This window comes from Cheilinus undulatus, linkage group 7, assembly GCF_018320785.1.
Source record: "Cheilinus undulatus linkage group 7, ASM1832078v1, whole genome shotgun sequence".
NCBI classification, from domain to species: domain Eukaryota; kingdom Metazoa; phylum Chordata; class Actinopteri; order Labriformes; family Labridae; genus Cheilinus; species Cheilinus undulatus.
The window spans coordinates 34,909,340-35,053,518 of record NC_054871.1 but is presented as its reverse complement, the minus strand read 5'-3'; the positions used below and the strand labels follow the sequence as shown (position 1 = coordinate 35,053,518).

Sequence of the window (144,179 nt, the reverse complement as noted above, 5' to 3'; positions counted from 1 at the left end):
TTTTTTTTAATCACAAATATTTGCAAATGGAGGCTGCATGGCTAGGAGCTTGATTTTATACACCTGTGGCAACAGATCTGATTGAAACACTGGAATTCAGCAATTAATAGATGTGGCCAAATACTTTCTTCCATATGGCATTTGTAATTCTGGAGACAACATGAGGGCAGAGGAGGAGCAGTTTTGAGACAGCGATAAGGGGACTAGCTGGTTCTTAGAGGAGATACTGGACACAGATAGCTGGTGTCAGGTAAGGCAGCAGCACTCACTTTGACTCAGTCTCAAAGGTTAAGTAATGAACAAAAGCACTGATCTCAGATCAAATACCTCAACTGGACCACAGCTGGACAAAAGATGATGTAAGTGTGTCTTGGTGTTTGGTGTAGGTTCAGATTGCTTTGGCTGAGTAAAAATCAAATTGTAGCAAAGAATAAATTCCTTCAAGTATGAATTAACAACCTCATGTAGCACAATACAAACCAACACTAACCAAAGAGGAAGACTTGTACGTGGCACTTCCATGATGTCTCTGTAGGAGTATTCTCTGTCGTCTTTATCTCTGCAAAATCCTTTAAACGTTTCAACCTGACTCAATTATTGCTTTATTCAGGAGATTAAACATGCATTCAAATAGTTATCGAACCAATAATCATTATCATCAATGCTAATCTGCAACACGATTGATGCATGGCAGGTGTAGCAACAGTAGAGGCTGGGCATTGCAGACAGTGAACTGTGCTCTCCAGCAGAACAAGTTCTTCCTGTGTAATGCCACTAACAAGATCCAGGCATATTTGAGCGTGTAAGCTGTGTGCACTGTTCCCTATCTAGCCTGTCTCAGATACTGCAGATGTAATGGTCAGACAGAGAGACAGACGGCTGTGGACAGACAAGCTAATAAAGAGGGAAAAAGCACTGAAAAAATGTATAGAAACATGGTGTCACATTTGATCAAAACCCTTAACAGAGAAAACCCTTAGATCCATCTTTGGATGAACCATCCATCTATTTATATATCAGAATTTATTCTCCTCTCCTTATTCTCTCTTTTGGTCAAATTCAGCTGCCCATATACATCTACTGCCATCCTCATTCATGCCTCTGAATCTTTAAGTTTATCTGAAGTTTCTCTCTTCACCCTGTTTGATTCTCTCAGACTATCCCATCACTCTTTTGTGGTGTGAATAATCACTCAGCCTGCCTATTTTGACTGTCACTCCATCACCACACAATGATGTTTCTGCAGCACATATACATTTGCACAATAGTGCTGATTTCACAGGCATAGTTCCCATCAGTGCTGCTGTACAAGTCCTTCAGAGTGAAAAATGAGGTTACCCTTCAAGTGGCAAAGGAGGATATAAAACCAAGGCTGTAGAGAAGAACTTGTTACAGTATGTCTGACAAAAACAGCCAAAACTGTTGACAATTTTGGGGGGTTGGGTGCTGTGTTTACACCTTTCTAATAACAAAATCATCTTGGGGGTGTTTTGTCTGGAAGGAACAGTTTCAGAGCACCGCTATGAAAACTGAAGTGTGAGGTTATAGATTGGGGCAGTTATCATTCAGCTTATAGAGCCTGAGTAAAGTAAGACAGCAGGATGTGAAAAGGAAATATTTTTCAGTTCAGACTTTTTCCAGACAGTAACAGGTTGTGCATTTACGAAAAATTGCTGATAACTGACTGAGCTTCAATTTGGCAGTGTAATACATCAATCTGCTGACTGCGAGGCTGAGCTCAACTGCAGACTTGGACTCACATATGGGGCGATGGGTTTACTGAGACACTCTGATATTTGAGCATACAGACAAAAGTCAGAGTCTTACGGTCCCTGGTCTTTCCAGTCTTACTACACTCTGCTGAGGCCTGGAATTTGACTGATGACCAGAGGTGCTGACTGGACTTGCAACAACTTTTTTTCATTATTTGTTATGTTTCACTGGCAAGACCGAGTGTCAAATGCTGACGTACTCAGGAGAGCAGGGATGAGAAGGGTCAGGTGTCTGACACGGGAATGGCAGCTACACTTTCACAGGCACCAGGTGCACTTTTACAGTCCTGATCCAGCTCACTTCATAGTGGGTGCCCAGGATCCGGTGGGCTTGTCCAGATACCAGGGGGTGACCATGAACATCGTGGAGGGGGCAGCTGTGAGGATAGCTAGAGAGATGGGGCATGGGCCGGGCACAGGCCTGGAGGATGGCCATCAGAAGAAATGGTACGTACTCCCATGCCTGACCTGACCTGAAAATCCCTTTATAGTGTATGCTAGCAAATGTTTAACTCGCTCCAGGCACATCAAGGCCTCTTTGGCTTACTGCTTGTTTTGACATGGTATGAGTCTGTCATGTCTGCCTGCAATACTCACCTAAATGGACACACACCCACCCACACATGTTGAGATGTACACAAAAGTATCACTTTGATATACAGTCAAGTAAGTTTTATCTTCAGAGAGAGTGACTGTACCAGATACAGACATCTACCTGTAGTACATTGTAGGGAACTCACAAAACAGTATGCACAAGCAGACAGAGAGGTTGTATATTTGTGTAATGTTCATGTGGGTATGAGTGAGTGCAGATCCTCCTTCACTACAAGAGCCTCCTGAGAGTGAGTCATCGAGAAAGTTTTGAGCAAGTGAGGGTAATCTCACTCTGTACATGGAGCTAAGGAGAAGCGACCCATGAAGATAAAATAGAAAGAGAAATGGACCACTAAAGAAGAAATAATAAAAGTTACAGCAAGATAACATAGTATGGGGGAATCATTGAACGAGACAGGAATTTGGAAAGGGAAATTGGCCTAAAAATTAGGTTTAAAACTGATAAGTGAGAGAAGCAAGATAAGGAACATAAAAGTACACTGAAAAACGATAAGAAATTAATGGGACTGGCACGTAGTGCAGCCGGGGAACAAAAATCTTGGCGTGGGTTTGATGGTAGAGCTGGAGCATTACCAGCTTCATTTCTCAGCAGGAAGACAATTCAGTGGTCTGAGATGGAGACAGACTGGGAGACCTTTGGTGTATCGATTCTCAGACACACTCATTTGGGAGGATGAGAATTGATGAGACCTACCTGAAGCCAAGGTTTATTTACTAATATGTCTGGCTCTATCCTTGCCCCCATCTGTCTGAGAATATGGGGCTACCAGCTGGGGCACAGCAGCTCCAAGTGTCAAGATATGACAGCTCAAAGATATGTGCAAAATACACAGAAGGCATAAACACAAATAGGTGACTAGAAAAATCAAAGAAATGTTAGCCCTCATTCAAAGTTAACTAATATTTCTGATCATCACGTACAAAGGTTTCCTTTTCATGAAATTACTCATATCTCACAGCCAGACAGTCTAGTCTTTCTGACCCCCCCCCCCCCCCCTTAACGCCATCCTGATCCTGTAAGCTACACAAACACTCTGATAATTGGATTTCCACACAGTTCAGGCGGAAGCGTAAAATAATTATCGAAGAAGTACCGACAAACATCAGAATCTACCTCAGACATGGTGATCATCTCTGAGGCCTGGGAAAATGCATGTTACTAGTATCCACAGTTATTTCTCCATGAGTGCATGCAGAGCTGTGACAGACACATGATGTGATGATTCTCATGTTTGCATGAGTGAGTTGTAGCACATACATGTTCATGTTGCTTGTGTGCAGCCATGTGCATTCAATTTGTGTGCTTTCTGACCCAGACAAAAATATCTGCATGTGTGCTGTAATGAGAAGTCTTCAGAGTGTGAACCAGATGTGTGCATCAATACTCCTCTTCCTCACATTTCCTGAGACTAGAGCAAAGAGTCCAGACTAGATCAGAAGGAAGTTTATCACCTCATTTCTATCATGTTTATCTTACTACTATAATTGGTGACATGTCTGTCTGTCTTGATTTGCATGCCACAACATTACTACAATTGTCCTTGATACCTCTCAGAAGACTTCTTTGTCGTACTGGTTTAAAACTAGTGCCATTAAAAAAAAAACATCAGAAATATGCACAGATGTTCTATAAAATCCACCAAAGTTGCACTGACTCATCATTTGGGAATGTCTGCCATGTTTCATTTACCTCAGAAGTTGGATGTTGAGGCAGGGAATGACGTCAAACCTAAGCTGAATTTGCAACAAACTCTTAAGAGTAAGTGACAGAGCTGGAAAACAACAGGAATTTGTTGAAACATGCCCACAAGGAATTGTATTTAGAGGAGATGATACACCTGCTCCACAGTCCCTGATTGAAGTAAGCTCTCTTTAAAGCCGTCTCTGTACTCATATTGAACAAGATAATACAGGAGATGTGTCACATGCTGAAGTTAGAATCATTCACTGAGAAATAGCGGTTTCATTGCTTGTTTTTTTAGCTATGGTCGCTAAGTTTTTGTGTTTCAGATATATAGGTCAGACGTGGCCATCAAACAGGCCAGGCAGATCTGGCACCATGTTGTTCCAAAAGTGTGGGGTGGAAACTAAGTAGCGCTGGTTCAGCAAGTTGATCAAAAGTTCGTTGCTGTAAAGCAGAAAACCCTCCACAATAAGGATGTGAGTCTCCTCTTTCTCTGTATCAGAGTTTGGGACAATCTCAGTGTCCAGGGTGTTATTAACACCATGAGATTTCTCGAGCTTCGTGGGGTTCTCTTCTTCACCCTTCTCCAACTACGTGTAGATCATATCATCATGGTGTCCATGTCCAGAGCAGTGATGACATCATACTGTTTAAAGCCATCTTCACCAACTTCCATCTGAGCCTGATAAGATGGCAAGAAAGGTGCATAAAGATGTTTGAATATGGGTCCGTCTCTATTAAGCCATCATCACACAAGGGCTGTGCAATGCTTTGTTAAAGCTCCTGCAAAAATAAATAATAACAAAAAGCAAGCACTAAAACTTTGTATATAAGTCAAAAGGCACAGCGTTAATGCTCCCCTTATTGTGTTGAAGGTCTATCACTGCACATACACACTGGTGTGCAGAGAAGCTGAGCCATTATGTAGTTATCTGGGGAAAAAACACCCCTTTCTATGCAAATTGGCCTCATTATATTAATTAAGCATCGTGAGGATGGTAATTGCTCAGTGTAAACAGAGTAAAGATAAGTCTACTGTCTGTAAGAACTGATGGAAGTGCACCACAGTTTTTATGATGCACAAACTTTGGAGAGATCAGGAAATAATTCCACCTCTGTATGACTTTAAAATAAATGATCATAAATGATATGTGGCATTGCTATTTCTAAACCATAACCAAGAGTCTGAGGCTCCCAGCTGTTTTTTAAACCATGTTGGGCATTGCTACAAGAATGTGGTTGTTTTCAAAGAGTTTCCTTCACTCAGAGAGGAAACTTAAACAGTGTGGTGTGGTGCGGTGAACATATCAATACTACCTTTGATTACCTTGTTATTCTGAATATTTAACACAGATTGTCAGAATCTGTGTGGGGTACGGATAGGATTGATATGTCTGTTGCTGGTGAGGGTGGGAGTGGATGGCACACCCCAGGGGATGATGCGTTAATGGTCAGAAATCCAGGATTAAGAAAAGAGTCTGATGCAGGGCTCTAGTATCAGTAATCGATGGTCCTCTCATTGGGGAAGCTCCATCTGAAATGTGCACACATGAGAAGTATCTATGTCCTCAGATCCACTATATGTTTTTTACCTTCAATGACTGCACACAAAAGGAGAAGAGTTTTGGAAGAATCCTAGCCCTACACACCTCTTTTCCCCACACAATTTCAAAAAGTTCTTTATGACTCATTGAATGTGATGAAACAGATCACCACCTGCAGCTAACTCCTGACCGGGGAAAAAAGAGCCAGTCATAAAGTGCTTATTCATCTTGGCTGAATCCAGCTTTAGAAGAAGAGTAATAGAGAAAATTAAGGTGCTCAATTCTGAAAGTGAAGTAATAAAGTCATTTAATTTCCGCTGATGAGTAATGGGAAGCAAATTAACCAGCTTACAGCAGAGAAGAGTGTTAACGGTTTTTAAGTCTAATAAAATTCATATATTTCACCCTGAAGAAATTGTGCATGTGTGCTGACTACTGGATAGTAATGTAGCATGATGAGTTTATGTATATTTGCTAGGTTTACAGATGAAATTAAAGACAAAAAAAAGTTTTAATTTTGTCACACCCTGACTGATATGACCTGCTGCTACCTGTGCAAATTTTTTTCTTGTTCTCTTAAACTAGTTCAAAGTTCAACTTTGAGTTCTGATATATGCCAGGTTCTGAGAGCAGGAGATGTATAAGGGATGATTTTCCAGAGCACATAAGTACATATTCCTCTGCCACATACGAGTGAAAAGTTTACAGCATTAATCCACTGTGAATCTCTCTTGGCCTTTAAATCCACTCCAAATTGCTCTCCTGGCTCCTCAGCACTGAGAGTGTGTAAACTCTCAAAGTTCTAAGCAGCAAAGTGAAGGTGTGTGGTCCGAAGAAATGTTTTCCTAATAAATCACAGCAGAGCTTTTAAAATCAGTGCACAATGCAGCAGGGAGTATTTCTTTCTCCAGCCCCGGTCAGAGCACCTGCAGTATACACCGTTTGACTGCTAATGGTTCAGTGGTAAATCACATTACACTCTGCACAGCCCATTGATATTTTGACCAACTTGCATTTCTTTGTGGCTGGATTTATGCTACAAGAGCAAGAACAAACTCAGTGTTGAAAATGCACTCAAAGAGACCCAGAGAGTTACTGTTTAAACATCCACTCCACTGCTTTAGACAGCTTAGACCCTCCAGTAAAGGCTTTAGGATCTCCTCTCTGTCTACACGATAAAGGCTGAACTCAGATGCTGCAAATTCGGGAGAGTCACTATGAGTATGTTGCCCATGTGACTGCAAGAATCATGATCCATTGTAAAATTAATCTGTGATAACCATATTTTACTTTTAACCTGAATAATAACCACTCTTATAAAAGACACAAAAAAATGGGGTGTGCAGATGATCGAGTGGTTTAAGGCGCGTCCCATGTACGTGGGCGGCCTTTGCCGCCCGTCTCTCCCCACTCTTGTCCCCTATTCCGAATCTATCCACTGACCTCCTAACTTTGCAAAGTAGATGGATACGTCCGTTTCCCTGTTTCTCACTGGCGAATCCATCTTGCAAAGCTCCTGTCTGAACCATTTGAGCCCAGTTAGAAAGTGACAGGACCAATCAGTGATGAGGGGCAGTACTTCAGGTGCAGCGGAGTCGTGACATAAACAGGCAGCAGCAAGAGGCCGGTGCGATTGTCAGAAGAGCTTAGCGTGGATGCTGCTAAAGCAACAGTTTTATCAGAACTTGACAACATTTCTTCATTAAAAGAAGAACAAAGAACAGCAGTGAGTTGTTTTCTTTTCAAAAATGACCAAAGTCGAGTACTTACATGTCTTTGGTTGCCATGTTCCGCATTATTCCTCGGTACCTGTGCTACAAAAAAATTGGTTAAAGGTGCTGAAAATGGGTAAAACAAGTGTCAAAAATGGCTGAGGTGGCAAATAAGTGGAGGAAAAGGGTTGGCTTAACAAGTGAAAATAGGTTAAAAAGCAGCAAGAATATGTAAGAGTGCCAAAGATGTTCAAACAAGCAAAAATGGGATAAAAACTGCAAAAAATGAGTTACAACAAGTTGGTAAAGAGTACCAAAATAGTACAAATGGCAAAAATTTGGTTGAAAGAGGCAAACATATGGGGGAAAAATGTGGCAAAACGGGTTGGAAAAAATTTTGAAAAGGAGTTATAAAGTGGCATGAATAAATGATTAAAACATCAGAACCCAATTAGTGTTTGGCACACTTTCCAGCTCCAAAATGAGATAACTGTAAGCCAGGACACTAGCACCAATGCAACTGATCCAACACACATGCATTTATACTATCAACAAATCACGACTATTCACTGGGTTTTGCAGCGGCCCAGCCTATTCTGTAGGCAGGCCTGTTTGTGTGGCAGGGCTACCCATATTTCACCATGCTTTCATTACATGGCAGCCTCACACCCATGGTGATATTGTGTTTTTTTTGTTGTTGTTTGGAGTTTATAAGCTATGTTTATGAATGCATGATCAATTTAGCATGCTTATTAAGCAGTAAAGTACAAATCCCAGTGTACATTAAAGCAAAGTAAGGACATCAGATGAGATACAGGCTTCACCACAATGATGTCTTCAATAGAATAAGCTGCTCTATTTTCTCCACTGTCATATACAAAGCTGATGGGAAAAGAACCTTCAATAACAGTACAACGCAGCTACATTAACCCTGCCACGATGGCAGACAGTAGTCAGAGATCAAAACTCAGTCAATAGTCCAGAGCAGAGAGAGAGATCCTTCACAGACAGCAGTCGACCATCAATCTGAGCATAGAGAATCTAAATCTCTCATTCATACTCATCCACAGTCACTAGAAGGGCTGGATTACAATTGTGAGAAGTGTTACTAAATCAATCAAAGAAATCGAGAACAAAATAGAAGGACAGAGAGCTACTTTAACAACAGCTGGGGAAAAGGCCTATGAGAGAATACAGATGAAGGGAACTGGAGGACTTCAGAAATCATTTCATTTGAAGATGAAGCAAAAATAGTAAACAAACTTGAGCTAGTATAGCACTTTTCTAGTCATCTAACAACACCTACCCATTCACTCTCATTCATTCATTCACACACTAATGACTGAACTAGCTATCAGCCATCAGTATTGGCTTTTCCTATTCATACACATCCACAGACGCAGCAGTGGGAGCAAATTGGAGTTAAGTGTCTAGACCAAGGACACATCGATATACGACTGCAGGAGCTGGGGATTGAACCCTCAACCTTTGATCCACAAGTCATCCAACTGAGCCACAGTCCCCCCAGGAATGCCTGAACTGGGGTGACAAAACCACACATGAACCATCACTTTGATATCACTCTTGCCTGAGGATTGACTGAGTTACTGCAGCAACATGTCTTTGTTTTCTGCTTTTTCCACATAGTATATACTTTTGCTTTTACTAATTAGGCATAGTGACAGTTAATAAGAAAACCCAATGTGTAACTACCATAACAGCACATTTTAAATTTGCTGTAAAAGAACATAAAAGCCTGTCTAACCACTGAGGGACTTATTTGTAGAGTGTCTACATAAAGCCACAGAATGGTAATTGCCTTGTTGTTTATTATAATCTATGACAACAAAAAGATGAACTCTATTTGTTCTAGCTGTTGGCTGAGCTGATAGCTGGCTGTTTCTCCCCCATTTAGAAAATGAACAACTGAATGATTTGAACTCCTTACTACTGGCAAAAAACAGGGAAAGCAATCTGAGTGGAAATCACACCTGAAAAATCCAATTTTCTTGTAAAGTATGAGGGAAATTCTGGTGAGATAAATGTTCTTTAAAAAAGGTTGGCTCTTTTACAAACTAAGTGCGACTTTACAAATAGTCTTTGAAGGAAAGTTTTAAGCCCTCATTATTCCACACTTGCTCATCAGCTTTCATGTGTCTGAGCTTTGAAGGCTGCACACTTCACAGGTTCATCTGAAAACCACTTTGGTGGAGAATTCACTATCTTATTACTGACTGCAAACTGATTTGTGACTGTATACACAGGACATCTGACCCAATGTGAGCCTCACCAGCTCCATTTTAAAATCAATTTCCTGATGTCTGAGTATTTTTACTCAGCACCCTGAGGAGTAGCAGAGGAGATTAAATGAACAAGAAGTAAGAAATCAAAGTCTGGTTAAAGGTAATATCATTTCACTGAAGTAGCTGTGGAGAGAGATAGACGTACACCACATGAAGTGCTTTCTAAGATCTCTTACTCAATCTGTTTCGCTCATCACTTTTATTTTCTTTACACTGATTCCACATGGACAAGTTTAATCTTTACACTGGGGTCATGTTTTTCACTATAGTGTTCTGTTTTTTGTTTATGATGTAGTCTGAGCTGTATTTACTGGTCATTTATCTTTAGGCTTTGGTGTATCCCAATAAAACTTTTCATGTTGACAACAATAAACAGGCAGAACTTCATCCATGCTGACACCCAGCCCCTCAGTGTTGCTATTCTTTTAATGATTGACTCATCCGTGTTAACAGATATATGCATAGAATTACAGCCAATAATCCATTATCAGTCAAATATTAAACCCTCTGAGCCCTAAGCTATTTTGAACCATTTAGTCTCGCCTGGACTTATTCTCTTACAAAGCTTGTAAAACATCAACCCTGTCTTGCACAGTAAAGCTCTAAAAATGTATATTTTCAGGACATCCGGGGGTTTAAGAGTACTTGTGCTGCATTGATGCCTCTTAACCCTTGTGCCCTCGTCAGATTTACTTCCCTCATGACACTGTCAAAGCAAAAATGTGCACACACAGAAAATCTGCTATTAAATCATCATTTGATCATTTACAGGATTTTACCTCTTAACTGCCAGTTGAGCTATTTGAAATATTTTATTATTTATTACAAAAAACCCCAAAACTCATTATTTTCCATACAATAAACAGGAGGGGGATGGGACTACAGTGGTGATTAGCATCTTAGATATGTCACCGACTATCAACACAATGGATTTGATTGCATTAGTATGTTTTCAGTAGTGCCAGATAAACCCTCTGGACACCTTCAAGGCAAAAATGCCCCATTGAATTCCATTAAAACCACATTTTTTTAGTCTTTCTGCCATTACGGTGTATGACCATGAATTCTGTAATGTCAGCATTTCGTTTTGAAGAAAGGTGGTGATATTTGACATTTTTCTGAATTTCACCAGATTCAACTGTTTTCCCATTCTAGGTCGATGCATGAAATTCTTGAAATTTTTCCAGTTATATCATGGAGCCCAATGTGCACCATGCATCAATAAAGTATAAATGACATGCAGTGAAAATCATTATATTTTCAAAAACAAGTTCTAAAAAGCTCTTCTAAAAATTCATGCCACAAGCTCTAACACACCCCAAATGATCACAAATAAATAAATAAATAAATAAATTTAAGAAAAATGTACAAAAATGCCCAATGGGACATAGGGTGAAAATCGTAATAACAGTTAAAAGACTATAAAGACAGAACAAAAAACAAAACGACAAAAACTCTCTCTCAAAGATTTTATGTGTGACACCCAGCAAACATAAAGTCTTGGACTTTTTCTGTGCAAAATTTTTTCTCTCATATCTTGGGGACCACAAAGGGGAAAAAAAAATCATTCTGTAACCAAAAAATACATAAATTAATTAAAAACCAAAATATGCCCATATTTACAAAAAACGTCCTTGCACTTTTTTATATCAACTCTGTTTGTACCATCATTCAAAGCAGCTCCTGTCTGCAGTGACACAGAGGGTCACATCACAGGCTCTCTCTCTCTCCATAATGAGCTACTCAGGCCGTCTCCTGAATGATCTAAGTGTAAAAATGTGTGCAGTTTGACAACGCATGATGTGACAACAGCTTGCCATTGGTTGTCATAGCCTGTCACAATGCACTGTAGGATACAAAATGCCAGATAGCAATAGCCGCTAGTTAAAGAGTTGATTAAAAAAAAATAAGAAGACATTCACTGTCAGAGTGAACAAACAATTTCTCAGCTAGAATGAATAAAACATTGGATGCCATGTTTGGGTATATTTAACTAATGAGCTGAATGCATGGGAGGGAAAAAAGGGTGAGTGGGATGGTAGCAGGAGTTATTGTACAGGTAGTGGAGTGGGATGGGATTTTTTCTTACTCTGGTTTGGGTTTGGGTTGAGACGGGATGATTGGATTCAGCCAGCTTGAGGGGATCTTTCACTCTAGTAAATTCTTCAGCCATGTATTGGCTCAGCTTTCTTGGAATGCACCCCAGTACCTAAGCTTATACTTTCCTTCTCCTACCTACTTATGTCAAGTTTTACTTTAACTTTAATTCCCATTTCTCTCAGATTATGGAGAATATATGGTGCCTTTACAATCTTAACTAAAAACTTGGAAGTATGACAAGTTTCCTTTTGGAGCAGCAGCACATAAGTGGAAAACATCAACCATCTGTTGTGCTCTCAAGCACTTCCTGTTTGGCACTTCATCAGAGTCTGATACATAGAACTTGTACAACAATGAAGTAAACATCAAATACTTGGTATTCTTCAGTGAGGCATGTTTTACTCATTCATTGTGTGTTAACATGTCAGGATTTTAAAAACCAGCTAAGGTAAACACAAAAAACAAAGCTTCAGGAGCTGTCCAGTGCTGAAACCACATAAAGAGCCCATGGAGAGCTTTTATGTTCTGAGGATTTACTCATACAAGAAAATGGTCAAACGAAAAGCTAAGAAGTGTTTACTTCTCCTCCAGGCTGTTCTAAAAAGTATCTGATGGAGACAGAATCCAATCCAGATCTACCTGAAGTACTGCACCTAACTGGAGAGATGAAAGAGGGGTCAGAAGAGGAAAGATAGCTGCAAGGAAACCCAGCAGACCCACACCTCCTCCTCTAATCACAGGAAGATACTCCAGTGGGTCCCTGCCATTAATGCAGCAGACAAAAACTGTTACCAGATGTCATTATTTATTTATAATATTTAATATGGAAAATGCTTCCTTTGAATTATACATTTGGTGGGAGAGGGCTGCGGAGCTGTTTGAGGAAGAGAGGGAGTTCTTTATTGACTATTCATGAGCTGAATCTGAGGGATTGTGGAAAACATTTTTTACTTTACTTCCTCTGTGCCTCTGAGGCTTTGTCTGCTCTGACACTGGGCCACGAGGGCTCGGCTGAGCTGATCATTTTCTTGGCTTTCTGTGTGGTTGCTCATTCAATATGGTTAATGCCAGACTGATTTGTTATTAGTCAAGGCAAAGCAAGCACACTTATGCTCTTCTCCATCTGCTTGGCAGTGTCTAGCTTGAGGAAATGGGTAACAGAACTATCAGTCAGGTGGACTAATGTTCTCTGTGTAGCTTTCATTGAGACCTTTAAAATACCATTTTACTGGTATGGTGGCATGCAGTAGTTGGCCAGAATTGAATCAACATTTCTTGATTTTATCCAACAATGACCTCTAATAAACAGCAAGCCTACCTGTCAGGGTAGTGTTGTCTTAGCAGGGTGCTAAGTCCAATAACCCAGTTTTGCAGTTCTTGTGAAATTGCAACTCAGGGTGATGCCTAAAGTCATATGAAAGAGATCTCACTATGTACTGTGTGTACGTAATCCAAAAGTCAAGAATAATGGTCCCAACAAAATACAATTATTCCTCACTTATGCCCCTCTTATTCCCAATTTATCACTTATTCACCCCTTATTTTCTTCTGGTAAACAACTTTTTCCAGCAGTATTTCCCCACTTAGCTACCCCATTCAGCACTAATCCCCCTCTTATGCTCCCCAACCATTTTCCACTGCATTTGCGATTATTCCCAACTTAAAACATTTTTACCCCAATTATTCCCCCATTAATTTCCCCTCATCTCCTTCTATATTTCTACTGTATCCTCTCCCCATCTTCTTGCTGTTTTACCTTTAATCTTGCAGGTGTCACATCTCATGACTCTCCTCTGAGGGATTTCATGTGATTGACCCCAGAACATATTTTCCTCATTCTCAGACACTTGGAGGTCTTAAGTTGTGGTCCACAGGCATTTTCACATTAAAGCGCCACTCTGCTTTCAAATTAGATCCATAACCTTCGCCATGCATATGCACCATGGCACCTACAAAAAAGCCTTTTGAACCCTTACCTGAATCCAAACAGGAAGTCCACCAGCTTATCTAAATTTCTAAATAACGCTTTTTTTTCATGGTGCCAAATGAGTTTGACGTGCTGCAACTTTGGTATACATTTTTCCTTGTTCTTCTACAGCATCAAACTGAACACGCTTACTTTGAAAATAACCAGTCGATGAATATGAACACAAAAGATCTTTAAACACCACCCTGACACTCAGTACTAATCAGAGAGCTTTGCAGACAGTTCTTTGCTGGTGTCATTTCTGTGCTGTAGGACAGCTGAAGTCCCTGTCCTCTTCAAAGCAGCATGAGAACTATTGTTATCAGTGTGATTTTGACCATCCTCGGCATTAAATCACTGTTGAAGCTTCACTCAGTCTGTGTTGGATCTGACACTGAAAAGACTCCAGCACCACAAATCCTGATCACATCTCTTTTCCCATAAACTCTTCAAAGGCTGATACCTTTTGATGATGCCTGAGATGATGATAAAGGCTACAGAGGAAGAGTTTCCCTTCCCTCTGCTTCTCTCTCTAACTCTTTACCACTCTGCTCTTTCTGCTTCTCCACTTCCTGGAATGACCAGGAGGTATTCAAACAACAAGCAAGAGAGTAAATAAAGAGCTTATATCCCTCCCCTTGCTCTACATCACATGGCTTATTTTGCCTGGCAACTATCTTATTCTTGGATTAATGCACAATTGAGGTGCTGCTACGATGCATCCTCTGGCAGGAGTTTATTACATTCTTTTAATAATGAAGTAAACCATGAGGAAAAAACATCCTAAAACAAATCTAAACAAAAATGCAGTATTAACAAGTTCATTTGCCTGGTGCAAGACACCACCATGGGCCAAAGAGGCTCTGCCAGATGCAAAAGGCAGTATAATTTTACACTGCACATTTGTCTAGATGTTTCCATTATGGATACAGTTTGGGTTTTGAGCCCATGCACTAGTGAATATTGCCCCTTTCTTCCTTTCTTGACATTTCCAGTGTGTCTGACATTGTCAAACTGCACTGTTGCATTCATACGCTTAGAAAACATCTGAAATCAAGATTTTTCTCCTTGTCTGACTCTCACAAACATTGTTGTTTTGGCGTTGTCTCCATTCTAATGCTAACTTGCTTGTTAGTTGGCGCCAGTGTTGTGTTTATTTTTCTGTCATTTGTCGTTCACCCATTGGTTGGTTAGCTGGTGTAGGTTGTAGCAGCAGTCACATTTTCAGGTGGTCATTCTAAATTTCTTTTACTGTCAGAATTCTATCCCAGGCTATCTTTGGTCCCAATTACCATGACAACAGCTGTCTGTCAACCTTTCACAGTGCAACATAGGACTACCGTTTTAGTGCCACAACCAAAAATATTATCACAATTGGTCATCTTTCATCTGGGACAGCTAAAAGTCGTACAGAATATAACCAGACTTAACAGGATGAGCATGAAGAAGAGACTGACAGAAAGACAGAGAGGACAGAAACACTTCTCTTCAGCTGTAGACACTCTGATAAACACTGAGATGTTTGTGGGGGATGAAGGTTTTCCTCTTCCTATTGAAGATCATTTTTGTATGAAACATTACTGTAGCTGGATACCAGGCGTAGAGGTGGTTGTCTCTCACCCAGATGGCCAAGGGTTCGATCTCCAGCTCCTGCAGGCACAAATCAAAAACTGTTATTGGACTCTTATCTTGAAATTATTTTTTTGTGCTGTTTTTTTAATCTCCTTTCAGCATTTTCCCCAACCATTACTGACACTTTTTGCCCATTCTTTCACTTCGTTTGTTACTTTCCCTTAATTGTGCCTCTGTTTTGTTGCTTTTTTGCCCATCTTTTTAAATTTTCATCCATTTTTGCCACTTAATAGCCATTTTTGCCATTTTGTGCCCACTTTTGTCACTTTTTTCAATTTTTTCCCACTTTTCACCAATTTTTCTTTTGTTGCAGCTTTTCACCCAATTCTTGCCGGTTTGTTTCACTACTTTTGTCCATGTCTGCAGATCTTAGCTCCTGTTATCAAATGCCTTTTGTCATTTTTCTGCCATTTCTGCTCCTTTTCTTCCGTTTTTGCCACGTTTTTGTTGTTTTCTGCCCATTTTTAAATTTTCAATTTTTTCAAACTTTATAGCCATTTTTGCCACTTTATTCCCATTTTTGTCACTTTTTTCTTTGTTTTGCCATTTTTGTTCGACTTTTCAACATGTCTTTGCAACTTCTTACCCATTTTTGCCTGTTTTTTTTTTTTGCCTATTTCTGCAACTCATTTTTGGCACTTTTATCTAGTTTTGCTACACCATTTATCCCTTTTTCCACTGTTTTCCCACTTTTTTGCCACTTTTAACCATTCATGCCAACAAAAAGAGGTGGGACACTAGTGAAGGTTGAGAACCATGGCAATAGGAGGTCTGTGAATTGGCTGAGTAAGAAGAGTCAGCAGAGCAGAGAGGTTGCAAATGAAGGAGTAATGAAGCTGGCAGGTGTGGACAGGTGATTTGTAATGAATGAAGCTGAGGGGGAAGTAGAGAAGAAGCTGTTAGTTGAGCTTTGATTGGTCTTTATTTAAGAGAGAATCTCTTTCTGAGCCAGGAAGCATAAAAGTTTAGTTACTAAATAATCTTCATCCATTTGGCTTGTCTTTAGCAGGTGTAACAGAGAGAGCTGATGGATAATAAGACAAGTGTGGAGATAATGATGTAGCTGAAATTTCAATTGAACCTTAATCAAGATTAGCTGGATAAAGCTACCATTTCCAAGGTCAGTCTCAATGTTTCAAAAAGCACCATGGTCACATTCTGGTTAAAAATAAATAAATAAACAAATAAAAATAAAAAATCAAGTCAAATTTTGGATTATGGAAATTCAATGCAAATTTAGCTAGAGAGTTAACTTGCCAGATCTGTTCTCATGGCACACAAATAAAAAGTGAGCTTTTCAAGAGCATAACTTTGAAAGAACCTCTTGGCAGAGCTTCTACTGGCAGCCTTTATAAAATAACCAGTTTACTCTGTTCTGTTGTTTGGGATGACAGTCAAAGATGTGATTAAAAAAACACCCTGCACATAAATAACCATGATTTTCAGTTGTGATTTCCTGGAAACAAACTTACCAATTACAAAAGCAATTCAGGAAAACAGAACAAACCGTGCCCTATATTTAACCTAACTGTGAGCCAAGCCACAATGACAAGACCACAATGACCAAGACATCATGTCCTGATCGCAGACTCTCTGGTTGTTTTACAAACTAAAGCAGGTGATACTTTGATAGTTCAGCCCTGTCAGCACTGACACTAGAGACCTCTTCCTCTCAGAGAACAGAATATAAACACTGTTTCATGTCTCCTCCTCTACAGGCTGTTCTCTCATCTCACTGTTAAAAAGATGCCACATGTCACCCAGGAGGAGGACCTCCTCATCCTCCAGCAGCAGATGCAGCCTTCATCTCAAGATCTTTAAATTCTAAAGCGGGCTGATAAAAGAGTGTAAACATCGTACCACACTAAGGAGTGGCTTTAGTCATTTTTAGATCCAAGGCATAAGGCAATACGAGGTTCTTCTTAATTTCACTTAAAGCAATCACAATGAGTGAGCAAACTTTTTAAAGCATATTTTTGTAGCAACTAGAGAACTACTCAAGTCTTGGATATAAATACCTGCTTACCCAGTAAACACTACTTGCTTGGAACTGCCTAGAAAAGGATCACAACCCAAACTCACAGCACACATTTGAGCATTCATAACTTTCCCAGTCTTTACTTACCCCTGTCCCAGCTTTTGTAGAACATGTTGCAGGCATCAAATTCAGAAGGTGTGTACAGTTCCCCCAAATGAATGTAAATAAATAGGTTTAAACAAACGCTGCTTGTTTTTGTGCTGTTTTCAATAAAATATCTTTTGAAGATGTGCAAAGCCTTACATTCTGTTTATTCTTACTTTACACAACATGCCAACTTGGGGGTTTCATTTTTATTTTAAATAATAAATTAATGAAAGCTAAAGTGAGGAAGAGAAATACTGACAGCATACTGTAGTTAAGTTGTTTGACAACCATCCCTTAATCTGCAAAATTTTCCTGAAATGGCTTTGATATACTTTTACACCATGAGTGAAGTTACCGACTCAGTAAGAAAAGTCCTGTTTGTGGGGACCATGTTAGCTAATATAAGGAAGACTTCTGGATCAAATGCATAATTCATTTTTTTACTGTATGACCAAACAGTTGAAGGTTGCTAAAAACAGAGTTGTTTAAACTTAGAAACAGAAAACAGCTATATCAGCTTTATTTTTCTGAGATGATTGAACATGTGTTTTTCTTTTACTTCAAAGTAAGCAGTACTCAATCATTCAAGGTATTTTAGTCATTGAACCCAAAATATTCGACAATCATCCCTTAATCTGCAGAATATTCCCAGCATGCCTTTGGGCATGAGACACTTTGCACCATGAGTGAAGTTACTGACCAGGCAGGTCACATTTGTCTTCCAAAATAAATAAATAAATAAATAAATAAATAAATTTACAGGAAACAGTGATTTGCATTGCTGACTGTACAGAAAAGATAGAAAGATGAAATGATAGAAAAGGAGAGATTAAATGAAGCTGTTGTTTTATAAAGTATGCATTTTACTAAACATTGCAAATAACTGTATTAGATTCTCTCTCACCATGTTAAAACATCTCTTTTGTCCCACATCAGCTTTTTTATTTCTTTTTCACATTTTATCCCTTGACCCACTCTCCCTCTGATCTTCTCCTTCAGCCCGCCCAAGGGTTGGATGTTTCGAGTGTTGTCAGTAAAAAGGAAACTGTCTGTACTTAGAAAGTAGGAGTAGAGGCTCAGCAGTGATCTGTCTGCTGAGGCAACTCCAAAAAGCGTTTCACAGCCTGCCTTTCAGCATGGTTAGACTTCAAAACACAGAACTATCTCAACCCCCTGGGTGTGCTCTTTAAAAAGACTTAAATTTAAAATGTGCTTCTAATGCGAACACTTTGAAACAGTAGAACTTTCTTTAGCAAGCTTTAGGAGGGAGATAAATGAGTGTTTGCTGATGGGCTAACTGAATTTCAGTGAACACAATGATGTCCCAAAAAGCAAATGATCATTCTGAGCATTCTGGCAGCTGTCTGCTGAGTTCATCTCCTGTGTGGTGGATGTACCTAGGGAAGGAAGAGGCCAGTACAGGATCATACTCAGCCCTGGGATGAGAGGAAATTCAAAGTGTTTGAAATGCATCACATTAAAATTAGGCAGTCACTTAAAGCTGCTACTGGAATCCATTCAGAGAGGTTCTCAAGTGGTTTTGAGGTGATTGAGAGGGCTAAAACCAATCACTTCTGTCAAACATACACACACAGCAGGTGTTTAATGCTGCAGCTTAGAAACAACAAGCCATAAAGAGCATTAGAGCTCCTAATGGAACATCCCACCCTGGTGGAATTGCTGTGAAAACAATCACCCAGAGCAGACTCTATTGTCTGCCAAGGTGTTTTGATATTCTAGTGCATTGCCTTCTCTTAGCTTGACAGAAAATAGAGGAGGAGGAGGAGGAGGACTGTGGAGTGCTGCTCTGTTGCTCGGCTGAACATGTTCAAAGGTGTGTTGCTGTGAATGAAGTGAGACAACCAGATTAGGAGGACAGGAGCTGGGGTCATACCTGCAGCTGGGCTAGCCTACTGGAATACAGAATGTGAGGATTAGCTTTTCTCCTTGTCTAGACAGCTAAAGCCAAGAAGAGGTGAGAACGACAGAAGCTGTCTCTCCTGCACGTTACATTTCTGACTTCTCTCCTTCTAACCTTTGTGCCCCCCTCTGGCATTCTTGTACATTTTTCTTAATTTTCTTTTTCTTTTTTTATGGTGATCAGTTGATCTGTTACAGCTTGCATGAATATTTGCAAAAACTTTTCTTTCCAGTATTCTTTTTCTTAAATCCAGTGTGGGTTTATTTTTGTAATAAACAACGAAATATTTCAAATAATTAAACTGGCATTCAAAGGTCTAAATGCTGAAAATGATTTAATGTTTGGTCTTTTTGAGTAAGTTTGAAGCTGTTTAAGAGATTTATGAATAAAGGAAGAAAAAATGATGATTTAAAGCAGGCTTTTTGTTCGTGTGCATTTTTGCCACAAAGGTGTCCAGAGGGTTGTAAATTTAAGGAGGGCACAAGGGTTAAGTCTTCAACCATGAAATGAGACGATATTGAAGTAAATGTCCTTGACCAAGATAAATCCTGCTATTCTTCATGACAATCCACATGTCCTTAGCTCTCCTGATACTGTGGTCCCCTGCTGCATGTTTCCTCCCTAAGGTATCAGAGGGACAATGAGAGAGCACTGTGAGTCGTGTCCTGTGGGCTTCCTACCACACTGTAAGCAAGCAGAGACTCTGACTGCTGAGCATGAAGCAGAAGCAAACACACTTCATGAATCCTGCCCATTGTAAAACTGCTCACGGCTGATTCAAACCCTTAGAGAGCCAAAGACTGCAGGTCTTACACGTTGCATTCAGCTGAACAATCCAGTCATTTGCAAACATCTGTTTTACAGACAAATGGCTTTCATCAGTTAAAGTGCAGGATTATTTTGTGTTAGAAAACAAGTTCTTGAACCATTTTGAACACCTGTGCTTATATACAAGTTATCAATGTATTTTCTGTAAAACACAGGGAGCAACTTCAATCTCTGGTTAATTTAAACCTCTTAAAGGAATACAAAAAGTGAACACAGCCAGTACGTTTACATGCAGTTAGAAAATTTCTCATTTTGTACTGGTTTGTCTAAAACTTGATTTATAAAATGCTTGTTAACATGTTAGTCTGTCTGAAATCCTAGTAGATCAAATGAACACATTTAGAGAATGCAGATGATCAGTTTACTCTTATGTACAATACAACTGAATCACACCAGACTGGAATAGGTGTTCTGTGCCTGCGCTATAGTCTCTAGTTTTTGAACCAGAGGTTAAAGAGCATAAATGCTTAGTGCAGAGGTGAAGAACTGATAGTGGGATGGGGCCAGATTTGCTCCAATGATATGTCTTGCAGGCAGGACTATTTTCTAGTAACTTTTTTACAACTTAAAAAATCAGAGTTAGATAGCCTATATGTACTAATCAGTGGGTGCTGCATGTTTACACAAAAACAATGTTTTTGAGCTACTTTAGGCAGAGGTTTTACTAGCAAGAAATCTGAGCAAGTCTGGCAAAAATATTATACTGCCCTTATATAACACAATTTATTATAATTATAACCTTTTCAGCATCCACTGATGAATTTCTGTGTCTTGATTATCCATGATAGTATACTGTTTTAGGCAATAGCTGATATGGCACAACATTTCACCTGACCTGGGATCCATGCATTAACAGTATGGAGTCCATTAAGGGCACAGAGAGAAAGAAGGAGGTTGTCCGTCAGGATTGGGTTCCTTTATGATGAGAAAGAAGTGTGCACATGCACACAGGTGGGTAATTCTTCAGCACTGATAAAACCTTGTTAGAAGCTTATACGCTTATACTCCTACCATGATGGAGACGCCAATAAATCCCATTAACAAATAAATTCTCCCACTACATTGTATACTGACACCAAGGATTGTTAAATTAAATTGCCTAATCGAGCAATAGATGCAGCTTGACTGAACAGCAACTTGCTCAGTGCATGAACAAACTGATCAACAACAAATCCAAATCCTCTGAACTCCTATGTTCTTAGTGGATAGAAGACATCGCTGGGATTTGTCAAAAAGGAGGCTGAGCTTTATGCTTCTTTGTAATGATTTCATCAGGGAGCAGAAAATTTCAACATAAAAAACGTGGAGCTTTGCCAGGTAACAGATCCACGACTCATCATGTTCGTTAACTGCTACAGCAGTGGCCAGATGTGCCTCATGTTTCTGCCCATTCCCTGCTTCAGTAGAATTAGTTTAACCCCTGAAGAATGCCAAATGTTGTCTTTCTGATTTAAATTATTTGCAAACACTAAACTGCATCATGTCATTCTAATACCCAGCATTTCTTTCCACTTTGCAAACACTACTGTCAGTGGCTAAGGCAGCTGGACTTCTGTGAAATCATCAAATACTTTTGTTCCTCAGTGACAACTGTGATGGATAAAGCCGTCTAAAAATGAACCTCAGACATTTTAGAAATTCTTTTTTCCAGCTTTAACACCACTTGTGACAAGTCTCCATATTTTTCCCAGTCACTCTGAAAGTTTTAACATCTCCTTAACCGTTATGGGAGAGTGTAGGGTCCAGTCACTCGTGCATCTAAGTGGGTAAAAAATGACCCATGTCAGGATCAATGCATTTTTATGCCACTTTTGTCACTTTGGTTAAGAAAAATCATTTGTATTTCTATTTTGTGTTATATTTTGGTCCACACAAGAATAATTTGATTTTTGAGATATTTTTATTTTTCAATTTTTGAACATTTTTAACATTTTAAAACATTTGGAAATTGGAGAAGTTACAAAAACAGCAACAGAACAATATCGACATCCATTTTGTGTGTGTGTGCATGCGTGTGTGTGTGGGGTGTGTTTGACGGAGTGTCAGTCTTTGCACAGTGAATATATTCTTTTTGTCCAAATTATTTTTTTCTGGAACAGGTTTGATTTTATGTGAATTTTTGCATTAGTCCAACTCATTTAAATGGGCGGTTAATGATTCAGATCAGCATCTGCTCCTTCCTTCTTACTCACTCTTTCAACCCTGCCCCTTACTTTAAACACCGAGTTTGCCCGTGTATAATGTGGAGATCAGCCATGGAAATAAGACAGATAAAGGCATAAATTTGTTCTCACAGCCACCTAACAGAGACTGAATTAAAAGTTGGTCCCCACCTCTTCAACATAGCACAGCTGTGACGTACATGCTGGTGGCGTATGAAGCTCTCTGTCAGGATGGATGGATCCAGAGGGATATTTTCAGGAGTGATAGAGCCACAGGTTCATCCTCATCCACCTGTGTATTTTTGGCACATTACAAAACTATTTAACACATTCAAATTAATTTTTACTGTGGATATAAATAAAGCGTAACGGACTCAGTGTGCAAGTGTCCAGTGTGTGATGTTGTTTTTTGGATTATGGATCTAAAATATTGCATCTAAAAACAAAGGCCTAAAGTGTGTGTGTGTGTTTGGTCATTCATGACTATTGTGTGTTTCTTATCATCTATAATCAAATTAGTCTATTTTATAGTTTGAAAAACTAGCTAGCTAACATTAGATAGATAGATATACTCTACTGCAGTGTTTCCCAACCATTTTTCCGGTGGTGTGCCGGACGAATTACCACTGTGCGGGGTGCGCCACGCTCCGCCACCCTGCACCACCCTGCACTGCGCCTTGAAATTAGAGCCCATAAGATCAATCTGAACCAGCACAATAAATGCTAGAGAACAATATAGTGAATGGTTCATCAAACAATCAACACACACTGCAATCTACTTTTTGCTGATTTAAACCAATTTGTAGCCACTTGCCGTCAATTTTTTTTGTTTTCCACTTTTTACCTTTTTTGCCATTTTGGTCCATTTTTGCTATTTCTTTTAGTGGCTACTAACCGATTTTTGCTGCTCTTTCTTACATTTTAATTAAAAAAAATGCAGACAGTGATTTAGTTTAGATCACTAAAACACAACCTGGGGATAACACCCAAAGAAATGGTTTCAATTTAAAATCCCTGGACTCTAGAAAGGCCAAACAGGTTGACCAGATGTCTGTGTAGGTATAATTCATCCTAGCCATGGTTGTCTAAATCTTCATGAAGGGAGCAACTGGACTTGATTGAGGTTCTTGAAGCCTCTTAAAGGCTTCTTAAGTTTTAGTCACTTCTGTGGGTGGAATCACACACAATTCCCAGCAGTACGTCCATGATGAAGTGAACTTGTTGAGAGTTGCTTCTGGAGAATAACTTTGGCTCTGTCCTTTCACTGTCAAGCAAATGCAAAGACTGTTGGGGATAATCTTCTGTTGTCGCCTCTGGTTCTTTCAGTTTGCTAGTTTCTTGGCCAGGACCACTGTACACTTTTACATTACATATCAGTGACACAGCGGACAATTTTGTTTACTGTAATAATCATCTGTATGCAGATGACATTTTTTCCTCAGCATTATCACACAGTCAAGCTTTCTCTAAGTTGCAGTTTGATTTTAATACGTTCAAACAAGTTCTAATTTGTCTCAAATTAATGTTGAACTCCAGCAAACCAAATATATGATTCTCTCAGTGCAGGACATCGACCTTTCCCATGCCACCTTGTCTACCCTGAATAATGTAGAAACTGAATGTGTGCAACAAGTCAAATACCTATATGGCTACATCCCCATCCATCTCAAGTCACAAATTTCAAATTTAATCAGGAAACCAAGACTACAACATGGCTTTCTTTACAAGAATAAGTTTTGCATGGCAAGGACAAAGAGAAAAAGATTGTCAAGGCAGCAGTACTGCCAGGTTCTGACTATGGATAAACAGTCTTGAAGCAGTTGGATGCTATATATCACAGCAATCTTTGTTTGATAACTACTGACAGATTTATACTTATATCTCTTGCTTGGCTGGTCCTTCACCCGTCAACATAGAAAGCAGTACAGTATTTTCAAAGCACTCAATGGCAAACTCCCTCCTTACCTGACATTTTGTGTCTACAATGAATCAGGTAAGACTGGTTTAGTGTTTCTGCACATATTACATAGAACAATTTCCAAATGACAGCTAGGCTGCCCCCTCTGGCATAGTGTGGTATTTTCAAGGAGCTTGTGTCTCAGCTATATAGCGAAAGTTATTGCAGCTGGTTTAAAATGTGACTTTTTAACCAGGACGTGGCTTTGCAAGTATACGTTTGTGTTTATAAATCTATATGTAGTATTTTAACTGTGTTCTACATGTTTTTCTCATTTAGTCTTTTATTGCTGCAGGGCATCCCTGGAAAACAGAGCTCAGTCTCGGCATGCTCTGCTAAGATAAAGCACAATAATAAATAAAATGTTTACAACAAATAGATGGGATTTTTAACAAATGTATACAAGGTTTATGTAACATTTAATTTCAAACCTTTATTTAAAAAATGGTAGGCTCGTTATTCAAAAAGGAGTTCACAGTATTAAAATGAGAGAGGTAACTGTTACATGGAGCAGGGTTCAACAACAGAAATCAATACACTACAAACCAAACGAAATCCTACCCACTTCTGTACAAAAAGAGACAAGTGAGGGGGCACCACCACCAACGACGACTGGTCTGCTGATCAGAAAAATACAATTTCTTGTCTTATTGCTTCACATTACCCCTCATTCAGACCTTTTCCTCATCTTTTTGAGAAGTACTTGTCTTGAAGTCCATGTGTTTAGCAGTTAACACCGAGTTTAGATTATTGCCAAGGTATGAGTCTTTCCAGGCTAGCTCCGTGTCAAATATTTCTACAATATTTTGGTTCATTCAAGCTTTCATTTGTCCTCTCACCTTGGCTCAGATCCTTTTTTCTGGGCTGCCTAAGCAAAGCTTGTCAACACATTAGTGTTTGGATGAAATGTCTTCCCTCTATTCTTATCTTGTTGTTTCTGGAATCCTGGTTCTTGTACAGGTCCTGCAACTCCAACATTCATCGCTTAGCAGTTAAGGTCATGATGTCAGTGAAGAGACTCATCATTTAGAGTAGATAACATTTCAGAATAGTTTACATTTTCTGAAAAAATAGTAAATTAAAATGGTGTTTCCTTTTTTAAAGACCCTGTAAAGTGAAAATAGATCTGTATTTATTTATTTATTTTTGCTATGATAGGTCACTGTGTTATGAACCCCCAGGTCAAATTTCAGTCAAATAAAACATCTCTTAGGAGGAATACAATCCTCTCAAATGAAAAAAAAAATGCTACAATCTGAATAGAGGAAAGCACTCAAGCCATTAGCCTGCCTGTTGACCTTTTGCTGACCTTATAGGAAAAGAATAGACAAAGTCAGTTTTCTAGCTCAGATCTCTGTTATGATGCTTTAAATTATCCATAGGCCACTGTGGCTAATAGATTAGGCAAATTTACCTCACAATGAACAGAAAAACAGCTTCAAACTGACTGTTAACTTTCAATAAAGGCAGTGACATCAGCTAATAACAGACTGGCGGGGTCATTCCCCACTGTGGGCTCGTGACATCATGAGCCCACATATTTGCCCTGCCCAAATTAAACCAAGCCAGGAAAGAGGTGAAACACTTTCTAATGTGCTAAATCCAATATTTAGTCACATGGATTTCCGTGTTTTTACATGTTTTCAACAACCATATTCCAACATATCTAGTGTGTTAAGACACAACTTTTGGATTTCACTTTACAGGGTCTTTAATGAGACATACACTATATGGACAAAAGTATTTGGTCACACCTGTTAATTCAGGTGTTTCAATCAGACCTGTTGCCTCAGGTGTATAGGATCAAGCCCCTAGCCATGCAGTCTCTGCAAACATTTGTGATACAAACTGGGTGGTTTTGAAGAGCTCAGTGACTTCAAGAGTGGTACTGTGATGGATGCTGCCTCCGCAATAAAGACATTTCAGAAATTGTATCCCTGCTGGATAGTCCACAGCTGACTGTAAATGATATGATTTGATATGATATGATATCATCTGATATCAGTGTTTGACCTCATAAAATCTGTACAGAGTGAATGGGCACAAATTCCTACAGAAACACTCCAAAATCTTCCAATAAGAGTACAAGCTGTTACAGCTGCAAATTTCCATACTGGAGTACATGTGTTTGAATAAAATGCCATGATAGACCCTGTTGGCATAATGGTCAGGCATCCAAATACTTTTGTCCATATACAGTATTGAGCATTTGGGAGGTTCCAGTTAAAAGAAGTGGAGAACAGTAGCACACAAAAACATTAAAGACAGGTAAAAGACAGATTTTGTTTTTTTAAAGTATAATATGCTAAGCTAATAAGCTAACGATATAAAGGTCTTTTACAATTGATGCTCTCTCTGGAAAATGTGACCGGCAAAACTGACATGAATAATCTCACTAGAACAGCCAAATTAATTCTGCTTCAGGAAAAGTTTTTGAAAATAAAGTTGGGATCTTTGTCATTATATATGTAATTTCTAGAAGAGTACACTGTGAATGGACTGATCATGTCAAGGGAACCTCTTCCTGCTAGATGATCATATTTCACAGCAAGCATACTTCCCAGCTGGCATGTCTATGTGGGCCCCATACAGGTTATGGGTGGAGCTGCAAACAAGGGTCCCATGTGGGTTTATCTGTGCCACTGTGGAACTGCGGACAAACCCACATAAGACCCATATTTGCAGCCCACCTATAACGCATACGGGGTCCAGAAGGACGTGCCGGCTGGATCACAGCAACAAATGATGACCCGAAACAAGTGTTTAAATGCTGAGCTGTATTAAGGCAGACTGACTTTAAAGGTTCAGATTGATCCCCCTAAAAGGCTGGGTAGGGTGCCTGACACAGGCGTTTATATGTTTGACACCTTTGAAAAGCGACTGATGTTTGATGGGATGGGATCAAAAATAAAGAGAGATATGAAATGTTTTCAGTTTCTCTATGGAGGTTCAGCAGCTGATCTAAAGAAAATGTGTCACATGAACATACAGTCAATTCAATTAAATCTTTTTCAGGGAAAAAAGAACACTTCTAGTTGGATACAATTAAAAGGAGAGAAGGGCAGCAATATCAAGACAAACACTATAATCTTGTAAGGATACACAAATAATTAAATAAATACATAAAGGTAAGGGCTGGGGTCAACAACATAAATGTCCTCCTGGACTTTCCTGAAATAGTTACAGCTTTTCTAGTGTTGCGGCTGCAAGGTTCAGTGCTGCTTCCTCACAGCAAGAAATTTCCTGGTTGTAGTCCTTCTGAAGACAGAGGCCTTTCTGTGGGAAGTTTGCATCTTCTTCCAGTGCATGCGTGGATTCCCTCCTGACACTCTCAGGGTTAATTGGTGATTCCAAACTGCATGTTGGTAGGATGATAAGTGTGAATGGTTGTTTGTCTTTTTTAGTCAGTGCTGGCAACCTTTCCAGAGTGGTACCTGTCTCTCACCCAATGCAAGAACTGAGAACTGAGATCTGAGTGCCACCCCTGTGACCCCGGATTGAATAAGCCGTACAGTATACAGTGCCTATAGAAAGTATTCACCCCCTTGGATGTTTTACCCTTTTATTGATTTTATAAATCAATCATGGTCAATATTATAATTTGGCTTTTTTGAAAACAAAACAAAACAAAACCTCCTTAATGTCCAAATGAAAACAGATTTCAACAAAGTAAGGTCAATGAAATACATAAGGTAAAATGAGTGACTGTACAAATTTTCAACCCCTTCAAGTCAGTATTTACTAGATGCACCCTTGGCTGCAATCTGCAAGCTGACTCTCGTGGATAGATTGTCTCTAAACCATATCTGTGTAGCTTTCACTGTATTTTTCAGGTCTTTGTCATGCTGGAAAATAAATCCTCTCCAAAGCCATAGTTCTCTGCAGATTGAATAAGATCGTCCTTTATTCATTTTACCCTCTACCTTTACAAGCCTTCCAGGGTTGAGTGCTAGGAATCACTCCCACAGCATGATGCTGCTGCCTCCGTGCTTCAGAGTGGGGATGGTGTGTTTGTGGTGATGTGCAGTTTTTGGTGTCTTGTCTGATGGCCAAAAAGCACCATTTTGATATTATCAGACCTTTCTTCTACTTGACTATGGAGTCTCCCACATGCCTTTTGGTAAACTCTAGTTGAGATTCAATGACATTTCTTCAACAGTGGCTTTCTTAGTGGTGTGAATACTTTTTATAGACACTGTAGAGAATGGATGGAAAGATGATGTTAAGTATTGTTGGGGTAAAAGAGGTTGAAAAAGGGATTGAAAGGTGACAGGCAAACTGCAGTTGGCCGCTGAAGATTTAGCTAAAGGAACGTTTTTTTTGGTTTAAAAGTGGGTGCGGTTGTGGCTCTGCCCCTCTCCTCTGTGGTGTCCTCCCTCTCTGTGGCCATGCCTCTTGTGCTTCCTGTGCTCCCTCCTCCCCTTGTGGTGGTGGCGCCGGTGACGGTGTGCTCGTCGGGCTGAGAAAAAAGGCAAAGTGAAAGACAGTGAAATCAAAGACAGGGAAGAGATTTTAAAGAAAAGACTCAGATATTTATTAAGATGAAAAACTAGAGTGAAAGAATGATGCAATAAAGAGATGAATCACTGACATATATGAGAGGCAGACAGTCAGAGAGATGAAACCAGGTAAAAGTCAAAGTAGCAGGGAGCACAATGTAAGCACATGTTGCTGATGAGGGTTTAACTGTTTCCAGCACAGTTATATAATCTATTTTAATCAGAACAACAAGAGCACACCGAGCTAAAGACACCCACTCACAGCCTCAGTATGAGCTTATTCCTGGGCCACATTAGGCGGCTCTGTCCCTTTCTGCATCATCAACAGAGACATGCTTTCTTTAACAAATAATAAAATCACTGAAACTCTTTAACATTAACACTAACTAAAGATGAAAAGTGGATGAAAATCATTCTTATCACTTTGAAAAGAGGCTGCTGTATTTCTGCTCCTATCATTGCTGTCTCACTGTGAGCTGAGTCAAACCAAATGGGAGACAGATTGTTGAAAATGTATTCACACTAACCCTTTGTACCACCTCTGAAGAAAGAAATGCTTAAAAGTGATGAAATCTATTATTTTTTCATGCCCAGAAGGTTATGCATGACAATAGGTATAAAAGAACTTGATATCTCATTTCTAGCTTTTCAGATGTTTAGCATAATCCTTTGTATTTAATGCATCTTCAACCTGCTGCAAAAAGTTTTTGAAAAAAGTTAAAAAAAGAAACACCTCAAGCATGAATCACTTCAAAGGAGACCCTACTACTTTTAAGTAAGCCCAGGGGGTTACAATTAAGTTTGCTACCGCTGTCATATTTCTGCTAGCAGTTATTGATAATGAAAGCAGAGATAGGAAGCCTGAACCGCACGGTGACAGCGGCTCTAGAGGGTGGTTAATGAAGCAGGTTTGCCATATGGACAAAATGTGTGAATTAAAAACAAGAACATGTAAATTGGATGGTAAACAAACAAAAGGAGATGCTTTTACCAGCCTGCTATGGGAAAATCCTGTTAATTTCCGACTTACATTTTGTGCACATGATTTTTGGCCTCTCCCACGTGCCGTTGGCTCGACACCTGGCAGTGGGCACATGGCGCTGCAGGAAGCTGTCAGCACACTGGTAGCGCACCACAGAGTGAACATCATGGTGGGAATGCTTTCGACCAATGATGAAGGCATTTTCTACAGTTGGTGGGGGTCCGCAAAGCACTGTAGGGACAAGAAAGAGGCATTATGGGTGCTTTACAACCGGAACTAAGAACCTTTGAGGAACTCTGCTTTATGACTGCAGGAACAAGGGTCTAAATTTAGTTTTTATTTCCTCCAAAAACAATGTTTAAAAGTTAGGCCAAAAAGTTCAGTATTGTTGTCTTAAGGTCAGAGAATCTTGTTTTTCCATTTATAGATTTCTTTTGCCATAAAGCCCAGAGGGAGGGCTTTAGTACTGGTCTTCTTTCTGGAACTCTCCACAAAGGATCTCTGGAGCTCAGTCAGAGAGATCATCCTGGTAACCTCTCTTACTAAGGCCCTTCCCACCTGATTACTCAGTTTGGCCTAGTGGCCAGTTCTTGGAAGAGTCCTGGTTGTGCCAAACTTCTTCCATTTGAGAATTATGGAGGCCACTGTGCTCTTGGGAACCTTCAGGGCAGCAAAAATTGTTTCGTATCCTTCCCCAGATCTGTGGCTTGCAACAGTCCTGTGTATGAGCTCTATAAGCAGTTCCTTTGACCTCATGGCTTGGTTTTTGCTCCGATATGCAGCTGCGAGGCCTTTTATAGAGAGATGTGTGCCTTTCCAAATCATGTCAAATCAATTTGATTAACCACAGATGGACTGCATTCAAGGTGAGAAACATTTCTGCAATGACCAGAATAAATGGAAGGCCCCTGAGCTAAATTGCAATGGTTTTTACAAAGGGTCTGAATACTTGTGTCAATGTGATATTTCATTTTTTTTTTCAATAAATTTGTAAAACATAACAAATTGGAAAAAGGTAAGGGGTCTATTTTCTTTTTAATTACAACGAGTCTTTTAAATATTAGGTGCCATCTAAATCATTTTTCTAGTAAATGATCTGAAAGCACATAGCAATATTGATATACTAGGTCTTCCTTAAACTTGGCTGTATCAGGATATCTGATTTACTTCCTGGGACTTAGAACCTGGGAGGAAATGCCAACAACAGTGGGCAACAGGAACTGCTCTGCTCCTTCAAGTCCCTAGAACATAAAGTTCTGGGTACTTCTTTAAAAAGCAACACATGAGACAGAATATCCACCAGACAGTGTTTTTATTTTTGTATCCTCCCTTGTAGATCTCACATCCCACTCAAAACATCAAGTCTTGGATTTAGCTCTGCAGGACAGCATGTCTATCCAAGTCTGACAGTTTTTGGGGGGGTTGTCACAATAACTCAGCATTTTTGTCATAAGAGTTGAGGCAGAGACAGACAACTGTTTGCGCAAGCAAAGAGGGAGAAAGGACTAACACCCTGGTCAGAGACTGACTAGACAGACAAGCCTCTGGGAGATGAACATCTTCAAAGGTTTTTTAACCCTCCGACAGACAGTGTTGTCTCTCTGAGGAGACAGCTTATCCAATGCCAGTTTTGCTCAGTACACTGTTGATGGAACAGTAGGCTTTTAGCAGTTAATACCATAGCTTCTGTTCAGAGCTTCTGATTTTACAATTCCACTCACTTTTCAGCTTTTTAAACTATAAAAACTATTACACTACAGTGTATGCTATTCTGTCTTTAAATGTAAGGACTGTGGCGCTGTTGTCTTTCTTACAAATATGTGCCAGTGCTTTAGCAGACATATTTTAGAGACAACAAGCAGAAACATAGAGACAAGCAGAAACATGAGGAGGAGTTTTGTTGGAGACATGGACCCAATCACCAGACTAAGAATTTTCCAAAAAACAACTTTTCATAACATTTCCCAGCTTTGACTTTGCTCCTTTCATTGCATTTGTAGTTTAGCAGTACAAGTGGTTGTGAGAGGAGTTAGCACGAATCAGAAACTGTTTAAAATTATTTTAATCCCTTGTCCTTGTCCCAATGCCTCTTAAATTCATTGAGAAAAAAATGTATCATTTTCCTTGATGGAAGGTTTAATGCTACATTTACAGTTTAATGTGTTGTGAAAGAAAGGGGAAAAAAGCAATTTCCTCCTGACGGGATACGATCAGTGACTCGACACAAATGGAAGGCTAAAACATTTCCATCAGCTCTCACCTTTGCACACTTGAATGATTTCTCGCATTCATAGAAAGCAAGGTCAGAATGAACTGAAGTAGGGATTAAAGAAAATGTCACTAAACTCAAAACAAGCTGTGGTTTTATGGTTCTGTCATTACAGGAAACCCTCCAGGAGTGTAGCAAGATTTCTTAGGAAAAGAGCAAAAATTATGATTCAGATACTGTAAGACAGCTTCTTATGCTTTAATGAGAGGGTTTAACTGTGGATTAGGTATGTACTCAGGTCAATTATCATAGACTTCAAATTCAAATACCACTGACATTTCTGTGTGATATTTAACTTTCAGACAGAGCTGAACACACATCTCTTAATCCATTAGATTTAATTCGTTGGCATTAAGTTTTCTTTTAAGATGAATTTTTGGGCTTTTCAGTGCCTTTATTGGACAGAGGAAGACAGTGGATAGAGTTGGAAATGGGACGAGAGTGGGGAGAGACATGCGGCAAAGGACCACAGACTGGAGTCGAACCGGGGCCGCCCACGTACATGAGTAGCGCATTAGACCGCCTGGCCATCTGCATGCCCAATTTCTCTTAATCACAAACCCCAATTAAAATCAGATAAAATTAGTCTCTTGGAACTTTATACTTTAGAGAGTTTTTTTTAATAAACAGCGAAATGTCCCTGACATTCTAATTGTGAAATGCTTCTTCCCTAACGTGGAGTCAAGCACATGTGGAGCTCTGCTACGAGCTTGTATGGTTTTATTCATTTGTGGTTAAACAAAGTCTATCTCTGAAGGACATTAGAGCTACTAAAAACTATACTGTGAAATTGATGGCATGGAAGGATTTTGAGTTAATCATTGCTGCAGGTAACAAATAAAGCTAAAACAAATGGAGCTGCAGAAAGCTGAGTGACATAAACATTGGTGCAATGGCCAGGAAAAGGATGGGCCTGGGTCTGAGCCCAGCAGGGAATTGTAGTAGACCTTGATGAGTGGGTAAATTTACCAATGACAAATTCTCTGACAACTGGAACTGTATTCAACATAAAATGGGTCACTGAGAAAGCCATGGATAATTAGGACCAATGGTGAGGTCACCATCTCACTTCCCTGTAGATGGGTTCTCCTGCTCGGGGAATCATGGCTAACCAGCAGCAGTGTGGAGCCACTGATAACATGAGGATTGTACTGAAATATCCACAGTGGATACTTTTATCTTTCTTTTGGACTACTCCAAAGAAACCACAATGGTTGTATTTTACTCGTTTAGGGCAGGTTACAGTTGAGATCATCAGTTTATGAGGACTAATAATGGACAACTAACGACAAGACTCATTTTTTATTTGTATTGCAGAGTTGTAAGGTGGTGTCTTGTTAATGGAGCACTGGTTAGTTATTTTTCAGTATGATTTGTTGGTGGCAGTGATGTGCAAACAGGCTAACAGTGCTAATTTGAAGCTGAGTGCTGTTGTTTTAAGGAACAGCTCACAATTTTCATTGTTTGTTTGAAGAACTAACACAAAGGCAAATGAAAGAATATCTTTTCACTGTCATTTCCAAGGTCTGGTTATGTATAATATGAGTCAACAAGCAAGCTGTAATAACAAGGTAACAATTATTAAGGTTTAACATCAGCTTTTGTTCTGCTGTCTTGGTCTAGGGTCATGTTCTGAAATAAGGATGTGACCCCAGTCCTGTTTTAGTGCAGACATGAAGCTGCATTACAATGTTTCTGTTTTTATATGTGTTATTGCTGTTGAATGCAGGTTATTGGTAACATACAGATATGTAAAGAAAATGTCCGTTAGTTGATCTAAACTAGACAATAAAGTCCAGTGGAAACTCTGCAAAAGATGGACTTTCAAATGGTTTCAACATTAATGCTAATGTTAACCTCCTTTAAGTTTGAGCAGTCTAAACTATCACTGAAATTAACACCTTTCTGGATTAACAGTTGATAGTGTTAATTAGCTGTGGATGTAGTGAAAAACTGATCATCAACGCTAACTTCTGCAATTATTAATCTATGTTAAGCACTTTGGTGTTTTTCAGGTCTTTTTTACTACTGTTCTTCAGTTCCCATTTAGACTATTTGTATTTGCACTAGGCTATATCCAGACACAGCAGCCATTGACAGTAGCTGTATGTCCTGCACTACCAAGAGACATAAACGTCCTTCTGGTTTGGAGGAGATCAAAATACCACTTAAAAGAATGATGTTATTGGCATTTTCCTTTAGGTTCATACTTTTCTCCTATGACATGAGTATACAACAGATGCCCTATTAAAGATTTATGACCACATTAGAAAAGAGCCTAAGTCACTAAGTCTGGTAGTTCATTGATCCCTTTATCTGGCTCAGTAATACATTTAGCATGTGTTTCCCCCCCCGGCTTCCTAAATGTATTCCAGCATTGGCAGTTTGACTCAACACAAAGTGTGATCAGCAATAATTAAAAAGTCAGCGCTGGACACATCCACTGCTGAAGGCTCAGTCCTCTCCAAAACTACTCTGACAGCACTCTGAGTCTGTCATGAATAGTTGGATTTCCGGCTTCTCTGCAATATAAACCATTAGAAATATCAAATACTGTTAGAATACCTACATGTTCTGTTGTGGGTAAAACCCACTAGGAGCTCAGAGGCAGGAGACTCTCTGAATTTTTTGTCTAAATAATCAAAATGTGAAACTTCATCGGCTGTTGTTTGCCCACTTATGAAAGAAGGTCACAAGTATACAGTACATCCTATCCCATACATTTGTGTCCTTTGTGATACAATCTTACAATTTATTTGTTAAATGTGATGTAGTAAATCAAGGTGAAGCTTAGTGTAAGTTCAACTAGGAAGACTGTTTCATTTTCATTCTTCCTTTGATTCATTGATTTACACCCATACACATGTCTCCTTTTTCCTGCTTTGGTAATCAGCTGGCATGGGCGTCTACTCATTTAAGTTCTGAGTTGATCCCATTCTGCCATGACCTCTTTCCATCCAATTATCCTGCTGCTGTCGTTTTTAAAAGCTGTTCTCCTCTCCTCCACAGTCAGACTGTTGTCTCAGTGTGACTGCTGTAACCCTCCTCCACCCCAGCCACCACCAAGTCATCTCACTGGTGTCCAAGTGAAGCTCTTCTGTGCCATCCTGCACCCATTCATAACCACCTCCAAGTCATCTTATCAGTGTCTGGGTCAAGCTCCTCGGAAGTCCAGTCGTTATCTTGTCCTACTCTTTCCATCACCACCATCAGTGTCTGTACTCCATAAGGGGGATTTCCTACCCTAATGTTGGCCTCACAACCCCTTCAAGTGCATTAAGCCATCACAATAGAGTCTATCTGCCAAGGAAAATTTCAAATTTCCAGACTTGTAAAATAACTTAACTCATACTAAGTCTCTACTGATTAGAAATATATGTGAAGAATTGTTTAAATTTTTATTTAGTTCTGCCATGCTTTTGAAATCTCAATAATTTATAGAGTCAGTTTGATCCAAAAATCCAACATAAAACAAGGATTAAATCAAAATTTTCCTTTTCCTTTCAAGCAACCACTGCTTCTCAACGCTGACAGTACCTTCACAATAGTTAAAGCTCATCTATGACAAAGAAGCCATTTGTGTTTATTCTTTTTCACAAATAAAAACAAATCATGGATGTCAGGGTTTGATGTAAATCAGAAGTTGTCAAAAAGTTCAAGTCTTTAAGATGACAAATAACTTGTATGAAGCTGTTGTGCAAATGTCTGACTCTTTTCCTCAGGATTCTCACAACTGTCTGATCATCTCACTCTAGTTGCATAAAAAGATAAAAAGATATAAATATCTGCAAGGCACGTCACCCTGAGAGCCCCCTGGTTGACTGATTAAGGTGTCTGATAAGTTTACATGATGTTATTCTGACCTTTTGAACGCTGATGAGCAGACAAACAGATTGCATGATTCCACTGATAAGACTAGACGTTTAGATTTGACACTACACGGGGTTACTCGGGAAGAATGAGGCTTTAAGGGAGGAGAGGAGAAGATGAAAAGATGGTGGTGATTGTTCCTGACTGGTAACGGTCAGAGGTGGGCTGGATGCTGGGGACTTGTGATGGTGTCTATCACACTTGTGGTGGGAAATAGCTTTCATTTTGATAAAAGATCAGGGTGAATGTTTGAGTAGTTGTCTTTGCAATCTGAGGCTTCAGAAGTGTGTTTCTACTCTTTTGGACTTAGGTCTAGTCCACAAAAAGACATTTGTGAGAGAACATGGAAGATCTGGTTGTTCCCACCTGTTCCCTTCTTGCAGACGTAGGGAAGGTTGTAGTTGCAGGGTACATCGTTCCATTTGCCGTTCTCATGAGCAATCAGAATCACGCAGTCTTCTCCTCCAGCGAAGAAGTTGTCAGGCTGATTCTCACGCCAGTTTTCATAAAGCTGCACACAAACAAGAATGGAAGGACAGTGAGAAGAGTCAAGCCCACCATTTGATTCTACCATTAAATCAAATGTAACTTTCTTGATATCAAATGCCAACCAATGATTGACAGTGGGGTTTCTTCAATCAAGAATTGTACAGAACACTGTTTAATCATTTACTATGTACTGTGCAGTTGGGATAATAAATTAGACCAGGACTTTGACTCCATCCTAAGCCAAACCACTAATCATGTTGGTTAACTGTGTACTTAACTCTACTTTTCACATTTAGTTAAAACAGTTGCTAAAACAATATAACAAATGTTTATTCACTCGTCTTCCCAATCAGATTATACAAAAAAAGTAACATCATGACTTTACTTGTTTCATAAGCCGAAATGAAAGTTAGAATGCAAAATTTGTTAGCAAATCTAACTGTGAACTATTTCAGAGTTACAATATCACCACAATAACTGCAATATGAGTTTTTGAACACATTATGCAGCCTGGTTCATACAGACATATATTTGAGATCAGCTGATATGAAAATGCTTGACTCTGTGGCCTGCCTGATCTAACGCTATCTAACGCTATATGCTCAATTTATGTGTCATATGGGATACCATGATGTCATTATTTGGAGATATGACCAGTACATTACAGCAACTCCATGAAACAAGAAAGAAACAACCAAGATTTTCACACTTGCACACTTTAGAGAGGTCTATGTATAGACCTCATGCTGTTTACATTGACTGCTCATGGGCCAAATAGACCCACAGGCCAATGGAAAATGTCACAGTGGTCTAGATCTACAGCATGTGCCTGCTGATTGTTATTATAGGCTATAATTTGTAGTGAATGAGAAACCAGCTCTATAAAACTAAAAGAAAAACGAGTTCATACATTAACATTTCTTTTTCAGTAAACTGTTGTCCATGATGTTTCCAGATGTGATACTGAGCCCTTCTAAATGGATACAGTTTAACTCAGACCTTCAGCTCCACCGGGATCAACAGCTCTCTGGGAGAAAAACACACTCAGCTGGTTCTCACCAGGTCTGTCTTGTCTGTCCAGTGAAAGTCTTCCTCCACTGTGCGATCATTTAACCCAATCCAGGTGTTGTCATGGCTCATTCCTGATTAAGGAAAAACACAAGAAAAAAAAAAATACAAAGAGAACACATATGCACACAAGTTACACATAAATATGGTCACTAAAACATAGGCCTGTTCAAAAAAAATAATGCAAGAAGATAACACCACGATTACAGACCTTTAGAGTAAAATTGGAGTTTAAATGAAGAAGTAGTTTGGCTCCATACTGATGCTTTATTTTCAGTTCAAGTGTAACCCTCAGACCTCGTAATTGAACCCTTGTCCTTTCAGTAAGATCAATACAGGGCAAAGAATTGCTACATGTTTTTGGCTTGGTTTCGGTGGTGAGGTCGTCTTATTTGTGTGTCTGTGGAGGAGTCTGTGTTCAAGCTTGTACAAGCGTGTCAATGGAATTTCAATTATGGATGTATCAGATTAATATCATTAGCAGGCCCATTAATCTTCTTTATGGCTCTGATCTCCTTATTACAGGGGTGGAGACATCTCTTTTCAAGGCAATTAAACACACTTCAGTGTAACTGTGTGTGTGAAGAAAAAAGTTGGATGCTAAATGGAGTGTGGTGTCCTGACATCTGTTCGAGACTGAGAGTGGATCAAACATTACTCTCTGATAGTATCTTTCCCTTCTATAACACATGTGTCTGTGGAGCAGTGCTAGGAGCCAAAGGCTAGGAAAGAGGAAATCAAGGATTATGAGGCCCCAAAGAAAGATTGTGAGAATATTAGCTTGTTAACGCTTCACGGCAAAGAAAAACTGATCTCAGTGGACAAATAAGTTGATGATGATTGCCAGAGTAGCTCTGTCTCCTATCACTCTCCTGTGCTATAGTGTGCTTAAATACCAAATAGGTGGACTCAACTGCATTTAAAACAATAAAATTAAAAATGAGTCTTAAAATCAGATGTTACTACGGTGGGCTCTACCCAGCAAAGAGATTTTAGTGTCCATAAAGCCACAAAGCACTTCAACTAGCAGTAATATAAGTCTGTGTCTCTAACATCTGCCCACCTCTGATGAAATTGTGCTCTGCCAGACTGTGGATGCTGGCTAGGTGTCCGCTGTGCTCCCTGCAGTCCTTCTCAGCATCCTCCCAGGTGTGTCTCTGACTGAAGTACCTGTAGCAGTGACCGTGGAACTTCCTCCATGTGTGCTCGCAGCCTTTAGTGTCTGCAATTTGAGTTAAGTGAATAAAACAGTGAATAGTCAATGGAGAATTCATGTTTGACAGGTAATGTAAATGCTGAATATCTTTATTTGACAGGTGCAATGGGAAAATAGCACTGCAAAAGAAAGCAGTATAATGTAAGACTAAGAGGCCAGATGATCATTATTTTGTTGATACTTTTGTTTATTCCTTCATACAGCATGATCCTCCTGTGCTGAAGCAAACATAATCATTTTAATTATATTTCCCCTCTGTCTCCCCTTTGTTTTCTATAACTGTCTTTTGCAGAACTCATTTGCTCTCTGTCCCTTCATCTTTCCTTCATACTACATGGAAAGTAGAAGCTTTTCATTCTCCTAAGCTCTCCTTATTCACTTTGTTGTTGAGTAACAATGTGCAAGAATAAAATACAGATCAAAGAGTGCAAAGACTTCTGAAAACATTCAACAAATTGTCAAATCATTCAAAATAATCAACGACTCAGTATGAGAATGACAACAGAAATGGTCTCCATTAATAAAGAGACAGTTTGGCAAATTTTGCATGAAAATCTGAACATGACAAAAGTGGGGGTCAAAGTTGCCCCCAAAACTTCTGATGCGTCATCAAAAGGAAAAACAGCAGGAAATTTGTGGAGACATTTTGGAACAAACTGAAGGAACCCCACATTTCTTAGGAGTTATTACATGCAATAAAACTTGGATCTTCCAATACAATCCTGAGACAACACGGCAGTCAGTGCATTGGAAAACACCAAGGCCATGTTGATTGTTTCCTTTGACGTTAAGCTAGCTAGATAGCTAGATAGCTAGATAGATAGATAGATGTTTATTGTCACTGCCTTGTAAAAATGCAACAAAATTACATTTGGCAGTCTCCTCTGTAGCAGCAAACACAGTGGTCCAAGCAGTGGTTAGAAATCAGCAGCCTCACGTCATCCAACCTGCTGGCGAGGGAGCGGGCAGCGGCACCCGAGAGAAAGATGCCTGGTAGGGCAGGTTTGTGTGGGGCCACTCTTAGCCTAGCCTGCAGCCCGGCTTGTTTGCCTCGCTTTCACCTTCTCGCGCAATGGCGTCACTGCCTCCTCCCCATTGGCTGTTGGTGTCGTGCTGCTCCACGTCCTCCTCCTGTCAGTCTCCGTTCTCCAGATAATATCCATCAGGAAAGATGTAAACTCCATGGGCATGCTGTCAGTTCTGGCGTAAGTGTAGGGCTTTGTTTTGCTCCTAGCGATGGAACACCAGGCCACTGCGTTCATACACGCCGCCCCATGCTTCCTCAATAAGTAGCATTCAGTAGTCTCCTGTTGATCAGGCAGTGTTCCGTTGAAGTTACTGGCAGTTGTTGTTAGCACTTAAGCTAGCCAGGAGTTGCAGTTGAGACTGAGGCTTTCTTTTCACCTTTTTTGTGTTTTTCTTGATTGAAATTTCCCGTTCTTTCTCTCAAAGGTGTTTTCACAGGTTTCAACATATATTGTCAACTTAATTGTGAAAAACACTAGAAGTCAAAGTTATGACTTAAGAGATCATCTTTCTTGCTGTTAACTGCTCATTAAGGGTATCATTTTGGAGGAGTGGGTTTCAGAGGGGTCAACGGTGAATCAGAACTATTACAAACACGTTCTTAAAAAACTGTGAGAAAAAGTCAGAAAAAATAGACCACAGCTGTGGAAATATGGTTTTCCTCTTCATCAAGGCAACACACCAGCTCACATTGTGCCCCCGGTGACCCAAAAACAAACCACAGTGCCTGATCTAGCCCCGTGTGACTTTTTACTTCTTCCTAACATCAAATCTGTGCTCAAATGAACACATCTAGGTCTGTGTCAGCAGTTAAGAAAAGAACAAAAGGTTCTGAAACAGCTGTCCAAGAAGACTTAATGGACTGCTTTGATCAGTGGGAGACCTGAATGCAGCATGTTGACCCAGAATGGGAGGAAATTATAGCTTAAAGATATTGCAACAATGTTTATGTTCTTCAAAACTGTATTACAACATTAGTCTCTTATCATCAGTTTGATCACTCTTTGATTCCCTGGTATACCCACTTTTACAGGTCCCACTTCACCACATTGACAACAGGAATTTTCACAGAACTATCACAGGAGACCAAGAAAATAGATAACATTACAATGGCATGTGTTCCCTTCCAAAGACCTGCTCAACTTTTGCTGATTTCTGCCCTCAGCTGCTGACAGAAGGACTCTAACCCTGACATCATACCAACCACTTCTTTTTGCTCAATATAACTAAGCAGTTAAACACAGTTTTAGGGAAGGGCATGAAACTGACAAGCTGCACAAAGACTTGTGGCTTATAGCTAATGTTGTTTATCCAACTATTGATCCTAGTTAGCAACTTGACATTCCGTATACAATGTTTAACATCTCCACTGCATGGGATATGTCTCAAATACGGCTTGGCAACTGCCTATGGTTAGTGTTTGCAAAGGGTAGAACTTTTAAAAGTAAACTTGGCGGGTGATTGGACAAATGTTCTGCCTGTCTCATTCAGTACTGGCCATTCAGAGTGACAAAGTATCAGAGGCATTTCCTCCGGGAGGACAAGCAGCTTCCACAGTTTTTTAGACTGTTTATAACTTCCTGATAAAGAATTTTCCTTGCTGTTGCTACTATCCTCGTTGAAGTATAAATGACTGTAGCATCAGCATATAGATGGAAGTCGGCCTTAGAACAAGTTTGATACAGGCTATTTATAAACAGTCTAAAAGTAAAGGGCCAAGAATTGACCCTTGGGGGAAACCCCCACTGTTGTGTAAAAAAGATGAGGGCCGACTTCCACACGCTGCTCTCTGTCCTGCAGATAAACTCAAACCAATAAGCAGCATGTTTAGAGAAAACTGAATGATGATAATGCAACATCATTCAGGATCACTCTTCTCATACAGTTAACATTATTGCAAAATGTATATACAGTTTCACATCGTAAAAAAGATGCTCCCTGGGTTAGTCAAGCAGCATGCTTTGACTTTCCAGGCAGTGCATGGCTAAAAATCCCCATGTGGATGGATACCTTTATGAAAATGCATACTGAATACAAAAAATAGTTCAAAAGCAATTCATCCAGAGTAGCATCAATCTGAATAAGGGTGCACCAAGCTGTACGCTATAAAGGAGGAGGCTGGGATGGAGGAGGTGAAGCTTTGCATGCAGCAGCAGTGTCGTGCATCAGCATCAATGCAAGCAGGATTTAGTGAGAAGAATGCCATATTTAAATATGCCACCGTGCTGAGAGAAAGAGCTGTGATTTGCTGTTGGAGCTGGGAAGCAATAATTGGGATCAGATGGCCGTCATCTGACCACGGCTCTGCGTAGGACTACTGTATCCTGCCTAAATGAATGCCAAGCTTCATAGTTGCTCAAGTTCATGAACACCTGGATGGAATACAGAGCTCACTGCTGCTTCATACAACAAAACCCGCAAACCCCACTGTCAACTTCAGGAGTTTTGACAAGACCCAATTCAGATTGATGGGACCACTTTAAAAATCAAATGAGCATTACAGAAGAGCAGCAAGATGATTCTCATATGTAAAGGACATAATTTTTGTCTGTGAGTGAGCTGCTTTGCCTGCACAGTAAAGGTGCCTAAGTGTGAGTGAGGCCTCAAGTTAGAAGGTAGAGCAGGGTGAGTTTGAGTGGTAAAGTGATGAAAAATTTATCCACAAAAAGATGACTTAAGTTCTTACTTCTGCTTTTAGTCTACTACCACCCACCCTACTCTCCACCCTCCTCTTTCCTCTCAGTGTGTTGGCTTCACGTCATTGTCTGCTGCTTGCTTCTGTTCCAAAGCTCTGCTGTTTATCTTGGTGTCAAGGTTCTTCAAGCCTCTGTATCTGTCTGCTCCAGATTCACCCACCGTACTCTTCAGGGTGGAAGTTGTGCACTACTCTGCTCCAGTTGTCTAACACAGTCTATTTTTCCTGACAGACAAAACTCACTGCTGCTTGTCTGTGTATGCAGATGTTCTGTGCTTGTTCTAAATTATTTATTTTAGCAGTTTGTCATGCCAGTAAAATGAATAAACCATGATTCCTGGTAATATTTGACTTATATTGGAGTCAGAGTGGTTTCAACTGGATGCAAAACTTACCAACAAAAACTAACTCATTAACACACTTTTGAGTATTTGCCCATATGCCACTGAACTACTGAGGCAGAAGTTTAATAAAGATCAGTAAACATTGATGTTTGATGGATGAAAGACTGGCAAACAAGGTGTAGGAGAGGATGGATGGATGAAATATTGCCTGTATCTGTGAGCTTGGAGTGCAAACACTTTCCTCACAGACAACAAACATGGGCAGATACCCTGGGATTAATTAAACACACACAATCATTCACACAAGGCTTTTTGTTGCCAAGTTGAAGATATTTGTTCTAGGAAATAAAGACAGGAAGAAAAGCAGCAAAGGAGGGAACTCTCTTCCTTTGGACTGGATCATTGTCATAACCAATTTTTGTTTTTTTTTTTAACTACAAGTGTCATTGTAATGCATTTTACTTGGAGTTAGACTAGCATTTACACTAAGTGGGGAAAATTCTTTGATTTTTGGAAAGGTCAACTAGTGAGTTTTAACAGTTTAAGTGTTATGCAAATAAAGTACAAGCATGCCATCTTGAACATTATAGCCATGACATCTACTGCATTAGCAATGTCTAGCAGCATCTTAAACAAATCTGTTGTAACTAAACTTGCCTGTACAAAATACATGTCACTAGAGGACACCAGACGAGGGCAAACCAACCAGCTCAGGTACAGCTGGTCGATGTGTAGGATGTAAACTACAAGCATAGTGTCATTGGATAAGATGATAACTGAGCTCAAAAATAACTTCAAAAATTAGTTGCAAATAAGCAAGGCCAGGCCTTCTGGTCTGACATCGCCTGACCTCATTAATGCTCTACAGAATACGCAGCATACAGCAGCAGAATACGGCTGTTAGGCAGATGTGTTTGCTGCTGTGCCAGATGTTCTACCAACAAACCTTGAAAAAGCAGAAAAATCGCCAAAACTTCTGCAAAATGTCCTACATCTTTACTCTACCAATTCCCTTTTCTCTTCATTGATCACTCCTCCCTTTGTGTCCTGATGAATGCAGACAAGGAAGAGCAACACTGAAGCTATACACATAAAGTTGGATATTCAAAGTCACAGGTTTTCTGACAGATGAGGCAACTCTGGCTTGGTAGGTAGAGTTGGTCTTCCCTCAACTGGAAGGTTGAAGGTTGAAGGTATGATCCAAAGCTCCTGCAGTCACATGTCTATGTGTCCATGGGCAAGACCTAATTTCCTTCCAGTGCTTCACCAGTGGTTTGTCAATGTGAACTGATGCATATGAATGGAATTTGCTGATATTGATGGCCAAGCTCCAATGCAGTCTCTGCCATCAGTGTGTAAACGGGCGTGAATGGGTTGGTGTTTTCTGCAGTGTGAAACTCCTTGAGTAGACAGATGACTAAAAAAGCACCATACAAGCTCAAGTCCATTTACCAGTCCATTTGCCTAAATCCAACTCACAGCAATATGTTTTTGAACAGCTTCCATTACCTCTCTCACAGGTAGCTCCTCCATAGCTGGGTAGACAAAGACAGACGAAAGAGTTGATCTCATCAATGCAGGTTCCTCCATTCTGGCATGGATTAGACTGACAGTCATCAATGTCTGCAGGGATAGAGGAGACAGGAGGATAGAGAAGGGGTCAGATTAGATACAAAAACTTCAAAACATCAACAGAAATGTCCAAACATCTGCGTTTTAAACCAGCTACCATAGCTTATTGAGGAACCAGTCAGTTGATCTGAGTAATGAGGGGGATATCACTGGCTCCATGCAGGAGCAGAGAGGGAAACACTGATGGCCCATTTCCATATTCAGACACGAAACAACACAGCAAAAGACTAGAGTGTAGATATCTTAGTTTTAATTTTAACTCACAAAGTGCAATTTTAACTCCATTCTCAGTGAAATGGCCTTCAGTGATGAGGTTATTTGACAGTCTTAATGCTTTTAGTGTTAGTCCAACTCTTTAGAGAGTAAACTGAGCTAAGCTCCGCCCACTGCCATTTCAAATCTGAGGTGTTTAGAAGTGTTAAAGATGATTTTAGATTAATTCATGATTTTAAAGGTTCTTGGATGAGTTCAGATGTAGCATGTTTTACAGTGACCACTGCTGGAATTCCTTTGGTCAAGTTTGGTGGATTATTGCTGTTTTTGACAATGGACACCTCTGCACCATGGGTGAAGATATTCACCAAGTTAGCCATTTCTGGCCTGTGGCAAAGGATGTTCTACAGTAAAAGCTGATGTACTGATGTTCATCAAAGAGCATTCCCTAACTCTGCATTTGTCTTTTTGCTCCATCCCTGCCAGAAGACACCTTAAGGTGGCATTACACCTAAATACTTTTCAAGCAATTGAAAGTCACAGACTAAATTCCAAAGTCTGAGTAAAATCACACATACAAACAATGCATTGTTGTGTTAAATTTAACTCTTTGATTAAATAAAGACCTTTATAAATAATAAGACCTGACAGGGCAGGTGGTGGAGCAAAGGAACGCCTAAGTACTGCTATCTACTGCTGTAATTCAGGACATTATTAATTATATTATAAAATAATACATTATTTTGGTTGTGAGCATGTTAACCATTTACAACTATGTCTCTATTCAGTCATAAAAAGCCCATCAAAAATGTTTTCTTGTCAAAATGTTTGTTTACTGGATTAGCATGGTAGCACCGCAAAGGGCCAGAAATAATACAGTCAAGCAAAAGCTTCATGTTCTAATGATGGCCATATTTAATTTTATTGTAACTTCAGTCAAAAATGGACTATGGGCCACTTCTGACCCCCGGGCCATAGTTTAATAAAGAAAAAAGCAACCAATCTCACTAAACAAACTAACATGATGGAGCTCAATTACCACTAGAGTATAAGTGAAAGAAGAATTGGACCAAGGCAATACTTATGTTTTATTAAATTACTTTTGTTACAATAACAACATGAAGAGACAGCAAACACTGACACTTCACGTTTTCACCTCTCTCTTCTTCATGTTACATACTGGACCATGTTTGACTTCAACACCATCACAACAACATGCTGGTATGCACACAACTCAAATACTGAAATAGCACATTCATTATACACAATTTATTTGATAAAATCTCATTCACAGGTGTGTGAATACACTTTTTTTTCCTAGAGTGTGTATTAGTGTCTCCCTTCCTCACCTCAACTACAACAGAGTGATGACAGCCAGAGCACAGCAGGCCTTCACACTCTGCCCACCTGGCTGCCTCAGAGAGCCATCCAACTAAAGCAGGTGATCGTGTGTGTGAGTTTCTGTGTGTGTTTTTGTGAATTCATATGTGAGTATACATCACTTTCTGGCTCACTACCCAGGAAAGCAAAATCATGCCCGGGCACTCTGACAGTCTTTGAGAAGGGGATGAGAGCAGAGCTCCACTTATGTGCTGGCACAGGAATGGATGGAGGGATAAACAGGAGCAGAACCGTGGTCCCACAAGCTACACTAGAAGTTATTCAATGACATTTTTATAGTGAATCCAGACGAGGCAGGAAGAGAATGTTAGAAATCGATGATTAAGAATGATAAATATACAAGATGAGCTTCACATATATGTAAATCAAAACATCTCATCTATTTTTTTGTAAGCTGTGCGCAGTCAGTTTGAGGACAGGTAATTAAGGAATGGAGAAAGAGAAGAATGGGCAGGAGGCTACTGAGAGAGCAGACAGATATGTAGTGGGTGATTTGGCTGACTGAATATCTGGAGGCTCGTTGCAGACGTGTTGACACGAGGGCATGAATAATTGAGCGAGGGCAGAGAGAAAGAGAGCAAACAGGAATCTGGAGGAGAGTGTTGTCAGTCACCAGTTCTCTTTATTGATTGTTTGCCAGTTCAATAGATCAGATTGAACTTCAGTTACATGTGTACCCAAATGGAGTTGTTCCCCTCTGGATGTGCTGGTATTGACATGAGGCATATTAGTCAATAATTATGTTTAAGATGTATTTAAAAGACATAAAAATGACAAGTAACAGATTTAGCCTACTTACCATGGATGTGATCTGTGCTTGTTGGCTCCTGGGAACCGTACAGATGTAGTTAAAGCCTTGAGCAGATCCAAATTCATTCCTGATGATTAATATTGAGAGTTCAGAACTAAAACCCGACCCGTTACCCACAATTATTCCCCTTTAATACCTGGATCCACCAAAACCAGTGGGTTATAGAGCACGACTTGACCTGACCAAACCCGTACATACAGCCACCTACTGTCATTTAACTTTGTTATGAACTAACCTGACACGCCAGATGGATTTGTTTCACACATCCATCTGGGAAAGCTTCAATAGGAAATGTTTGAGAAAAGGCAGAGGCTTTGAAAAAAACTGAGTGTGATTGGATGAATGTTCTGTCACATCTCTACGTCATGACTCTGTGCCCCTGAAAGTACTGCCCCTCGTTGCTGATTGGTCCTGTCACTTTCTAACCGGGCCCAAATGGTTCAGATGGGAGCTTTGCAAGATGGATTCGCTAGTGAAAAACAAGGAAACGGGCGTATCCATCTGCTTTGCAAGGTTAGTTATGAACTACACTGAGAAAAATCTCAAAGATGTTGAGACACTACGTGAATATGAGATAAAAGAGATGAAATTCCCCAAGGGAGAGATGATTCAAGCGTCCAATCACAGAACATTCACCCACCTTGTTTATTACAAAATAAATCCAAGTGCAGAAAAAAATAGAAACAATAAAAACAAGATTTTCCTAAAAGTTTCATCCAAGATACTTGTAAGGGAAAGCATTTATAATCATTTTAAACTTTATACACCCAAGAAAAAGGAGAAATATTACTGTGTGCTTTTTTGTGTGGTAAACTCTGGCAGCTAATAGCTAGTGTACTCAAGACCACACCATCCGAGACTTGCCCAAGACCAGAATGCAACGAGACCAAGACAAGACCAAGACTTGGGGGTCGAGGCCGAGTCAAGACCAAGACCGAGACAAGTCCAAGACCATAAAAATCATTTTCTTAAAAAAACCATGACAAGATTGAACAGTTAAAAGCATTCTCTCTTTAATTTTAGTTTTCTTTTTAATAAATTTGGCAGATAAAAACAAGGTGTCTGCAAAAATCTCAAATCTTAAAAAAAATGTTCAACTAGCTTCTTGCAAAAAATGAATCCTTGTATTTATTGAAAAGCCACTGACAAGTCTGGAATTACTTTAAATATCTGAAAATGAAATGTTTATCTGGATTTGTCAGGTGAATGAGGCCTAAAGAAAGTGTTCAGAGGTATCTCTGACTATAAATAAGATGGACTGATGTCTTTGCTTTTGCAGGTGTAGCTATTTGTTGTTTTTTCAAGTGCTTCTCCTTCTTATCACATTTATGATCTATGATCAAGGTTTTTTGATTGTTGTGTCTGAACAATTACAGACAACTTTGAAAACATTTCACCCATGTTTTGGTGCTTTAGTAGGCTACACAATGAGTCTATACAGTTAGCATGATGTTAGCTCTAAACTTCTGGATCATGCTAGTTTTTCAAAATGGTGGGGCTGGGGTGATTTGTGCCAAAGGGCCTGGGTTAAGTTGTGCCAGTGGCACACCCACAAGCCCAGACCCACAGATAAACCCGAACCCTGACTCCCAAACAACCAGACCCAAATACCCACACACCCAGAGACACAAATCCCAGACCAACAGACCTAGACCCTAACCAACACACTCTCTCACCCAGTCCCACACACCGACACACCCATCCTAACAAATCCACACAACCACACACCGAGACCTACACACCTAGAACCCAGCAAAGAAGGACCAAGAGCAGCTGGAGAAGTGAGGAGATGGGCATGCCTCATCAGTGTTTGATTTACCTGCCATTTGTTTAATTTAGCTCACACTGATTTCAGTTTAGAGTTTGCACTGTTATTAAAGAGCAGTTTTATTCAGTTTTTAAGGGGCCCAAGTCACAATGGGACGTTCAGAAACTGGCCTAACTCACTCTATTCGTATATGTTACATAACTGACAGACAGCGTTCTATGTATGTCAACAGGCATCTTTTGCCAAAGCCCTGTTGCCTGAAATGATTCACAAATATCATATATTGTGTATTTATTGCAGATCCAAAGTTATTGTTCCCAGGGATGCACCACACCCTGAAATATATGATCATACTTAAGTTGGAGGTATTACTGTCCTGGCCTCACTTTAAAGTCACTTTAAGTAAAAAGTGGCACAACTCACCCCACTCTCCCCTAATACAAAAATATTCTAAACTCATGATACAGACCTTTAAATGTTCAAAACACATTTTTATCACTATTTTTTAATAGGTCGGATTTAAGTACATTTTTTAAATTTTGATTTTCTTATCCAAGTTTCTCCATGAAGTTCCCCATTAGAGTTATTAATAAAACAAGATGCACATTTTTCACCCTATATTCTTTGTTTTTCATCATAAAGCTATTAGGATCTAATTCTGGTCATACTTGACAGTGTTTGCTTGTTTAGAAGTAAAACTAATGATAATCATTGTATAGCTTATGATTTCCTCCCTTTTATTGTTTTACCTGCTGCATTTTGTTTAATTCAATATTTGTACCTTTAAAATTGTCTACCTTGAGGCATACAAAAGCCTTTATGGCAAGGCAGTTGTCCTTCTGGATACCCCTTTTTTTATAAGAAAAATCTCATCAGCTGTGCATGTAAAGGAAAACTATATGCAAAGATGCATTTCCACTTACTCTTCCTGTTTTCAACATCACTTTTGGATGAAAGTCTCAGATGAACGGTGACAATGGCAACCACATCTTAAACCATAATACAGGGTTTACTAGCCAATATGATATTGCCATATAAAAGCTTTCCAGGGGTTCCTTGTAAAGAAAAAAACAGTGCATTAAACTGTTGTCTGTACTTTGATGGCTGCCAATTCCTCCAATGTATGGCTGTGACCCACTTCTGCCTTCTTTTGGCATACAATAGAAGGCTATAGCCTCACCTGTTGGTGCACCCCACTGTACAAAAGGAGATAACAACGGTTAAATATTTAGATATTACTGCATGGAATTTTTTGGAGATGAAGAGATGAGTGTTTAATTAACACTGGCATCCAGTAAGCAAGATGTCCCTTTTGCCACCTGGGCTTGGGAGGTCAGATAAAGGTCATAAAAGCCCAAAATGTACCCCTACCATGTTCAATGTCCTCCAAAGACTGTTATTTTTCTGTCCTCTTCATGACTTTGATACCTCTGGTGCATCTTTTAACTGAGAGTCAGATTTATGCTTTCAGTTCTCATCACAGTTAGCGATACTCAGGATAGATTAAACATGAACATCTCTCTATGCTTTATATTTTAATGAGAGCTCAGCTGAAATATGTAATTTCATGGCTTTGAATTCTTGTGGGTTAATGCAGGAAGTTAAAGGAGTCCAGCAGAGAGGGAGAGAGTCTGCTGAGAGAGTAATAAAGGCTTGAAGAAACAAATCGATTCTTCTGCTGAGAACTGGCCTGCATTATAACTTGGTGTTTATTTTTAGTGGCTGAAAACCCAGACCATAGAAAACAGCATGGTCTCAAGAGACCTGTAACTTTCAGCTGGCTCCTCAATTTTTGGATTTGTTGCAAATTAGATGGCAACATCCTGTGCTAAAGCGAGTCCAGAGTTTTTTTTTTAAGAGATTTTAAAAGTTGTCTCTATTTGAAAATAAAAGATTTTCCCTTTTATTAATATATCCAGGAAGTTATCTAACCTACCTAGCTCAAGTAGGAAGACTATTTCTTACCCATCATTATTCACCACTCATTCATTTTTTCTCTCCCCCCGCTCTAGTGATCAGCTGATTATGGGTGTTTACTTTCTTCAGTACTAAACTAATCAGATTCTCCCTCAGCCTCACTTGACAAGTCATCATGCATCAGTCACATTTGAACTCTGTCGTCTTCTCTTCTGCAGCTAGCCTGTCATTTCAGTGGCAGCTGCTCCTCCACCCCAGCCACCTCCATTCCAGTTGGCCTCACTACTCTTTTAATTACATGAAGTCATCACTATGGAGTCTAATGGCCAAAGACACTTCATGTTTCCCTTTCACCAAAACGTGTAAAATAAATCATTGTTCACTCATATTAAGTCTCTCCTGATTGATCTGTGCTGGTGAACTTGTGTCCTAACACTCCAAGGTCATATTTTTGATCCTTTAGCACTGAGGTATCTTGCGAATGCTTTTGTAAATCTCTAAACCAAACACACTGATTTTCGCTCAAAAAATAAATACAATAAATGTCAAAACTAGAAACATTTGAGATACTTTTACTTGCCATTTGATGGCTTTGACAAAAATAACTGCAATTTCCCAGCAAGCTTTAAGAGTGTGCCAGTAAATGCTGGAATAGAGATGCTGGCTGTCTGTTCTGAATGTCAAGAACACTCAAACATTTTTTGAGAGGATAGAGACAACTGTCTTTTTCTGTCCAAATAATGACTGTGTGAAGAAACACTGACAGCTGTGGAATTTAGCACAGCATCTGCATTTAAACGATAGTCTCAGATCTGTTTTACATGAGAGAAACTTCCAAAGGAGGGAGTTCTGTCTCTGTAAATGTCTGACATAATTGCCTCTGCAAATTGTGAAAAACCTTGTCACACAGTGTCTCATTAAGTGAGAAGATGAAGAGAACAGACTGAAACAAGAAATTTATGGAGAGTAAGAAAGACATTAATGAGAAAAAATATTTTCAGCTGTGAGTGATGGAATAAGTAGACCTAAAAGAATAAATGTGCACACATCTGAGATGTTTCTGTGAATACATATTTCAACTTTGATTTTGATTTGTGATGCAAACACATTAAGAGAAACCCAAGCAGCAGACAAAGAGAGAACAAATCAAATCTCATTACCTGCTGGTAAAATATAATCCCAGTGTGTTCTTACAGGGAAGGAAAGGCACATTTTTTTCTGCAGAATAAATGTCACAGAAACAGACCAAACAGAGTTTTGATCAATTACAGAGAACCTTTGAACCAGTAAATGTTACCAGACTTCACATCTGACAGAGTGGAGGGTCGGCAGGGACAATATTTATCCAACATAGGCAGACTTTCTCTGTCAGCTTCATAAAAGAAAAATGCAAATGCATGCAAGCAAACCTCCAATCAGTCTTTCTGTGACCACATCTGAAAAAGACGCACACTCTAACAAACATACTGGTTCTAAGTCTGCACTGCCATCACTCAACATCAGTGACAGATCTGGTCAGCCTTCTTACAAACTGCAGCCAAACCACAGCCAGTATTATCTAAAAATAGCAACTTTGAAATGGAAATGATTGTGATGTGGTTTCACTGAAAGGCTTTTTCACTGTGTGACATGAACATTTCCTGTGTTTCTGACACTCATCCAACAGCAGACCGCACTCAATAGACTGTGATTTGATGTGTCATTAATGGTAATGCTTTATGTGGAGAGTGTGAAGCATTATTATGGAGCACTGGTAGACAATTCTTCCTTTGCTTTTTAAATAAATGTGCTGGTTGAATCAGTCTTTGTAAGGACTTTGTGCCTGAGAGAAACAGTTCAGCACTACACAGCTGATGGTTTTGGTTTTTCAGACTACAAATTTAAGACCACAATAACCAATCACAACACTCTGAGACAGTGATTATATACTGGTGGTATGTCACAGCTTCCCATCTGGCCCTTGGAGCTTCATTGGAACATTTGAGAAGGAAAAAATATTGCATGCCACTGTTTACCTTTTTTCCCACATTTCAAAGAAAATTTCAGTCTAGCATCTTATCAATAAAGTATTTCTGTAAGTTGGCATGGTCTTATCTTGATTAAAACTGTCATTTTTCCCATCAGTTTTCCACGTTAAGGCTCTTTGAGAGTGCAATTTCTCTGTCTGAGAATCTGCAAAAAGTGTCCTGCATGTGTTTTAGCTAATCACAACACATCATATTAGTATCAAACTCAGTGACAGGCAACATGAGAGCTCCAAAATGATGTAGCGGAAATATCTCAGTCGCCCCCTTCTGGCAGTCTGCAGAACAGGTGAACTCACTGTTAAAGGCTTAAAGTTCTGGAAGGAAATCATATATTCTAAATAACATGTGAATTAGACCGAAATATTGATTTTATCTTGGTTTATTTATATTCAGCATATGTTAAGAAAAAGCTGGCCCTTGTATAAATGGAGTTGATGACCCTGCTCTAAGTGATTGTTTCTTCGAAGTGGTGGGTGTAACAAGGTACAAAGTAATCACATTACATTTGTCGTTAACACAGTTGTGCTACACAATACTGCTGATAATTCATACATCAAATTACTGTTACTAATAAATAAAGAATCTTGTTACTTGCATTACTGTAAATATGTCAACTATGTGTAGAACAGGAACACAGAAAAAACAAATCAACCATCCCTTTAAATGCACACTCACGCAATGCTCGCTGATTCAGGAGACTGACACATTAGCTCAAGTCCGTGGAGGTGGGAGAAGAAAATGGCAAAGCAGCTTAAATAAGGATGTCTTTAGATGCGTGGAGATATGAACACTACTTTAAATTTTGCACAAAAGGTCAAGAATGTGACTGTGAAGTGTAAGCTGTGTCCAGTCCAGAAATGACTCTCGACTGTTTTGAACTCTGTATCAAATGTTTATACCTCCAAAGGCAGCATACTAACACAAAGCTAGAAGCCAAAGACCTCTAGTCATCTCGAGCTAGGCTCATGTTCAACTTCATGATGCCAACGCCTACCAAGCAGCCAAAGTCAATTTCCAACAACAGCATCAGGTAACCAAAAAAGCTCAGATAAATAGGCTTGTGGCAGCATATATGGTGGAGGAAATGTTGGCCTTGTGGCCTTGTTCTCACATAATATTCCATGAGTTTTGTTTCTGGTATGATTATCACAACTTTGCTGACACCTTTATTGCATTAAAGATCAGAAAGGAGAGGTCTTGTTTATGTCCTCCTTATAAAAAGGATTGCTGCTTATTGCAGTTTTATGTAGAACTGCACAAGATTAAAGATGCTGAGCCAAAGCATGGTAGAGCCTGCAGGGATAACAAGCAGGGTTAGAGCCTTAATGTCAACTCAGGCTACACATTTTGTTTTTCTTTCGAGACTGCAACTTCAGACTATGCAAAGAAAATCTTTGGGATTGGATGTTAGGTCAAAAGAGTGTCAATCATAGCTACAACAGAAGCACTCTCAGAAAAGAAGAAAACAACAAACAGGAAACAATTACTGATTGGATTATGAATTATAGATAATATTTATAGACTTGTTCTGATTTATGAAGAGGAGGACAATAAAGATTGGATATCTTCCAACATGAGGTATAAATGTTATAACTTCAAGGAAATTAAGCCCAATTAGCCTTGCTGATACATACAGTTACACTGTATGTCTACATAAAATTTAAGAGGAAAGCTATCCTATTGGTAGGCATCAGGATACGTCTTGTTAACTTCAGGTCCGAGTGTCAAACCAGACATTGATCCAAGAAAAATTCGGACATTCTAGTCTTGTCAAATTGTGGTTGAGGGTTGTCTTGGACTTGTCGTTGATAATGACTACAAGAGCATTTGTAGTTCCCAACACTCAGTCTGGGCAACGATGAAATCAGTCAAAATGGCTGAATTAGTAGTCTGAGCCAGCCTTCAGTGAACTGATCTTTAACTTTAAAGTTGATGTTTCAACTGATTCATGTCACATTTTTACCAATTCAGGGCTTAGCAGACCAATGATCTCAGATCTATATATAAAGATCAGTTATCAAATTCAGATCACTATATCTTTACACCACTACTTAATTGAGAATAGATGTTTCACAGATTATAAAGTATGCTTCAGTTTCTCATGCATTGTAAACATGCAAGCTCTTGTGTTCATCTGGATGTACACATGGGCTGTGTCCCTCTATGTTTGTGTGTAGATACTGTATATCTACTATCTATTGTAGATTCTGTCCTCTGAGTTTGCAGGTGGATTACAAAGGGATCAGGGTCAGCGGGCACAAAAGGATACAGACAACACAGCACAAGCCTTGGGCTCTGTGAGCTCACCTCAGAGCTTCTTGCAACATAAAACAACCAATCAGTGATCAACTTTTATGGAAAAAAGATCATCCTGGAATGTCTCATGAAAATAGAGAAAATACTTTCTCTCTTTTACTAAGATGTTAGGATGAACAGGGAAATATTACCTCAAGACTAGCCCAAAAGCCCCGGGTACATCTTAAGAGTCTACATGATGTTCTGAGAGCCGCCCACAGGCAAAAACCCAAACAGTAGTTTAAGGGGTCAGCAAATGTATCAAACTCCGATCTCATGAACTCAAACTTATTCTTTGCCGCTCTCTTCTTTCTCAGTAGAGGAAACAGCAAGGCATTTCACTAAAAAGTGAACCAACAACTTGGCCATTGCTAAGCTATTGCTTTTTATCACCTACAGTGATCTGCATTTATGACACAATTGGCATATGTGCTCCCCTTAAAGCATGTGATTATTGAAGATCTGCAGAAAGTATTCTAAATTCCTCTGTGTCTACATAAAACATCCATTATCTTCAGCCACAGCTGGTCTTACCCATTCCATCCTCCTCTTTGACCTCATCGCTCAGGGCTGTGGACACACTGGTGAGATAGGTTAGTGGTTGATGATATTAATAGCTTCAATCTCATGAATCTTTCAAGCTCAATTATGTGAGAGGAGAGGGTCTCAGAGGATGAATTACTAGAGCAGCTCAGCCAAGGCATTTCTCTCAGCCTCTTTAAACATGACTTATGTGTTATCTTCATATAGTCTCAGCTTATATTGGATTTACAGGCTCAAAGAGATGTGTGTGAATGTGCTTGTTGAGTCAAGGTGTGTGTGGACGAGTGGAAAAAACAGAATATATTTCTTTCACACTTTAGTGAGCAGAGCACATTTAGAATTGAACTATGCAGGTGAGTGAGCATGTGAGCCTGCATAAGTTTCATTTGATGCATGAGTACATAAATGTTTCTGTATAAAAAATATGTAACCTTTGACAGGAAATACAGAACAAGAGAGAAGTAAAGAAAGAGGAGGTAGAGAGGGAAAGAGGAATGTGGGAACTGATAAATGTTTTGAAATAGAAAGCATGAAGGGGGTAAAATGTGTGCAACAGAGACCTATTTGATTAAAATAATTGTGATGATAAGAATAAAAAAACGTTTGGAGCTGACATGGAGACCACAGGAAAGAGGAAGTGGGAGGGAAAACTCAGATCTAATAATAATAATAATAATAATAATGATAATAATAATCTTTATTTATAGAGCACTTTTCAAAACAAAAGTTACAGAGTGCTTCACAAAAAAAGAGAAATACAATGCAATAAAGGAAATACAATGCAAATAAAATACCAGTAGTCAGGCAGCAAAGTGGGTACAGATGATCATGATTGGATATGAGGCCAAACAGTGTGGGTAGGTGGAATATGATTTTAAAAAGCTTCCAATGACTTTCATGTGGAGCAGAAAACCAATGTGGAGACTGTGCTGCATGCACTGATGACCCAAGAGTTTTTGAAACCTTCTGTAAATGTGAATGAATATGACTGTTTGTGAGGTTAAGCAAGGACAGAACAGATGTTTTATCAACAGTAGCAAACTGTTGTTTGTGACTTATATCATTCAGGTAATTTTGAAAAGTCTGAGCAAAAAAAAAAAAAGGTAACACAATGACCTCTTGAGTGTTTACCTGACACACCAGGACTTTTCAAAAAGTTCTCAGAAGGTGGTTGGACAAATGTTCTGTCCATCACATTCATTACAGTCAAGACAAGACAAAATGGGGTGGTAGGTAGCACAATGCCGGTTCTACCCTGTGCTCTACAGGCTAACACTGCCATAGTTTGTGAACTTTTGGGAGCTCCTCTGTGACTAAAATTTCTGCTGAAGGCGGTCAGAGAATGTGCAAAAACATTTCTGCCAAAAGAAGCTTTCAGTGTGGCTCTTTGCTCTTATTTTAAAAGAAATGGTAGGCCAGTTCAGATCAAACTGCTGTCTTACTACAGCTTCAACCAGGGCGATTGCAAAGTCATACTGAAGCAGGTGGGAGAAAGACAAAAACATCTTTTCCATTATGAAAAGTGTGGCTCTTTGGTCTTGTTTTAATAGGGAAAAGTCCTGTTTTGACACAACTGCCACTGTGGCTACATACAAGCTAATCGCTCCACCAGCAGTCATAATTTATATATCATCATTGTTTTTGTTATTTTTTCCTCCTTATTTCAAACAGAAATCTGGTTCAGTTCTCATAAAACTGCTGCTATACTGTACATATAAAGCTAACTAGCTAACCAAGCTAACTAGTGTACTAGCAGCTGCCATCACTATCGACTCTTAGAACAACTTAAGGTCCTGGCACACAAAGTGTGTTATTTTCATGCAAATAATTTGCACAAAATTATTTTTATTCAAGTCTGTAGTAAGCCAATGCAAGCCTTTATAACAGAAACGTAATTTTGCTCAGCAAAATTGCTGCAGATATTTCTTTAAATAATGTTTGATTTTTCAAAGTTTCTCTCCTGACGGGCACAGAACTGGCCAATCAAAACAATCGTTTTAAGGCTGTTTAAGTTTTAGGGAAGGCAGAGGAGCAAGAACATTCTCCTCGCCAGCATCACATAATGTTTGCCTCTTTTCATGTCTGTCTGTAGCCAGCGCTAGTCGTTTTTGCCTTAGGTATCCTGTAAGAGAGGGAGACTGGCTGCAGTCAGACTGACATGTCCATGTGAACGTAAATACACTACTCATACAACTAGAGCTGTTTACAGTCTAACAGGACTTCAGCCCAACGAAACATTAATAAAACAGCCTCCTCTGATCTAACACATATGGCTATAAATGCTTTGGATCAATCAGCACATGAAAATTACTCCTCCAGGCAGTCCATATGACAAACATGTGAGCAAATCTGCAAGGAGAGTTAATCCCTCTCACAGTTCATCTCAAGTGTCTCTTTAATATTATTATTAATACTATTCAACATAGAGTGAATGAAAAGATGGCCCCTCTTCCCAGTAAACTTGGCTGGCGCAGTATGAAACTGAAACAAAACAGCACTGACTTCCTGGCTGTGAGTAAAGGTGCCTTTAATCTTCCACTCCAGTATAAATCACTGTTTACCAGAGGACAGAAAAATACACACTGCTGACTTTCACAGTGCAAATTTTTTTTTTAGAATCTGCATAATTTATTTGGAAAAACGACATTGCTTTAGAGTAGAAAAGCGGGTCAAAATTTGTCTCATAATTGTTTAGGTTTTCATGCCGTTTATTCACTGCCTCCTTAATCTCTAAAGGTTTTAAACTCCACCCGTAGCTTAGGCCTTATTCTCCTATAATGAGGCTAATTGGTTGGAACCATTTTTAGTTCATCACAAACAGTGTAGATTGGAGCTTTGCAAGATGAATTTACCTGATGACAGACATGGAGGCTGGCAAATCCTTCTGCTCTGCAAGGTTATTTGGGCGTGATGAATGGTTGAATCTCTCAGCCACTGTTATCTCTTCTTATTCAGCATGCAAACAATGGAACAAATGGAGGAAGGTTATTCACACAGGCCAATGAGGAAGATGGATGAAGAGGAAGAGGGGGTCAAAAGACAGGAGAGGAACACAGCCTGATCAGGGTAATTTCCTTCTTTTAAGAGGATCATTTACTTTTTGACCTCACAACACAGCCTGCATTATAATCCTAATTGCACCACACAGATACCAGCTATTAGCTCTTAATTGATGTTAAACACCAGGAGGAAGACTTATGTCTCTATTTGCTGTTTTTTCTAGTTTTGTGTGGTTGTCACAGCTTTACCATGCCCTCTATGTCTCTGTCTTTCCCAAAAGGATGACTGATGGCTACTTTCTCAATGAAACAAAGCATTCAACCAAGAACTTCCAGAACTTCAGGCAGGGAATGATGAAAGCCTATCTGTTTCTTTTTTTGTTTAGAAAATCAATGTAGGGCAATATTCTGGAGAATTTGGCTTTTTATTTTGACACTTATATCCTATCACAAGGTTTGAAATATTCAATACAGTTTAAAAAAATATATAGTTTTTTCCTTTTTCAATGAGAGTACTACCAAATGTCTGTGGCTTGACTGAGGGTCCAGGAAATATGGATGCAGGAAATGATCACAGAGGCTGCTGCTTGGTTCTTTCAGTCTCTCATAAATAATGACCAGAGACCAGCCATAGAAACACAAATCTAATACTGCAGCTCCAAAACATTTCATACCAAATAATTGCAGCTACAAACCAAACCCAGCAGACAGCCTCTGGGTCTGCTGCAGCTCTACCCCATTTTTCCAGAAAATGGATTTACATGGCTACTTTGGGCTGTGTGGATGTATCTAAAATTGGGAATGAAAAAAAAAAAAAAATCTAAGCCGCAAACAACAAACTGAAGGATATACAAGCAGAAATCTGAAGCCAAATACACCCCAGAAGGCATTTGTCATTGTAGGCAATTAAAATTTTGCTTTTAGTCACAGTTGATATTGGAAACATCAGAAAAAGGCTGCCTAGTAACATCATCAACACCATAACATACAGACAATAAAGGTAGAAGTAACGAGCGTGCTCTAGAAACACACTGAGGCTGAAACATCAATACTTTCTTTTCCTAATTGCTAAAAAATATCAGAAAATGAGTTTCATCACAATAATCAGCCCAGAACAAGTGATATGCATTTTCATAAATTACTGAGCCAATGCCAGCAGGATCAATCTTTAGTGGTTTTGTTCCAGACATACAGAAAAGCAGCAAAATATATGAATCTTTTGATTATCAGAGCCAAAATTATATTTATTGTTATTATTATTATTATTATTATTAATAATAATAATAATAATAATAATAATAATAACTTTATCTATATAGCACTTTTAAAAACAAGGGTGTAAAAAGTGCTTTGACATGCAGAAAAACAAAGCAGCAGAACCCAACAAGAGATAAGGACAGCAAAACAACAACAGCAAGAGAACACTCAAGATAAGAGAACTTAAACAAGATCAAAACCCAGACTAAATGTTCAACATTATCACTGAGCCATTATTAGAGCTAAAAGTCCGAGCAAGTCATACAAGCATAGATATACCATGATGAGACAACCTGAGACGTCATTAAACAAAGACATCGTACGAACCCACGAGTACCTGGCCACCATACGAACCCAACCACAAAAACCTGAGACCAAGGGGACTGAAGTTTTAAAAGGCAAATAAAAGAGAAGCAATATGAACTAAAAAGATTAAGAGAAGTAAAATCGTAAAGGGAAAAATAAATGTAAAAGAATAAGTATGAGGAAGGAAGACGCTAAAGTGATACAAGCATCAAGAAGGTAAAAGCAAAAACCAGTAAGAACTGCCTAAATAAAAACTCAAGATCATGGATATTGAAAATCAAAACAGTAAGAGGATTAAGGGATATTAAAACATGAATAAGAAGAGCAAAAGGCATTAAAATAAGCTAAGAATCAGAAGTAGTAAAGAATTAATAGTAACAATAATAATAAAGTATCAAAAGTAGCAGTAATGTAATTATAAAAGTGGAGATAAAAGGTAGAACAATGATTAAAGGAAGAAGAATGAGTAAGAAAATGACATCACATAAAAGCAAGTCCATAAAAATGAGTTTTAAGAAGTGTTTTAAAAGCAGTGACTGTTTCTGCACGCCTTATCTCCTCAGGTAGGTCGTTCCAAAGTTGAGGGGCCCTCATGGGAAAGGCCCTGTCACTTTTAGTTACAAATCTCGACTTTGGAACAACCAGGAGGCCCCCACCCAAGGATCTCCAGGTGCGGGCTGGCTCATAGGGGGTTAGAAGTTCTGTTACATATACTGGAGCCAGACCCTTAAGTGCTTTAAAAGTAATGAGTAAAATCTTAAAATCAATTCTAAAACTAACAGGAAGCCAATGTAAAGATGCTAGAATAGGGGTGATGTGATCTCGTCTGTTAGAAGCCTGGCTGCTTTCATACCTATGACCTCCTTCCATTAGGAGTGACCCTTAGGACCACGAATCAGTAGTCCAGACTCATAGCCACCAACACCAGCTGTGATGTGTTGGAGCTCAGAGGATCCCCGCTGGGCTTCGTCATGTTTCTGGATGTTACTCTGATCTTTTCTCGTGATGCTACATCAACTTTGCCTTGTCTTTGATTCCCTGCTATTCCTTATCTACAGCTACATGAGCAGCTGCTCCACCCTTCGCTGACACCAGAGCTCCTCTGTGCCCTGTTCGTCCTTTGATCATGTCTAACACACAGACTCATTCAAACACAAGCCAACACAAACACAACACAAAGACAGTGCACAGCTATTTTGAAGACAGCAGTCTCCCAACATATCTGTATTGCTGACTTGCAGCATGAAGATAATCTCACTCTAATTTCATTCATACTTGCTTTAAAGAAAAACAAAACAACTAAAGGACCTGACAGAAATCCTTCCTTTCAGTTTTAATACACTCAGATTGGATCCAGAATCCTACATACAAAAGTGCCCCAAACCAACACAATATAACTGGTACTGTCCTCCAGAGTTCACTGATCAGCTACTGGTTAAATGTCAACCTCACATATGCCTCTCTCTTTTCCTCTTATGTCCCACTGTGACACAGCATCTGTGGGCAGATGTGACCTTTTAGGTCTCCCTGACCTGGTGGTGACTTACCGATTTCACAGCTCTCTCCAGAAAAGCCGGCAGGACAGTAGCAGCTATAGCCGTCTCCTTCCTGCAGGCAGCTCCCCCCATGCAGACACGGTTTGGCCTGGCAGGGGTTATTATCAACTGTAGGGAAGGACAAAATAAGAAAGAACACAAGGGTTAACCTCAGCAAGTGAAGCTTTAATTGATAGGGCTGTAGAAATTAATGCATTAATGGTGCATAATTGCTATAAATCGCATGCTTTATTATCCCTTTCAGTGCACTTTGGCCAAATGACTGCAAAATTTCCTTTTAAATCCATAACAAATTCCCTTTTCTGTGGTAAAGTTCACATTAAAATGTTTGATCTGGCCAAAGTTCATTACATTTTCTTAAAAAAAAAAAAAAAAAAAGAGGGTGTGAATACAAACAGGAAGTCAATAACCCACAGTTTATGATTATGTTTTAAATGCAAAATAGTGGGATATCAAAATGCAACAAAAAGGACAGATCTATCACAATTAAACACAAAAAAATTTGAAATTTGTCATGAGTTACAATTTAAATCGTTTGCTAGCCCTAAAAATGTATTTTCTCCAGAGAAGACTGTCATGAATACACCTTTGCTGCTTTCTTCTCTAACAGGCAGTGACCCAGCATTAAGTCCTTGTTATCTTGTTTTTGAGCCTGTTCTCTTCCTGCTCCCTGACAGTGAAAAATACTACGGTTGGCAGGCAAGATGTGGACTTCTCTCTCTCTCTGTATGCACCCTCCAAGGTGAAATATTTCCTGTTGCATGTGTTGTCTCACTCTCCATGACTAATTTCCACTGATAAAAGGACAATGCTGAGTCAACCCCCATTCCCCTAGCCATTCCTATCTCTTATTTCAAGCCCTCCTGGTGAGCTGTAGTACTCATAAACCAGCTGATAATCATACCGTCACGCAAACTGGATCAGGCATCTATTAAATGAGGAGGTATTAAATACATATTATGTTGATGTTGCCATAACTCCATGCCTCTTGGAGCTAAGTGTTTTGGCAGATGAATGATGGAGATTGAGCTGTAATTGTTGCTCTTATTTTAGAATGAGAAGGACAGAGAGGATAATCTGATGAGGACTATTAAGGTCAGTTAGACTACACAGTATTAGCACAATTATAGCCTGACCAGAAGGTCGCAGACCCATTGGTACTGAAAAAAAAAAACCCAAAAAGCAATCAAGCATTAGTTCAGGCAGGCCACGGAGCTGAGTACTGCCATATAATTGAAATCAGCTGATCTCATGCAAGGCCTTGTCAGCTGACGTCTGGCTGATTTGCTTCTAAGTACACTATTGGCTTTTTTCTCTCAGACCAACTAATAAAAACTGCTCTAGCCTGGCTTCTCTTTGCTGTTCCCTCTGCAAGCCTCTTTTTGTAACCCTCCTCCACCCCAGCTCCTCCTTTACTCTGCTTGACTTAATCAATGTCATTCTGTTGTCACTGATGCCTGATCTGCTCTGGGTTTTACTGCTTCTCTCCCTGCCTCAGGCTTTTTCTAAGTGCTAATTAATAACTGCTAGAAAAGAAAAATATTTAATCATGTGTTTCTTGACAAAGTGGTCATGACTGAACAACTACAATGTTTGCGACACCTCACGACTGCTCATTACCTCCTGACATGTCTGTCAGTCAAATAACGGCATGAATTTATTAATCTATGATCACCTGATCTGACACAGTGAACAGCATCACAGACAATAAATTATGTGGTCTGAGCTGGTCATTAGAGCACAGTGCAGGCATAGGGATTTTATATTCTGTGGGCAAAAAAGGACAATAGGGAACTGACTAGATTAACTGACTTTTCATTATCCATTCCTGATAGGACTGCAGCCCCTGACACAATCTGTCAGACCATCTTATATACTGCATCTCCTCCATAATAACAGACACGCTCTCTTAATGATGTATGAGCAGAGAGCTGCTGTGCATAACACAGAATACCGTTCTCCACAAAGTCTGGAAATGTGCATGCGTATTTCAGGATGTTTGTCTGACCCTGACTCATTGCAGGCTGATGATATATACAGTAACACCAGTGTGTTCAATTTCCTGTGAAACAACGAGATAGAGCATTGCTGCAGAGACGCTGCTGTTGATACTCTGGACAGCAGAGATGTAGAAAGGCTGACTTTGAAAATGTAGAAATGCTTAAAGAGGAAAACCTTCAAAGACAAGTCCATTCCACAGGAGAAAAATAAATGCTGTATGTGATGTAAAAACATTGCACATTGGTAAATAGACTTGTGCTTGGATAGCCCTTTTTGTCTGACTACTCAAAGGGCTTTTTACACTGCATGTTGCATGTACCGACTTACACTTCATTCGTACACTGATGGCAGAGGCTGCTGTGTGAAGTGTCCATCATTATCAGCTTAACCCATTTACTCACACACCACTGATGCAGCAGTGGGAGCTATTTGGAGCTAAGTGTCTTGCATGGAGCTGCGGGAGCTATGGATCATAACCCCTGACCTTTCGGATAAGCAACACCCCATCCCCCACAACAATGTTTTGTTGATTAAGAATGAAAAATCTGCAAGTGATGAGCAGAGCACAGCATATGGACATGTGAGGACTGGTCTGGTGCAGATAAACATCTGATGAAACTGGAGGGGAAATGTTCGTGTGGGAGAGAGAGAGAGAGAAACAAGATGGCTGATGGTCTAAGATGACTGGCAAGAACAAAAGGGGAGCCATATGCCAAAGAAAGAAATCTTAGATCACAGCTATGAACTCAAAATGGTCACTTCACCACACAGACACCTAGCGACCGGACTTTGACTCTGCAGCGGTCTCGCTGGTGTTTGTATAAGTGAAGGTCCTATACTGGATATAAATAGACACAGCAAAGTATATCAACAACAAAGAAGCAGAAAACAGGACAACAAATGATGCTTTAAAGAGATGCACATTAAATAATTCCTACAGCTAATTCTGCCCAAATCAAGCCTCTTACTTTTGATCAAAGTGTGAAATTAAAGTGTGATGTCCAGCTAGATCGAGGAGTGGGCAGAGGGCATTCATGACTCTTCTACAGTTTTGAGGGAGTTTTGGGGGTGCTTCACCTGCAGAATAAAGATATACAGCAGCAGGCTTCAACTTTCTAGGGGCAGCAAATGAGTTCTTTAAATGCCCTTTATTGGATTCCAGGTGCTGACTATAACTCCTCTATCCGGATACATTTATTGATGAAAGGAACGAGGAATGATTCCACAAGAGTCATCCATATAATCCTTGAGATTAAAGTGACCAAACACTAAACAAGTCACACAGTGTTTAAAGCTTATAAACCTTTAATTTTTCATTAACATTAGTTCATTTCTCTCCACAAAGGAAGGATTTTTTCACCATGATTTGAGCAGTTTCTGCTGAATGGTAAAATAGACTTTCCTCTTACAGCACTGATGTCTAAGCTGTGTGGTGGTACACACACTGTCCTGACACTGATCCAATCTGCGGGTAATTAGTAACGACTTATTACACACAAATGAGACTATGCTCTCCTCCATCTGTCCACACACAGTGAGCTGTAGTTTTAGTGCTGACGTCATATGTACAGTATGCAGATGTGGATTGTGTGGCCACAGCAGCATGTAACTTAAATTTAAAATGCTTAATGATTTCTGTGATATTTTGCTGTTTTCCTTGTAAGATATATGTGATTGAGAGAGTTTACTCCATGGGTGAAAGAAACAAGAAAACCTCAATTTAAACTTGGTAAGACCAGTAGGAGGGTGAGAGGAGAGAAGAGAAAACTTAGTGATGGACAGTCACAGAGGGAGCTATCAGACGGTTCCTCCTCTCTTTATGCTCGCTGTCAGCTTATGATTAATTACTCACCCGTCTCAAAATAGGTTGCCCCTTTAATCGTACTGTGTCTGACTTCTTCTGTGTAAAAGGAAGTTTGAAAAGGAGAGGAGGCCGGAGTGAAAGAAAATGTTCTGTGTAGTACTTTGTTTGGATTCATGGAGATTAACATGTATGAAAATAAAGCTATTGGGTTTCCTTCCCCGACATTTAGCAAACACTGCAGAATCTTTTCAGCCCTGTGCAAAATTCCTTTCCAGAGGTTCTTATAAAGTTATACCAGCATGTCCCTCTGTACCAGTAGTGAGGATTAGCCAAAGGATGCAAATACAGTGCATACAGCAAGAAGTCAACCCCCCTTCACTTTTTTTCAATCTACATAGTCATGTTGTGGCCTGATGCTACAAATACTAAATGCCATATTTTTTCTCTCATTATCTACACTCAGTCCTCTATTATGACAAAGCAAAAACAGATTTTTAGACATTTTAGCAACTTATTAAAGAGAAAAAACTGAAATACCACATTGACACAAGTATTCAGACCTTTTTAATGAGTGCTTTGTTGAAGCAACTTTGACAGCAATTACAGCCTCCAGGCTCTCTAAATATAACAATTTTTGCACTCCTGGATTGGAGGATTTCTGCCATTCTTTTTGCAAATCCTCTCAAGCTTAGTAAAGTTGAATTTGGACAGCCATTTCTAGGTCTCTCCAGAGACGTTTGATGGGGTTCAAGTCAGGGCTCTGGCTGGGCCACTCTAGGATATTCACAGAGTTATCCCTAAGCCACTCCTGTTTTCTTGGCTGTGTGCTTAGGGGCCGTTGTCATGTCGGAAGATGAACTTTCAGCCCAGTCCGAGGTCCTGAGCACTGCAGAACAGGCTTTCATTGAGGATATCTCTGTACTTCGCCCCATTCAGCTTCCCCTCAATCCTGACCTGTCTCCCAGTCTCTGCTGCTGAAAAACACCACCACATCATGATGCTGCCCCCACCATGCTTCACTGATTGGATGGTATTGGGCAGGTGACGGTGCCTGAGTTTTGCAAAATCAAAGCAGGATTTTATGTTTTGCATTGAGGGGAGGCTTGGAGTTCACCACAGTTGGACTCAAATTGAGTTTCAGAAACATCTCAGTAATGATCAAAAGCAAGGGAAGGCACCTGAGCTACATGTTTAGTGTTGTTGTAAAGGGACTGAATAGTTATGCCAATGTGATTTTTCAGTTTTTCTTTCTAACAAAGTTGCAAAAAATTCAGTTTTCACTTTGTCATTATGAGGCACTGAGCACAAGGTAATGAGAGAGAACAAATAATTCAAATGATTGCAGCATCAGGCTGCAACATAAGAGAACTGAAGAATGTGAATAAGGTCTGAATACTTTCAGAATAAGCTAAAGCTTATTGTTAAACTATGATGAAGAAAACTGTAGCTATCTTCTTGATCAAATTTAAGATTAAGCTAATAAGTAGACGTGATCAGTGGGAACAAGTTGTTCTGTTCACTGAGATATCTCTATGGTCAGTAAAAGTCCAGACTTCCACCTTCTTCCTGCCAGGATTAACAAACAGAAGCAGCAGACTGTAAGGAATCTGACTTAAGTATCAGAGCGTCCTCAGACAGAACAGAGTAGTTTCTACAGATTAGCTTTGATTGCAGCCAAGGCAGCCTTAATGCAACTCAGGGGAGAAATGAAACCTACTTCTGAAATGTAGATAACAGTTCCCTCCAGCACAAAGATGCGTACCTTAATGTAGTCTGACATTACTTCAAAGAGACCTAAAAGAGGGAGGAAAAGGAGAGCTGGGAGGTTTAAATAGAAAGTTGAGGGGGTGGAAATGGATAGAGGTTTTTCAACCTTGATGGTGGACTTGTTCAGATTTGTGCTGATGATGCCATCGTCCCAGCAGGCGGTCTGCAGATTCAGACAATCTGCTGTGTATAAACACTGTCAGTCTGCAGTCTGGACTGTTTCAACAGACTGTTCTTCCCTACAAGTCCATGAGATCATGCAGACTATAATGAATATCAACACACCTCGCCATTATGAAACCAAGCCTCCACCTCTCTCTTACTTAACCTGAACTAACTGTTAATCTGAACCAGTGATGTGTAACATAAACTAACAGGAAACTGAAAAGAACAAGTGATCAAATAAAAGAAACAGAGCCCTGAAGCAATGTGATAAAACATTTGTGATAAACTATTCATATGGAACAGAGCAGAGTTTTTCATTTTAGCTTCACCTCTTTTTGGCTGCATAAAACATGTGCCCTCTTTCTACCCTCACAGGCAAACACAAACTAATACAGACACACTATAAATAAGCATGGCACTTACAATTAGCTGCAGCACCAGCAGTCTGAGACAGCAGAAAGCAGCTGAGCTGCTCCAAGAAAACCTTGTGAATTGAGCGCAGGGATGTCCACAGCCTGTACAGGGCCCAAAGCCATTGACTGGGTTATGCCTCAGGCCTGCTCTGACTAAAAGTCACTATAAATAACCTGTAACCAAAATGAAACAAAATTCTGAAAATGCATGAAAAGACAGATGAAGAAACTGAAGGCCTGTTGTCTTATAAATAGCACTGAGGACACCAAGGTTACCATAAAGGGGATAAAGGGGAGAGCTTTCTGTGGTACAACCAACTGGGGGCCCATGGAGGCCAGCAAAATCACAGTCCATTGTAAAGGTAAGCTGTGAAAACCACATTTTATTTTTCATCTGAATAATAGCCAGCGCTATCAAAGAAACACTAATCATTTTATAATTTCATACATTTGCATGTAAAATGCAAAATGCAAACCCCCTTTCTGTAATTTTCTAGTGGGTCAGAAGTGCATAAAGAAGTCAACAGACACAAAATAGATAGAAAGTGTCAGGAATTGGTTTAAGTGGCATAAATGTGTCAAAAGTGCTTAAATGTGTTTGGTCTGGCAAAATGGGTAAAATGAGGCATAAATGGGCAGAAAAGGTGCCTGGGAAAAATCGGTTAGGAGAAAACAAGTGGCAAAAATTTGGTTTAAAGTGAAAAAAAAAAAAAAAAAAACGTAATTAAAGTGAGTAGGAATAAAGTGCAGAACGGGTGGCAAAATTTGATGAAAAAGTGGAATAAAATGGCTTAAAATGTCAAAAATGGGCAGAAAGGGTGCATATATTGGATTAAGAAGTAGCAAAAATGTGTTAAATAAGGTAAAAATTGACAAAAAAGGTGGTGAAATTAGATTAAAAAGTGGTATAAATAGACCAAAAGAGGCCAAATGGATAGAAATGTGTTTGAAGTGGAAAAAAGGGTTTGACAGGGGCAAAATAATTGGTGGACAGTGGCAGAAATTAGTTAAAAGTTGCAAAAAATGGGTCAAAGGTGCATATATTGGAATAAAGATGCAAAAATGGGTTAAAATAGGCAAAAAAGCATTAAAAAATGTGTTTAAACTGGCATCTAGGATTTAGCAGAGGAAAAAAAATGGCAGAAAGTGGAAAAAATCGACAAAGTGTCAAAAATGGGCAGAAAGGTTGGCGAGATTGGTTTAAAAAGTGGCAAAAATGGGTCAAACAAGGCCAAACTGTGCTACAAAGGTGGTAAAATTGGATTAAATCAGTGATTCCAACCTGTGGGCCATGGCCCAGGTATTGCAAGTGGGCCTCAAAATCATTTCCAAAATAGTATGATTTTTGTGTGTGTGTGTGTGTGGGGGGGGGGGGGGGTTATATAACAATAAAAATATACAGAATAGTGTTTTACATGTTAAAACTCAGTTACGTTTAAAGGATATAAAAAATGTTCAAATATTCTTTTCATCATTTTGTTTTGTTTTTCCTTCAAGTGTTAGACATGTGACAAGCAAATGAGAAATAGGAACTTTTGTTGTTTTCTAAAGGTTGTGCGGACAGCTCCTTGAAAACTGTAATACTGAAGGTGTTGCAATATGTTACAGATGCTGTGTTAGTGACTGTGGAGCTTTTCACATGTTTCTCCTGTATTCAGTTCAGTCCTTTATGTTCAATGTTCAAGAAAAAGGTGCCCTGAGAACGCATTATATGGCCTCCGTATTTATGGGGTCGGAGGTTGGCCGCGAAAATTTTTGAGACTTAAAAGTGGGCCCTGAGTTAAAAAAAAAAAAGGTTGGGAACCACTGGATTAAATAATTGCAAACCTGGGTCATAAGAGGCGAAAACATAAGAAGAAAGTGACACAAATGGTTTTAAGTGGCAACAGCAAAAATATGCTTGTAAGTGTTAAAAATGGACCATTGTCAGCTGTTTCTGATAGTTTTGGCTTCACTGTGGGCAGGTGCCAAGTCCTGCTGGAAAGGAAATCAGTGTCTCCATACATTTCTCAGATGGAAGCTTGAATGGCTCTAAAATCTCCTGGTTGATGGCTGACAGAGTTGACTGTGGACTTGATAAAGCACTGTGGACCAACAGCAGCAGATGACATGACACGCTAAACCCTCACTGACTGTGGAAACTGAAGACACTGGACATCAAGCACAGTGGGTCCTGTGCCTCTTTGATCCTACTCCAGATTTTTTGAGGTGCAAAAGTACATCTTCCCTAATCCCTTCAACTCCCCTTGATCTCAAAACCGTATCACATAGAGAACAGTCCTGACCTCTGTCACATGTTACATGTCATGAAACTTTGGTGCTCCATAGTCAAAACTAAAGATTAAACAGTGGGTAGGAATGAATACAAGTTCCTTTCATTTTTGTGTGATAACTGTAGCAGTCAGGAATAAAATACATCAGGAAGAGTTATACATGATTAACATTCACTTCTCATATCAGATCTTCCTAATGCCTCCTACTAGGACACATGTAGGTGTCTGACAACTTGGACACAGAGACCTCTCAACCCCTCCACCCACTGGGTGCTGGCTGCTGCAGGATGTTTTGTGAACAACTCTGAGAGACAAACAGCCCTGACACAGCTCCGCTTTTTCTTCACTGCCAGTAGGAGTGAAGTCAGACAGGCAATATGGCCGCTCCAGAATCTCAGGGTGCTCTCATCCTCCTCTGTAAATAAATACTTAGATCTTTAATCAATCATTTCATAGTTGGCCTTGATGACAGGTACTACACTGTGTTCCTGCATGAGTAGCTGTCAGAGTCAGTGAAATATTGTGTGTCTGACTCTAAGTGGATGCTAAAAATGTCCAAGTAAAATCTCACGACTGTTGCTATTTAAGTGTTGTTAGGTATAAAAATGTCTTTTCATCACTTGGCCTGCTGAGCATTTCTCTTTATAACTTATATTTAGTCAGGAACGCTCTCACAAAATGGATCTACAGTTTTACTTGGTGGATAAAGCATTGCTCAAAAGATGCTCCCTGGGTTAGCTGCAGCATGCCAGGGAGTGCATGGCTAGAAACCCCCATTTGGATGGATACATTAATGACAATGCGCACTGAATACAATAACATTAGTTCAAAAGCAATCAAACATAGAAGCATTAATCTGAATATGAGGGTGGAATGAGCTTTATGCTATAAAGGAGGAGGCTGGGGTGGAGGAAGTTAAGCTTTGCCAGCAGCAGCAGCAGCGTGGTGCGTCAGCATTGGTGCAGGGACTAGTGAGAAGTAAGTCATATTCAAAAACACTGCTGTGCTGAGAGAAAGAGCTGTGATTGGCTGTGGGAGCTGGGAGGTGATAACTGGGATCAGCAGGCGGTCATTGCCAACTCCCAGAAATGAAAATAAGGCAGGGCACTGGGACCAGGGGTGGTGGGGTGCTGATAACATTAGTATTAAAATGATTTTATTTAATCCTTAAAAATAACAATTATAAAGCTTTATGAACATTATCTTTCACATTTCTAGCCATTTGTTGTCTTTTTCTCAATCATTACGGTACTTCTGCAGCCTTCTCCTCTTGGTTGCCAGTGAAGTGGTCTCCCTCAAAGCCATGTTTTTCAAAAGTCGTGTCTCTGCAGTATCTTAGCATCCATAGGGCAATGACACTCAACATTCCAGTGGTCAGTGAGAAAAGGCATAATGGAAACTTGGTCAAGGAAAACCTCTGCATGCTCCAAGCAGAGAGACAGCAGCTGTGATGATTTCATTAGAATAAAAACTAAAAAGACAGTGATTCTCAACATAAGGAACAAAAGGCGTTCCCTGACTAAACATTTACAACATTTGGCTGGATTAGAACAGGTCTAATGTTGTAAAATTCACTGTTATATTAAACAGATAACAGTAAAAATAGAAACTGCAGAATAGCATCTATTGTTACTGTGTGATTTGACTACGATTTACAGCACAGCTAATTCTGGAGGCTGTGGGAAATGTTCAGAAAAAAGCAAAAACACAATTTTTTTTTTTATCAGCCCTTCTGGATCTGTTACCTAGGGATGTTCCCAGGTGACTATTTACCCATTCGGCTAAATGCTCATTTATATTGCATTAAACCGACTTGTCTAAAGAGGAGAAAATACATAGAAAAAGGGTCATTGTGTCAGTGGGTATAATGTGAGCCTGATATACATATGTCACCTTCATGCACCTCTGGTAGTAAACTAATACTGGCCACACACTACAGGATTATAAGCTCAGTGTTAGGCAAGATTTGCCTTCCCCAACAATCCTAAGGACATATGCTGAGCGGAGCCTAACCTATTTGTTTGAACAATCCTTATTTGTGTGTTGTGTCCTCCCAGACCACGAATGGTAAATATCAAACATGTTTGATGTGGACCATCAATTTACGATTCAACTTAAGAGACTTGGAATGCACCTTGTGTAATGAATAATCCATTATTTTTTTTTTTTTTGTAGCTGCAAGTACTTAATTATGCAATAGAGATGTCAGAACAGCTGTTGTCTCTTTTCAGGGAGACTAAAAATGTCTGAAATGACTCTGATGGCGCTATAGCTTTAGCCATTTTATTAGCTCTAAAAACAGAATTTATCACTCTCTTCCCCCAAACCAGATCTTCCCCTTAGGTTTTCAAAGCACAATATGAGCTATGTCTTTAACTAGTACAGTCTAAAAACTTTCACAGTCGACACAGAGAGGTATGTAGCACAGTCCCTCAGACTCTTCTTTAACAAATCCAATTCATTAAATATGAAGCAGACAATAACAGGAGTGTCTGCGATGAAAAACTGTGAAAAAGAAAACTTGAGCCAAGGAGCTTAAATAAGGATGACAGATAAGGGAGAGATGGCTTTTAAGAATACCACTCTTTAGAGGCAGTGACAAGGATCCTGCTCTCCTAAAGGGGACTGTTACACAGCAATTGTCTGCTTTATGTTGTTGCACACTAGAGTTCAAGAGGCCATGAACACATTATGCCAGAGGGAGTTATAACAAAAATCAGAGGAGTAATAAAAGACATGAAGTCAGGGAGACGTGAAGCAAGGAAGAAGGGAAGACAGTAGAGAAAGAAGGGAGAGAGGAGAAGGAAGGAAGGGCAATGTACTTCTGTATTCAAAACTGAGCCTCTCATTTCTCCAGAAAGCTGATCCAAGGTCTTAAACGGCCAGCAGACAAACTTAACACCCATCCACATAAAGTCATGCTTAAAATATACTGCCTGTCCTTGTCTCCATTTATCTCCCTTTCCTCTCAAAACTCCAACACACACTTCAACCTAGTGTGTCTCTGCTCTAAATTTCACACTCTAATTTAGTTGAGGGCTGCCTGCTGTGTTATTGATGCTGCCAGAGGTCTGATCCATCCTGAGCTCAGGACAAGGCTGCCGTCAAGATGACAATAACTCAGAAGCCTCCTGTCCTCAGAGTATCAGACAGGAATTGGCGCTTTAAAAGCTGGTCAAAGATGACATCACTTCATCCACCAGCACTGCATCGTCCTCTCAAACGGCAGAGCTCTGTGAAGGTTTGTTTTCACGTGATTCTGCGACACATAGGATGGATTACTGCTGGGTAAATTTGGCCGGCTGCTGTTCCTTCACATATATTCAGTTTTATGTGTATGTCCACCCACTGTGTGGGTTTAACTGGAGGCTGGAGCGATGGGGAATTGGAAAGCTGGATGTGGCTTTATTTTACCAGCATGTTGTCACTCTGAGATATGGACAACTAGGGCACAGAGGGGCTGCAGCTGCTCTGATAAACAATAAATGAAGACTGGGAGAAGGTGGAGACTACAGGAAGAGAGAAAGGTAGGAGGAAGGGGGAAATAATCAAAAGGAACAATGTGCTCTATGGAGGTGGTAGGCCTGTGTTAGTGTAGTTTCTGATCATTGATTAAAGAGGTGTATGTGCTTCCACCCACAGCATCACAGGGGACACACTCATCACTCTATTTCTCTCTCTCTAACAACCGATTCTTTCTCCCAAGATCCGTCCATTCCCATGTCCTTTCCCTCCTCTCTGTCTCCGCTTCTCTGGTGTAATGGATGGGCAATTTTTGCTGTAACTCATGGCTATGAAAGGTCACTCACAGGGAGGGTAAGATGTTTTTAATTGCTCTACAAAGGCAGGGACGCTCAGTCCATTCGAATGTCACCACAGAAATACTAATGATGGCAAAGAGCACTCGTGTACTCAGATACACCGATTCTCTTTGATCTTTGATGGGATCCCTGATGACTTCCATCGTATGAGAGATGAGTGTGGATCTATCATGCACTATCCTTGAACTGCAGTAACATAGGCCATATTTTTCTTCACTAATATTTGAATATCAAAGAAAAGATGAGTATCAGGGTCATCTTCCACAATTCCACAATTTCAATCGAACAAATCTCCACTGGAAATCAAGTTGTACTGCTGCTGTGATTTCTAAAAGAGATCCCTACTTTATATCCCCCTTCTGCTGCTAATAGTAAATACTAATACAATATAATCAGGTTCTCTTCATCTCTAGACAATGAATGTTTACCGAGAGAAAGAAAAGGTCATCTCACTGTCATTTCTGAGTTTAGAAAATACTGTTTGACCACACAGTGGAGGCTATGAACTGCTGCAGTCAAGAATTGAGATAAGCAACAGGTGAACTAGGAAAACATTTGTTCTGCTTATGATCTCAGTGGTTTTTCCACATAAGGTTCATTCACATTTCAAAGAAATCAATATGCGTAGCTACACAACATCACAGACACTGCAATTACTGTAGACAGCAGGTTCAGCGCTGAGGTGTGAAAGAAGAGAAAGATGAGTCAGAAGTGAGACGAGAAACTAAATGAACACGGACAGAGAGGAAAATAAAAGCAAAGAGACTGGAGTCAATCGTGAGTCTAATCTTGTATTAAGTATCTATTTCCCTCACATTTATATTGATTTGTTTTGGGCAGGGATCTGCCTCTCGCCACTACGCCTACACACTCTCACTCTGACCTGCTATTACCTTCACAAAGGGGCTGTCCACACAGAGATGAATCCAGGAGAATCCGGAAAAGCATTTTATTACTTTATTTATTACTATTTCATCCACAAGGAGCCCAAAAATGCTACCTGTTGAAACCAGGTCCCAGAGTGAACAAATCTGTACTGCCAACTGTTTCATCTGCGTGTGTAAAACCAAGTGCATCTTTCCTGAAACTATGACATCACAGCACACTTAACCTGCAAGCTCGAGCATGGTAAACAACAACAACGGCAGAGAGTCAACAGCTGAAATGTGTGAAGTTTGAAAAAGTGTAACAGGAAATTAGCTGTTAAGGTAGCACCAACCTACCACTTCAGATGAACCCACAAAAAACGAGAGCAGAAGAATTCAGTCTAGTTAACCAGTCTGTCCAGTAAACACAGAGGGCTCAGACTGTTGACTTTTGTGCGAATTGTTCATAATGAAGCAGTTATTTAGCATTTTGTTATTACTGAGAATACCATGCTTCAGTAGTACAGGAAAGCTGGGCCTTGTCTGAGTGCACACTAAGGCTAAGTTGGTCGCACCTCTGTGCACTGCCCTGCTGTCTGCTGTGTCTGTCTGTACCAACAAGGGAGGAAGAAGAGCGAGAAGAGAGGATGAGAGGGCTAAAGAAGAACAAGCCTGGATTTAAAATGCAAGGTGGATAAGATAGTAAAAGAGAGGGGACTGCTATAGAATGAAACAACAAGACACAGGCACAGTAAGGACATGAGATATCATTATTTAAAGTAGTTCAGAGGCTGTGAACTCAAGAGGAGACAAACAGCATCCATTCTGCTGTATGTGGCAACAGGATTGCATCTATGTAAATTATGTTTCTGTCAGCTGAGCAGCAATCACACCAGCATAAATCAACACTAATCATGTAATTGCTCAAAATCCTAATGATCATAATCACTGTGATTACCATCTATTCACTGTGAACACCATGAAGCTTACCTGAGGGGATGAGTCCAAAGGCCCAGTCGGGCACAAGAAATCCAAAGGGGTTGTTAGATGTTTTGGTGTCTTTCTTGTCTGCTGTAACAGTTGATTTATTTTCCTCTGATTTTGTGCTGACTTTGAAAGGAGTCCTCCGACTTCCAGCAATGAAAGACTCAGTCACTGCAGACCTGGACTCCATTTCTGTTGCACCATTAGAGTCGGAGGCAAAGGTTGCAAGCAAAATGACCCCTGTAAATGTCTGAGATTCTTCACTTGGTGTTTGAGAAGCTGAGGGGTTGCCTGAAAGTTTCTTCTCCTCCCTAAAAATAGAACTTGATGGATACTCGGTGGTGGCTTTATCTGAAGGATTTTCCAATGTTGCTGTGGTGGTAGGATCTGTCCTCTTAGTATCTGTGGTTGTCAGAGGCTCCACTATGGTCAGCTCAGCGGTCGTCAGTACCTCCGCTAAAGCTTCAGGAGAAGAAGACGCCTCCTTTTCATTCCACACCTGTTTTGTTCCTCCTGACGCAAAACTTGAACCACCCTTTTCTCTTTGTAAAGACGCAGATGATAGGTTCTCTGTGGGCCTGTAGACATAGAGGATCTCTCCTTTGGCCTCCTCTGCTGTGTCATGGGAGCTCTGAGGTGTGGTGGTGGGTTGTTGGAACAGCTGCCAACTGGACAGAGTCTCTGTTTGGCCTAGTGAAGTCTCTTTTTGGCTCAGTTTGACACCACTGCTGTCCATGTTGTTGAGCTTGAATCCAAACCCAGCAGGGAAGTTGTTCCCTTCTCCACTCCCCTCTTCTTCCCTCTCCTCCCCTGATGTATTTCTGGCAGCTGATGGAGTGTTAGCATCATCTCTGTCCTGTTCCCTCTCCTGTCCTAAATAGTTTTCATGATTGTCCTGTTTAAGGGAATTGGGCAGTGGGATTACCTCGAGAGGTCCTGCTTTGGCCTCCATAGGTTCCCAGGTGGGGCGTTTGCCCACATGGGCCACATTTCCTGGCGGCCCTACTTTGGGACCGAGCATTGACTTGATGGTCCAATGAAAATAGCTGCTGGTTGAGCTTCCCCCAGGACCCTGAGGTTTGGATATGTTGACATGCTCACTGGGGGGTGATCTCTCATTGGGACCTGATGCAGTGAAGCCTGAAGGGGACAGAGAGACATAATCAATAGTGTCCATGTTAGGGTAGGGATATTTGGAGTTTTGTGGATAAGAAATGAAGAACTGAAAGTCTCACCCTGCATAGACCTCTGTATAATTCAGTTTTTAAATTGATTCAACATTACTTTGCACAAAATCGACTGATTATTGCTTTTCTAAACATACTTTGTGAAAATTGTTAGTTACTAATGAGCAAACATTGTTTAAAGTACAGTGGAGAAAGATAAACTAAACTTTAAGGCTTACTGAAAATAAAAGTTCAGTCTAATCAACTGTGATTTGGATGTTGGGCTTCTTTCATCACTAGTGGAGCTGATCAGAAATGCAACAAAAGATGCTGAAGTTTGTGGACCAAGAAAGCAACATCCTTTAAAGAAGACCATAAACACACATGTGAAAGCTCACAGAGACAGGAGAACACACTAGCATTGTTTCACTGTAATTACACACTCCACTCCTGTGTTTTTATTCCCTCTGGACTCTCTTCAAACAGCCACCTTCAGGAACCCACTCTTGTGGTAAGAAAAGCCATGGGGAAAAAACTCAAAAGCCCTGATACAAAAGACTTGATCCACAACAATCTCCCGTCTCAGACCTGTTTATTTAGATGAAGTGGTCCACCGCCTTATCAGCTTACAGCTTTAACCAAACACTGTCTGCAGCATCAAACATTCACTCTGGCTGCATGTGTGACTCAAAGCCGCTGTGTGTTCATAGGGGCAGCTGTGCAGAAGTGTAACTGAGAGGCCTGGCTAGAGCTGCTCTTATCATTCAGTCAAACACGTCTGAAATGTACTGGGACACAGCAGGGGGTGTGGAACAAAGCACAACAAATATACAAGAACATATACACATATTTCCATGCATATAAAATATTCAAATGCATATTAATTATTCAAAAGGTCTGCTTTATGCCTGACTGAGGGTTATGAGCCAGAGATTCATTTCCATTAAAACCTAACTGTCCTATTTGCAATGCAAATGGCTAATTACATACTTAGATTACAGCTTGTGAAAGTGAGAAACATTCAACATACTTATCTTATTTGTAATCAGTGTAATTAGCCACATGACAAACAAAAGTAGTCATAGATTAAGACGGCTTTAAAACAGGGTTTCTGTTAGCCGGTCTTTAGTGGCCTTTGGTTGGTTTCACAGATGGATGTCTGGCAGATATGAATAATAACAGCCAAAATATCCAGCTAAAGAATATACCAGTTAACACATAAGTAAGATTGTGAATAATTACATAGTATATATTGTGTAACCTATGATATGTTGCAAGAATCCTGATAGTAATTTTACTATGACCTATTTCCTATGCGGTGCTGAGGTAACACAGCACATGGCTAATTTCGGTGGTGAATACTCATGAGATCAACATAGATGACGTCAAACAAGGCTTATTTCTGAGTTTAGAGCAACTAAAAACTATGCAGGGAAATCAAAGGATTCTGAATAGTTATTGTTGCAGGTAATAAACAAACTGAAACAAAAGGAACTGCAGACAGATAAGCGGCATAAGCACCAATGCAGAGGCAGGGACAGGCACAGGCTCTGGCCAAGCAGAGAGAGTGAGTGAGTATATCTGCCTATGATCAATTCTCTGAGAAAGCAGAACTGTGTTCAGCACAGAATCATGTCATGCAGAAAGGCAATGATATTATGGCTGTTGCCAAGAGAATCTCACTTCCCCTGAGCTGGGTGCCCAGGGCATCCTGGCTAATCAGCAGCTGCAGTGTGGGAAAAGCCATCGATGAGAGGATGACTGTGTTGAACTATCCAGAATGGATGCTTTTGACTTTTTTGGGACTGCTCGGAAGTAGCCATGATGTTTGGGTTTTACTGTTTTAGCAGAGGTTACAGTTGAGATCATCAGTTTATAAGGACTAATATGAGACAACTGATGGTAAGACTCAATTTTCATTTGTAATTCGGAGTTTAAATGTGGTCTTCATGATCTCTCTGCTGTTCTGCACACTGCACGGGTTTGCTAACACCAAACTCCCACATACCCGCGGTTGCAACACCCTGACCAAGGTTAATATAGTAAACTAAAACTTACTAAATAACTAAAATTAAAATGTAAAAATCATTTTAGTTAACTGAAACAAAATTAAAACTAAGCTTTACCAAAAAAAAAAAAAAGAAAACCAACTAACTTAATTCTGTGATTACAAAACTAAAATTAATTAAATTAGGTACAAAATCTCCTTAGATTTAGTCTTTGACAGCAGCAGACTGACTGACATGTACGCACATGCCTGGAGAGTGTAAAATCACCTGATTTTGATTGGAAATACTTAGTATAATGATCATTTTGGGGGTTGAGTTGAATACAAATGTAAAAATTTAAAAAATAAAAAGACAAGTGAAGAGCCCTTTTGGGTCTCGCCCCTGACAATTTTCCCATTTTGCCTACAAAACTAAAACTGACACTACAACTAATAAAAACTAAACTAAAACCAAGCATTTTTCAAAATTAAAACCAGACTAAACTAACAAAAAAGCCATAGAAACTAATAATAACTAAACTGAAATTTAAAACAAAAAATGAAAATGAAATAAAAATATAAACTAATGAAAAATCCAAAACTATCATAACCTTGACCCCGATGTGCGCTGGGGTATGAGGGCCCTCCAGTGCTGCTTGCAGCCCTAGTTTCTATTATGTTTGAATAAACAACTTAAGCAAGCAAAAATAAAAGAATGTCTTTCTGCAGTCATTTCAAGGGTCTGGTCATGTGTAATAAGTAAAAACAAGGAGGGTCAGGTTTGGAAAGAAAAGTGTGTGTAATAGCGTTTCTGTTTTTATATGTTTTTATGCTGTTAAATTCCAGTTAGTGGTCAGACTTGGCTCTAAAGCTAATGACAGATTGTTGTTTTAAATATCTGCTATTCTTGAGGACTGACAGTCATTTTAGCAGGAGGTGAGAAGAAAAGTCCAGTGGAAACTGCTCCAAAGTGCTTTTTAGCACACACTTTTTGAGAGCAGTCTGTTGTTGGTTGGAGGCATGGTTGAAAACAAAATTAACACTGAATTGTAGCAAATCAATGTTATAGTAGACTCTGTTTAGACAGCAGTTGCACTTGTGTGTTGACTCCACTTTACTGGAGTAACTGGGCTAAGAGAAACCACAGGCCAGACAGGCACGGTACTAAACTGTGAGAGTGAGGGCTGTCAAAGAGAGGGACGGATAGAGACAGATGGAATCATGTCAATACATCTGCAGATATTTTATGTTATGACAGAGAATGAGGGGAAGTTTTTTTTTTACTTTTTCAATCATGTCAGCAAGAACTTAACTGAAAGTCAGCGCATCAGACCCTTGTACTCCAAAATAAAATTCAGTATGTGAGGTTGATGAGACTATACAGAGGTAGACATGCTTTACTTGAGAAACATTCAGGTTTACATGTATTTTATTCATAGTCATTATGCCATAATTTGGGGGCAGATCCTTTCACTTGGAGCTTAAAAAACAAGCAGAAATGCAATAAAATCAATCAAATGTGGAATAGATTTAATTTTAAAGGAAAGTAATTGAATTTATCACATGGAGTCAGTGAGTCCAAGATTTTTTCTAAAATCAAGAATTTTATGCAAGTCTTGAAACTCAGATCTTTCTTTGATATCCTGTTTAAAGTGCATTTCCTTCTATCAAGAATTAAACATGGCCATCAGTGACTAAGAAGAACTGAGATCTAAGTGACAGCCTGAGGTATAGGAACAGACTTAATACAGTTCACTGAAGCTAGTTTAAGAGGAGACATCAGCTGTCAGCTCTCCATCACAGCATTATTAAAGAAACAAACGACTATTTTGAGCCCTCTTCCTTCATCTCCCTTTCTCTACTCCTTCTCCTCCTGCATTGCTCATCGTCTCTGTAGGGATCATTAATGCCTGCTTTCGGAGAGCCAGACCTTAATTGGCAGAGACGTAGAGTGAGATGAGAATAAACAGTGCAGCCTAACTTCCACAGTAATTGGATCAGCTGTGAATAATATATGAAGACTAGAGCTTGAATTTCATTAAGACCTTGTTGCGCTGCATCAACTTTCAGGTGCAACAGCAGTGAGTAGTTATATAAAAAGGGTGCCAACTTCTAGCTGAAGAAGACCTCTCACTTTTACTGAACTGAACAGCTCCTGCAGTCACATGTTCGATGTGTCCTTGGCAAGATGCTTCTCTCCTCTTTGCTCCCACTGCTTCATTGGTTAATGGGTATGAATGCATTTGAATGGGATCAGCTATTACTGATGGCCAATTCTCCATAGCAACCTCTGCCATCAGTGTGTGAATGTGGAGTGAATGGAGTGAAAAGTTGTGAATGGGTTAAAAGCACGTTGAGTAGTCAGATGACTAGAAATGTGCTATACAAGCTCAAGTCCATTTTGTTATGTGGAGGAAAGGAGATAAATAGATGGAAATCTGGGACAAAGAAATTTACTTGTCATCACAGGGTGAAAATTATTTCGCTTCCTCGCCACATGACAGAGGAAGTTGACCTCATGCTAAAATGAAACATCAGATTTGCTTCAAATTTCACATGTATTATCGGGGTCAGCCCCTTTACACATTTAAATGTTAATTTCATGGTTTTGCTTTAGCGCCACCTACTGTCAGATGTACATAATGTGTCCTATCTCCTTTGATTTTTTCATGATTATGTGGAGGAAAAGGAATAATTAAGTTGAAATCCAGGAAAAAGAAAATAACTTGTCATCACAGGAAAACATAAAAACATGTATGAATGTACTGAATGTACCCAAAAGCTTCCATACATCATGGGTTATTTGCCACATTTTCTTTTCTTGGCAGATATTGTGATCTACTGGCAAAAACTTTGCAACCCAAAGCGTTGAGAATCACTGCTGCAGAAAAAGTTCAACTGTTGCATTCACAAATATCTGAATGCACCAGGGCAATGACAGATCACCTATTTGTTTCAGAACAACTTCTCTAAACAGTCCACGTGTGAGAGCTCCCCTAGCGTTCTGACTTTACATCATGTGCGTTGCTCTAATAGTTATTAGTCCAGCCACCTTCAAGTCACCTCCCTGTTATAAGTGATTCTGGGTTTGGTGTCTGGATGAGCTGAAAAGGCTGAACACTGACCTTATCTGTGGTGTGTTGTACTGTGCTGCAGCATTCCTGAGAGTGAATCGCTCTGCTGTGGATGTTACCTGTAAGGCAGGACCTCCAGGTTCCACAGCACATATACAAGCACTAACAACGGACCATTGTATGTGTTTGGCCTTTTCTTCCACCCCAGAGAATTTCTCTCCTGGTGTTTCTGAACACAGTTGTTCAACCAGGTCAAACCACGTTTCCTCGTTTATTATTAAACCCATGCAAACATCAAATCATTCAATTCAATTTCAAGTTTGCTCTCAAACATGTCTTTGACTCTTAAACAAGCTTCATGATGCAGGTTTGCCTTTTTCCAAACAATGATTTCTATATGAGAAAAAGAAATGTTTATTGCTTTCTTTAAAATTAGTCCGTTATCTGGGCTGATGAATGCTTGACCAGTTTCTGACAAGTTCATAACATGAGAGCGTCTTTAGACCTTATTCAATAAACTGTCCTGTGTGATCATGGGGGAAAAAGCTTGTCTGGAGGCAGGAACATTTTAACTCGTTGTTGTCGGTGTTTTGAACTGTTAGGCTGAGATAAGTCTCAGTCCGCTGCTGGGCCGTCTTCTCTCTGACATGTTCGACTCTGGCAGGGAGTTTTTAGCACAATGCTTGTGCCCAGGCAAATCACATATTCTGGGTTAAGTGTCTTGAAATTTTGAAATTTTTTCAACAACACTGGGCTCATGTCTTTAGCGGTGTGTTGTATTACTGCCGCCATTATCTTGGACAGTTCAGTTTTAATTTTCCACTCATGAATGAAATTCAAATCTGAACTTTTCACTATATTCATACAAAATAAAAACAGCCAATGTAGAGCTCATACCATTAACAGCAGATGTACCGTGGTCAGCAGAGGTGATGGAGGCTCGTTCTCCTGGCTGAGTGCTGGTGTCTCTTTGCCCTGTGATTTGGACTGCAGGCACTAATCGAACCAGTGGTGTCATCTCTTTCTCCTGCACAGACAGACCCTCTTCTGGACTCTGTCGTCCACTGGTAGGAGCCCTGAAAGAAGAACTACGACTCCTGTGCTCCATGATGGCGTTATCCATTCCAGTGAGTTTTGGAACACTCTGGTTCTCTCCTGTTATTTCTACATACTCTGGAGATTTATTTTCAGTGTTCTCCACACCTTCAGTTTCTCTCAAGTACTTAAAGGGCTTCATCAGAGAGTTAACAAACTTAGCCATTACACTGTTGCTGGTCTGAGACTGGGGAGAGGAAGTCATTACAGGGGGTAGCGTAGATCTAAAATGTCCTTGGTCTTCGTCCTTGTGAGCAGACCCTCCGTGGTTAGATGAGGCTGAGGTATTGTTGTGATTTTTGTCATCAGGTTCCTCCTGGATGAGCTTTATTTTTTTGGGTCCATCTTGTTTTTTATCCCAGCTCTCTACTGACTTTAAATACCTAACTACCTGGTCCTCAGAGATCTCAGAAGAGTTGGTCATTCCTGCAGTGGAATTGAGTTCTGGGTCATACAAATCAACTAGACTAGTCCAGATAGAAGTCTTTGATAAAGGAGCACCATGCTGAGCCTCAGCGACTGAGGAGATGTCCTCTGCTGCTGGGATGGTGGTCTGGTACAAAGTCTGTGATGCTGCAGCCTGGACCCCTGCTGGCTGACGGGCTGCAACACAAAACAGAGACTAAATGTCTTTCTAAAATATCTAATGCTCCTCAGCACTAGGATAGTGGATGTAGTTGATCCGTACCTGTGTAACAGTAGGCGTCAAACAGAGCTGTGGTGTCGGGGTAGCCAGCACGGTTGGGGTTGTTGTAGACAGTCCTCACCCCAGGCTCATCTCCACCACAGTTCTTCCTTGGGATGTTGATGGGGTAGCGGACGCTGCCGTCAGCCAGCCACCCGGGATCACACTGGTCCAGGCCGGCCTGCCAGGCCAGGTAGAGCTGCCCCACGGTGGCCAGCTGGGCTCCCAGGGAATGGCAGTGGGTGGAGGCTGTGGCCAGATTCAACTTCTCCTGAACGGCAGAGCGGAAGACGTCACCTGGAAGGAGGAGAATAGAGAACAGACCAGTTCAGTACATAACAGATCGTGATGAGGAACCTGAGAGCTTTTAGGCTTAGATCTTCTTTGTTCAGTTGTATCATGATTGTGAGAGAGTTAGAGCAAGTTTGGATGCTCCCTGTGTTCGTTCAAGCAGCATACTTTGACTTTACAGGGAGTGCATTGTTAGAAACCCCTATGGATCGATATATTTGATATATTTGATATCACGTTGAAACAAGCTTTATGCTATAAAGGAGAAGGCTGGGGTAGAGGAGGTAAAGCATTACCAGCAGCACCACCATGATGCATCAGGACTGATGCAAGCAGGGGATTAGTGGGAAGGACTTCATATCTAAATGGACTGTGGTTTTGTGAGAAAGAGCTGTGATTGGTTGTGGGAACTGAGATAACTGGAATCTGCTGGCCATCAGCTGATCACAGCTGGGCGTATGATTTCCATACCTTGCATGAACTAACGATAAGCTGCACTGTGTGAGAGTGAGTCTTCTGTGTGAGCAGCTTTGTTTGTTTTGGGTGTTTTTGAGTGAGAATGCAGTCTGTTGTGAGGATTGTTGTCAGTCACCAGGTGGAGAGTGGTGATTAGCGGTGGAATGAGTCTGACAAGAAGAAGAAGCCAGATTAGCTCCCAAGCTGAATCATCAGGGTTTCAAATTCAGCAGCCATCAGACACTCTGGTGGCGTGTCTGGCAACAGCATCAGTGTTTGTTCTTGGCTCCCAAACCCTATTTTTTTGTGTGAAAATATTGTGTTTTATGACCCTTTGTTAATCTTTGTAAATATTCCTGATTTTAGTTGGTAATTTAATAAATGTTTTAGTCCTTAGGGTATTCTTATTTTTCAGAGTGGCGAGTTCCCTTTTCTTTGGTGCCATTGTTCTTGATGTTTCTTTTATCACAAATGCTCAAGGTCTAATGCCAAGAACTCAGTTTGTAATTTTGCCTGCATATCCCTTTTAATAGATTTAAGGTATTAAAAACACAACCCAAATAATCTAGCACAAAACATTTATATTTAAAGCATAAATTAAATCATTTAAGGAATAAAACAAAAAGACTATGCACAATTTTGCTTGTTGCCAATCAATCAACAAAGATGTTCAGACTGAAGACAACATGTTTAGCCTACCACCACAGCACCTACATCCCACACAATCTGTGCTGTGGTTAAGTTCAACCAGGTTTATTTGACTTGGGCAGTGTTGAAACAGTGAAATTCATATCACATCTGTAAAGATTCCAGACCATAAGCTTGAAAAGAGTTTCTTCCTGGTATGGATCATCACCTCCACTTGGACAGAATTGAGCTAAATCAGTATAAAAAAGCTCATCTCTATGCAGAATTGAGATGAGATGATGACAACTCAGCTCCATAATCAGATGTACTGGGCCAAACTGCAGAAGGAGTCTGTTAGTGCTATAATCAGTGCTGTATGCTTTGTAAATTGGAACTTGAGATGGAGCAGAGAAGAAGCAATTCATGAAACTACTTGCAATTGTAATCCATTCTCAGTCTGACTAGAGGCAAGAATGCAGGAGACATTGGAACTGAGGAGCAGTATTGTTACGGCACACACCACAAAGCCTCAAAGAAAAGCAGGATTAGCTTTTACTGGATGTTAAAAGCTACGGTACTAAACCGGGCACTTCTGCAGCTTACAGAACAAATTAACACACCCTTCCATTGCCTAAACCTTTATTTTTCACACTTTGGTAAAAGGCATCAAGCATTTTAAGAGGCATCATCATGGCTCTTAACACTGCGACATGCACTGTTTCATCATGTGGAAAAACCCAGATGTAACATGCCATGACTAAATAAGGTTGTCAAAGTAAATGAATGATTACTTTTCTGTGGATGGGTCTGATGGATGTAAATATTGCATTCATGAAGATGTTATGTTCACTTGTTGTATATCTTGACCTGTCACAGTAAACTTGCCGATTTAATATAAGAAGGATTACTCACTATTGTGCACTATTGTGCACACACATGTTTAGAACATGACAGCTGGACTAAAATCCCAAAGCTCTCTTCTCCTGCCCTCTTTCTTTCTGTGCTAACTGAGTATTAAATCCTGCTCACAGTGTTACGGAGCCGCACACCTCCATCTGAGTGAACCCATGGATGACTAATCTCAAATTCATGGTTGACGCTCCTGACTCCTACCTTGAAGCTGCTTAGCAAAGCAGTAGACATCAAATAGCTCATCAGTGGACCGAAGGCCGTAGTTACGGACTCCAGGCAAAGCCTCTTGATCCCCGTAGCAGCCAGGCCGAGGTGACTGGATGGGATACCTGTTGAGGAAACCAAAAGATAGAGATGGAAACAGACATGGAAAATATGGCAGCTAAAATATGGTTCCTAAAGGTTGAGTGTGTATTTACATGGAAACAAAATCAGATAGAAACTGAACTGCTTTTATCATCATCTAAAAACAATTCATGTCAAAACATGTCATTTTTTATGTTGACATTTTGGTTGTCATTTTTGGCATTGTTTTCAAGTTACTATTAGCATCCTTATTGCCGACATTTTCAGCCTTTTTTGGGTACTGATTTCAACATTTTTCATCCTCATTTGTCATAATTTTTCATTGTCGTTTTCACTGTTCTTGTCATTTTTAAAATTATTTTTCGTCATAATTTTTTAATGACATCATTTCTTCATGCTATTTTTTGTCAGCCTTTTTGTCCCTTTATTTGATGCACTTTGTTTATTCGTTGTTTTTTCTTCATTTCATTTGTTGTTTTGTTCTTGTTTTTCAACTGTTTTTACCATTTTTTTCATACATTTTTCCATAATTTTTAAATTTTTTTCTCATTATTTTGACAACGTTGTCTTTCGTCCTCATTTTTGCAGTTTTTTTTAGCAGTTTTCAACATTATTGTCATCATTTCTTTCAATAATGTTTTGTCATTGTTTTTCTTTTTTCATCAGTGTTTTTAGTGTCGTTTTGTTATTTTGTCATCATTTTCAGCATTTTTTTTGTAGTTGTTTTTGTCATTTTTTTTTACAAAGACTTACCTAAGATTGCATAATAAGTTTTTACCATAAGAAAATCATACAATGACCTTGACCCGATCTTGAACGCCAAATAATGTCAAATTGAGATATTGAGGGTAAAAATTATAACATGCTCCTACAACATCAGGAAAACAATTAAAATGGTTTGAAAAAGTCATTATATATCTTTTTCATGTATTCTGTCCTTAGTGTGACAGATAATTTTCTGAATATTTTAGTTAGAAGTTGAGATAGGAAGTCAAGAATATGCTTAATGAATCAGGTTCCTTTCACTTTTCTTACCTGCCTGCTAAGCTGACAGAATAGTGATCTTTATTCAGGCTCAAACTGAGCATTAATTGATCCCAACAGCAGCAAGCAAAGAGGCTAACTAGAGGATAATGAGAAGCACACTAGGTCTAAGAAGCACCAGGCAGTGACATGAAATCAAAGGCACAAACACATCCAAACATACGTGTGTTGGAGCCTCATGCTTGCACCTACTCTGCTTTAATCAGATAACCAAGTCTTGTATGTCTTTGGCCTCAAGTCTCTTTATTTCTGCTCTGTGCATAATGAAAAGATGGATGATGCCTGTATTTTTTCAAAATTATTAACTGGACTCTTTCTCCCAGGCTGATGTGCACATAGACCCCCCTGGATCTGGACCAATTAGAGGATTCCCACAAGAACAACAGTGTTGGAATGGAGGGCAGAAAGATAAAAAGAAAATGGAGCAAAAGTATGTTCTTGGATTGTGAAAAACTATCAGGAAGACAACAAAACATCTGGAGATCACTGCTGAGAGACAAGCTCTGACTGGTAATGTTGAAAGAAACTCTATGAAAGATGGCATGCTGCAACACAGTCAGCAGCCTGATAGACGGCTCAGAGGGCAGCAGTTGGCTGGCTTTCCAGAGTGCAAACAAGAAATTAGGTCCAATTATTTTGTACTTCTGTGTTTGTATAAAAAACACAAAGAAGATCAACAAGATGTTTCTACTTCTACAAAATTCATTTAGTTTTACTGCTCTGAGATATGTTTTGAAAAACATGCACAGTAGGGGTGGGAGATATATTGAGTTTACTCAATTTATCAAGGCTTTTGACACAAATAGTACAGATAAAAAGTATTCACATCCTTGGATTTTCTTTAATCTTTTATTTATCTATAAATCAATCATGGTCAAAATAATATTGCCTTTAGACAAAAAAAACCTCCTTGATGTCAAAGTGAAAACAGATTTATTCAATTTTGTATTAATTAGATGAAAATATCAATTTATCCATCCATTCGTCCATCCACGACCCCCAATGGGATAAGCGGTATAGAAAATGGATGGATGGATGGATGGATTAATATTCGCCCCTTCAAGTCAGTATTTAGTAGATGCATCTTTGGCTGCAATCACAGCACTGAGTCTGAGTGGATAGGTCTTTATTGGGCTTGCACACCTGGACACTGCAATTTTACACCATTCTTCTTTGAAAAACTGTTTAAGCTCTGTCAGGTTGCACATGGATCAGGTATGAACAGCCCCTTTCAAGTCCAGCCACAAATTCTCTATTGGATTGACGCCTGGGCTTTGACTCAACCACCCCAGAACATTCACCTTCAAACCAGCAAACCATTCTGCTTTAAATAAACTGATATCTGTCAGTCCCAGATAATAAGCTATGTGTAACATTCTGAGGCTTCAAAGTACTAGACTGACTTGATTGTTGTTGTCCACAAAAGCCCATGAAAGAGAACGTCTGACAATAAAAGGCATGTGAGACAACAAGGATTTTTCTCTCAAAGAGGATTATGACCAAAAACAATCATCAGTCTAGAGCCAAAATCATTTAGCAGCACACAGGTACCACTAACAGGAATATATTTGAAAGCGTCCCTCGCGCTAGGACAGAGAGAAACAGCATTATGACCTCTAAAGTGATACAATTCATATGTCTTTATCACCAGCTGCAGTTCTCTCAAAATAATATGTGGTTTTAAATTTAGGTTTCTTCTTAAGCAACTTTTCACATAAGTTACTGTAAAGATAATTGTTATTGTTCAACAAAAGAAATCTGTATGTGTCCTCAAATTTTAACCAAGAATAAGGGGGAATAGCTTGACTCCTGTCATTAGGAGAGAGTGAGAAAAGTTGCATGAAACCTGTCAATACAAGGGGGTTGTCATCTTCTAATTTAATATAATAAAGTCAAGCTTAAAGCGATCTTACAATGCATATGACAAAACCTCACCGTACAGTCTGGTCAGACAGCCAGCCAGCATCACAGTTGTCATATCCATCAGCAAAGGCAGCCTGCAGCTGGCCTGGAGTTGCGATGACTGCTGAGTTCTCCACACAAACCCTCTTAGCGTCAGTGAAGGACAGGGCATAGCGGTCATGAGGGGCTCTGTAGTGAAACACCACACCTGGAATATAAAGATGAAACATGTGATAACAAGCAGGGAGGACAATCCAGAAACTAATCACATTGATTTATGACCTGCAACGTCTAGGTCACAGTTTTATCTCTGAACAACATCCTTGAAGCATGAATACACTCACTGATACACAATCACAAAGCTCTTCAGGCATCCTAGCATATCCTCACATTGGGAAATTACACTCCAGGAAAACTACAACAGTCAGGTTCAGCATCCACTGTATGTGAGTCTCGTTGGCATCAGGTGTTTAGCTCATCATTAGAGAATAAGAGATACTGTCCTGATTACATGCATGACAAACAGTAGTGTTGGTTGTAGTTTTAAGAACATTAAATATAAAGCTATCATACTGCTGCTGCACATACAGATAAAACAAAACGAGTAATAAATGCCAGTGTGACACCCACTCCCCATTCCACTGCCACTCACTCCAATCCAAGCAGCAAACCAGTTGTCTTCTACCATGTTTCTAGCGTTAGCTTTAGAGCCATTAGCAATCAGCTGTTTCAAGTTTCTTTCCTTTCTTGAAGTCATCCAGACAGGAGTGCTGCAGAAAGCTCACCGGTATCCAAAGGACACAACTCTTCTCCCACCTTGGAAGGACAATACAAGCCCTGCTCTCATCCTGAAGCTGAATCTTGACGCCACACGACTTTTAACTCGCTGGAACCGTGGAAAGAACATGAACAGACTGACCCCTACTCACTCCTGGATCTGCTGGACATCAGACCCAAATCACACACCTTTATCACAAGAAAGAGGCTTTAATCTGGGCAAACTAGCTGTAAGATATATTTCTGAGCATCCATTTAAAGATGCATTTGTTGTCCTACCGTCTGCTTATGTGTTGCTGATTTACTTTGCTGTGTCCACATTATCCAGTACAGTGCTTTCACCTACACAAACATTAGCATTACTGCCGGTACTGTTTGAAAAACAAAATACTGTGTCAGACAGAAACAGGGCCGTCCCTGCAGGTGCTGATTTCAGAGAACGTGTGCCAAATTTTAGTAAAGAAACCCTGTGGAGTGCTAATTTGATTGAAAATGTTCCAAAATCCCTGACAGTGGATCAGGACAGGTGCAAGGGACATTTTAAGCCCCGTGAGAGACATTTTAATCTATATCAGACATCACCATGTGAGGAAGGGATTTTTTGGCTCTACAAGGTAATGACAACTTATTTTTTTAGAGTTTGTTTTCCAAATTATCTGTTGATAATTTGAAAAAAGGTTAGGACAGGAGGAGAGAGGCAACACTCACCTCTGTTTGAAGGTTCCCATGAACATGCATGATTATACCAGGTGCATCTATAACCATAGCGTGTTACACTTGGTGCACTTAGTGGAAATTTGAGTCTAGAAGTACAACTAAGTCAGAAGACCAACTCTATTTACACCCAGCTGCTTTAATCAGCTCCTACCCTCCAGGCTCTGTTCAGCCATTCCATTATGTCGGTCTTTTAAACATGCTCACTAAAATGTGGCACTTAGTCCTCACTATTTTGTTTTGTTTCTTTTCTCCCCAGAGGTCTTTGGGAGGCTGTGGGATTTTGTTCATTCCAGAAGATGGCCAGAGAACCTCAGAGAGACAAATAGCCCCGCTCAGAATGAGACAGTCCTAACCCACTTGAGGGTTGCGAGCCTAGTGCCTCATTTCTCTGTTTTTGTCTTCGGCATCTTCACACATCCACATATCTCTGGGGAGGAAAACAAGAAGTTACCGGCTCTGCGTAGCCCTCTTGAGTTAATGACTATGATGCCTTCATTGTTGCTCTGTTTCAGGGTTGGGGTCCCTCAGGAATACACCTCACAACATTATATTACAGTTGAGCATGCAGGCTAACTCAACAATTGTCATGACAATGGTGCTGTTTCTAATGTGTCTTTTCTACATTTTTTAGCATTATTACAGAATAACAAAGCCTCTGACTGACCATTCACATTGCAGAGGACTGACGTTTGGGAGAACATGATTGTTGTTTTTGTTTTTTTTTCATCACACAACATATACAAAACCTTGGTTATATTTGTCCTACATAACAAAAAGAAGTGGAATCATGTATCAGTTTTCACACAGTGCAGGTACTCTATCGTCCTCACCATAGGTAAAAAATGACCAAGCACATCACGACACTGACAAAGGCTGCAAAACATAGGTTACAGATTAGAGATTAAGGTTACAGTGATAATTCTAAACTGGCATGGAGGGGGGTTGCTTTGGGATGCTGGAGATCACTGTTCAGCCCTCTGGAGGTGTCGTGGGACTAACTGGACGAAACACTGATGAAGGAGGGTTCCCACTTGACAACCCTTGTGAAGTTTGGGTTTCTTACTACCAATAGGTCTGCATGGTTGATTTGTGGAGGCAGATAGTAATGCATTAGGGAATTCTTCACTGAGCGCTGATCCTCTTTATAGGGCACAAGTATCTTGTGTTTCATTCTAACTGATTTTTTTTTTTTGATAAATATTGATTTCACAGTTATTAATTAATTATTTCAGATATTTAGTAGGGATGCAAGATATCATCTGCGTGATATATGTATCGGCAGATAAAAGTTAAAAAAGCTTATTGTTGTTATAGATTATGTCAATATTTTAAACCAAAATATTTGCTGTAAATATCCATCATATTTACGATGAAGTTTGAGGAGTTTTAGGTGGGACCAACAGACCTAATGTACATCAGCAGTCTTTTTTAGTTCTTCCTCATTCCTTAACCCTCTGAGCCCTTAGCTATTTTTTTACCATTTTGTCTCACTTGGACTTTTTGTCTAAACATCAACGCTGTGGTGCACAGTCAAGCTCTAAACATCCTTTTCTTAGGGCAACCTGAGCTTTAAGGATATGAGTGCTGCAGTAATGTCACAAAATTTTTAAGACATTGTGGGACTATAAAGACAAAAGAAAAAAACTAAATGCAAGTTAAAACTAAAAGACTGTGATGTATTGCACACAGTAAGCAATAATAACTACGACTTTTTTGCACAAACTTGTTCCCCGATCTCTTGGAGACCAAAAGTGAAAAAAATAAATAATTCTGTGACAAAAAGTCTTCAAAATATTAATATTTACAAAAAAGGTTCCTGTGCTTCTTTGTATTAGCTCTCTTTGTGCCATTATTCAAAGCAGTTCCTGTCTGCAGTGACACAGAGGGCCACATCTGTTACAAGCTGTTCAGGCCATCTTCAACAAGATCTCAGCATAAGGACATGCTCATTTTGACAAAGCATGACGCAACAACGGAACAGCCTGCCATTGGTTGTCGCAGCCTGTCATAATGCATTGTAGGATACAATATGGTGGATAGCATTAGTGAATAGCAGGAGAAATTATTTAAAATGGTTTACAAACATGGTAAAGTTACTGTAAGGGCTATGAAGGCATGCGTAGCAGCATTAGAACAGCAAAGCGGCCTACTTCTGGTTTAAACAGTTCATGGTTCAAAGTTCTTGAAATTTTTGTGACTTGTGTCACTATTTGTTGTATACACGTCAGTGTCAGAGGGTTAAATTTTCAATTATGTTCAAAGGAGAGAATTTTATTCATCCTCAAGGGTTTTGAGGACAGAAGTTTTAGGTCTGGACTACATTTATATATTGGTATCTGTATCGGAATTGTCAAAAATGGATTTGGAAACATCAGTGTGTTAGATATCAGCAAAAATCCAACATGTGCCCCTCTTATTTTTGGGTAATACTTTTCATTGTTATTTTTTAAAACTTATTAACCCAGTACCTTCCTTTTACCAGGGCTATTCTGGTACAAATAAGACAAATAATATGAAATACAAATATTAACTAAATACAAAGGATCTAAAATTCAAACTAGCACAACTGTAAACATTGTCTGAAATAAAATGCATCAGGTATATTAATTCATCAGTATCATATGGTATATAGTAAATAATACAGTTACAAGTAATATAAATGAATATGCATGGAATCGTTTATGGAGGAGCACACATCAATGTCAACCATGTTTGTATGATTTGGGAGGCCAAAATCAAGATTGTGACTAAAATCTAATTAATGTAGCTCTTTCCTCAGGTGATTATAATAATAGCTCATTATTAAAATTAGTAAATGACCTGGAAAAGAATCCTACCTCCAGATAGTCTGGTAAATTCCACTGACTTGAATGTCCTGGATGCAATAACACTGAGAATGGTTTAACCATTAACTGAAGCCACAAAAGTCAAACAAACCTCTGTTTGATAGGAACATTCACACCTTGCGACCTGCCTGATTTGTTTCAATAATGTTTAATGTGTGACCCTGGTAATTTTATTCACCTGTGACCTCCAGGGGAACCGTGTCCTGCTCATCATTGATGCCCACCACGACCTCACAGCGGTACAGACCAGCGTCACTGGAGCGAAGTCCTGATAGAGCAAGACTGGCGTTGTAACGGTTCTCATTGTAACCAGGCAGAGTTACACGACCCTGGAAGGACTTCTTCACCTACAGGAGACAGAGAAACATCTTAGTACACTCATGTCCAAAAGGTTTCACACCAAACATTTCACAGCAGCCCCTCTTAGACTTCATGTACCTTGACTACATTGTCTTTAGCCACCAGGACAGACTGTTCCTTCTGCAGGCCATCAGAGCCTCTCTGGCCCCAAACCTTGGTCCACTTGATCCTGGGGGGTTCTTGGGATGAACTGGCACCGGGGCGGAGGGTAAAGAGGCAGGGGAGGAGAACGGTTTCGGACAGTTCCTCACTAATGGTCTGATGGGTCACTTTCCTCATATTCACCACATTGTCTGCCTTGGTTACATCTGTTGAGAGGAGAAGAGAGGAGACGATCAACTCTGACTTTGAAATCCAGCCACAGGATGTTATATCTCATTGGAAGAAAACATAAGTTAAAGCCTTCTTGCAAAAGAAAATCCATTTCCTTCAAGGATATTTTGTTCTATCAGATCATCCTGGTAGTAGATTATAATAAAAAGAGCAGAGGCTCATTGTGTCTCTCTGATTATTGGCCATTGATCTAACAAACCACTTCTGTGCTGGCTGAACAGCGGGAGGTAGGGCTAGACTGTGGAGTGAAACTATCAGAAGTCCTTCTATAAGTCATACATCACACCTGAATATGCCCTCTGGGATCGATATCAACCAGCTCTTTGCAGCTAGAAGCACAAATATCCCTTTCATCAGACCAGCTGATGACACAGAGATAGAGAATCAGAGGAAGAAATTTAGTGTGATGCATTCGGGGGACCCGACACTATTTTTCTCCATATTTCACAACACTTTAGACCTATTTCACTTTGTCAAGATGATGTATTTACATGGCATAGGGAAATGTGAATTCTACTCTCACAAAGACAATAATTCAAGCAAAAATAGATACACATTCAACTTCAAATCATCTTCCTCGTCTATGACTGCATGTGCTTTTTTGCTTTTTTTGTTATACAAGTGAAAACAAGTTTTATCAGCCCCTGTGTTATATTTATTAATGGATGACTCATGCACATTCCCATACATAGCCCAAGAAAAAAGCAGCAACAACACACGTCATCTTTCACTCTCACACTATCAGCATCCTCAGCGAACACTACTAGCAGGAAAATAATGACAGGAGGTCTACAGACGGGCCTATTCCCTAGTCATTTATTTCCCTTATGATAGCAGGCTCACCAAACAGTCATTCCTGCTGTTTTCCCAATTATGTAAGACACTGTCCGACAGATGAAGAAAACATCCCCCATAGTTGGGGCTTCTGCTTGTCGCTTTGCTCTCTCTTTGCAGTGACAGCCTAACCAAGCTGTTATTGGGTGAGAGGCAGGGTGCACTCTGGACTGGTCACCAGTCAATCCCAGGGCTGACATATACAGACAAACAACCACGCACTCTCACACTCACACCTACTGCCAATTCAGAGTTACTAGTGAACCTCGGAGGATGCTGGAGTACCCGGGGGAACCCAGGCATGAACATGCAAACTCTGCATAGAAAAGCACTGACCGGGAAGAAAACCTTCTCGCTGTGAGGCAACAGTGCTAATCGCTGCCGTGCAGCCCGTGTGTGCATTCATACAACAAAAACAACAATGTGGCAGAAACCCATCCAGCCATTCCGGAGCAGCTGGTTGGTCCATGGCCTGCCATTGTGTCCCCTGCTTGATAAACAGTGCACAATCACATCGAATGCTGGTCGACTTCCAAGTTATTCATGCAGCTAAAAGTTTGTGTCTGAGTCTGCTGTGATGTGATAGCAACAACATAGCCACAGGTGACAAAATGTGTTGAGACACCAGAGTGGTGATCAGCACATGTGTTGTCAGGACTGACAGTAATTATATAAATGAGAATAAAGGTCAACTAAAAATGACCTCATAGACCTGACCCCAGTTCCAGGGCCTCCAATTGAAGAGCCTGGTTTTAGTATCTAAAAAGGGCTCTCATAATAAGATGTCCCCCAATAGGCCATAGGCTTTAGCAGAAGTTGGAGAAAACAACAGATTCACTTTTGATTTATTTTTACTTCATGGCAGCATACTTCCTCTCAAAATGACGGAGGGAAATTTGACACTGTAGAATAAAAGAAAATTGTAGAGATCTGTCGACAAGTCCATTAAAAACACTTTATGGAACCTTTGCAAACTGTCGCTCAGTTCTGCTCAACTTTCCTCACGTAACTTTTCCACCCTTGTTACTGAAATTTTCATGATGTTGGCTTTTACTTCTGGCTCCCCAAATGCCATCAATTCAAAGAAGCCTTCTCCTTCTGTGCATAATGGGAGGAAATCTCCAGTGAGCAACGATGAGCTGGCACCAACATTCCTGGATTTTGTTGAGTTGAGCCCGACTACTTCTGTTTAAGGAAATCTCCTGTTTTAATATTAGCAGGCAAATCTTTTCAGCCCTGTTAGCTCCAGTATGCTAAAGGCCGGCTCAGGCTACATAATTTTTTTGGTCGTTCACAACAGCACCATGCCAGACCATGCGACCAAAATCTGTCCCATCTTGGCTGACAGCCTGTCCACACTACAAGAGTGGTCCGGACCTCTTAGCATATGCAGACGTCACCACTATCTACGCGACTGAGTGCGAGTTCTCAGGTTGTCGGGGGGGGGTTGGTCAATTGTAGTGGTCTTTTGCTCGAAAAAAAAAAGAAAAATAAGTAACAATTATGGATTGGATTATGGATAATAAGTATGGATGTATCAAAAGGAGGACAATATGGACTGGCTCTCCTTCAGATAGACCTTAAGGTATGCATGTGATAATGTAAATAAAATAAAATAAAATGTACACATTAGTTTTAGGGAATAAAAGGTGGTAAATCTTGTAAATGATGGTGCAAAGACAATGAGCAAATGTTATCCTGTTGTTAGATGTCAGGATTCACTTCGTTGATGTCAACGATATACAAAAAATTCTGACATGCTAGTCTTGTTGAATTGTGGTCGTGAGGAATCGTAAGGAGTCTTGGACGTGTTGTTAAATATGTAACACTACAAGACCTTTGTCATTCCCAACTCTCAAAATTGGGCCCGAGTTTTGACGACGAGCTGTGACGTCGCAGTCAGGCTTAAATCTGGCTGAATTAGTGTAGTTTGAGCCGGCCTCAAAATGGATTGGTGCTATCTAGGCTGGCAGGGCTGTGATACAAGGCTGTCTGCTTCTGCAAAACGATATAAGGGAAAAACATCAATGGAAAAAGTTAAAGCTTTATGTTCAGGCCAGCCCAATGCGGCTTTAAATGTTAACAGATCATCTTTCTTATCGACCTCCTCTCTCTGTCTGTTGGTCTATGAGTGCTGAGAAGGGCAAAAGGCTAGAGAGCATTCCCTCCACACCCTACTGAATGTTCTAACAGATACATTTTAGATTTTCTTTCTGCTGTTTCACAAAGGAATTATATTATCATGACCTGTTCATCCGTCTTCAGTTTGCTTAACACAGAGAGACTTTATGTGGCTGAGACTGATGCCCTACACTCTTACTGATGTCTTTCTGTACATTCATGTTCATACTGACTTGAGCTTCTTGAGCTAATTTTGTGAACTGAATGAAAAAGCTACAGTTAGAATTTTAGCAAATCAAATATTTCCTATCACTTTAATACTTTAAATCAATGTTTGGGCAGTCCTGATGCCCAACCAGTAGAGAACCACTGCTCTAGATGACTTGTGAGAAGATCAACATTTCTGAAATAAAGGAGGGCTGCACAGGCTGTATGTCAAACTCTGATTTTACTTAAATCAATAAATGAAGGTCAGCTGATGAAAAAGAGGCCACAGTTTTGTCTTTAAACATGATCATGTGCAGATGTGTTGGGTCTACAGTTCTGACCAGCTGTCAGGTAAGCCCTGCAGTTCAATGATGACTCACCACAGCACAGAGTTTGAAGCAGAAGGAGGGCCAGCAGGGGCTTCAGTCCACACACAGACAGTCCACCCTGCATCCTGCTGCACCTGGAGACACACATGGAGAGAGAGAAAGCGAGGAAGTATGAGAACACAGTGGAGCCTGAAATCTACACACTGAACTTGTAAGAGTCCTCTGATAAACACCATTTGTCTAAGTCACCAAATTAAATCCTGTCTAGTAGGATTATTTATGACAAATTTCAAGGGCATGAAATGATTTCATTATTCTAAGCAAGGGTCATAAAGGACATGGATTTCTAATTCATTCTGTATTTTACTTTTCTTTTAAAGCAGTACAGTACAGTCTTTGGAATAATCTGAGATGATGAAACTATGATTGTAATTTGACAAAAAGGCATGACCTATTGGTAAAATAAACTTTTATTGTCTTATTACCATTCTCAACCAAGATATATCCCTGTAATGCATCTAAAAGGCCTTACTGTATTCTTGTTAATATCTAATGAGGGTCACATGGTGATTAAACCTATCCCAGCATGCACTGGGGAGGAAGCAGAGAAAAACTAGACTGCCAGCAGTAGACTGGCAACTTTCCCAGTGTGCCTCATGGACCCAGATGCTCAGTTCATACCCATGGTGCCCTAACCCACCTGGCTTTCCTGTCTTTGGACAGATATCTACACAAACATGGATCCGACAGTGCTTAACACTGATTCACCATGAGGAATATTTAACCTTTAAATGGATTCAGGTAAAGCCATGTAAGGGTTCAATTTCAGACACAAACAATATCAAACACGCATGAGCTGAAATATGTGAGAAAAAAAAAAAACAGATTTTTTTGGCGCAGCAATATAAAAACTAACACTGTGATGCAGTTCAAGCTAGCAGTAGCATTAGAAAAAAATGACAGGATTTGTCTTAGGATTCACAGATATTTCTATTTGAGTCAGGCTAACAGGAGACCTCTATTACATATCTGTATTGGTTTATTTAGTCCTATTTTCTGGAGGTGGCAGTAACTAGGGGAAATGGTTCAAGCTGGAAGCATACATGCTGTTTTGTGTTCTCATACATTCCTCAAGAGGAAGGCTTCGTTTTGATCTGCAGCATAACAATACTGCACACTGTGAAGCAACCATCTATGCATGTATCCCGGAGCATAGAAGTGCTTTTCACTTCAGTCTACAGAGATGCTGAAGGGTTTGCAGCACAAGAATGTGCCAGGAAAAGAAGCCCAAAAGACAAACAAAACTGAAGGTATTCCTCACACATCTATGCCACTAAAACCTGGGCATTTATTCCTATTTGACATCTATTTCAATATGTGGTTCACTAAAGCCCAGGGATTGACACCAGATGAAACAGGTCAGCCCCTGCAGAGGGGCCACAGACACCCCGAGTGTAAATAATGAATGTGGCATCTCTGGAGAATTGGCCAGGCTAGCTGGGCCTGAGGATAAGAGGAGCAGGTGGTGGACAGAGGAGGGGAGTGGGCTGCACATAGAGGAGATGCTGGACACTGATAGCTGGTGTCAGTTACAGCGGCATCGGTTGCTCTGAGTCAATCTCTAAGGTTCAGCCAAGGACAAGGGTTCTATCTAATACCCCTGGACCAGGGCTGAATGAAGATGAAGCTGACGTAAGGTGGGGTAAGATCAGGACAGTTTTACAGTTTAAAACTCACACAAAATAATGAATTTCATTACATGGTTTAAACTAGAAAAGCACTCAGAGAGCACAGACCTCCGCCTTTTGCCCTATCTTCCAATAGCGAAGAATCTTTTAAAAAATTCCTGGATCCAGAGGGTGATCCAGATCACTCCCAAAATCTAATCAGTTCTTCCTTATGCCATTTCTGACATTTCCTGAAAATTTCATCAAAATCCATCGATAACTTTTTGAGTTAAGTTGCTAAAACACGAACAAACAAACAAACCCTGCCAATCACATAACCTCCTAGGCGGAGGTAATAAACCACGTGTACCTCTCCAAGCATTTTATAGTCCAAAAATAAGCAAAATTTAAAGACTTCCAACCACTAGTAAAACTTCTCCAATTGGAGCATGCTGGATTCTTTGGTCATTTTAAGCCTTATACTGGTGCATCTCAAAATTTGGACTATCATGAAAAAGTTTTTATTTCAGTGTTTTCCATACATTCATTTATTTGTGGTGGACCGCCACAAATATATTAGGCCCGCCACAATAGATTCTGGCGCTACCTGTTCACCCTCGCTCTGTGAATGTAGCGTGACGTTAAAATGACTATACCACAAATATCCCAGTATAAATTATTGTGGAAGTTTTGAGCCGCCAGCGTGCATTTCTTGCTGGAGGTTCGCTTCTCCCATTGTCCCTGAATGCATCTCTCACAACAGAGAGCTGTCTTTTTCTCCTCTGCCCATCCAGAAAACTCTGCACATGCACGTTTTTGTATCAGTGGTGAAAGAAGCAGGGAACAGGAAGGTAAACAAAGCAACGTGGTGTGTCAGCGGCTAGTTAGATGCCTTTTGAGACTGATAATTAGAAACAGCGCTGGATCTGCAGTGTTGAGCAGTCATTGAACTTTGAAAAGGAAGAGGTCAAACTCACGCGGTATTCGTTAAAATACGCAGCAAGATGACTCCGAGATAACGGCGGCAGTAACACAACATGCTGCTAAAGACATGAGCCCGGTGTTGCTGAAAAGCCAGGATTTAAAAATCTTATGAAGATACTTAACCCGGAATACGAGATTTGCCTGGGTGCAAACATTTTGCTGAAAACTCCCTGCCAGAGTCGGACATGTCAGAGAGAAGACGGCCCAGCAGCAGACAAGTGTGATCCACTTCTCCACAACAATGGAGCCTTATCTCAGGTTAACAGTTCGAAACATTGACAACAGGTCTAATCCTGGATTGAATTATGTAGAGGTACTTACATAAACAATGTCTCGCTTTAGCTTTGTTCGCTTTATCTAAAGCAAACAAAGCTACACTAGCTACATCACTGACTATGTAAGCCAGTGCAGCCATGCTAGCTCTGGCTTTAGCAATGTGAGCTTCAGCAAACATAACAAATGTAGCTACATAACTATGTTAGCTTTAGATTAAGTTATATTCACTGTGTTACCTATGTAGCTACCAAAATCTAAAGCTATGAAGCTAATGTAGCTAATGTAGTATTAGCTGTAACTATGTTTGCTGTAATAGAATGTTTTCATGGAAGACAAATGTTTTTATCCTGTAAACAGACTGTTTACTTGGCTTTATTATTTGTTTTGTAATTAGTTTTTGCAGGTCAGGTTGCTGACTTTTAATGTGTGGCATCTGAACCCTTACCTTAAGCTTTACCTTAACCCTAACTGGAAGTTAAATACGATTTTAATGTTGAGAGTTTTAGCGTTTCTATATTGACAGAGATGGCGGCCTAATAGTGGTGGTCTGCAGCCACGCTGTCTTTGATTACAGGGAATATTCATGATCCCATCATGAGAAAGCAGCAATACACATGAATAAGATACCACATATGGTGTAATATATGCATGATAATCAGTTATTAATGTAGATAATTCAGGTATCAACCTTTAGATTTAGCTGCCAGTTTATGTCTACAATCCTCTGAATTAATGGCCTGGAATTATTTTTAGTTTCTTGTCTCAACTTTCTTATCTTCTCTTAGATTGCCCCTTCACTTTCTCCTCACTGTAGTGCGTAACTAAAAAGAGTCATTAATCACTCTGACAGCCTGTCTGTTACTCCATCCACAAATAATGGTGTTGCCCCAGCTCCACATACATGTCATACACACAGTAATGATGTGTTTGTGCAGGTGTCACTGTTTAAATTTCTTGGTGTAATAAATCAGGGCCACCCTGCCAGTTATCAGAGAGCATCTTCAAAGAATGTCTTATGATGGTTTTTGAGAGGGACCTGTCACATGGTGTCAAACAGAAATGGCCTCAGACATTTAAAGTTTCTGGGACCAGTCCTAAGTTTTAGCCGGTCTTACAGCATTTTTAAAACCCCATTAGTGGGTTTATACTGTTCAGAGATGCATTGTGAAACCAACTGAATGGAATTAAAACGTGAGTGTGCAGCCATGCTCCACCTTATTAAAATAAATGAGGGTGTAACACAGCAAAGCACAACTAAATAAAACAGTTGATAAAGGAAAGGAAAAGTAAGCGCAAGCCAAAGTCAGGGCATGTGAAAGAGCTCCTGAAAAAAAAACAGAAGAAACAATCATCAAGATTCAAAGCTCATTATATGGCAAAGATAGCTTCATTCCCTCACAAACACATAGCAGCAGCTTCTTAACAGGTCATGGTGGAGGAAACTTGCAACACCAAAATTAAGTGTGAAATATTATGGAGATTGCATAGGCAGTGGATAAAAAGTCACTAGGAAAGGAAAAGAACCTGTAAACTTTGACATTAGATTCATGCCATTATAAACACAGTGTGATGAAGCCATTTCATTTTGTACCTAGACTCCGTAACTCTTACCTTAAAGGTGCTTTTAAAAGGGAGATTATTATGAGTAACCTATGTTGTGAATAAATAAGGTGCTAATCATGCTCACATGAAAAGGTGCAGTTAATCAGGAGCTGAACAACCAGGGAAATAGGGATGAAAGGAAGCAAGGAAGAAAAGCAATAAGAGCACGTAAAAGAGTGTGCTTGTTCCAGCGTTATCATTGTGGAGCTGAAGAGTGCTGTCAGTTACAATGAAATGTTTCACTGCACAGCGAGGCTTCACATGCATACAAAACCACAGGCTTTTATTAAGCTGTTGTATGGTATTTAGGTTTTCAGACACATTCTGCATTAATTCACCAATTTGAATTAACTCAGTGGTCCAAATACTAAAACAATGATAACAGAGACACTGTGCAAAGTGAGCTCACTTGCTGTATTTGCTGTTTTTAAAACAAATCAGACATGGTGATAAGACACTGCTGTCATTCACATTATTTCACCAACACAAACGAGTAACATTTGGTGTGTTACCTGGATGCTCTTTAGTGTCAGAGTGAAACATCCTGATGACTGGACTCAGACTGATTTTCTGTCACATATCACTCTGCTATGCTAACGTGGCCATCTGTTTTGCCTTGTGTGTGTGCTACAACATAACCATGCATTTGAACCACTGTGGCGCAAAAGTCCACTTCATGGCAGGAATTACACTACTGACTGTGCTGATACCAACATCACAGTACAAAGCTGGGCTGATTTTGCTGAGCAGCCTGATGGTGCAGAGATTCAGGGCTGCCCAGAACTATATAGAAACCTATTACTTACAGCTGAGAGCCACGCAGGTCTCCTTGATTCATAAAACACCCACACAGCAGCCTGCAGCCAAAACATCCAGGAACCCTATTAAGGATTTGGCTCAAAGCAGACCTTCATCCCTTTCTTTTATGAGTGGCTGACAGTACTCCTACTACATGGGAATGAAAAAAGGGCAAGAATGGAAAGAAAAGAAAGTGAAAAATATTAAGACAGATACATACAGTACAGAAAAAGGCAAGAAAGGAAAGAAGTAAAAGGATAGAGACTAATGGAGAGAGAAAATTTAAGTACAGAAAGTGTGGCCAGCCCGTTTAAAAAAAAAAAAAAGATATATCTTTATGTTTGACTGGTCACAGCAAGGCCCCCTTGATGGACTGCTTGTCTTTGATTGGGAGGTAAATCTGGCTCAAGAGGGGGAATGGGAAAACAGTTTAGACACCCTGATCACAAGAGAAAAGGAAAAAGGGCTTTTTAAGTCAACAAATACAGTATGTTTCTAGATATTTGGAAAAAGACAAAGTATGAATATAATTAGTGAATAAGAATGCACCAGGCGTGGGCTAAAAACAGCACATACTACCTTCCTCTGCACTGCTCATGACACTGAGGGAGCAAACTAATGAACAGAGGAATGAGAGCTGCCTGTCATTTAGGAAACCTATCTAATCTGCTCCTTTATTTCCACAACTGAGCTGTGAGGCAGTCTGGGTAATGAGAGGGAGATGGGAGGATAAAAGGAGAATGGGATGAATAGTATGAGGACAATTAGAGATGTATGCACTGTGTGTGTGTGTCTTCTCCTGTCCAATCTCTCCACTCTCCAAGTCCCAAATTCCATCTGATCTACTTATGCAGCTCATTAAATCATCTCACAGCAGACCGCACACTGGGAGCCATATGCATTTATGGCCCCTGTGTCTGAAGTATGATATGCACACAATCGCCCACTGGTGGGGGTAATGTTTTGCTTTCATGTGCAGTTAAATCAGTTTCCATCTCATGACAATAAGAGACAGTGACAGGGCCAAATACAGACATCTACCTGAGGCACCAGGACACACACGCACAAATTAGGTCCCTAGAAAGCAGACAGACATATGGTGTATTTATTTAATGATCATGTGGGATGTAGGTGTGTGTGCTCAGTCTCCTTTCCTATTGAAGCCTTCTGCGCGTGACCCATTAAAAAGTTCAGTGTGATGAGTATAATTTCAGTCTATGACTGGAGATGAGGGAGAATATGAAGACTGGACAGGTAGAGTCAGACCACTCCATCATCCTCAACAGTTCAGAATTTGACCAAAATATTCAACTGAAACCACAAATAGTTATTTCATTGAAAAAATAAAGCAATGATGTGATGGTGGTAATATTGTGGGGGCAGTGTTTTGTGACCTAAAAAACTGTAATAGTTGACCAAGAAAAATCCTCTCTTGTAAATGGCACAAAGGTCAGTTCTCAGCCGTTTGCTTTTTAGACTTGTCTGTATGCTGGCTTCCAGCTTTATGCTGATGATGCAGTTATTTATGCTCCTGCTTAGTCACCTAGTAAGGCAGCAGAGATCCTGAGAAGCTGTATGAAGTCCAGTAGTCGCTGGAACTTGGTCACTCTGTTTTAAATCTAAATAAAACTGTGTTAATGTGTTTCTCCATTAGGAAACACAGCTGACTTGAACGTTTTAAGGTGAAGAAAAGGAATAAAGCATTAGAGGAGTTCACTGAATTTAATTTCTTGGGGATAATCTACAGCTGAAGTCTTATAAACGGGAGGAAAAAAATCACGGAAAAACAAAAGAACACCCTGAATTAAGTTAATCTAATTAGTAATATACACACTTAGGCAGAGCAGGTCTTCATGCACTTAGAGATGTAGCAGTATTAAAATTTCAAAACCCAATTATCGTGATCTACAATATCAGTTATCAGTATTATCGTGGTATTGTTATAATTTGCTGAAAATGTTCAAAAGTACTAGTTCATCATTTCAAATAATTTATTTAAGTTTTACACACATTGTATCTCAGATTAACAGTCCAGAGCAGTCTTTGGTTGTATAAACACACACACACACACACCCACACACACACACACACATATATATATATATATATATATATATGTACATTAGGGCTTTCAAAGTTAACACATTAATATCACGTTAACTTACTTTTAATGCCACTATTTTTTTTTGGTCACACGATTAATGCATGCGCATTCTGTGTGACCCTGGACCCATCCCATAGTTTGCCAGATCAGTGCAGTGCAAGCGAGCAGAAATGGATAAAGGACAGAGGCTTTTGAATGGCAGATTGAACTTTGAGCTCATGCCAAATAAGACTGAAGTTATTTTCTCTTACGGTCAACATGAACTTAGTTACCAGGACTGTGTAAAGTCTTACATAGCCCATACCACTCGCTGGCCGAGCACACTGCTGGAGTAAAGACAAAACAATGCATTTTTTAACTGAAGCAGTATAAACTGTGTAGAGCCTAGTGTTGTAGGAGAAAAGGAGACAACGCTGAAGAAGACCACGAGTCAAAATGCGTCTGTTGTGCCTTGCCTTAATAAAACTACCTAAAAGGACATTCTTTGAGTGCTGAAGTCTTGTCTTCTAGTAAGTCTTTTTTGTCGTGCACCTTTAGTTTATTGTTTGGAGGGTGCTCCTTTTTTTTTTGCTTTTTCTCAAGGACGATCTTAATTTATGATGAAATAGAATATATCGACGATCTGCCAAAGCATAAGAATTGCCTTCTCATCTGTTCCACCTTTACAGCTCAATGCTGACTCACCCCTCCCATCTGCTTTCAATGGAGTGGTGATTCAGGGCTGAAACTGAAACTTTACATTTATTCCTCGAAAAGAACTAACTGCTTTCTGGTTTTCTTAACCATCATGCAGCAGGAAAAAAAATAATTTGCACAAACTGCACAATTTTTTTTTTTAATAATCTCAACGGACAGCATCCAAAACAGTCGGGTCAGAGTCAAACAGGAGAGAGTCAGCATAGAATAGTATGGCAGATCAATATTATTACTATTAGATCAAAGCATTTTATGTCATATTATAAAAAATGTTTTAGGCAGCATACTCAATAAGCTCTGCACATTTATTTACATGCTCAAAGTGATCTAAGTCGGCAGCTCCATCATTTTCCTTAGTGTGCAGCAGGCAGGTGAGATTGTAACATCACCACTTAATGTTCTTTAATAGACTTGTTCCTGATCCCCATTACAACAAGAATACAATAAGCTTACTTATTCTCTGCAGGACTATTTGTTACAGAAATTGTGTTTAGTTGTGTTTTAATTTGCTCATATAGTAATTTTTACCGGTCTACAAACAAACCTTATATGAATTCTCATATAAACAGGAGGTACACTCATATAAAGTTGCAGCTGTAGGTATTGTGCTCATAGGCAGCATTTTTCAGGGTGATGATTACTGTTAAAATGTGCTTGTGTCGACTTAAATAGTTAAAAAAAAAAAACACAAAAGAGGAAACACAAAAAGTGATGCAAAAATGTTCAAATTGGCTCCATAAAACTGAAAAGACTTGGAAAGAAATGTTTGGTACTCAAAATACTCTAAAGGCTTACCCTTGATTGATGGTGGAAACAATAAATGAAAAATATTTAAATATATCACACATTGACCAACAGGTTGTTGCAGAAGGAAAAAAATAATAATAATATTCTTGACTTACACATAATTTGTGCATTTCAAAAACAGTATGGGAAATTTTTATGGGAATTACTCTGATGTTGTGGTCAATATCCTACAAATTAGCTTTAAAATCAGAATTAAGGTTAGCTCATTTGCTGACGAGCTTCTGTTGTGATTTCAACACTGGATCAATATTTTTAACTAACAGGGCTGCAAAGTTTGGGAGTGGTTTTTATAAGCAGATGAGGAGCAGCTAAAGCCAGTGAGTGCATACTATTCCAGTAGGCTACGTTTTGCAAATTTTCCCTCAAGATGACAGTTGAAGGTAATTTGATCATAACAGTGATGTGCTTTGATCTTATGAATTGATAAGCTTATCGCTTAAATGCTTCAAGGCTCACTAGCTCTTGTGTGTCTCACTGCTCCGACAGCTGGTGACAGTGAGTGTGCCGGGGAGGGAGCAGGGAAAGTCCTTTAAAGAGACTGGAATTAGGAGAGAAAAAAATAATCTACAAAAAAAGAGCTTCAACTGATAAGTGAAAACTTTGTGATAAGGAACTTAAAAATACACTGAAAAGGATAGACAAGGCATAGGAGCTTGATACAGCTAAAGCCTGATTTAGGCAGAGAAACATAAAAAGTTTGTGTCAAGAGAAAGTGTTGAAGGGGAAGACACTGTACTGTGATAATGCTGCCAGAAAGACACTCAAAGGGTGAGAATGAAAGAGGAAGAAATATAACACTCAAAGCACAGAGAAATAACACTGAAGGGTAAACAGAGGAAAAGAAAATGAGCAGTAAATTAAGCTTCAGCATGCCGTACTTATTAAATAATAACACTTAGAATGGTTCGAGAGCTATGTAAGTCTAAAGACATTTCTAGGGTATTGTTAGAAGCAGTAAAACAGCGAGAGTGCTGTTGAGTATAAATAGAGGATGTAAGTAAAGTGTGAGGAGGTGGGGATGCAGAGAGGAGGAAGAATAACTTAGGAGGAGAGTAAATACACCTCAGTGAAATATAAGAGAGGACATGAGGAAGGGAAAGTGATAGAGAGCAGGAGAGTTATGGACACTTTTGATGGTGTGGTCAGGATATTCCAGCTTCATTGCTATGCGCAGCAGTCTGGTCTCAGTGGGAACACAAATCTGTAGTCTGAGATAGAGACAGACAAGGATCCCATATACAGATTCTGAGGCACACTCATTTGGGAGGATAAGAATTGATGAGACTTACCCGAGGCCAAGCTTTATTGACTTCTTTATCTAGAGCTATTTGATCCCGCTCCCAGCTTCCTGAATATATGAGGCTATCATCCCAGGCGAGCAGGTCCAAACACGCAGACATGACAACTAATTTCAGGATATGGATAAGTGTGCATGAGAGAGAAAGATGCAGAGATACCAAGCATGTCGCAAGAGACATAAATAAAAAGAAGGCAGAAGCACAAATGTGTGACTAGAAAAACTAAGAAACCTTCATTCAGTGTTAACTGATGATTATGAGCATCACGTGCAAAGGTTTCCTTTTGATATAATCCCTCAAATACCACAGCCAGACATCCTCGTCTTTCTATCTCTCTCTGAACCCTTCCAAGCCTCCTCTCTTCTCAACACCGCCCTGATCTTGTAAGCTACACAGACGCCCTGATAATTGGATTTCAACACAGCATTCAAAAGGAGGCATAAAATAATTAGCGACAAATTACTGACAAACATCAGAATCAATCTCAGACATGGTGATCATCTCCTTGGCCTGGCAGTTCTCTCCGGGAGCATGATGGAAAAATGTAACATCAGTTTTACACAGTTTGAAGCTTTTGTAGCTGCTTGAGTGCAAGGAGCAGCAGCAGACACACGATGTGAAGAATCGCTGCATATTCTCATGTTTGGATGAGTGAGCTGTAGTACATACATGATAGTGATGGTTGTGTGCAGCAGTGTGCATTCAATTTGTTTGCTTTCTGACCTGGAAAAATACGTGTGTATGTGTGCAGAAATGAGAAGTCTTTGGAGTGTAAACCAGATGTAGCAAAGCATCAATATCTCTCTAGGCACTTACTCCCTGAGTGAGGAACAAAGAGTCCAGACAACATTAGGAGGACTCTGATCAGCTCAGCTCTTTTATGTTCATCTCAGTTACTGACAGCCCTGAAATCTGCAACATGCACACATGAAGGATGTCTGTATACTCTGATACATGGTATTATCTTTGTGTTTTATACAAAGGATTTTATTTTCAACTTCAATCTTTGTGGCTACCCACAATCATGAAAACAAGACAGCCAAGATAAAATTATAACTGAGTCACATAATGTGAGGTGCTTGGTTTGTCCACAAGTTTTTTGTCATGTTTGTTAGCAGCATAGTATGTAACCAGTCCTTTTCACCACAAAAACGTTATTACAATCTTTAAAAAGAGGGGAGAGGAGGCCATGGAAATTTTTCTGGCTAATTTGAAATGCAAAGGAAACCACAGAGAGAGCTTAAGATCAGGGTTTCTTGTAGCTGGTATGTGCCAGTCATTCTCCAGTTTCACAAGCAGTTGTCTGGCTGATAAGAAAATGTATGTCCAAAAATTACAGCTGAAAATGTGTTGATTGCCAATTAGAAAATACAGAATTATTATATACTATATACTGACAAGTGTTACATAGAAGATACGTTTTAAGAATCCTTTAATACAAACTCAAAGTATTGAATACTTAAAGGAATATGACTACAGCTTACTTCCTGTTCGGTGCTGGGTGTTGTTTGTGCACTCACCACAGTACATGGCTAATTTAGGAGGCCAATGTTCGTGTGATCAACGTGGATGACGGCAAGCAAACCTTGTCCCCAGGAAAGTTTAGGGCGGCTGAAAATTATGAATGGAAATCAACGGGAGGGAGTTTGGATAAGTAGTCACTGCAGGCAATAAAGAAGCCAAAACAAAGTCATGTAGATAGCTGGGTGGCAAAAACACCAATGCAGAAGCACGGACAAACACAGACCTTGACCAAGGCGAGAGTTGTAGTGGATTTCAATGAGTGAGTAACTAAACCCTGCCTATGACATATTCTCAGAAGAAGTGGAGCTGTATTCACTAGGTCATGCAGAAAGGCATGTGTCGTTTGGGCTGACAGTAAGAGCACCATCTCCCTTCCCCGAGGCTGGGAGTACATGCCTGGGGCATTGGGTCCTCTAGCCTTGCAGCTGCAAGCGTAACTTCAGCTGTGGCAAAAGTCGCTAATGAGAGGAAGACTGTACTAAAATATCCACGGTGGATGCTTTTCACTCTTTCTTTGAGTCTACTCCAAAGAAATCATGATCGTTGGATTTTACTGTTTTAGTGAAGGTTACAGTTGAGATCATCAGTTTATGAGGACTTACATGGGGCAACTGATGGTAAGACTCAATATTTATTGGAAATATGGAGTTTTAATGTCATGTTTGATTAAAAGACCAGTGATTAGTTATTTGTAACCAGTTACGGTAGCAACTAATGTGTTAAAGGGCTAACTTATACCAAGAGTGCGAATTGCTGGGGGGATGGGGGGGATTTCCCCCCTTCTGGTTCTGATAAACCCCCCCATGAAAAATTTTCATTTTATCCCTGCCTCTGCAATGACTGAATGCTGGGCCAAGGGGATTGCATACCCGCTGCTGGTGCATCTGCATTTGCCCATTGCAATGCAGTGGCATGGGCATATTTTGCATGTGAAATTATGCATAAGTTACAGCTCTCCCCACTTGGTACAGTCTGCCTCTTGTAAGCACAATGAGTGAGTGACAGACATGTCAATCAATCAGTAGGGCCGGACGATTATGGCAAAAATAATAATCATGATTATTTTGATTGATATTGAAATCAAGATTAATAAACACAATTATTCATTGATTTCAAAATTTGAGCATTTATTGAACCACAACTTAAAAGAACGATCAAAAATAAATTAGTAACAAGTAAAATAATAACAATATATTAAATAATAGCAATAAAAAACAATAAAAAAAAAATCCAATCTACATGCACTCCAGTAAAACTTGCAAAATTCGCAACATGCAAAAATCACTAATAACACAGCCAAAAACACAACCCAGAAAATATTCTTTGAAGCACACATTAATCGTTTTTCTTCGGTTATAATGTTTTTATGATCATGAGAAGCCAAAATTGAAATCATGATCAAAATTCAATTAATTGTCCAGCCCTATCAATCAGCACTTCCAGCCTAATCCAATCCCCGCCTCCTGACTCAACTGTCACGAGCCAATGAAAGCCCGGTTTACTGACACAAACTTACCAGTAGTTTGTTTATAATCTTAGCTGATACAGCAGAATGTCCGAACAACAGAAATTATCTACATGTGAGCACAAAAAGGACATTACTTAAAGAGGAAGGACCTCTGAAGCGAAGAGAGAAGGTTTTAGATTTATTTTTACAGTGAATGTTTGTGGGAATCCTGATGCTCAAACCCCGCAGCTGCACGTGCTAACTAGCAATCAGGCAGGTGCGCGCTGTCTAACCTGGACTGATAGAACATCAATCTCCTCTGAAACTCAGCGAGAAACAACATTACCAGATCAGAAGCTAACCTCTCATCAAAACCACCATCAAGTCCAGTAAAGTCTTAAGCTGGTAAAATGAAACACTGCATGAAAAACCAGATTTCTGACCCCTGAACGGCTGCAGCAGCAAGATCATACCTGTTTCAGACGGATTCAGAAATCACAATGTCAGCAGTTTAATGGAACTGAAGAGACATAACAGACTTCGTACGAACTTTACAGAGCACTAACTGGCTCAGAAAACTGAAAAGATGCTCTGTGAGGGCGTGTAAGCTGGCTAAGTAAACATCTAAAGGTAGGCTTTATTTCACCTGGGATCTTCTGTGATAAAATTAGAATTACATTCTGCAATCATCCATGTTTGGAAGTTGAGTGATGATCATATGGCACAGAGATTCTGTTTGTGTTGTCCTACACCTGCTGTTTAAGTTTAAATGAAGATATTAGTGTTATTGTGCATCGCTGTTATTTTTCTGTGTTCAGTACATGCAGTTGCAACTGGTCTGCATGTTGACTCGTGTAGACTATAATATTGTTGACAATTCCAGAACCTTTGTGTTGCAAAGGCTTGTTTGCATTTTGCTTTTGATGTGCTATCATTGTTCTGATGTTTCTTGTGCAGCTTTATTGCTTCACACTTCGTGGACATTGGTGCTCCTTATTGTTGACATGAAAAAGGAAAGATTTGTTAATTGTTGTTCCAAGCTTTCCTAGAAATAAGAGTTCAGCTGATTGTACTTCAATAATTTTTAATAGGCTGAGATTGAGAGAGGGGGAACGATAAAGAGAGGAAAAGTAAGCGAGAGAGCCTGTCCGTGCATTACGCATTAAACAGAAGGACAAATAGGAGAGAAAATAATCATTTGAAGCGCATGAACCTTCTGCTATTTAACTGCTTGTGTTATCGTAATTTCTGATCAACTCGGTGTGACATCAATATGCAAAAATCCAGAGTCTTTGGAATTTGTCAGGCAAAATTCCCAGTCTACGTAAACTTCATAATTTCAATGTTGAGCAAAATGGATTGTCAGCCATTGTGTTCTCACAAACTCACACTGCAAGAACACTGCAAACTCAAACACCAGGTGAGAATTGGCTTGAAGGCTCACAGTGTATGCCTGGCTATAGATTAAAGGCCAGCTGTAAGTTAAGATGAGTTTTTTTTTTTTTTTAATGCCCCCCACCCCCATTAATCTGCAAAGAGGAATGAAGGCTGGTAGAGCTAGCTGCTAACATTAGCCATGCTCTACAGAGTATATTAGGCTCACATCATACACAACTGACACAATGACCCTGTGAGGAATTTGACTGTTTTCAAAGTACTTTCTCCTCTTCAGACTAGTTGGTTAAATGCAATTTAAATGGACATTTAGCCAAAAAGGGAGATGCCTGGTAACATCCTTAGCTGTAACAATGCAAAATACTACTAACAGTATTTGCCTAATGACCAGGCAAGATTATAGCCTGCCAAGTGCTCTTTCTTCTCTGCTGATTCCACCTTCAGAGAAAAGGTCAAGGAGAAAATGATGGCACTCAAACCTTAAAGTGAAGTAAATACACCATTTAGTTTCCACTGCTTAGCAATGGAAAGCAAATTAAACTGCTTTACTGCTGAGAACAAGGTGTACTGATTGTAAGTTTGATAAAATGTTATGTTTTTTTACTCTTAAGCATGAAAAGGTGATGCTTTTACTTGTGAGATGGCTGGGATGATTTCAGAGAGCTAAAACCAGATCATTACAATGTTGTCTTATCTTGATGAGTCAAAAGTGTGGGTATGTTTCTTTTGTTTTCCAGCATATGGGCACAAAGAGCCTGATGCAGACCTGCTTTTTCACTATTTAAAACTCTTTCAGCCAAAAAAAAAAAACAAAAAAAGTGGGTCATTATACTCACTCACTGTTGAGTCAGACCTTTTCAACAACCTGCCGTTTGTGCTAAAATGTTTCTTGTTCTTCTCATCGTGTTTGACAGTGTCTTAATGCTTCTATTGATGTTCCACAGTGTTGCAGCAGGAATGCAGAGCTATTAGCCATCAAGTATTAAGGGTCATGTAATGGTGAAGTGTTTAGAAAGAGTACATTGCTGCATGAGTCTTTCTGAAGGATGCTGGTTATTAATGACAGTGTCAGAGCAGAGCAGCCTCCTTCAGTCACATTACAGGTAACTCATGCTCTATAAAGAAACATCATGACATTACAGCTTTTTGTTTATCTTGACAGCTTTTCTTGTCTTCACAGTAACTTCATATGGTGCAATCAAATGTCGCAATCAGTGTCGGAGCAGAGCGGTCTCCATAAATCTCATCGCAGGAAGCACATGCTCCACAAACAAACACAATGGCAGGGACCAGAAATTTAAATCCACTTTAACAGGAATTAATCCTTCCCTTGTCTAATTTCTCACCCGGCTGATGTTAATGTCTTTCCCTTGTGATACTCTGCATAAGAAAATGAGATGGCACTCATCCAAAAAAAACCCGCATACACATCATTTAAACGATGACAAATGAGGATACAGAGACTGCTTTGGATATTAGAGAGAAAGACTGCCAGATGTAACCTCCTCCAGCCTTTATAGCACATACGTAACACTGGAATACAACAGGAATCAGAGGGTTTTTTTAAGGCAGCAAAAGGCTGCTGAAAGGACTTCTACAGCAGGTTAAAGAAATTTGAGCAAGAAAAGGAGAGGCCACAGTAGAAGTAGAACAGTAAAACGACCAAGTATCAAACTGTGCCAGTTTTGAAGGATTGAAGAAATATTGATGTAGATTCATGATAACTGTGATTTGTTAGCCCTTGGTGCCAACGTCAGGCAACACCCAAAGTCAGTTGTATTGCTAGGTCTGAATTTGTAGGCCAAATTTCATGGAAGATGTTGTAGAACTTCTCTATCCACAGGGCTTGATTGTGGTGAAGATTAAAAATGACACAGACTGTCCGTGGAGTGCTGTCCCCGTCCTGTTGTTTTTCGCTTAGATGACCTCTGCTGTGTCTCTGCAGGAACTTGTTAGTGTATCTGGTCACACCTGAATGTTCAGGGTGTAAACAGCTAAAAGTCCAGACTGCTGTTTCACCTCTCTGTCACTCTGACTGACATGTACTGCTACTGTTGCAGGGCTGTCCCTTTAAACTCATTTACTTTGCTCTTATCTCCACACATCACATGCATGATGTGTCACTCACTCACTTGTGCGTATCCTTAACCACCTGTTTCACTATAGCTTTATTGAATGGGTCCCTCAGCATCAAAAATTGCAACAGATTGCAGGGCATTTTAAGAATCCATGATAAAATTTTCAGTTTGACCCTTGCTGACCTGACTCAGTTTTACAAAGTTAGGACTCTAGAAAAGGCCCGGTTGATCCTGGCTGATCACAGCACGCAACATGGCAATGACCAATCTTCAAGATGCATATAAGGTAATTGTCAAAGCATGAGACATTGCACGTATGAAATCATGTATGTCAACATATCATTTGGACCCTCATTATATCAGTTGTCCTAAAATCTCTGTCATGGTACTTGTAAATGGGATGGGCAACAGATTACAGACTCCTCAGTATAATGCAACAATACCCACTACCACCTCAATAAGAAGCACGCAGAAGAATTATCAGCTGTCTTACAGTCAATTAATAAAAAAAGAAAAGTAAAAATTGATATGGCAGATAAATCGGTTATCTGAATTTTTATATCTTAATGTTGGTATTGGCATCAGCCCCTAAAACATACATATTAGTCTGGCCCTAATGGAGAGTCTTGTGGATCTTTCTTGCACTGGTGTCACTTGTTCTTACTCTTTTTGTTCATCTCAGAGACCTTGCAGGTTTCAGCTCTCTCCAACTCCACACTTAATGACTAAATTAGAGCCATTAATTACTCTGATCAGTGATGCGAACCTCCACCTCGTCCACCTGGACTCTTGGCAGTGAGACCAGACAGGATGATTTATACTGTCGCCTTTTACCCTGCTTTAATCCTTAATACTTCTTTCTTTCCAGGTCTGTGTATCCTGACAGTGAGAAAAAGTGTAATGTTCAATCTATAATGACAGAGTTCTAATACAGGTCTGGCACATAAATTGCATTGCTTTATTGCACAGAATTGCATCAACTTTGTATCTTAAACAATAAATCCTCCCCCCATATTCAAACCTAACCCTTCTACATTACTGCTGCAGTGGGACCTTGCAGGCGCACTTGGGACTGAGGAGACATGCATGGAATAATAGATCCCACTACAACAACAGAGGCAAATTACAGATATTGTCTGTAAATACCCCCAGGAACAACAACCTGTTTTCATATGAAAGCAATGACTTCCTAAACGTTGGATGAATATTTGTGAGTATGTGTTTATCAGTGCACTCTTCCTCTGGGCTCATACGCACAGCCTGCTGTCGGCCATCAAACCCTGATGGATGTTGTTCTGTCAGTGCAACCAGCTGTTCATGCAGGAGCTGCATCTCACCTCTCCAACGCTTTTCTTAGATGTGGAGCTGACAGGCAAAGGTGCACAACTTTTAGTTTAATTGCTTCTTTGCACACGTTTGACTGATCTTTAAAGGTGACATATTATACCCCATTTCCGCTATTTAAAAAAAAGTCTTCTGGGATCTAGACGGAACATCTGTGCCATGCTTGGTCAAAATACTGTATAATATGGATCAAGCAATAACCAAACTCTAAACAGCCTTTATCAGAGTGCTTGGTTTTGGTTTGGTCAAATGTTCAGCTCTGTACATTCATTCAAGGCATGTTTTGGCCAAAAAAATAGACTGACGTAAGGCATATATGTGGTGAGTATGTGCCTTGTGGCACATCGCCCCTGTTATCAAACCTTAATGTTTGACAAACAAAGAAGAGAATATATTGTAAAAGACCTCACAATAACAAGACTTTATAAAGGTACAGTTAAGCTTGGTTGCTGTTTCAAAACATGGACATCACACCTGACATGCACCTCTTCAAAAATGGAACTACACTTTAGTGAGAGGCTGACATATGTCCTGCAATTGGTAACAATGTTTTTCGGTGTTATAAATGAAGCTCAGCGTTAGTTCATGCAGGACACAGTGGTCATACGACCAGCTTTGATCAGCTGACAGCCAGCTAATCCCACATATTGCCTCCCAGCTCCCACAGCCAATCTCAGCTCTTTCTCTCAACTCCGTGATGTATTTAAATATGAGGTACTTCTCACTAATCCCTGCTTGCATTAATGCTGATGCACCACGCTGCTGATGCTGGCAAAGCTTCACCTCCTCCACCCCAGCCTCCTCCTTTATAGGATAAAGCTTGTTGCACCCTCAAATTGAGATTCATGCTACCATGGTTAATTGCTTTTGAACTAATTTTATTGTGTTCAGGTTGCATTCTCATAGATGTATCTATAGCTATGTGCTCCCTGAAAAGTCAAAGCATGCTGCTTGACTAACCCAGGGAGCATCTTTTGAGCAGAGCCTTCTTCACAAGGTCAAACTGTATGTCTATTTTGCAATAAAATAGTTAAATGTATGATGAGAGTGTTCTGACTGAACGTTAGCTGGCAGACACTCTTATCCAAAGCAATGCACATCTGGGGCAGGTGTCCTTGGCTTAAAGAATTTGCCCAAGGGCCCACTCTGGATACTCATTGTGCCTCAATGGAGATTTGATCCCCCAATGTCTTGTGCCACAGTCAGACATGTAAACCACTGAACTATCCAGCTACCAAAAGTCAGCTACCCTAGTTACCATCTCCTCCAATGACCCTACATGATCCTACATACAGGCCCACCCCTCCCTATACGCAGATCACACACATCACGTAGGGCCTCATCACATGTGGGGGGCCTCACTTTGAGCATTTCATGCAATGTAGGGGGGCTCATACCAAAGTCTGCTTTAGGCCTCACTGTGGCCTGAGGCAGCCCTGCCTACATGCCTAAAGCTTATTCACACGACTGTATGTGCAAAAATAAATGAATGGGTTTTTCCATGATGGGTCCCCTTTTAAAAATATTTGGGGTGCAGCATTTGGGTGACCAGTCTGATGACATAAATCTAAACATCAATCTTAGTGACTTTTGAAGGTGCAATCCTTCTTCCTGTTACCCTCTTCTGACTGCCCTGACTCATTGTTCAGTGAATGATTGCAGAGGAATTTGATTGCAGACAGGAGAAACTCAAAAGGATAGGTGAAGCTGAAGCAGTGATGGATTCAGTGGGGAAAAAAATGCATATTTTCCAAACCGTGTCATGTATAATCTGTTTCTGGTAGCATTTCAAGCTCAGGCACATCTTCAAACTGTCACACACAAAATACCCAGAGAGAAGGTGCCAGGATCAGCTCACAGTCTATCATTACAGGTAGCAGATAGATAAATGGAACACCTTGCAAAAAGTCGGTGTCACAGTATTGAAAGGGAGAAAATGTGTGGCTGCTGTTGAATTGATGACAAGAGAGTTACATCAGAAGATTAAAATAACAGTTATAAATCTGCTGCTATGGAGTGTTGCTTTAATTTTACAGGCAAGGAGAGGCCTGTATTTATGTAAGCATATCCATACTGTGACATTTTAAAAGAAAAAATCTGGTTGAAGCTACAAGTGCCATTAACAGCACTGAAAGAGCTACTTCTCTGAGGTATAGAAGATGGAAACTGTGAAAGCTGGTGCTAAGTGCTTTGGTGCAGTGGGTGGCTGTCTTGGCACACTTTATATGGCACCAGTGTTAGTGAGAAAGAGAAGGAATCAGAAGGATAAAGTTATGTTTTAAGGACATATTTCCAGTACAATTGCCTAAACCCCCTTTTTACTGTGTTGAATGAGTCATCTGTAGGAAAGAAATACTTTTGATTATTATACTCAGTAAATCTGATGTCACAGACTTGTGAAAAATGACACCTTTGTGGTGTAAAACAGACTCAAAAAAGAAAAAAGGCACAGCGAGAAAAAAGCTAAGAAGCACAGGATTTGAGAGTTTGCTCTTAATGTAGGTATTTTATTATGAATGACAACACAATTAGGCTGCTCCAACACAATGAGTCTAAAAAGAAGCTTGCTGCTAACCATTTAGACTAAAAGAGGTTTAATGGGAGAAAAAGGGAAGCAACAGAGTTAGCACAGATACAAAGTGCCCTGAAGCTAATCAAAGAGAGCCTGACGACAAATTCCAGCAAATCTTACTGTTAAGCATTTGTAATGTATTTTGCTTTACCAGACCCCTAGAGATATATTCTTGCCTTCAAACACTGACTTCTTACTGACGAAGTAGGCACCTGAAAAGCTTATCTAACTAATCAAATGATGTTTACTGAGAGAAAGAAAGGAGCTAATTCAAAACCCACTTTAATGCAGAGGGCAAGCAAAGTGGCAGGGGACTTGAGCAAGCTGCAAAGTAAATGATCACTAGAAAGATTTGATTGAGTTCAGTGTATATTATTTGTCCTGTAATGTAAAAGCACAATGTACAGTCAATGAAATTAAATGCATTGCGCCCAGACACCTTGTCAACCATAGTAGTAATATTTGAACAGCATTATTGGAACAAGCAAATGAACTATTGGATGAACAGAAGAATGAATGAACAAATGAAAAAAATGTCACTTTAAAAGACAACCAGAAAAGCACTCTGAGAGCGCAGACCTCCGCCATTAGCCCTATCTCCCAATAGTACAGAATCCGTTTGAAAAATTCCTGGATCCAGACGGTGATCCAGATCACTCCCAAAATCTAATCAGTTCTTCCTTATGCCATTTCTGACATTTCCTGAAAATTTCATCAAAATCAGTCACAACTTTTTGAGTTATCTTGCTAACAAACAAATAAACTAACAAACAAACCCACCCAATCACATAACCTCCTTGGTGCAGGTAATAATTAAAAAAATAATAATAATCTTTCTTAAAATAGATATTGCACAGATAAACATCACGTGCTACAGCAGTGGTATCAACACAAACAGTGAGGTGGAGAATAACAAAGAAGGGGAGGGATGTGGAGCTGTGGAGAACTGGACGAGCAGAGGGTGAATGCAGAAAAGAAAATTTAATGTACACTACATGGACAAAAAAATTTGTCCGTCTGGTCATTACACCAATAAGGACTGAAATTACGTGTTCAAATACATGCACTTTAATATGAAGTTGTTTCACCTTTTGCAATTATAACAGCCTCCACTCTTCTTGGAAGGCTTTCCACAAGATGTTTCTGTGGGAATTTGTGCCCATTCATTCTGTAGAACATATATGAGTTCTTCCACACCAAATGCATCAAACCACATCTTTACAGTCCCTGCTTTGTGCACTGGAGCACAGTCATGTTGGGATAGGGAAGGGTCTTCCCCAAACTGTTGCCACAAAGTTGGAAGCATAGCATTTTCCAAAAAGGCTTGGTCTGCTTAAGCATTAAGATTGTTCTTCAATGGAGATAAGCAGCCGAGCACAAACCCTGAAAAACAGCCCCATACCATTATCCCTTCTCCACTTAACATCACAGCTGGCACAGTGCAATCAGGCAGGCAACATCATCCTAGCATCCACCAAACCCAAATTCACCCAAACAGAGAAGTGTGATCCTTCACTCCACAGAACGCATTTCCACGGATCCACAGTGCAGCTTCGGTGTGCTTTCCACCACTCCATCTGATGACTGGCATTGGATATTTTGGCATAAGCTGTGCATACAGCTGCTCAGCCGGGGAAAGCCATTCCATGAAGCTCTTGCTGCACTTGTTTTTGTGTTTACATTAATGCCAGTGGGAGTTCAGAACTCAGTAGAACATGTCAACTTTTACGCACCATGCACCTCTGTAATTTTACATGGTCTTCTGCTTCATGGCTGAGTTGCTGTTGTTCCTGAATGCTTCCACTTTCTAATTATATCACTCACAGTTGACAGTGGAATATTCAGCAGGAATTAAATTTCACGAACTGTCTTACTGCAGATATGACATATTCTCTTACTTTAGCCAATCTCTGAAAAGCATCTTTTAACCTCTTGTTTGCTACAGATGCTAACAGCTAAAAGTATTGTTCGCTAACTGCCCTTAATCATCCAGCGTGGATGAAAAATATGGTAAGGCATTTTGCTTATGTGAGTATTGTGACGCCTACATCCTAAACCTAGAGCCAGTATGAATAAGAACACTGATATTGAGTGGGGAAATCGCTAATAACACAAGATAATTTAACAGTGGATGGCGGTATGGTCTCAGCTCAGGGAGAACAACAGTTATGGATCATGGAGAACACAGTGCTGACTCCAAATTTCTGGCAAAATCCTCAACTCCTCGTCATCCTCTGGGTTATCATGTCTTTTGGAACCATCACTATGATAGACGTATTCTACGGAGGACTTTACACCTAGTAGGGGGTAGGTGTGAGATTTAAGTTATAACTTACACCAACGCTGAAACTATCACAGCTGGTGTAACACCTTAAATGTCAGGAGAGTGTAAACTCTGTCGTAAGCAAAAACTTGTGTTCAAACTAGGCTACATTTGAACTTACACACAGCTGGTGCAACCCATAGCTGGTGTAGATAAATACCAGGGGTCTTGAGCTGATGGATAGAAAACTATTTTCAGGACTCTTTAATTTAATTTCCATCCCGCTCAGCATTAAAATCATTCCCTGAGGTCAATGGTAGCCTGAAACATACATGATCTTTGATTAATGAGCTCACAAATTCAGAGCTGCTGGCTCTTTCAGGAGTTGATTTTTGAGCTGCATCAACAGAGCTCACTTATCCCAGTGAACTTAACCTCTCTGACCTTCTAAAAGGCGCCGCTCTGCCAAAGCAAAGCGAACACCTCATTTATCTGGCAGCCAAAGCAAAGAGCAGGTACCACAGGAGGCCTGAGGAGCTGACTGTCAGATCTGGGGCTGTGACAAGAGCAGGCTGAGCTCCTGGATTTAGAAAAGGGCCTGCTTGGATTTGGACAGCGCTCACTGGCACAGTGGGCAAAAAATCCGAAGTCAAACTGTGAAGACACACACACAAACAAAAAAGAACAAGACTTAAGTGTTTTTTATCAACAAACACATCATTTACCAAAGCTATTGACACTTGCATGTAATTATCTGTTTAAAAGTCTATCTACAATGTTAATCACAGTCTGCATGCAAACATTTCTAATAAGAAGCAGCTTCTTCAACAGCAGCTGCATGGTCTGTGGAGTGAACTGCAGCTAATTAAGTCTGTTAGTAGCGATATATCAGAAATGACAAACGCTGTGATTGCTCTGGTCTGCGGTAATGGTTGATAAAGATGCCGTCTCTCGGAGATCCTGACTGAGAACAAAAGAGCAAAATCAAGAGACTGATTGCCAGATTGGCCACTTAAATGTGCTCATGTTAACTGTGACCATGGTACACTGCATTTAGAGGGAGATGAGGGAGAGATGAATAAATGGATGATTTCCTAGATCTATGCATAAACATAAATGCTATAGTCTCCGGTATTATTTCACCTCCCCAATCATTTTAAACCCACTCAAATGCTTAAAATTCCTCCTCAGCACTAAGTCTTTAAAACTCTGTGTCTGTAAGGTATTTTTCTAATAAATCAAAACAGAGCTTTTCTAAAATTACAGTGCAGTATGCTATGTAAACATCATTCTTGGCACTCTGAACACTCACAGCTTGACACTAATTAGAGCTGGGCAATTAATCGAAAAATTATCAAAACCGACATTTAGAGCCTCTAACCAACGTAAACCTGCCATGTCAATTATTTAAATTTTGTCCCCTTTCCTTGGAAAAATTTGACTTTTTACAAAAAAACATTATCATTTCAGTTGATGTGTGTTTTGATTTCAAATGTTTCAACAAATAACCATAAAAGGATAATCTGTGCCTGTTCCTTTGAGTTGTTTGTTTTAAAATTATACAAATATGTATAAAACAAACAGAGTCAGAAGTTAGGGGTGGTATAACCATTTATTAATTGTAATCGAGGTAAAAAGTTCAATTAATCGTGATTTTGATTTTTGCCATAATCGCCCAGCCCTAATACTGATGGTTTCTTAGTGAACCATTTCACACACTGTGGAGCTGACTCAATAGTCTGACCCTCTTTTAGTTCTCAGGTGTTCACCGTAAACACTACAACCACAATAGAAACAAAACACACAAAGTGTATAGTGGAGCATTCACACATACAGTATGTCCAACCCACACACTTTCGTTTGTGCTAATTCATCCACTTCACAGCTTTGAGCAGCTTTGACCCTCAGGAAGATGCTGTAGTATCTCTACTCTGTCAAAACAATGAAGGCCAATTACGGCTGGACTCAGATGCTTTCAGCCCTGCAAGCTTACGTGCATACACTCTGTGCTTTCAAGCCGGTTATGACCCAGTTTTTGAGTCATACAATTTTATTTAAAGTTGGGCTAAATTTAAGCCTGATTTCATCGTTTGTCATGCAGCAAACAGGGAAACTTGATGGCCGATCACAGCTCAGATGGATCGTGAAGTTTCATCCCTGCTGGATATTCCACAGTCAACTCTAAGTGATATTATTAATGTGTCCTACTCAATCCCAGTTATACATTATAAAAGCTCAGGTCATGCTAATCCATGAGATCATAACGTGAGGAAATGTATGGACATGCATTGTGAATAATTCAGTTGCACAGCCTGAGTCAACATCCTTTGACTTTAATAGAATCAGTTTGAAATCAGTGTGTATCCTTCCCTCAAGAGCCACTTCTTTCTGTGTATGAGCATGTGTTGTATATATATGAATTTTGCACGTGCTTGTAGTTAATGTATAACATCAAAGAAAAAAGAAGCACTTTGGAATTCTGAGAAGACACGAGCATTTAAGCCAAGACACGGCATAAGCAGAGAGAAGAGATGTTCTATTCACTGCTGCTCTCTGATTAAAGCTTGACTAAGCAATCAACACAGACAAATGGAAAAAAAATCACTCCAAAACCATGATTACCTACAAATGAACATTCACAGTGCAGCTCCACTAACCCTGACACAGTGACAGACAGCAGTCAGAGATCAACAGCTCAGTCAATAGTCCAGAACAGAGAGAGATCCATCACTGACAGCAGTCTACCATCAATCTGAGCACAGAGCTGGACACAGAGGACAGCGGTGCAATTGGTGGAGCTCTTTATCACACGCTCTCACTTTAACACACAAACAGAAGCCTATAGAAAAGCACACACATGCCAAGTCTCCAGCTCCCACAGTTGCTAGAGGTGCCCTAATAACCATTCTGTTAGCCACTGCCAAATTTGTCAGAGAGGTTAAGGAGAACCAGAGAGGCATCACCACACGTAAAGAGTAATAATAATCAGGATGGAGAGTACGCAGACAGACAGGAAGACTTTAATTACAGCTAAGGGGAAAAGCCTATAAAAGGGACAAAGAAAGGATAGAGGAGGACAGAATTTACTGTTTTAGAATGCTTCTTCTTTGGAGACAAGGCGACAAGGACAGGGGAATTCTGTCCACACAATCAGCTAGTTGATTACCTTTTTTGCCTGAGCACTGATTGGATTTCTGCATTTATGGCATTTTCCACATTTAACTGTATGTTGATCTTTTTTTCTTTTTTCCGATTCAGAAGAAACTTCTCTAACAAAAGAGCAATTCTTTCATAGTGTTTGCACAGGACCACAAAATATTAATAGTTTAACAGGGCTGAAATAAAGTCTGTGACCACTGAACATGAACTCTGTATTCAGACAGAAAATTGCTTGACCAGGTGGCCATCTGTTTTCTTCTCCTGATTTAGAAATAAAAGAACAAATTTATGTCCTTATTTACAAATGTTGATGAAACACAGCAAAGCAATTGATAGAGAAATTTCACTATTAAAAATCAATTTTTCTTGCTCACAATGAAAGAAACACTGAACAAATGCTGCCCATTTAAAAAGAAAATCTAAAAACTATCACAGTCCCTGATCAAAATTTTCAGTCCCTCAATTACCACACATCTGCACATGGACTCTCATGCCTCTGTGCGTCAAAGGCTGCATACTTCATAGGTCCATGTGAAAAACCACTTTGGTAAGCATTTACAATCTTATTACCAACTGCAAAATGATTTGTGACTGCACTGGCAGGACATCTGACCCAATGTGAGCCTCACAAATTCCATTTAAAAATCAATTTCCTCATATCTGAGGTTTTTACTCAGCACCCCAAGGTGCAGCAGAGGAGATATGAGTTTAAAAAGAAAAAGAAAAGCAGTGAGGAATCAAAGTCTTGTGAAGTCCTGCTTAAGGTAAAATAATTTCACTGATATAGCTGTAGAGGGACTGATGATTTCAGCGAGGTTGGCAGATAGATGTCTTACACCAAATGAAGCAAGCTTTCTAAGCTGTCTTGCTCATTCTGTTCACTCCAGCATGTCTGATCTGTCTCACAATTGAAAACCACAAAAAGATGCTCAAACATAAGCAAAACCCCTGAAGGACAAGCTTGGTTGACTTTATTCAGGAGGTTGAACTTACTTTGGCTATCCGAGTGTCCACTGAAGGCTGAGCGTGAGCATCATTATCTACAGTGTCTTTAAAAAGTATTCACCCCCTTTGACGCTTTAACCTTTTACTGATTAGGCTTTTTGAACAAAAAACATAAAGAAACCTCTTTAAAAGTAAAACTGATTTCTATAAAGTAATGCCAGTTAAATAAAACTAATGTTAAATATACTGCATAAACATTCAGCCTTCTTAAAGTGACTAACATAATTTAACAGAGGTCCAGCCAACTGGTGCTAGTAGTCTCACAATTAATGAATAGGATCACTCAAGTGCAGTGAATGTGCCTCAAGTGATCATAGTATAAAGACACCTGTGTCTGGAGGGTCCAGGCACTGGTTAATCAGTATTCCTGGCTACCATTACACCATGAAGACAAAAGAACACTCCAAGCAATGCAGAAAAGAAGGTTACTGAAACGTATAAGTCAGGGGATGGATACAACACCATTTCCAAGGCATTGGACATCCTCTGGAGTTCAGTTAAATCCATCATCAAGAAATGGAAGGAATATGGCGCACATGTAAATCTGCAAAGATTTTGCTGTCCAGAGTAGCCGTGCAAGAAGACTAGTGAGAAGCCACCAAGACAGACTACTCTGAAGGGGTTTCAAGCTTCAGCAGCTGAGATCAGAGAGACTCTGCCAACAACAACTTTTGCCCGGGTTCTCCAACCGGTCAAAGCTTTATGGGTTGGGATGGCAAAGAGAAAGCCACTGTTGAAGAAAACTCATTAAATCTAAACTAAAGTTTGCACAAAGGCATGTGGAGACTCCATGGTAAAGTCGGAGAAAGTTTTTGGTCTGAAGATACCAAAATGGTGCTTTTTGTAGGGGTGTCAACGACTAAGGTTTTTCATAGTCGAATCTGATTCGTCAGATTTTGCCTATAGTCGACTAATAGTCAAACAGCATTTCCGCTAGATTTTTTTGTCCCCGGACCGGCAGTCCTCAAGAATTCCAGCCATTTAGAACAACTACCGAACATTTGCTTTAACATTATATTGCTGCATTAACAGCAGCAAAACGCATAAATCTCTCTCTTATTTTTTTGTGTAAGTGGTTCAAAGTATCAAAATGAAAGCTGCACGCTTTTCCTTACACAGTTAGTGTAAGTCAGTTACACAATATACGCCTACGTTAAACTCATAAACAACAACAGTTAGCTTCACATCAGCACCGTTATACTGTTAGCACATTGGCCGCTATTATAACTTAGCAGCTTACAACAGCCAAATATCATCCTCCACCTACAACAGCGAAGCATCCAAACACATAACAAAAGTGCTCTGTTAACTGGACCCTGTGTAAGAACTCTACACTTCAATGAAAAATGAGTCTTTCCGTCAGTTGCTAATATCAGGCCTCATGATGATATCACTGTAGCATCTGCTAAAGCTGGAAATCCAACCATCCTGGTTTATTGGACTAGTCCCAAAAAGACAAAAGCTCCGCGGCAGATAGTCTGGTTCAGTCCTCCTCTCATTAACGGCTTATCTAAGACTATTTCTGCCAATTAGCCAGCGTAGGCCTCTCTCTCTGCTGCTGCATCGGTGTTTATGACGCTCAGCTGTAGTTCCCTTCTTTTCAACCTCTTCATTACTCGCAGCGATGGCACAAAATCCCTCCATACCACTGATGATGTTAAGCCTTTGGTTAACCAGGAAAACCTCACTTAGATTAAAATTCTGCTTAACCAGAAAGCTCTGGTCAAACTTTCCCACTTTTCCTACATAGTCCCCAGCGATACTGAGCTTGCGCAGAGAGATAGACTTGCTCTGACGTCATTGTGCACACATATTTAGCCATGTGCTTGCTGTCTGAGGAGATAAACAACCCCAGCACCGCAGGACAGTGGGTAGGGTCTGATTCGACTATGAACCTCATAGTCGAATCAGACTCCTCTGAATCGAATCATCGAATCAACGACTATTCCAGGTCACCCCTAGCTTTTTGGCCATCAGACAAAGCTTAATGGACACCTAACACTGAACATCACCACATACACACCATCCCCACCGTGAAGCACAGTGGTGGCAGCATCATGCTGGGGGGATTCTACTCAGCTGCTGAGTAGCTGCTTGTAAAGGTAGAGGGTAAAATAAATTGGCTAAATAGGGAAATCCCATGGGACAATCTAATTCAGTTTGTAAGAGAATATGGCTTAAGAGAAGATTTATTTTCCAGCAATACGATGATCCAAAGCAGACAGTGAAAGCTACACAGAAACGGTTAAAAGGCAACAAGGTGAACGTTCTGGAGTAGCCGAGTCAAAGCCCAGACCTCAATATAATAGACAATTTGTGACTGGACTTGAAAAAAGCTGTTCATGCTTGATCTGCGTGCAACCTGACAGAGCTTAAGCAGTCTTTCAAAAGACAGAGTAATATTGTGGTTTCCAGATGTGCAAGGCTAATTAAGACCTATCCACACAGACTAAGCACTGTGATTGCAGCTAAAGATGTGGCTGATTTTGCTCAGCTTGAAATGAATAACATTATATACATTTTTCAGATATTATGTCAATACTTACATTCAGCCACACTCAAACCACTAACATGAGAAATGCCGACATGCATGGATCAGGCTGATGTAGATGCATAAAATCAAGAGGAAATCACTACACACCTTTTTTTTATTCTACCACAGCAGAATTTTCTTGTTATTGCTTTTGGCTAGCTCAAGGCTAGATTCTTTACTATAAGACCTTTCCAAGTATCACTTTAGTTCCTCAGCATCATACAAAGACCACTGAGTTTAATCCTGACAGGCAGAGTAGTTAAAAGAAGACAGAAATCGCCCTCAGTACAGCAGCTCTTCCTCTACCCACTTTTTTGCTTAATTTGACCATATGTGGGAATCCCTTTGTAACTCCACAAATTAAAACTAAACACTTTTACACACAACAAAATGAACGTCTCCTTTGGGAGCTGCAGCTCCTGAGTGGAAAACATCGGCCATCTGTAGTCCTCTCAGGCTCTGCCTTTTAAGAAGCCCTTCAGAGTCTGACACATAGAGCTTGTAAAACAATGACGCAAACATCAGATACTTCATATCTTTCACTGTGTGTGAACATGGGCCCTGTTGAGTGTTTGTGAGCCAGGAAAGTGAAGTGTAAGGCAAACACAGCAGGCCATGGTTCAGGAGCTGTCCGGTGCTGAAACCACATAAAGAGCCCACACAGACTTTTTTTCTTTTTAATCTGAGGATTCACTCGAACAGGAAAACAGCAGCATAATGGAAAAACAAACAGCTGTACGGTGTTTGCTTTTCCTCCAGGCTGTTAAAGATGTTATTCAATTCAAATCTACTGACAGTCCACCTGACCTTAACAAAGAAAGCATCAACTGCAGAGACAAAAGAGGACAGGAAACCTAGCAGACCCACATCCCCTCCTCCAGTCACTGGAGGGTACTTCAATGTGTGCCTGTCATTAATTCAGCAGACAAAGACTGTAACCAGATGTCATTATTTATTTATAGTATTTAATATGGAAAATGCTCCCTCTGAATAATACATTTGGTGAGAGAGAGGTGCGGAAGAGAGGGGAATGTTTGCCAGTATTCATAAGGTACATCTGGCATACCCTTGTACCTTATTTCCTGCCTCTGTGCCTCCTGGGCGTAAAGGCTCAGCTGAGCTGCTCGTTTTTGCTTGGCTCTCCTTGCAGTGGCTAGTTCAATATGGCTAATGCCATGTTGACTAAAGCCAAACTGTTCAGTTACTGGGCAAGGGAAAACTAGCACCGCACTGAGACTCTTTAACTTGCTTTGAGTCGAAGGACCCAGAGCTGTCAATCAAGCAAATTGACAACCTCATGTGGGCAAAGGTACAGCTTCGTCAGGACACTTTGCAGGCCTAAAAGACAGACTTTGTTCTAGCAAGTTTAACTGACACATGCACATGAAATTGTGTGCTAAGAAAACCTGAACAGGTGGTACAAATCATGTACTATCTTCTCAAATGAATAAAATGTGTTTAAATCTGTGAGGGGTTTTTCTTACTTTATTGGATCAGGGTAAGCAAAGTCTACAAGTTAGTCTCTTTCTGCTGGAATTCGTTTAAGCCCTTCTACCAGAATTGGCAAAAAAGCCTCATACCAATACTTTAGACTTGCTCAGGCTTTCTGAGGAAAAATGTTCATTCCATCTAAATTCTCATCACGCACACACAAAACAAATACGACTTCAGGGGCAATGACTACACAACACAGAATGGAACACCTCTTCTGAGAACAACAGGGTTAAACAGCTGAGCCTGTGATCCAGTGAAAGAAAGACAGAGTTCAAACAGAGCAAGAAGGGAGAAAGCGTGATGAGAGGAGACACCTTCTACAATATGCATGAGAGTGAAAGAGGCTGAAAGAAGCTGCAGAATGACTTCCGGAGCAGTTCTACATGTAGCCTGATCCTGTTACAACAGGACCTGAAGATGGTCATTCATGAATGTTATCCGGGAACTGGAAACTGAGGTGACATGCAGTTCTCTCTCACGCACAACACATGCAAAGGCAGACACATGGCTGCTCAACCAGTGAGAAGGGAACAGTTCATTGAGTCAGTCAGAGAATGAAAATGAAGCTCTGCATCAGCTGGAGACAGAAGCTCCTGATCCATCAGCCAGCCTCTTCTACTCTAGACTCAACCCCAGACATTAAGGCACACTCCCATGGTATATCTGACACTCTGATATTCACTCCCAATCCACAAAAGAACAAAATAAAGTCTGGTTTTGTTGATATTGCCAATCAGAGCCATTAATCTTAAGCTTCTGTTTGCTCAGACCTCCTCCACCCTAATCAGGGGCTGCTGTGCAGCAGCAAAGTTTCCTCCAGCAGGGATAATTAAGAACCCTATTTGGCAGGGAGTGAGTGCCATCCAAGGTAATGACAGCAATGACAGCCAAGCTTCACTGCATCTCACTGTGCCTATCCACCTCACTCAGAGGCTTGCAGAAAAAAGGCTATTAACACTGCATAAGGTGGCACGATATTCATGCATATCCTGCAGTGACCTTGACAGAGTGATTATATTTTATACATGCGACTTTATTTTCTGAAGCCGTTGTAAGGCATGTAGCTTTAATTATTATCATCATTATATCTGTATTTTCCAAAACAGGTGGCAGGATGAGTGAAAGATAACGTCTCTTATAAATTCAAACTTCCAATCAAATGATCTGGAAAATCAGGGAAATCGCACTTTTGAATAAAATCATAGCAGTTTAAGTGAATTTAGGATAAACCATATGAAACAACGGATACACCCTTTAAAAGCTCCTCTCATGTCATCTGTGGCTAATTAGGCAAACCTTCCTGATATGCAGAGGAAAAACAAAACCATCAGAGACACTCTACTGTAAATATAGTAAACTTACAGACAAAAAGAGCGGCTACCTGAAGCGAGGTCCAGTCCTCAGGAATGTAGAGCGATGCTGCAGCCTCACTGGAGCAGCTGTGACACGAAGCAGCTGGTAGAGACACAGACCAGGAGGTGAAATATCCAACGGCGATGTAAAATCCCTGCAAAAGCGACTGGTAGGAAGGAAAACACGAAAACCCCTTGCACTGTTATGCATGCGATGGCCGAATGACGGCTTTTGTCGTGTCGTAGAGAAGCTGAGGAAGCAGCCACGATGAGTGGATGAGCTCCAGAGTGATGCTCACCTCTCCAGCAGCTGAGAGCTACTGAACAAAAGAGCGCTCCAAAGCATCGACATCCAGAGGGGGGCTGGTCTTGAGATGAAACGGACTTAGAGTTGATGCATTTTTGAAATTTTCTCTCCACTTTTTAAAATTTAAATCAGACCCTGCAAAGAGGAGGATGCTGGAAGTTAAAAAAAAAAAAAAAGAAGCGCGTAAAACTACGAATACAACAATTGGTCGATTAATTTGTAAAACAATTCGTTGCATACTATTTGGATGACTTGATCAGCCGTATGTAACCGATAACTTATTCAGTCATTTAAAAACAAAAACTTCTCTTATGATTACTGCTCCAGTTCCCTGAAGGTCAGCATCTGCTTTCCTTTGCTATTTATTACATTGTATATAAAATGGGGGACTTACTCATGAGGTAAAATCATCTGATGATGCCAATCTATGCTCTGAAAAGTGGGCAGGTGCCTTTTCAATATTTTATAGTCATTCTTGCTGTTATCAAAGTTAAGTGGAGAAGGGGCAATGGTATGTGTTATTTTCAGGGTTTGACATTGTGGAAAATGCTGTTTTCAACCGTGTGGCAGCAGTTATGAAAGGCCCTTTTCTATTCCAGCATGACCGTGCACCAGTGCACAAAGTAAGGACTATAAAGACATGGTTTGATGAGTAGGTGTGAAAGAAACTTACTGGCCCACACAGAGCCCTGGCCTTGACCCCATCAAGCACCTCCGGGGTGGACTGAAATGGAGATTTCAGGCCAGGCCTTCTCATCCAACATCAGTGCCTGACCTCATAAATGCTCTGCAGAATGACTGGGCATAAATTCCAACAGAAACATCCCCAAATCATGTGGAAAGCCTTCAAAGAAAGATGAAAGCGTTTATCGCAACTCCATATTAAAGTACATGTATTTGATTACAATCACATCACAGTCCCTGCTGGTGTTATGGTCAGGCAGCTAAATATTTTTGTCCATATAGTGTAAAAGACCTCGCTTGGGTCAACTGGGATGTCCTTCTCAATGTGCCCACATCTGTCCCTCAGTTGGGTTTTGATCAGCTTCAGTTTAGAGAAGGATCGCTCTGCTGTTACTGGTTATGTGGCATTAACAGTGTTTGCTGGAACTTGGCCAGGGTAGAGATGGGCACTTTAGCATGTTCTGTAAATAAGAGTGCACCCTGGAAGGCACTTTATCATTGGTGGAGTGAAGGGGCATTAAATAACATTTCTTCCAATAAGAGGGCACCAAACCACATTTTTTCCACTTAGAAGGGAACATAGAGGGCACTTTGACTTGTATTGTCTCTGAAGGGAATTTTATCACAAATTACTCAGTGGCAGGGCCTCCTCAGTGGGAGGACACCTTGAAAATATGCGATCAGTACCCTCTTGGGTACCCCTTTGGGCACAACTCCAGCACAGTTAAGTCCTTTCCTTTTACATGAAACTGGGGGAGCACATGGGCTTTGCACCTGCCCCTTTGCCTCTGAAATCCAATCTGCAGCACAATGTACTTCACTGGCAGGTATGAGGCCTTAAACAGCTGATTTACCACTTATCTACCTTTTATGTATTGATCATGTAACACTCATTTCCCAGCACTTTTAACTGATTCGTTCACCACTTTTTTTGCTACCTCATTTAGCATTTAAACACCATTTAATTACCACTTAAGAACAACTTACAGCTTTTTAACATTTTTTCTCTACCACTTATTTGATACTTACTATTTATGTACCATATGAGGCATTTGGCTGCCAGTTGAGAGTCATTGTTTCTCTTGTCATTTACCAACACGAGACATTCATTCTTTACTCTGACACCCAGGGAGCTTTAGATATAGATACAGATATAGATAGCTAGACCTCACACTACTGCGTGGAAAGAATAAAGAATGAACAGAGATGAGTAAGGGAGAGGGGCGAGGTTCTCCAACCTCTCAGTGTGCTCAAAACTGGCACACAGTCTGTGTGGTTCAGCCTTCCTAATTTCCATTTCAGTGCTTTTCAAACAGTCTTATTCTAATTCCCTCCAATCCAAGGACCCACTATATTGTGCTCTTGTCCTCCAGTCTCAGCCTCCTCCTCCTCCCCACCACACAGGAGATAACCTCAGCAGACAGGTGCCACATTGCTCAGAATGTCAATTTACCCTTTGGAAATCAGCCTCAGGCTCCATTGTGTTCACTGAAATTGAGTTAGGCTATCAGCAGACTCTCAACTACTCTCCAGTACTCCACCTACCACCTCAAACCAGCAGAGGCAAGTGCCTCCGTTTAAAAAAGGGCCCAAGAAACATACTTTAAATCAAAAGAGTATATTAATGCCACTGCCAGGAGGGTTTCTGTCAAAAAGGTTGTAATAAAGAGCAATATAAAATGCATGGACACAAATGGTTTCAGTGAGGGGTCAATCAGTAGAGGACTGACTGATTTAACACACATCTTTGCTCAAACCTATGAAGTGTCCAAAAATAGATGAGTTATCCATCAGGAGAAGTGAAAGATATCCATCCATCTTGTAACATGCTGACTGTATTGCACAGACAGCACAAATAACCTATCACTGGTGGAGTGAGGCCGACAGTAGTGCTGCTCTCAGGCGTTACAAGCTGAACAGGAACTTAATTCTACCTTTTAACACTCGATTTTAAGGGGTAGTAGTGAAATCTTTTCCACTATGAACTGGGATCACCCTTTCAAGCTCTTGGAATGTCATCATTAGATGGTTCGAGTAATTTTCAAATTTTGCCAATGGTTTACAAGGTTCTGAGAGATTTCATTACAAGCAGCTGGGAGTAGGCCTCTGGAAAATGTCTGTTTGAAGGGTTGGCACTTCACCCTACCCCCCATTTCAACAAGAATCAGGACAGTGTTCGTTTTCTGCAGTTACAGGAGCTCCAGGATTTGTTCATGACTGAATACCAGGTTTTGTTTTATATCCTTAAACTCCTTGTGTAACAGTTGAGCTGGTGGGACTCTTTACATTTTACCCATCATGTAGAGCAAGTCATGATATTCATAAATGAATTTTCCCAGTTCAACCAAGGAGGCCTATCAAGCTTTTGGTAGAAACTAGTAGGCCAAGCAGTGTACTTGCAGGAAAATCTAAAAGCTGATACTCCAAATGTTTTGAGGGAAGTGATGAATTTTTCACTTTCCCAAAGCTGAGAAACCAAGAGGAGGGATTTCATTAATGCATACAGTCAGCTGCACCAAACACTCCAGCATTTGACATGTAAACGACCACACTTACCTTCATGTTTGCTCTTATTTAACTGGTTAGCACATTAGCCACTATCGCATAACAGCCAAATAATATCCTCAACACAAAACATTAACAACCATTACAAGAGATAGCGAACAGTCAGTAATGTTAGACATCATGATAAACCTCAGCATTTTACATTAACTGGAGTCTTATCAATTTCTCCTAAGCTGATGAACTCACTTAAAACTTAAAAACTCACTTAAAACTATAAAATCCAACCACTTTGCTTTATTTGGAGTGGAGGAAGAGAGAGAAAAACATCCTCTGTGGATAGTTCGGTGCCTTCCTCTAGCTGATGGATCTTCCTGCACATAATGTTGCATGTGCTGCTTCATTTTTGTAATGCTAAGCTGTCCCCAGACAGTCTGGCTGTAGACTGCAGCTCTCAGACCCTCTTACAATCCACTACTGTAAGATGCCGCCTCTGTCTAACCTTGCAAAGCAGATGGATACGCCTGTTTCCTTGTTTTTCACTGGCGAATCCATCTTGTTAAGCTCCCATCTGAACCGTTTGGGCCCAGTTAGAAAGTGACAGGACAAATCGGCAATGAGGGGTAGTACTTTCAGGCACGGCAGAGTCGTGACGTAAACAAGCAGCAGCAAGAGGCTGGTACAACTATGGCAGGAGAGATTAGCGTGGATGCTGCTAAAGAATACGTTTTATCAGAACTTGACAACAATTCTTCGTAGAAGAATAAAATAGAAGTAAAATAGAAGAACAAAGAACAGCAGTGAGTTTCTTTTCAAAAACGACAAAAGTCGAATATTTTCATGTCTATTGTCGCCATGTTTCGCGTTATTCCCCGTAGTTGTGCATGCGTAGCTCAGTAGCTGCTACGTCACTTGGGATAGGATAGGGAGATGGACAAACTGAAGCGAAAGACACAATAATTTGGAATTTATAGAAAATCTGTACATATTTATGATTTCTTTTGGCACCAGTTTCAAAACAGTACAGTCAGTACAGACAGACACGTTGTTTGTAAGTGGCTATTTCTCTGATCTTTTCAAACATAAAAAAAAAAATAGGAAAATGTTATATTGTTTCTTCGGAAATTCCCTCTACTTAAACAGCTGATAACCCCATATTCCATATGGCTGATGCATAAATTGGGCATGCAGAGTAACAATAACCGGTTAGGTTGGTGGAGGATATTAAAAAAAAGGGTCTGGACTGAAAACAACATTCCTGGATGTGAGAGGAGTGAGATCTGAGACAGTCAGGCGCTGCTTGTCTTCTACTTTTAACTGTATGTGTTTAAATGTGAACAGAGTGGTTTCTCCTTGTGTTTAATCCAGTTGGCTCAGTTTTTTTCTGATTTGTTGCCACATTATTGTTGTGGTGGCTTGGGTTCCTTTCACACATAGGCAGTGGTTTTATAAGAAGTAACTCGTTTGTTCTGACATCACAGTAACCCATTTTTTTCAGTAAGAAGACATTTTTATCAGGATGTTTGAGAAAAGACTCCCACCAGGGATGCTGCAGTTCACGGACAGTAAATGGAGGACTGTTTTATTCCACTGTAATATGAGATGAAGAGTAGGAAGTCATTGTGTGAAGCTTTGATTTGACAGTGTCTGCTGAGGAAATATGATGCTTTGGGTTTCTGGAAGACGTTCCTGTGTAAGATCAAATTAAACTTCTCTATTTGTCAGCTTAGATGCTTTCTGTTTCTATCTCTTATAAAGTTAGAGTGTCTCTGACTCTAAAACTATCAAATGACACCAAAATGCCACAAAAACACTAACTCTCTCACTGCAGACATTTCTCAAATTCTTCAACTTGTGAATAAATAATCAGAGCTCAGGGGAGAATACTGACTTATTCCATCATTCACATAACCTCATCTACAGACCATTACCCCTCACTTTGTGTGACCTATAAAAACCTTACAATGGCCAATAACCTGCATGGTGAACACTAAACTGTGCCATAAACCCATGCTTAAAAGCTAATAAACTCCAGTGTGTAGTCTGCTCATCTTTGTGTGTTGGTTGATTCTAATAAGTTTCCACCTTTGTTGTGTTGTTGCTGAAACACTAAAACTCATAAATAGACTTTTCTTTTCTCTGTAGCAGACTGAAATATCATTTAAACAAGAGCAGCTATTTTATGTGAATTGATATTGATGAAAAATGACTAATGTGCAGATTATTGGGCTTATTTTATAACTCTTGCTGAAGATAAATACCCAAAAAGGCTTAGGGATACAAGGGCTACAATAAATTTGTATACACTGTGAAATAAAATTATTCAAGCTTACGAAAAAAAACTGTGGAAAATTGTTGCCTCGAAAATAACAAGGAAACTAAACTTGATGTTTGTGAGTCAAAATGACTTGTTTGTTTTTAAAGAAATGTAATCACTCTAACTTTGTATTTATGAGTAATAAAAACGCATCCTAAAATTGTTGTGTGCAGTACTGGTTAAGGATTAATTATTATAGGGGTTCATTACTAGTTTAAAATTAAATGATGTTCAAAACTGAGATTCAAATGTTAATTTGAGTTTGCTGTACTTAAGCTAAATCATCTACTTTGAGCAATACTTCTAAATCATTTTTTTTTTGTGACCTGTTAACCCTGATAAGTTCATAGAACTCAAAATATAATAGGTAATAATTACTTTAGAAAAATAATAGTACTCATAAAAACTTTAAAAAATAACATTTTAAGTTGTATTTCACCTAAGGTAGGCTAATCTACGGTGGCCATGATGTGCAATACACAATTACAAAGTTGTAAACTCCTTTACAAAGCTTTAAACAACTCTGCATTAACTAAAAGCTTTTTTCACATTTTACAAAAAAAAAAAAAAAATCAAACAACCAAAACACTTTTATAAATGGTAAAGCAAATTTGTATTCTACAAAACAAATTAACACATCAAGTACGAAGTGACAAAGTGTGAAACACTTTAACCAAACTTGACACAAATTTACAAAAAGTCAAATAGAAAATGAAAAAGTATGAAACACTTTTAACTAAACTTGAAATAAATTCACCAAATGTCTGATACAAAATTACAAAGTGTGAAACACTTTCGAAACGTACAAGAAAGTTTACAAAAAGTCAAAAATAAATTTAAAAACTAAAAAAACTACATTTAAGATTTTAAATGTATCCACATTTTACAAGCCACATTTACAAAACACAAAACACTTCACATCAAGCTAAGACAGTTTTACGAGCTGTAAAATGCTTTTACAACTTCTGAAAAAAATTTCCAAACAAAAGGATCATATGGAAAGGGAATGTGCCAAATGCCAGAAGTTACATGAGGTCCAGGTTTTGCAAATGTTTCAAATTTTGTTATTTTGCAACAGACTTTCTAAATTTGTTTTAGGTTTTCTACAAGTAATTCATTTTTTGTAATTTTGTATCGGATATTGTAAATATGTTTTGAACACGGAAAAGTGTCTCAGACTTTACAGTTTTGTATCTGTTTTGTAAAATGCAAATTTGTTTCATCATATGTGAAAGGGTTTTTGGTCATTTAAATTTCATTGTTGAATTAAACAAATGTTTTGGTTAAGATTTTTTTTTTTCAAGGTTTGTAAGAGTGCTTCAGACTTTGGAAATTTTTACTGCACTTCTGAGCCACCATACTAACTTAAGCAACCATATACAACAGGTTAGCGATCCAATGATTTCTCATTGAGTTCAGCGTGCCATCCAACATCCATTAACATCAACATACCCCCAACAGGCTGGCCTTTCTTACTGAGTTGATGACTTCACTTGTGATGCAAAAGGTTTAAAGCCCAAATACATTCTGGTAAAACTATGCAGATCTGTCAGTTTTGGGTTTATAGGTAACACAACTCAATTTATTTGACCACCTAATGTTCAGTCTTACAGTGCAGAGAAAACAGTTACAAGTTCTAAATACTTAATTTGTTTAAAACAAGTAAACTTAAGTAAATCAAGCTTTTATGGCATATACTCCCATTTGTCTCCATGACAAAACAGTGTCATCTCTGGCATCCTATCAGAATAAATGTCTGTGGTCCTAACTCTATAGATCTAAAATGAGGTTAGTGAACCAAATGAGGTGCCATTTGTGAGCTGAACAGGATTAAAATATACATTTTGAATTGAACAATACTGTTAGAAATACTTCCTATATTTCTATTTGGAGTTTGGGGATATCTTTGTTGCTATAGCAACAATATATGGAATATATTCCATATATGGAAAATCTACTAAAGACTGACATGTTTGTGTACATTCTAAAATGTGTTCCATTAGAACTCTGTTTGCTTTGATATTGGAACACTGACGACATCACAGATCTCACTTGATTCCAAATGGACTCATTTCTCTCAAGATAAGAATTCAGATGATCAGTCCGGCTACGAACACAGACCTGTGAGCACGAACTACTCTCGAACGCAACTCTCAAGCAGATCTCGAACAACTTTAGAACGAACTTTGACTCAACTTTCGAACAACTCTCTACCAGAGAAAACGTAGAGATTTTGTAAGAAGACAACCCAGAAAGTTTGAGTGAACCACTCAACTACAAATGTCTGAACACAGACAGGTAAGTGAGTCAGCCTGACTAAAACCAAATGTAAAATTGAAATGTTTAATTTTGTTTTTTACTAAAGAAAATTCTTAGGTTTTGCATGGAAGGATTTTGTTTTTCTGAGCAGCAGTGAGCAGCAGTCCAATTTCTTTCCAGTTGAAACACTGAGAGCATTATTTTTTTTAAACAAATTGCCTGGACAGCTGACAAATGTATGTCTCAATGACAGAGAAACCAGTAAAAAAATCTCCACTATTGTAGAGTAGGGTGGAAAGAAATTGTTTTTGGATAGCTTGTTTCCAGAAATATCTAACCTTTAACATTCTTTTTATTAATATGTTAGGCACATTTATTCACAAAATAGAAATGAAATCATAAAAAAACTCCCCGTAACTCTCTTTAAAACTGCCAAAATACCTGAAAACAGTCAAAATCCTACATGTTTAAAAGCGTTGATGTCCTGCACAGAAAGGATTCATTTTTGTTCTTAATAGCAGATATGTTTATAAATACACTGATAAAATGTCACAGTGCTTTTTAAGTTGATAGTTGGTACAGTCCTTCTAATATGATAACAGTTCCTTAGACAAGGATATATTTTCTGATATCAGAATGTCTGCCACAACACAGTTGCAGTTATGTTTGGTCCAGCAGTTACTGATTAATATTAGACCACATTTGGATAAATCTCACATGAAAGACTATAAATAATGTGTGATAAATCTGCAGTAATGTACATGGTGTTTTTAAAGGTCAACAAATACAGTAAGACTGTAAAAATTAGATTTCATAGACCATCAGGGCCACCGTACCATACACTTACGGAAAAACAAGGAAAGTTACTTTAATGATGTTTCAGCACATCTCTAAAATCGTCTAATGTTTCATGTTTCTCCACCAGATCTCTGATTCAGCTGTCATGGACAAACAAACAGAGAACGTTGAGGACACCTCCGTCTCCACCATGTTCCCCATGAATCCAGCACTGTCTGCTGAAATCAGAAACATCATTGAGATGTTCATGGGAACTTTGGATTGTACCCCAGAGGATCCTGAGGAGATGATGGGCCCTGACGACCTCGCAGAGGACAAACATGACCCCCACCATCAGGATTCCTCCCCTAGGAATGGCAGCAGCTCGATCTGCACCTCAGACGTCCCTGAGGAACCATGTGACATGAGAGCAGAAGAGAAGGTAAGAGCTTTATCCAACATCAGGCCCCCTAAAGCTTCCCATCCAGCCCCCAGAGAATTATTATATTCAGAAAATTTGAGCATGCAGAAATATTTTTTTCCTTGAAGTCTAAAGTAAACCTTCAAAGCTTCATAACAGTGAAAAAAAGCAAAAATAGGTTTAAGTGGCAAAATGGTGAAAAGAAGACAAAGCATGAATAGGAAAATATTGGCAAAAAAATGTTTGAATAGTGGTCAAATTGGATACATTTCTAAAAATTAGTGGTAAAAATTGGTGAAAAGGGCAATATTGGATGAAAGTGCTGTGAAGAAGTGGCAAAAATTGCAAAATTGTGCAGAAAACTGCAAAAGGAGGTTAAAAATTGGTAAAGATGGATAAAAGCAACTAAAATGGATAAAACTGCCAAAAAAGAAGAAACCAAAAATGGACCAAGAGTTGCAAGATGAGCAGAAGCAGCAAAAATGAGTAAAAAGGGGCAAAAAAAGACAAAGTGGAAACAAAATGGGTTGAAATGGGAAAAAACTGGTGAAAAGCAGCAAAAATGGGATAAAAGTGCCCAAATGGTGAAAATGACAAAGATGGGATAATAGTGCCAAAAATAATTTAAAATGGGTAAAAAGTAGCAAAAGTGTTTTTATTCAAATTTGTTTGCAGTTGACTGTCAGGGCCACCGTAGCATACACATGTGATAAATATTCAAAAGGACCTTTCTCAGGCTGAAGCAGAAGTTTTGGAATAGTCATCTGAAGTTGTATTTTTCTCCACCAGATCAATGCTGTAATGCTCACAGACTCAGACACAGATGAAGAAGCCTGCGCCTCTCCTGTGTTCTTCATGAAGCCAGCTGTGTCTAACTTTTCTGATGACCTACCCAGTGAGATCAGAGCAGAGCTGAAGGTAAGTGCTTCATCCAACATCTCATACTTCATCAGAGTGACTGAAGAGGCTCCACTGAGCATGCTCTGTGGTTTAAATGAGTAATTTCAGTTGGTTACACAATGCACTTTACATTGCATTGTCAAAAAGACATTAGGAATTCAGAAAGTTTTTGCAAATTCAGTATGCATGCAAGATCCAAAAGTACCTGCTAAATGGTATCACACAGTAAATGAAAAAACACTTGATGCAAAATTTTAACATCAACAACCAAACACATTTGCAGAAGAAAAATTGCTGAACACAAAGGACAGTTGTCCAGTGATAGATACAAACACTAGAATTACAAAAATGCAAAAATACATAAAGATACATTATTTTTATGTTTTCTCCACCAGCTTTCTCTCGACGATCTCTCAGACTCAGAGAGTGACGAGGAAACCTCCGTCGCTCCTGTGTTCTCCACAATCCCAGCAGTGTGGCCTGATATCACTACTGATATTAGAAACACTGTTGGGATGCGCTTGGAAACAATTCATGAGACTGATGAGGAACGTGATGAGCTAACAGAGCGAGATGACTCTGTGGAGGACAAAGACATCCCCCCACGTCAGGATTCCTCCCCTATGACTGAGGACGGTCAGTCTCTGTCCCAGGGCTCCTTCATTGAGGACAACCGCTCTTTCTGTTCCTCCGTGTGGTCGTCTGCCGACTCAGACATCTCTGAGGAGGACACTTGTAACATTAGAGCAGAGGAGAAGGTAAGAACCTTAGCCAACATCTCATACTTCATCAAGGTGACTAAAGGGGCTCCAGTGAGCATGTTCAGGGTTTCAGCTCTTTGTGATTTCATGTTTTGATTGTTGTTTGATTATCACTGTCCATACTGCTAACAAATAACTTCAGATGTTCAATGAATTCTAACTCAGCGATTATTTCCTTATTGTTGTACAAAGAGTTTTAACATTTCAAATCCTATAAGTACCTGGACATTGTTCAAAGTTTTCCCTTGATTGTGTTTCTCCATCAGATCTCCTTTGTCGGTATAATTGATGAAGATGATGATGAGGAGCTGATGGACTGCAGTGATCTGTTTGAAGACACAGACGTCACCCATCATCCCAGCTCTGCAGTCATCAAAGAGGAGACTTCACTCTCTCTGTCCTGGGCTTCCCTCAGTGATGCCAGCAGCTCCACACCCTTCTGGTGTGTCGCACCTTCCTCCTCTGAAGAGGAAGACACTGAAGAAGAGGAGACTGGAGAAGTCCACCCAGCTCCTCACTCCAGCAGGTCAACCCCACCTGCTGAATCAAGAGATTCAGTCCCTCAGGAGAAGCTAGAGGATAAAGAAGAGCCTGCTCTAGAGGCACAATCCTCCTGGGTTAAGGCCAAGCTCTTTATCAGGTCCTTCTTCTCCTGCAGGCAGAGAAAAGTTCATCCTGGGACAGTAGCTGATACAGAAAAGAAGGAGGAGACACTGCCAGGATGCCAGACCAAAAAGAGGAAGGGGCTCTTTGGATGGCAAAAAAGCAACAAAGTTCATCCAGCACAACTTACAAGTGTGGATGACACCCGAGAGTCCCCCAGCGCTGGTCCAATGTCACATGACATTTTCCTTTGTCCTGGGCTGCATGGCTGAGGGCTCAAAGACACAAAAGAGGGAGGTGAAAACAAGGAGGAGAGAAGCTTCTTCAGAAACATCTTCTCATAAGTAAGCATGCATCACCAAGCAAATTCTACACTAGCCAAAATAGCTAATAATCTATTTTTTGACCTGTCTGATGACATCTCTGTGCTGACTGTTTTTCATTTCTTTCCTCTAAAAAATGAAAAGGATCAAAAGAAGATTGAGAAGAAGAAGCCGTCATCAGCCAGTCCTAATGAGCAGACTCATTTCCGGGTCACGCTGAGGCGTGGCAATAAATTGAGACACGCAGATCAAGAACCTGGATCAAGACTGCTGGGGAGAGAACATTTTCCCCATCACTGTTTATGTGAACATCTTCTTGATGTCTGACTTTTAAACTAAAAAATGCTACAAAAAACAAATTAAAACCTGAACTTTATTGTATGTGGTAGTCTGACATTGTGTGATAGGATTGTTTTTACAAACAGCATTTATTGTAAAAGAATAAAGTCATGATTTTTGTCTGTTGTTAAAAATACATTGTTGTTTGGGATTTTTATTTTATGGTTTTCTTACAAAGCATCATAACAACAAGGATGAATTTTTCCCACAAAGTAAACAGAACAAAGTTCACAACAGTTAGAATAAAATGACAACAAATCAACAACAAAAGCATTCAAATATGAAACAACATGGAGAAACTGCAAATGGCCGAATGATTGTTTCTTAACTATCTAAAAGGTGAGTTTTCAGCTCCTTTTTAAAAGCATCTGCTGAAGCAGCCGAGCACAACTGGTGGAAGAGAGTTCTGAAGAGTCAGGTACTCACAAATTCAAAAGAGGGATCACCTTTTGATTTTTAAACAAACTCTTGGGACCACAAGACCTGAGGGATCTACTGGGGAGCTAGGGATAGAGCAGGTCTAAGATTTGTTCAGGTGTCTGCCCATGCAGAACTTTATGAACAAAAACTATTTAGAATTTCTTTAAATGAAGTTAAATGGAAGCCAGTGTAAGGAAAATGAAATGGGAGCGATGTGAGATGCTGGTGCCCATCCCAGCTGTAATTGGGCACAGCAGACTCAAATACACAGAGTTATGAAAATGGCAGTTCAATCACTCACACTCATGGTATTATCAGAATAGTGGAAACTTTGAACATTTTTAACAGAGAGCTCATATCTCAGAGGTTAGTCCCATTCTCCATGCAGTTTCACCACGCAAGACATGAAGAGAAGGGAAGAAAGGTGTGACATGCATCTGTGTAAGACTGGCACTATGCACTGACTTGCTGTGCTCACGATGAATGAAATATATACCGGAGTAAAATATTCACAACCACGAGCCTCAGGAACTGTGCCACACCAGCTAGCCCTGAGGAGGAAACAGTCAGTCAGTGTTAGACATTTCTTTGTTGGAGACAGGGGCTGTGCCTCTGTTTCTACGAACATTCAACACTGAGCAGCAGTCTTTGCCAGATGACATCATTTGAGTGATCTTTATTTGTAACTTTTCCAAGAAACAGATTCTTTTCTTTACTATGAATGACAATTCTGTCAAATTTTAGGAATGCTGCATAGTGTTTAAAGAAGTCAGATCTCTTGAGACTAATTTCTGTCATGGTTTAGCAGCCCAAGCAGGGACTCAAATGTGTATAAATCCAAATGTAAGATAGTAGCTATGCAAAATAAACAAGCTTACCATGTGGTGTAAAGCCCATTCATCGATATAAGCTGTCTTTGTTTACTCTTTTGTTGTTTGAATGCCTCCTGGTCATTCCAGGTGGTGAAGAAGCAGAAAGTTAGAGAGGTGAGGAGTTAGAGAGAGAAGTAGAGACAAAGGAAGCTCTGCCTTTGTAGTCTTCATCTCTAACATCATCAAAAAGTCTCAACCTTTGAGGAGTTTGTGTGCGAAGGGATTTGATCAGCATGAGCTCAGGGTTTGTGGTGCTGGAGTCCTTTGGGTGTCAAAGCCACTGGAGACTGTGTGAAACTGTGAAGATGGTCAGAAGCATGCAGACAACAGTCCTCATGTGCTGCTTTGAACAGGATGGGAACTTCTGTTGTCCCCACAGCAACAACACCACCAATAACAGTGGTTAACATTAAAGAGTCGACATTTAATATAAAAAAGAACAAGGAAATGAACACTTCCAATACAACTCTAACATAATTTGTTAGCCTCATGGGACAGCTCTAGTCATATTTTCAGGTTTCCAGAAAAAATGAAAAAACACGGGATTTTTTAAAATACTGTAACAGTAAGTTCTACCAGATGTGTGAACAAGTTTAATAAAAAAGAAAAGCCAAACCAAGGAATACATG

General features: G+C 39.8%; 1 protein-coding gene across 1 annotated transcript; it reads right to left on the bottom strand.

The window, feature by feature from the left end:
• Nucleotides 1-28,597: 28,597 nt before the first annotated feature.
• Nucleotides 28,598-97,801, bottom strand: LOC121512824 (neurocan core protein-like). Its single transcript, XM_041792303.1, has 15 exons — nucleotides 97,719-97,801; nucleotides 93,922-94,151; nucleotides 93,662-93,830; nucleotides 89,177-89,351; nucleotides 86,093-86,220; nucleotides 83,609-83,902; nucleotides 82,723-83,523; nucleotides 75,605-76,738; nucleotides 61,496-61,612; nucleotides 44,289-44,402; nucleotides 38,562-38,720; nucleotides 37,490-37,572; nucleotides 36,308-36,452; nucleotides 29,851-30,033; nucleotides 28,598-28,780 (listed from the first exon to the last, which is right to left on the bottom strand). The coding sequence occupies exons 1-15, from the start codon at nucleotides 97,789-97,791 to the stop codon at nucleotides 28,647-28,649; spliced, it is 3,939 nt and encodes a 1,312-aa protein (XP_041648237.1). The 5' UTR covers nucleotides 97,792-97,801; the 3' UTR covers nucleotides 28,598-28,646.
• Nucleotides 97,802-144,179: the final 46,378 nt, after the last annotated feature.

Bases quoted from the DNA above. Each gene is read 5' to 3' on its own strand.
- LOC121512824 (XM_041792303.1), bottom strand. From the start codon at position 97,791: ATGCAGGGTGGACTGTCTGTGTGTGGACTGAAGCCCCTGCTGGCCCTC. The intron at 30,034-36,307 runs GTGGGAACAACC...TTGTCCCTACAG, and splicing joins CGTCTGCAAGAAGGGAACAG to TGCTTTGCGGACCCCCACCA. The intron at 28,781-29,850 runs GTAAGTCGGAAA...CTTTTTTCTCAG, and splicing joins AAAAATCATGTGCACAAAAT to CCCGACGAGCACACCGTCAC.